Source organism: Eulemur rufifrons, chromosome 2, assembly GCF_041146395.1.
Source record: "Eulemur rufifrons isolate Redbay chromosome 2, OSU_ERuf_1, whole genome shotgun sequence".
NCBI classification, from domain to species: Eukaryota; Metazoa; Chordata; class Mammalia; order Primates; family Lemuridae; genus Eulemur; species Eulemur rufifrons.
Genome location: NC_090984.1, coordinates 126,233,010 through 126,360,179, shown reverse-complemented (window position 1 = coordinate 126,360,179; position 127,170 = coordinate 126,233,010). Strand labels below are relative to the sequence as shown.

General features: G+C 47.2%; 2 protein-coding genes and 5 gene segments (V, D, J or C); all 7 read left to right on the top strand.

Moving 5' to 3' along the window:
- Positions 1-13,781: 13,781 nt before the first annotated feature.
- On the top strand, positions 13,782-14,242 carry LOC138397091 (immunoglobulin heavy variable 3-23-like; the record flags this gene model as incomplete). The annotated part of the segment is given in 2 exon segments: positions 13,782-13,827; positions 13,932-14,242. Coding segments are annotated over 2 exon segments (357 nt in total), but the record flags the coding sequence as incomplete, so codon positions are not given.
- Positions 14,243-27,422: 13,180 nt separating this feature from the next.
- Positions 27,423-27,867, top strand: LOC138397087 (immunoglobulin heavy variable 1-46-like). The segment is given in 2 exon segments: positions 27,423-27,468; positions 27,551-27,867. Coding segments are annotated over 2 exon segments (363 nt in total).
- Positions 27,868-33,687: 5,820 nt separating this feature from the next.
- On the top strand, positions 33,688-34,189 carry LOC138397095 (immunoglobulin heavy variable 3-23-like; the record flags this gene model as incomplete). The annotated part of the segment is given in 2 exon segments: positions 33,688-33,781; positions 33,885-34,189. Coding segments are annotated over 2 exon segments (351 nt in total), but the record flags the coding sequence as incomplete, so codon positions are not given.
- Positions 34,190-40,080: 5,891 nt separating this feature from the next.
- LOC138398762 (uncharacterized) lies at positions 40,081-49,255 on the top strand (the record flags this gene model as incomplete). Its single annotated transcript, XM_069493250.1, has 5 exons — positions 40,081-40,126; positions 40,231-40,561; positions 46,163-46,238; positions 48,810-48,855; positions 48,960-49,255. Coding segments are annotated over exons 1-5 (795 nt in total), but the record flags the coding sequence as incomplete, so codon positions are not given.
- Positions 49,256-62,755: 13,500 nt separating this feature from the next.
- Positions 62,756-63,813, top strand: LOC138398754 (immunoglobulin heavy variable 3-74-like). The segment is given in 3 exon segments: positions 62,756-62,849; positions 62,954-63,261; positions 63,679-63,813. Coding segments are annotated over 3 exon segments (489 nt in total).
- Positions 63,814-74,949: 11,136 nt separating this feature from the next.
- On the top strand, positions 74,950-97,591 carry LOC138398747 (uncharacterized). The gene is made up of 7 exons (XM_069493233.1): positions 74,950-74,995; positions 75,100-75,407; positions 80,901-80,955; positions 81,060-81,368; positions 82,821-82,899; positions 97,181-97,376; positions 97,571-97,591. The coding sequence occupies exons 1-7, from the start codon at positions 74,950-74,952 to the stop codon at positions 97,589-97,591; spliced, it is 1,014 nt and encodes a 337-aa protein (XP_069349334.1).
- An 8,112-nt stretch (positions 97,592-105,703) lies between these two features.
- LOC138398739 (immunoglobulin heavy variable 3-23-like) lies at positions 105,704-116,408 on the top strand. The segment is given in 4 exon segments: positions 105,704-105,749; positions 105,854-106,265; positions 115,998-116,193; positions 116,388-116,408. Coding segments are annotated over 4 exon segments (675 nt in total).
- The last annotated feature ends 10,762 nt before the right edge of the window (positions 116,409-127,170 follow it).

Genomic DNA, 127,170 nt, shown 5'->3' with positions numbered 1-127,170 from the left:
CATATCCATCTTAAAATTTTCATAGTGATATTCTGTTTTCTTCACTCTTTTTGTCTGTGCAACTAGGTTTGTGTCATTTCCAATGACACTTTTTTAAGTCCCTCGTTTCATTTTGGGGCTGAGCCCACTCTACTGACGAGTGCACCCAAGGCTTCTTCAATTCTCAAGCACATTGTTTGGTTATTTCATGCTCTAGGTTTGATTCTTGATGTTTCCATCTGTCAGCAGCAGGCACCTGTCTGATCCTACAGTCTGCCCATATTTTCCCTTAGAAATTTTTGTATATTGATTGTGGTTGTTTTAAATATTTTATTGAATTAGATCATTCCAATATGGTGTCATTTACAAATCACATTCTGATCATTTGTCCATTATGACCTTTGTCTTCCTCCTGGAAAAGTCGTCTAATTTTTGTGAGTAGCCAGACACATTGCACTGGACAGTTGGTGGGGCCTCATGACCGATGCTGTATTTATGCATCTTCTCCCTGCAGTTTCTCATACCCTACCTTGACTAGGCCTTTCTTGTGGAGGTTTCTGACAATCTCCTCGGGGCCACATTTGGAATCAGTTTCTGCCGTGGCTACCACAGTTGAAGGCTGTTCCTTCTACGTCCACCAGAGGCTTCAGATTCCTGCAGTGACCCCGGTTTCTGTTTCTTGCTTGGCTGTATGTTTGCACCTTGTGCTGTCCTGCAGAGATCTGTCTGTGTCAGCTCTGCCACACGCAGTCCCCTGTGATGTCCGCCTGACAATTGTCAATGGATGGACAGGGTGGGCTGAGGTGGGATTGTCTGCCCTTCGGCAGAACTATATTTCTAGTGGGCTGGGGGCCCTGGGTCTGGCGGCTGCCTCCAAGTGTCCCCGTCTCTGCCCCAGAGGAGCTGATGGTCCAGCATCTTGCCCGTCCTCCTGGGGTACAGTGTCCCTGGTTGTCCCTCATTGTTCTGTCTCCCAGCTGCAGGGGTTCTCCCTCGGTGTCCTTACCTTCCAGGTGTGCTGCCCTTCCCTGCAGATTGAGGCTTTTATTCCACAGGGAACAGGGAGGTGGCTCTGGGCCTAACCTTGCTGGGGACCTCTGTTCCCTCCCAGGTCCTACAGGGTCCATCTGTGCCCCCAGGATGCCAGTTTTGTGGGTTTTGTGGGAGATCAATTCTCAGTTCCACAGTGGTGATGGGGATGGGTCTGGATGCACTTCCGAAGTGTGTGCATCCCTCTCTCCCAGAGAGCACCTTCATGACAGAGAGAGTTTGTGACTGTCCCTGTTATAGAGGACAGAGACAAGAGGAGGGGAATCCCCTTAAACACGTGGTCCCTGAGCATTTCCCAGCAGGATGTCTTCACCATGCTCAGCCTCCAGCAGTCCGGTGCATGCTGGCAGCTGCATCCGGCCGTAGCCTGCATTGTATATGGCAGCCCCTGCCCCGGAGCAGCGAGCTCCCTGGCTCTGTCACTTCCTGCAAAACTCACCTCTCCCCACCTTGAGTTAGTTTTTAGTCTTACAGCATCAATTATCTGAATTTTTAAATAATGTTTGCAAAATTGCAACTACTGCAGTTTATCTGTTGTTGTCAAAGTTGTTCTAAGAATAAAATAATAAAATATGTTTCTCACTTGTGTACACCTTCAAGCTCAGTAGCAGGTTTATTTGTAAGACCCAGAAAATGTAAGTAATGTATATCGATCAATATCTTAACAGAAAAAATACTGTAACTGTGTTCATTGGAATACTACGCCTTGTTATCATCTATGAATGTATGATACACAACACAGCACCGCTGTTACTCGCCTTTACACTGAGTTAATAAGAGTACAGATTACATTATTCCATTTTTACATATTCTAGAAAATGAAAGCTAAAGTAGTTTAACAAGATGAACGTCTGCCCAGGGGATGGTGGAAGAAGGTTAGCGGACAGAAGGGAAGACACAAGCAGAGATGGAAACATTACCGAGAATTGATCTGCTCAAAGTCTTCATAATGATTATGGATGTGTCAATATTTGTCAATTGCACACTTTAAATATATGAAGTTCTCCCCATGTCAATTATAACCCATTAAACTTATTTCACATAAATAATAAAAATACTATTGGTAAGAAGTCTTACAAAGATAATATGTTACGTGTCCAAGCACCCTGAAAATTCAGCAGCATCTACCTTGGCCTCTGCCTCTGTTGGGGTAAAGTCCAGGTGTGGAAAACCACACATGTTCTCATGACAGAGTTCTAGAACCTGCACTAGACATGCTCAGCTCTGTGCGGGAGATGGTTCATGGGTCAGGCGTGTGCAGTGCTAAGGAGCACAGGCTCAGATCCCAGAGCTCACTCTCACCAGACGTGAGCTCCTGACACATTACACAGGCCCTGGATGCCCTGGGGTGACTCTCACATTTGTAACATGGAACAGACATGGACACTTACAGCACATGATCCATGTCCTTGTGCCAATAATAAATATGATGATAGATACTCAGTATTTATCACATTACGATCTCATAGGAAGAATTTGTAATGTACAATATACTATTATAATTCTCATACAACTTCAACCAGACACTCACATCTTATCTGGGCCCTGCCCTCCCTCAGCTGTCCCACCCCGGCACTTGCTATATAGCAGGGGACATGCAAATAGGGCCCTCCCTCTGCTGATGAAAACCAGCCCAGCCCTCACCCTGCAGCTCTGGGACAGGAGCCCCAGCCCCGGCATTCCCAGGTGTCCCCATTCGGTGATCAGGACTGAACACAGACACTCACCATGGAGTCTGGGCTCAGCTGGGTTTTCCTTGTGGCTCTGTTACAAGGTAATTCATGGGGAACTGGAGATATTGGGTGTGGGAGTGGATGTGAGTGAGAGAAACAGGGGTGCGTGTGGCAGTTTCTGACCAGGCTGTGTCTGTGTTTGCAGGTGTCCAGTGTGAGGTGCAGCTGGTGGAGTCTGGGGGAGGCTTGGTCCAGCCTGGGGGGTCCCTGAGACTCTCCTGTGCAGCCTCTGGATTCACCTTCAGCAGCTACTGGATGACCTGGGTCCGCCAGGCTCCAGGGAAGGGGCTGGAGTGGGTCTCAGCCATTAGTAATGGTGATAGCACATACTACGCAGACGCCGTGAAGGGCCGATTCACCATCTCAAGAGACAACAGCAAGAATACGCTGTCTCTGCAAATGAACAGTCTGAGAGCCGAGGACACAGCCCTGTACTACTGTACCAGTGACACAGTGAGGGGACATCAGTGTGAGCCCAGACACAAACCTCATGCGGGGCAACGCGGGGCCGACAGGGGGCGCCCAAGACACAAGGAGCAGAGTCAGCCCAGGGCAGGTGCAGGTGGAGGGTAAGGGCTGGTTTCCTCTCAGGGTCGTGGCTTCCTCTCCAGAAAACGGTTTCCTCTGGGGAACTTCTCTGAATTCACGATTCTGTGTTTCCTTCTGCACCCTCTGTTTTAGATATGTTTCTGGTAATGAGAGAAAATATTGTCACCTGCTCAAAAGGCAGACAGTGCCTTCCAGGGACTTTTTCTTTCCCCCAAATGTACATTAATTATCAACACTTCTCCCTAAGTCCAAAAATCAATAAAAGATTTTTTTCTTGGACAGCACAATGCAGCACAGCACACAGAAGTACACGTTCCTTCTAGCTTACAAGCAGGATAAAGTGCCTACTGGACGTCAGGGGCAGACAGAGTCAGCGTCCTAAGCAAGAGCAGGAAGACACTGTGGAGCTCCGTGTCCAGCACCAGGCTCACAACATTGATTATATCTCACAGAATTCAAGGGCAGAAGGACGCCCCGACATTTATTGTAGATGTGGACTCTGGTGGTGTTAGACACCTGCACACACAGGCAGGCACAGATGCACACACACACACACACACACTCTCTCTCTGTGAACACGGGAAGGGTGAGTCTCTCCACCACTGAGGTGTCTGCGGAGCAGGGCAGGCCTCTCAAGACAGTCCCAAGTGACTTCGTAGGACAAGAGGGGAGACTGGCTCAGGTTTTCACAACAGTTCCCTGGTGGAAAGGGAGGGGGCTCTCACTCCCAGGAAGGGTCTGGTGGGGTCTGGGCCTCCGACAACCATCTGCTGAGAAAGCGCCTGTGATTCCTTCCTAGGATGCCCATGAGTGGGGCAAACAGGGAAGAGGAAGGCTGGGCCTTCAGATGTCAGCGGACAGACACCAGCTAAGAGACTCCGACTTCTTATTCCACTCAATAACTAGGAAATATTTTTAAAATTCTTTTTGAAAAGCAGGCAAAGGCCATTATGGGTGGAAAACAATGAGTTCAGCAGGAAAAAAGAAGACATTTCATTAGTACAAACCATAGTACTAATGAGGATGAGTAGGAGGAGGAGTTATACCGGGTCTTGGTTCAATGTCATGGGTGAAAGCTTTTCACTGTCCAAGCTCATCAGCTTATCCTGAAGGCCGTGGGTCAGCTGTGGGTTTCAAATTACCAGAAGGTTCACAGGTTCTACAGGGATGCTCAGTTTGACATTCTCTACCACAGCAGCCTTCCAAATGTCTAGAATTCTGAACTGATGCTGTCGTTGTGAAACATGAACCCGAGGGTTTCCTCCCTGGAATTGCACTGCTGTGTTTCCCTTAAAGTCCTTAATAATATTTGTTCCAGTATGGCTCAAGCCCAGTATTTTCCTGATGTTTCTCCAACACACACTCTGTGCTGGTTGAACATGATGAGAGACTGCTAAATAGATGTAGCAAAAGGCAGCCTGAATCTCTGGTGATAGGAGTGTCTATAATGCATGAACTGCTTTCCAAATTGTTTACTTTCACATGCAATAGGGAAAATGCTAGCAGTTGTGGTAAAATGTAAATGTTTGTTCAGTCCAGCTACCAAGTCATAGGGTAACAACTGATGTGTCCTGGAGGGACTGGACCACAATGCTGTAAGCAAGTGCTCATGGTACAATGGCGAAGGAGTTCAAGAATTGCTTAAAGCTGTGACACTTATATTTCATAATGCTAATTCGATCAACAATTTCAGAAGATTTCCAATGAGTGGACGGTGTGATACGTGAGCAGTGGTGATGCCTCACAAGCTTAGATGGCATCACAAAGTAGGTTTAGGCTGCTTGTTCTGGGGAATGACCTCCCACAGCACTTCTTTAATCCCCATATTATTTTTTTGCATGATTTCTGTTTACTTTAGTTGGGTCTCTAGGATTTAGAAGTCTATCTCAAAGTTCCTTACCTTTGGTTAATTTTGATAGGTTTTCCAGAACTTTTGTTTGCAAAATATCCCAAGTTCATGGACTACTCTAAAAACATACCAATTCAATCCCAGTTTTCTACTAATTGACAAGCACTAAAAAGGGCAATGACTTCTCTCACATGGGCTGATTTTACCTCCAGTTGAGCACAACATTGTAATGGAAATTTTTCTTCCGTAATATGAATCTCTGTTTAATAACTTCCAGTCTTATTACTGAAGTTTGATTGATCAACAAATAATATTGTCTCAAGGGTCTCAATGAGAATCTAATCCAAGAATATACAGAACTTTTCTCTGATGCAGACAAAATAGCTCTGTGCCCATACTTAGCTTTCAGCCACGTGTCCTAGCACAGAGTGAACCTCATGCCACTGTTGACCTCAGTGGAGGCTCCTGACTAGGAAATCAGGTACTTTTGATTTTAATGCCTGTAGACCGTCATATCTGGATATTTTAGCCAAAAGTAATGGCCACATGAAGTAACTAAACACTAAGGAAAATCATAATCTAATGAAACAAGAAGCCGTGATGTGAGTGGCTCCATCTTTGCCAATTTGAAAAGTTCATCCACACAAGGAGCTTCCTGTCTCAACGTTTCACACTGATATGCAGAAAACGTTCACTTCTTCCCCCAGACCCCCCTTGTGTGGACGTGATGAGAGAGTTTTCAGGGTCCCACAGATAGGACAAGGTTGGAAGAGGAGAAGACACCTTTCTGAAATTTCCCCTGGAGGATCAGCAAGGTCACAGCAGAGACTCTCTCCTGCCTCCGTGACTAGAACTCTGTCACACGCCCACATGCACACGAGTTCCTGATGGGCATAAATGCTACAAGGATGAGGCTGACCATTTTATCACATAAAATTACTGGAAACTGACATAAATATTTTCTTTTCCTTCCTATGTTTTTTTCTTCTTCTTCGTTCTTTTGGAAAGAAGGTCCTGTTCTGTAGGCACCTAGCCTACAGAACAGTGTCATCATCATAGCTCACAGCAACCTCAAAGTAATGGACACAAGTGATCCCACTGCCTCAGCCACCCAAGTGTCTGGGACTACAGGTGCACCCACAGTGGCCGGGTGAGATACATATATGTATAAAGCATTGTCTCACTGTCCTGCCAGCCAGGCTGACCTCAAACTCTTCACCTCAAGTGACCCCCCTACTGGGGCCTCCCAAAGCGATGGGTTTACAGGCATGGGTCACAGCACATGATCATATTGAATAACTAACTTTCCTTAATGTAAAGTTAATTACTTTTTGATCATTACCTGAACTTTCACTGAAACATTCCTACTGTGATTGAGTTTCATTTTCATTTCCAATGTTCAAAACTGGGCCTCCATGAGAGTCCCACAACTCAGGCCCTTTACCTGGAGCTCAGGTGTGGCCCAGGCTGTGGCTCCTGTGAGACCTGGGAAAGATTGATTGGACTGTCTCACCCACCATTGCTGGGACACTCCTGCTGTCACCTGGGCCTGGACTCACGTTGGAAATGCAAGTGGCCATTAGTAGCTGAGAGAATGAGATTGATTGGTCAAAGTGGGATGTGTCCACTGAGACTCTCACAGAGTCACCTTCCTTACCTGTGGCATCAGGGAGACCTGCAGGTGGAAACCTCAGTGTGCTGAGAGCTCTGTTGTGGCATCCAGGTCCTTGTGAGTGGAGTCTTTGTGGCTCCATATGATGACACAGCACCCTGGAGTCAAGGCCCTCCTGTGTGAAGTGTCTGCCCAAGATGGACCTTTTTCCAAGAGCCTCCTCATCCTCCCCCCTCTGCTCCTCCTGACTGCCCTCTCCTATGTTCTCCTGCTTCCTATGGAGAGCAAAATCATTCCCTGTCTTTACTCTGACACCCACGGTTATCAAGAAGGAACCAAGGTCATGTATTGAACAAGGATTTCTCTATAAACCACATGGGATTCACAAAAGATTTCTTCCACAGTGTGGTGTGTCATCATGGGAGACACTTGTGGAAAACGAGGGGCACCACCAATCTTACCAAGAGATCTCCATGCTTGAGAAATTTTTCTGTCTATCTGGAGACACAGATGCATCCTCATTGCAAGTAGAGAAGGAATTAATATCACGAGAGTCTTTGCGGCATTCTATGGGCCTTGCCTCTGAGATGGCTTCAGAGTAAGACAGTGAAGGGTGAGAACATGACAGTGTGTTTCGTGGAGTGTGGAGGAAGGCAGAAGACTGCCAGGGCAAAGGGGAATGCTCTGATTTGCAGTTATTTTGTTTAGTTACTGATGGGGAGAAGACCATCGAGGCGTAGGGACCCCATTTCTGAGGCTGTGGGAGGACAGGAGGTTAAGGGATGCTGCCTGAGTAGGAGCCAGAGATAAGGGCAGAAGTTAACTGCCCAGTTGGGGGACATTCCAGCGATCTGGGAGTACAGCAAAGCAGACTCCCACCTTAAAGCCTGAGGAGCCTCATGCCGAAAAAGCCACGGAGCGGCTTGACATGAAAACCACACATGGCTATAAAGGAAGATTGCAAAATGTCAGCCCTGGAAAATGGACCCCAGACTCCCACCCTTAAAAAATACCAGGTTGAGCTCCCTCTCTCCCCTTTCTCAGCAAAATACCTCAGTTGATGGGAAGCTAACCTCCCAGGAAGAAGTACTAATCTCTTTGTTCCTCAATCGAATGGGCCACAGCTGCTGAGTTCAGAGATACTATCTGTACATAGCTTAAGGCGTAGTTGTGCTTAGTAACGAGCTATGTGTTTCTGCTTCTATAGACAAGAGTAATTAGCTAAGGCATCTTGTGACTTTTAGGGGAGACTTGAAACTTCTACACATTGTAACCCATGAGCTTTTCACGTGAAATCATTGTAATCTATAGCATGAAATAGGGAATAGACACAGGTGCTAGATTTCAGTCAGTGCCACCTGGCTCACAGGAATGCTGGTGGCCCCTGACTTCCCTGCACCCTTTCACCTTACTTTTTCTGTCCGTGTCTTTGTCTCTCCCATCTTTGCAGCCCACAGTGCCTGGGGACCCGGTCATATCATGGGCTTCATGAACCCCCGATAGTTTACAGTATTTTTATTCTTCAAGATTGGTAGGGAGTGGCCGGGCGCGGTGGCTCACGCCTGTAATCCTAGCACTCTGGGAGGCCGAGGTGGGCGGATGTTTGAGCTCAGGAGTTCGAGACCAGCCTGAGCAAGAGCGAGACCCCATCTCTACTAAAAATAGAAAGAAATTATATGGACAGCTAAAAAAATATATATATATAGAAAAAATTAGCCGGGCATGGTGGTGCATGCCTGTAGTCCCAGCTACTTGGGAGGCTGAGACAGGAGGATCTCCTGAGCTCAGGAGTTTGAGGTTGCTGTGAGCTAGGCTGACGCCACGGCACTCACTCTAGCCTGGGCAACAGAGTGAGACTCTGTCTCAAAAAAAAAAAAAAAAAAAGATTGTTAGGGAGTGAAAACATACTGTATTTATGTAAAGCCCAGGAAAGCTTCTGGGCTCAGGTGTTGGTGAGTGGATACGATGCTGCAGGAAGCTGTCTGTGCCCCTGTGGGGGACAGAGGAAAGTGTTCACTCAGCCTGTAGCCAAGGAACAGGGACGAAGTGACAAAGAAGGCAGGTGTCCTCCTGGGGAGACCAGGACTTGGTCATTCTGTTGCCTATGTCTGCAAGGGCTTGGACAGGGGCACCAGGGTTTGTCCCAGAAAAATGGCATCTGATGAAAAGACCTGATGTTGAGAGAGTCTCGGGTAGAGTGAGTTACGGGAATCTCCCCGGGGGGTCTCCTATGAGGGCGTGAAAGACATAAGGACACGACACAGAGGTGCAATTCTCAATAGAAGTAGCAAACATTTTTCATCAGAATCACTGAATGCTACAACAGAAGATAATATAATCAAAGTGATGGGGAAAATGTTTAAAAAACTGAAAACAAAGAATATTTTTCCCAGATTTTTTTTCATTCAAAAACAAGGAGGAAATTTTTTTAAAATCCCAGACAAACAAAAGGTAAAGGAGTTCATTACCAGGAGGCCTGCCTTATAAGTGCCAAAAGGAGGGTTTTTAGCTGAAAAAAGTCCATTGATTAATAACATAACACTTACAAAAGCACAAAACTTAATGGTATAATTAACATAGAGACATATGAAGAGTACTCTATAATGTTGCTGTGTCAAGCAATTTTATTCTCCTATAAGGGTTAAAATACAAAATTTTCAATAACAACTCTCTTAAAAATTATGTAAATTCTGACATCAGAAACATAAAATGTAATGTCTGTGTTTAAAAGTGTAAGATTTTTGATATGCAATGACAATTCAGTTGTTATCTATTGAAAATAGATACTTCTAAGTGTAAGGTGTTTTATGTGAGCCACATGGTAACAACAAAAGTAAAATCTATACTAGGCACACAAAAGAAAAATAGAAAATATTCAAAGGATACCACTACAGAAAACTGTCAAACCACAAAGGAGTCAGCAAAAAAACTAGAAACCAAGGATACATCTATAAAACGACTGGCAAACAAAACATAGGAGTAGTCACTACATATTGAAATTACTAGGAATATAAACAGATTAAATTATCCAATGAAAAGAAAGAATGACTGAAAGGTTAAAAAAGTAAATGAATAAAAAGACTCAACTATTTGTCTGGTACAGGACACACACCTAACTGTGAAAAACACACATAGACAGAAATTGAGGCTATAGAAAAATAAATTTCATGAAAATGGAAACCAAAATAAAGCAGGGGTAGTTATACGTACATGAAACACAATAGACTTCAACTCAGAAGTAGAAATTAGAGAAAAAGAAGGACCTTGCAGAATTATGACTTGTGAATTCACAAAAAGGATATCCCTTTTGTAAACAAATACCCCCTATCATCAGGGCACTGAAATATGAAAAACAGTTACATAAAAAGCTGAAGTGATGAAAAGACTGCAATACAACAGAGTAGGAGACTTCATTGCCCCATTTTCAGTAATGGGCACATGACTAAAAGAGAAAAGAAAAAAGAAAATATGAGGCTTCTTGATTTTATACCAACCTCCCTAACAAATATATGTGAGGCACTCCATCCATCTATAGCACAGCAGGACGACTGTAGTTAACAAATTAATATGTACTGTACATTTTTAAGTAGCTGGAAGAGAGCATTTTGCATATTCCAAACACAAAGAAATGATAAATGCCTTAGGTTATAAATGTGTTAACTGCATGATTTCATCCTTAGACATTTTGTACACATGTAATATAAAAAATCTAAAATTATTAAGCAGAAATAAAAATTTTAAAAGTCCTTTCTATTTTGATAGGATGCTTTTCTCACCTATTAAAAATAAACTAACACAGAGCTTTAAAATGGATATTATGTTACCTTCAAATAGTACATTTCCTAGAAATGACACATATTTTCAGTTTTATCAAAATAGATTTAATTGTATTTTATAATATGGGTTGGAATAGACACACTTTCACATAGAAAAATATAATCTCCACTTTGGAGAACTACTTCATACAGTGAATACAAATATTTTCAAATGAACCAAGTGGAAAGAGAAACATTGGGGCAGTGCCCATGTGTGTGTGTGAGGTGTGGGAGCCTTTGCAAGTGCACAGACCTACGTCCATGGTGGATGTGTTGTGTGTGTGTGTGTGTGTCTATGTGTGTTTATGCACCTTCAAATTCTAGGAGATTCTTGGGTATGTTACTTGGGGTTTGTCATAATATTTGGAAAATTGTTGCCTATATAATTCTTCAAATATTTATTTTTGTCTGTTTTTAATTTTACTTTTGGAATTTGAAACATATCCATCTTAAAAATTTTCATAGTGGTATTCTGTTTTCTTCACTCTTTTTGTCTTTGCAACTTGGTTTGTGTAATTTCCAATGACTTTCTTAAGTCCCTGGTTTGATTTTTGGGCTGAGCCCACTCTACTGACGAGGGCACCCAAGGCTTCTTCAATTCTCAAGCACATTGTTTGATTATTTCATGCTTTACATTTGATTATTGATGTTTCCATATGTCAGCAGCAGGCACCTGTCTGATCCTACAGTCTGCCCATATTTTCCCTTAGAGATTTTTGTATATTCATTGTGGTTGTTTTAAATATTCTGTTGATTTAGATCACTCTAATACGGTGTCATTTACAAATCACATTCTGATCATTTGTCCATTATGACTTTTGTCTTCCTCTTGGAAATGTCTTCTAATTTTTGTGGGTAGCCAGACACATTGCACTGGACAGTTGGTGGGGCCTCATGACCTATGCTGTATCTATGCATCTTCTCCCTGCAGTTTCTCATACCCTACCTTGACTAGGCCTTTCTTGTGGAGGTTTCTGATAATCTCCTTGGGGCCACATTTGGACTCAGTTTCTGCCGTGGCTACCACAGTTGAAGGCTGTTCCTTCTACATCCACCAGAGACTTCAAATTCCTCCAGTGACCCCGGTTTCTGTTTCCTGCTTGGCTGTATGTTTGCACCTTGTACTGTCCTGCAGAGGTCTGTCTGTGTCAGCTCTGCCACACGCAGTCCCCTGTGATGTCCCCCTGACAATTGTCAATGTGTGGACAGGGTGGGTTGAGGTGGGATTGTCTGCCCTTCGGCAGAGCTGTATTTCTAGTGGGCTGGGGGCCCTGGATCTGGCTGCTGCCTCCAGGTGTCCCCTGTCTCTGCCCCTGAGGAGCTGATGGTCCAGCATCTTGCCCATCCTCCTGGGGTACAGTGTCCCTGGTTGTCCCTCATTGTTCTGTCTCCCAGCTGCAGGGGTTCTCCCTTGGTGTTCTTACCTTCCAGGTGTGCTGCCCTTCCCTGAGATTGAGGCTTTTATTCCACAGGGAATGGGGAGGTGGCTCTGGACCTAACCTTGGTGGGGACCTCTGTTCCCTCCCAGGTCCTACAGTGTCCATCTGTGCCCCCAGGATGCCAGCTTTGTGGGTTTTGCAGCAGATCAGTACTCAGTTCCACAGTGGTGATGGGGGTTGGTCTGCATGCATTTCTGAACTGTGTGCATCCCTCTCTCCCAGAGAGCACCTTCATGACAGGGAGAGTTTGTGACTGTCCTTGTTACAGAGGACAGAGACATGAGCAGGGGAATCCCCTTAAACACGTGGCTGAGCATTTCCCAGCAGGATGCCTTCACCATGCTCAGCCTCCAGCAGTCCAGGGCACGCTGGCAGCTGCATCCTGCCGTGGCCTTCATTGTATATGGCAGCCCCTGCCCCGGAGCAGCGAGCTCCCTGGCTCTGTCACTTTCTGCAAAACTCATCTCTCCCCACCTTGGGTTAGTTTTTAGTCTTATAACATCTGTTACCTGAAGTACTAAATAATGTTTGCAAAATTGCAACTACTGCAGTTTATCTGTTGTTGTCAAAGTTGTTCTAAGAATAAATTTAAAAAAATATGTTTCTCACTTGTTTACAGCTTCAAACTGAGTAGCACATTTATTTTTAAGACCCAGAAAATGTAAGTAATGTATATTGATCAACATCTTAACAGAAAAAATACTGTAACTGTGTTCATTGGAATACTACGCCTTGTTATCATCTATGAACGTATGATAAACACCGCAGCACCACTATGTTGCTGGTCTTTACGCTGAGTTAATAAGAGTACAGATTACATTATTCTATTTTTACATATTCTATAAAATGAAAGCTAAACTAGTTTAACAAGATCAATATCTGCCCAGGGGATGGTGGAAGGAGGTTAGCGGACAGAAAGGAAGACAGAAGAAGAGATGGAAACATTATTGAGAATTGATTTGCCCACTGTCCTCATAACGATTATGGATGTGTCAATATTTGTCAATTGCACACTTTAAATATAGGAAGTTCTCCCCATGTCAATTATAACTCATTAACCTTATTTCACATAAATAATAAAAATACTATTGGTAAGAAGTCTTACAAAGATAATATGTTACCTGTCCAAGCACCCTGAAAATTCAGCAGCATCCACCTTGGCCTCTGCCTATGTTGGGGTAAAGTCCAGGTGTGGAAAACCACACATGTTCTCATGACAGAGTTCCTGAACCTGCACTAGGCATACTCAGCTCTGTGCAGGTGAAGGTTCATGGGTCAGGCGTGTGCAGTGCTGAGGAGCACAGGCTCAGATCCCAGAACTCACTCTCCCCAGACGTGAGCTCCTGACACATTACACAGGCCCTCGATGCCCTGGGGTGACTCTCACATTTGTAACATGGAACAGACATGGACACTTACAGCACATGATCCATGTCCATGTGCCAATAGGAAGTACGATCATGGATGCTCAGTATTTATCACATTGAAATCACATAAGAAGAGCTTATAGTGTATAATAAAATATTACAATTGTCATACACCCTCCCCCAGACACACACTTCTCATCTGGACCCTGCCTTCCCTCAGCTGTCCCACCCAGGGCTTGCTATATAGCAGGGGACATGCAAATAGGGCCCTCCCTCTGCTGATGAAAACCAGCCCAGCCCTCACCCTGCAGCTCTGGGACAGGAGCCCAAGCCCTAGAATTCCCAGGTGTCCCCAATCGGTGATCTGGACTGAACACAGAGACCCACCATGGAGTCTGGGCTGCGCTGGGTTTTCCTTGTGGCTCTGTTACAAGGTAATTCATGGAGGACTAGGGATACTGATTGTGTGAGTAGATGTGAGTGAGAGAAACAGGGGTGTGTGTGGCAGTTTCTGACCAGGCTGTGTCTGTGTTTGCAGATGTCCAGTGTGAGGTGCAGCTGGTGGAGTCTGGGGGAGGCTTGGTCCAGCCTGGGGGGTCCCTGAGACTCTCCTGTGCAGCCTCCGGATTCACCTTCAGCAATTACGAGATCACCTGGGTCCGCCAGGCTCCAGGGAAGGGGCTGGAGTGGGTCTCAAGCATTAGTAGTCCTAGTGGTAGCAGCACATACTACGCAGACGCCGTGAAGGGCCGATTCACCATCTCCAGAGACAACAGCAAGAACACGCTGTCTCTGCAAATGAACAGTCTGAGAGCCGAGGACACAGCCCTGTACTACTGTGCCAGTGACACAGTGAGGGGACATCAGTGTGAGCCCAGACACAAACCTCCTGCGGGGGCAGCGCGGGGCCGCCAGGGGGCACCCAAGACACAGGAGCAGAGTCAGCCCAGGGCAGGTGCAGGTGGAGGGTAAGGGCTGGTTTCCTCTCAGGGTCGGGACTTCCTCTCCAGAAAACGGTTTCCTCTGGGGAACTTCTCTGAATTCACCATTCTGTGTTTCCCTCTGCAGTCTCTGAGTTAGACATGTTTGTGGTAAGGAGAGAAAATATTCTCACCTGCACAAAAGGCAGAGGTTGGATTCCAGTCACTTTCTCCTGTCCACAAATTGACATTAATTATCAACACTTCTGAAGAAATCCAAAAATACATAAAATATTTTGTGTTGGACAACACAATGCAGCACAGCACACAGAACTGAACGTTCCTTCTAGCCGGCAAGCATCATAAAGTGCCTATTGGACGTCAGGGGCAGACGGAGTCAGCGTCCTAAGCAAGAGAAGGAAGACCTAGCTCCTCGGTCACATGTCATGAGTGGAAGGTTGTCACTCTCCAAGATCATCAGCTTATCCTGAAGGTCGTGGTTCAACTGTGGCCTTCAAAATACCAGAAGCTTCACAGGTTTTATAAAAATGCTCACTTTGGCGTCCTCCACTGCAGTAGCCAGCAAGTGCTCGGAGCTCTGAATTGATACTGTAGTTGTGAAACATGAACCCAAGAATTGTCTCCCTGTAATTTCACTACTGTATTTTCTTAAAAGTCCTTACTAATATTAGTTCCGATATGGCTGAAGTGCATTGCTCCGATATCTCTTCCAGTACACACAATGCCCTGGTTGAACTTCATGAGAATTTTTAAAAAGATGCAGTAAAAGGCAGCCTGAATCTGTGAGCTATAGGAGTGGCTATAACACATGAATTACTTTCAAGATTTTTTTTAACTCTTCCATGCAGAAGGGAGAATGCTAGTACTCGTGGTAACATCTAAGTGTGTGATCTGTCCAACTACCAAGCCATTGGGTAGTAAGTGATGTGTCCTCCAGGGAGGGGACCGTAATGCCACAGTGCTAATGGTAGAACCATTGGCCAAGGGAGTTCAGATAGCTCTTAAAATTGTGACATTTTGAACTTAATAATGTCAATTTGATCAACATTTTCAGAAGACTTTTATTGAATGGATGCTGTGTTTTATGAGTAGTGGTAATGCCTTACAAGCTTAGATGCGTTTATAAATGAACTCTAGCTGGTTTTTCTGTGTAATATTCTACAACACTTGTTTAGCTCCCATGCTACTATTTTTTTTTTTTTGCATGATTTCCAAAGTTACATTTGTGAGGTCTCTAGGACTTAGAAGTTTATCTAAAACTTCCATAGCTTGCTGTTACTTTTGATAGGGTCTCCAGAGGTTGAGAGAAACCCTTTTCATTGCAAAGTATCCCAAGTTCATGTACTGCAAAAACATATGGATTTAATCCCAGTTTTGGCTAATCGACAAGCTCTAAAAAGCACAATACCTCTTGTGATGAAAGCCAATTTTACACCAGGCTGAGCACTATATTCTAATGAAACATTTACATTAGTAATATGAGTTACTGGTTATTGACCTCCAGCTGTATCATTCAAATGTGATTGATATTCCATAGAGGTTGCATTAATTTGCAGACACACCAACAGCGTGTGAGTGTACCTTTCTCTCCACATCCATGCCAGCATATAATGGTTTGAGATTTCTTGGTAAAAGCCATTGGGGTTAGGTGATATCTCATTGTGGTTTTGACTTGCATTTCCCTGATGATTAGGCACATTGTGAATTTATTCAAATATTTACTGGCCACTCGCTGTAGAGCCAATCTGTGAGCCCCATTAAAAAGTGGGAAAAGGACATGAACAGAAACTTTTAAAAAGAAGATAGACTGATGGCCAAGAAAGATATGAAAAAGTGCTCAACATCTCTAGTCATCAGGGAAATGCAAGTCAAAACTGTAATAAGATATCACGTAACTCTAGTGAGAATGGCTTTTATCAAAAAGTCCCACAACAACAAATGTTGGCATGGCTGTGGAGAGACGGGAACACTCATACACTTGAGACATCTGTGGTTCTTTCCGTCTTCTGGAAGTTCCCAGCTGTGGGTGGCTCAGGGATTCAGACACAGAGATGAGAGGATGCTGCACCCAAGCACATGGCTCACTGAGGTTCCCTCCATCCCCAGGGGTCCTGTCCCAGGTGCAGCTGCAGGAGTCATGCCCAGGCCTCACGGACTTCCCCCTCCCCTGTTGGTCTCTGGTGTTTGGTGGAGCTGGATTCAGCAGGCCCCAGGGAAGGGGCGTGATGGATGGGACACGTCAGTAATACAGGTGGCAGGACCGCTTATCCGTCCTTCAAGAGTGAGTCACTGTCTCTGGAAACATGTCCAAGGCCCAGTTCTCCCTGCAGCTGAGCTTTCTGCCTACCAAGGACATGGCCGTGTGTTACCGTGTGAGAGACACAGCGAGGGAACGTCAGTGTGAGCCCAGACCCAGGCCTCCCGTCAGTGGTATATAGGACCGTGGGGGTGCTCAGAGCCACCAGAGAGACGTCAGGACCACCAGGGAGTCCACAGGACCACCCAGTCCTGCCCCCTGCCCCACGGGTTGTGCAGGGTGGTCAGGGAGGGGTTTCCTCCCAGGCACAGAGTTTTCCTTTTTGAAAAGAGAAATCAAGGCCGGGCGCGGTGGCTCACGCCTGTAATCCTAGCACTCTGGGAGGCCGAGGCGGGTGGATTGCTCAAGGTCAGAAGTTCGAGACCAGCCTGAGCGAGACCCCGTCTCTACTAAAAATGGAAAGATATTATATGGACAACTAAAAATCTATATAGAAAAAATTAGCCGGGCATAGTGGCGCATGCCTGTAGTCCCAGCTACTCGGGAGGCTGAGGCAGTAGGATCGCTTAAGCCGAGGAGTCTGAGGTTGCTGTGAGCTAAGCTGACGCCACGGCACTCACTCTAGCCTGGGCAACAAAGTGAGACTCTGTCTCAACAAAAAAAAAAAAAAAAAAGAAAAGAGAAATCAAAAGTGAGAATTCGACACGGACTGCAGATGTTTGTGTGAACATCATAGTCTATGGGGAGCATTTGCCTAAGTGTATAAGACAAAGAGACCCACATTTGAAGAGTGCATTTCTAGGGTTCTAGCAATCTTGCTACTGACAGAACAGAGAGGTGACACATATCCAAGAATAAGTCTCCCTCATCAGGGCGGAGATGAGGCCTGGTCTGTGTGTGTGACAGGGAAGCCTTGGGTTGGAGACTGTGACTGGCCATGGATCCAAGTTCATCGAAAATCCAGGAGTAAATGTGAAGGATGTAAATTAAATCATGCAAATATTGTACCCGTTTTTATTTCATGGACCTTGAATTAAGACACAAACTTACCCAAAGCACGAATTCCTACGCCAGGTGATGAAAGACGTGAGTTACTGCAGAGCACAGCGTGCTTGTCGTGCTGCGTGAGAGCAGAAGGGAAGGATGTTCCCTGAGACCCGCGCCCTCAGGCTGGCGCAGACACACTCTCTGGAGGGAAGTCATTTGCAGAGAGTTAACCTCGGAGGGGAACTGCGCCGCTCCCGGGACCCCCTGTGGTCCTGCATCTCCTCTGAGAGGAAATAATCCATAAGGTGGAGAGCAAGGGGCATAGTCTAGGGTGCCACACCCAGGGAAGGGAGGAGAGCACAGGGGCAAATGACCTCTATCACCGGGCACTGCTGGTGAAGGTCACAGCCCAGGGGCAGAGGACGTCTGAGTCAATGAGGTTTAGTCATAACAATATCCACCCTTCCCCTCCCAACACTTCCTCACCCCCCAGCATGGTGAGAGTGGGTGACAGCTCAGTGTGTGCTGACAGAGTCTTGTCGCAGTCTGAGTTTCACGCCGAAAAGTCACTAATCTGCCATTCTGCTTCTGTGAACCTGCTTGCTCCTGCTTACTGAAGACAGTACCCCCAACACAGAAATCCCTAAGTGACTACAGCACCCATGTTCTGTGTAAAATGATTACAGCTCCCACGTTTTGCATCAAGCGATTACAACACTCATGTTTTGTGTGAAGATATGGCCCAGAGCCCAAACTGCCCAGATCCTGTTACACCAAAGATAAGAAAATGATATAATGCTTACTCAAGCCTTTTTGTACACGTGCTTGCTCAATCTTAATAATTTTCCACCCATAAACTTACAATATAAAAACTTTCTGTTTCAAAGGCTGGCTGCTGCTCTCTGTGTCGCCTTTGGGCGGTGTAGAGCGTAGTCGCTGGCCAGCTAATAGAGACTCCTGATTTGGCTCAATTCGGACTTTAGGTGGTCATTTCTGGCGTCTCAGACCATGACATTTGGAGGCCCCAGCGAGATCCTGCCCTAATATAGGGCACCTGGCGACGACCGGTGCCTGGGGACCAGGTGTGGAGTCGAGTGTCTTGCCCAGGGGAAGGTCTCTGAGAGACATTCCTCAGCCCTGGACAGAGGCTTGACAACACACCGGCCCCGACACCTTCAAAACTGCAAATTCTTCTGGACGAGTCTTCTGGTTCTGTTCACCGGTGAGTTCTTTTCTGGTCTGTTTCTGACTCCACAGTTGTCTGGCGCCTCAGGAGATTGGCTGGACGCAGCTTCGCTCCTCAGGCGGGTTCCAAGAGGTGAGACGTCACCTGGAACTTATTGGGTATTGTCGGAATCTGACTGTATTTCCCTTTTCCTGAGTCCTGGTCAGATTCTCGAATCTGCTTCTGTTTCCCTTTTCTTCGGGCAAGTCCTGGGACATGAGGCATCACCTAGGACTTGAGAGCCCTGGTCGGATTCCTGGTACTTTCTTTCAGATTACTACTTTCATTTCTCTCGGCTTCGATTCCATTTCGGTTTCATCTGTCATCTGTGTCCTCGGTTATAGTTTTGAACTTTAAAGAACGGTGCGCGCTTACCACTGGGATCCGTGATTGTCAGTTTCCTATCTGTCTTTTTCCTGAGGCCGTCTGGGGTGGTAGAACAAGGCCTCTCTCTCTCTCTCTCTCTGTCAGTGCCTTTCTCTGTGTGTGGTCTTCAGATCTTTTTAGGTGGCTGAAATTTCTGGTTTTCTAGTTTTCTTGTTCCAAAGAATGGGAGGCACCCAAGAGGGGTGAGACCGGGGCCACTCGGTGGAAATTCTGGTTCTGGTTTTCTGGTTTCCTGGTATTCTGACTTCTGGGTGGTTAGTACAGGGCCAGTCTAATAAACCATAATGGGTACTTTTGGGTTGTTGGTCCTGTTGGGGCTTCGGTGTCTCTCTTGGATTACATCTTAATTAGTTGTAAGTGTGAAATTGTGCAACTAAAATGTAAAATCGGGTTGAGGGCTAAGGTAACAATAAGGCCAACCCCAGGGCTGCCCAACTGGTCCCTCCACTGCCACCCGCCAGGCTCAGCACCCTTAAGAATTATATTGTCTATCTTTGTCTTTGTGGAGTTCTTTTGAATGATATTGGCCAACTGTGTTTCTGTTTGTTCTGGTCTGTCTCCTTGTGCTGTCTGTCTTTGTCCTCCTGCCTCACAAAAAAATAGTTCTTTTGTCGCCAGTATGGACCAGTCCCACTCTTGTGTCAAATGTGGTCTTCTTAGATGTTAAATTGTATCTAATTCAGAAGTTAAAGTTTGATTCAAAACATAGGTTTAAAAAAATAAAAACAAGATAGAAAGTAACCAGTGAAGCAAGGCAAAGAGATGTAAAAAGGCTATGAGTACATAAACATATTTTTGGTTAAAAAAAAGGTTAAACAGAGAGGAGAGTAATATTGTATAAGAAAGAATCTTGTATGGTAAAAAAGGGAAAGTTAAGGCAAAACAGAAAGTTTTAAGTGTGCTGTAGCTGGTCTGTGCAAGTTGAAATAAAGTCCATATGAGGGGATTTAAGCCTCTGATATTTGACAGGCTTTCCAAAATCCAAATTCCAGTTTTTTAACTTCAAACTAACTTTTTTAAAATAGTAAGGCCACTGAAAGTCTAAAAAAGACATATTGGGCTTATTAGGTATGTTAAAACTATACAGAAAACATTGTCAAATAGGAAATGGTGTTACCTTTCTTGGGATTATATTTCTATAAACATGTTATTAATATATGTTCTAAATTGTAAAATACTGATATATCTTCATATATATTATCAGTAATAATTATGGTTATCAGTACATTGTTGTATGCCATAAAATTAACCAACTTTGTCAACTGTCTCTCTGCCCGTGGCTATTCTAAGAGTTTTGTCCTCCATAGACAATCCCAGGCCCTGACGGGTAACCTACATTTACCTTCCCCACCACCAGCCCAGACTGGGACCCAAATGAGGAACGCAGTAAGGAGGCTCTCGATCGGTATCGCAGACACTGCCACGAGGCATACGGACAGCGGCTAAAAGGCCGACTAATCTGTCCAAGGTAAGTGAGACCATACAGGGGCCTAACGAGCCCCCAGCGGTGTTCCTGGAATGCCTTTTTGAAGCTTACCGCCTGTATACTCCCATAGACCCAGAGGCACCAGAAAATGACGTACCATTAATATTGCCTTTGCCACTCACTCAGCCCCAGAGAGTAGGAGAAAGCTGCAGAGATTAGAAGGATTTAAAGAAAAATTGCCGTCTGAGTTAATAAAAATTGCTCAGAAGATTTATAACAACAGAAAACATCCTGGGACTGTGCAGTCTAAAAGGATGGTCAAAATTCCTGTATCCGATATAGTGAAACAAGAAAGATATAAAACTGAAAAAGGCAAGAGGCCCAAAAGACCAGAGGGGGATGCTAGGAGGAGGAAGACCAGCCTAAGCCATGACCAGTGTGCCTACTGCAAAAAGCATGGTCACTGGAAAAACGAACGTTGTCACTGAAAGCAGGAGGTGGCTAAGCCTGTGCCGGTCCTCATGGAGGACACAGACTGACGGGGCCGGGGCTCCATTCTGATAAGCCCCCAGGAGCCCAAGGTAACTCTGAATGTGGGGGACAAACCTATAGAGTTTGTGATAAACACCAGTTCCGCCAAGGATCAAGCCACTTATAAAAGGGCTACTGAGGACCTGCTAACAGAATTAACTCAGTTGGCCTACCGTGTTCCGGCTAAAAAGGCTCAGCTTTGTAGCCAGACAGCAACCTACCTAGGATACGAACTAAAGAAAGGCAAACAAACCGTCCCCACCAGTAGAATTAAAGCTGTCCTGAAGATCCCACAGCCCCAAACTAAGAGACAGGTACGAGAGTTCCTGGGGGAGTGGGGTACTGCAGACTCTGGGTCCCCAAGTTTGCTGAGATAACAAACCCCTGTATGCCAGCATAGGGGGAAAGAGAGACGCTCTGGTCTGGACTGAAAACGAGGCTAAAGCCTTCAAGAGTCTCAAACCGGCGCTTGTGAGTGCCGCTGCGCTGGCCTTGCCCGGTCTGACCGAGCCTTTCCAGTTATATGTTGCTGAAACTGAGGGATGGCTAAAGGGGTCCTAACTCAAAAACTAGGGCCCTGGAACAGACCGGGTGCACACCTGTCTAAAAGGCTGGAGCCTGTAGCATCTGGCTGGCCAGGCTGCTTGTGGGCCATTGCTGTGACTGCCGTCTTGGCAAAGGAAGCCTCCAAGCTCATTTTGGGGCAAGACTCATATATAATTATGCCCCACACTCAGTGGAGGCTCTACTAAAAAGCCCCCCCGAGAGGTGGCTTTCATACTCCCGCATAACCCAATATCAGGTGCTGTTGCTACACCCCCCAGAATCCGGTTCCTAAAGACAGCCTCCCTCAGCCCTGCCACCCTGCTCCCGGATGATGAGCCGTCGGAGCCACTCCATGACTGTCTCAAAACGCTGGAGTCTGTCACCAACCTAAGAGCTGGCCTCACTGACCGCCCGTGGCCGGACCCCGACGAAGAATTATACACAGATGGGAGCAGCTACGTCTCAGAAGGAGCCAGGTGTGCAGGGGCGGCTGTCGTGACTGCAGGCCGGGTTACCTGGGCACAGGCTCTCGGACAGGGAACCCCAGCCCAGAAGGCTGAACTCATAGCCCTGACCCAGGCCCCAGGACGGGGCAGAGCCTTTGCAACGACACAGGTACGTGGGACACTTCACCAAAAGTGCGGACTGACTCCCCGGTGGCGAGAGACGATGCTTTCAGCGACGTGACAGCAAGAAAAGTCACACAAAAACCAGTGGGGACTCTCCTAACTCTCCCTGTTCTGCCAGAACGGCTCCTGCCAAACTCCCCAAACTGCACCAAAGAGAAAGTTAAATTAAGAAAAGCCCTGTCCTCTTAGCACATCTAGGGAAAAAAAAAAAAAAAGAAAGAAAAGAAAAGAAAGGCCCTGACGACTAAAACTGATTGAGGAGGTTGGAAAATCCTCCCGGACAGTAGGGTCTTAGTCCCTAAATGCCTAGGATGAGACCTAATCAAGGAAATACATCAGAACTCCCACCTTGGCAGCACCAAGTTGACCGAACTTCTCCAGAGGGACTACTGCACTCCCCGGCTACCTCAGATGGCCCAGCAGGTGACAACGAGATGTCTCACCTGTGCACAAGTCAATTCAGGTAAAAGCACTAATCCCTCCCTACGGGACCAGGTTAAGGTGACAACCCCGGGGGAAGAGTGAAAAGTGGACTTTACAAAAGTAAAACTAGACAAATGCAGATATCACTACCTGCTTATATTTATTCTTTCTCTAGATGGGTGAAAACTTTTCCTATGAAGTCAGAGACAACACAGGTAGTTTCAAAAAAGTTAGTGGCTGAAATTGTTCCCCGATTTGGCCTCCCACTTGCACTGGGTTCTGACAATGGCCTGCAGTTCATCACGCAAACAACTCAATCATTAAATTACACTGTACTTATAGGACTCAGAGTTCAGGATGGATAAAAAGGATAAAACAAACTTTAAAAAACATTAAACAAATTAAAGCTGGAGCCTGGCACAGACTGAGTAAGCCTCCTCCCCTTTGCCCTCCTAAAAACCAGATACACTCCGTATGTCAAAAGCACAACCCTATGTAAAATCACGTTCAGCCGACTAACCCCACTCCCGAGAAAGCTCTATTTCAGGTACAGGCTGGAGACCTCGTCTGGATAAGAAAACTTCCACCTGCCAGCTTAGAGGCCAGGTGGACTGGATCCCTGCCAGTGGCCCTCACCACGCCACAGCCGTGAGGGTTCCCGGAAAGTGCCACTGGATCCACCATGCGTGGATCAAAAGGCGACCCCAGATCAACTCCCTGAGAAACGGATCACCCGGCCCACGGAGGACCCACTCAAGATAAGACTTTCCAGAGACTCCTCTGGTTCCTCCCAGTTATCTGTTTTAATTCAGCAGATGACACCCCCCCCATCAGCCTATAAACTACACTTAGGTGCTTACAAAGACAATAAATGACACTGTGATAATTACACAGACCCGGAGAGCCTCAGCGAAGGCTGGGCTGGAGCCTGTCCAAGCTCCCGCCCCTCTGCTGCCTCTGAAGACATGTCTCTGAGTGGCCTCCTCCCCTCTTCCTGGGCTGGGAGGGAATACTGCCCTTTAAACTCAAAATTCCACTCTGTACTTAAAAGATAAATCCTTAGGCATAAGCTAAACACCTTATTTACTTAAAACATTTATGTGAAGGACAGAGTGATACAGATAGCCAAAAAAATGTAAAAATAGATTCTTTGCAAGATCATTTTTGACACTATGTATTGATGTATATTACAGTATTATAAACATCAAAAAAGGGGGTGGTAAGTTTAAAAGCACTTGTCATCTCTAGCATTCCTAATCCCCGTGGACGACAACACTTTTGTCAGCCATAACAAAACCAGTTATTCCCATTCTGCTGACACTGCTCCTTGGCCCCTGGCTCATAAACAGCCTCATTTCTTATGTTAAACAAAGAGTTCAAGCTGTCAAACTTTTGGTCCTCCAAACCCACTATCAACGTGTCTCTGATGTTAATACCAAAGAATCAATGATTTGATTCCTCCTAAAAACCAGTGGGGAATGTTACAGTCTGAGTTTCACACCTAAAAGTCACTAATCTGCCATTCTGCTTCTGTGAACCTGCTTGCTCCTGCTTACTCAGGATAGTACCCCTAACACAGAAACCCCTAAGTGACTACAATACCCATGTTCTGCGTAAAATCATTCCAGCCCCACGTTTTGCATGAAGCGATTACAACACTCATGTTTTGCATGAAGAAAATATGGCCCAGATCCTGTCACACAAAAGATAAGAAAATGATGTAATGCTCACTCAAGGCATCTTGTACACGTGCTTGCTCAATCTTAGTAATTTTCCACCCACAAACTTACAATATAAAAACTTTCCGTTTCAAAGGCTGGCTCCTGCTCTCTGTGCCGCCTTTGGTGGTGCAGAGAGTAGACCCTGGCCAGCTAATAGAGACTCCTGATTTGGCTCAATTCGGTCTTTAGGTGGTCATTTCTCGCGTCTCAGACCATAACAAGTCTATCTGAGCAGGAGAACGTAGGGAGCCCAGACACAGGGGGACAAAACCGAGGTCACTAGAGGAACTTGGACCCTCTGGCAGCTACATGCTCAGCACCCCTCTGTCATCATCCTCACACTCATTTCTTTCTCATCCTTTGTGGTATTTGCAAAGTTTCTCTTCCCCCCATGGAAATATTCAGCATTTCCTTGGGAATCCCTTGGGCTCATCCAGGATACAGAACCAGGGAGACCCAGGTCTCTCCTGCAGCGCCCTGGGCTTGGGCAGGTGCAGGGGTGACTAGGAAGTGCCTTGGCCCCTGTGTCAGATGCAGGGCCTGGGGGCCAGGAGGAGGGCAGGAAGGGGAGATGAACAGCGGGCTGGGCACACCAGGATGGTCAATGCCACCTTCCTTGCTAGTGAGGAGGGAGCCCCGGGGAAGCCTGGCCTCCCTCACAGGGCAGGAGCCACACTCACCCGGCTGCTGCCCACCCAGGAGCTGATCCGGCTCAGCAGCACGACCTGAGCTGGCCGACAGCTCCTGCTCTGAATTATCAGGGCCTCACTTCCCTCAGTTGTGGGTTCCCAGGGGGCCCCCAGCCCCGGCTGACACCCCTGCTGGTCTCCACAGTGTCCTGGGCAGCAGTGAACTGGGGACACCCAGCGTCCCTGCACCTTCATGGCCTCTGTGGTTGGCACCAGGGAGTCCCTGGGCACAGCCTGTGTTTGGGGCCAGACACAGCCCCCTCCTCTGGGCAGGGGGCACCGGGAAGTCACATTGCAAAGGGCCCTGCTACGGGATGGGGGATCCAGGTCAGTGGTACAATCACCCGCGTCCTCCCCAGGCCACGTGCAGCCCCTGCTCACCCCAGTGGACCCACTGAGTCCATGTGCAGCGTCAACTGCAGCCGGGACCAGGAAGCAGACGTGTCTCCTCCACTGTGGTTTTCAAATGCGGCTCTTCTGTTCCTGGACTTGAGAAGTAAAAAGCAAAAGACAGTCACCCCGTGGATCCCCCCTGCCCAGATGGGACAGGGACACGGTGCCCACAGTAGATGCCCCATGGGGCAAGTAGCAGGTGGTGGCCCATCTCAGGACCTGGTCCTCAGGGATTCGGACCTTCCCAGCTCTCCCTCCTGAGTCCCCTCTTCCAAGATCAGTTCTTGCTTCTCCACCTGGGGAGATGCCCCATCCAGGTCCCCAGGGCCCTGCCCTCAGGCTCCTGGCTGTGCCCCTGAGAGGGGGCCTGCTGGGCTGCAGGGCCAGGGTGGCCCTCCCCACAGTCCGGGCAGCTCGGTGTTGGCTGCACTGACTGCACATGGCTCTGCCGGCTGTGGCCCTCCAGGGGCAACCCTGGCCCCACCCAGGGGCATCTGCAGGGTCCCTCTAGCCGGGAGAACAGGCAAACCCACAGCGTGGGCAGGTCCCTTTCTCCCGTTGTGAGGTGTTTGCTGTTGTCTGTCTGACAAGGGCACATACCCAGGCCCAGGGTCAGTGTGTGGGCTCGGCCCATGTGCCACATGCAGGGAAGAAGGGAAGTACCACTCCGGCTGCTGTGAACGCGGGCCACAGTGTGTGTGACTGTGAGTGTGTGTGTGTGTGTGTGTGTGTGAGTCTGTGTGACTGTGTGTGTGTGTGTGTGAGAGTGTGTGTGAGTGTGAATGTGTGAATGTGTGTGTGTATGTGTGTGTGTGTTTGTGCCCTGCAGGATCAGTAGTTGTGTGGCCGTCTCTGAGCCAGGCCCATGAGCTGTGGGTTAAAGTGACATTTAACCAGAAGAACTTCAAGGACATACGAGGCTCCTGCCAAGCCCCGAGGGTTTCTGCACCACTGTGGGTGTGGCCGGGCCAGGGCCTGTGGAGCTCCAGGGAAGGGGCTCCCCGAGGCTCTCACAGAATCCTTGCTTGGGGCCTCCCTGCAGAGCTCGCTGAGTTTAGAAAGGTCAGTTCACCGTTTCCAGTCAAAAGCACATGCTGTCAGTGAAGGAGCATGTGACCCGGGGCACAGCCAGGTCACCCTGGGCTGGGACAGTGGGAGGAAGATGCTCTGGGAGCCCAGAGGGAACCTCCGCTGCCGGAGGGGATGGGCTGCAGGGGGCGCTCAGGAGCACCCAGCACAGGTGCCACCAGCAGCAGGCGCACAGGAGGCTGGGAGGGGTTCCTCCTGGGGACTGGCTCTTCCTTTTTTAAAAAACCTAAAATAGGAATTTTATATGACGTATTATTCCTCCTCAGCTGTGTTTAAGTAACACAATATTTTAATGAAAGCCACATTTACAAAGCGTCTGTAGCCCTCCTGCATGTGCTAAGAGTAAGCAGCTGGGGGCAAGGGAACATTTTTATATACAAATGGGCAGAAAATTTCAGGGAACTCACGGATCCAAAGGACAAGACCTTTGGGTATAAAATGGCACAGATGGTCCCAGGGCTCTCTGTGCATTTCCCACGTGGGTTCACAGTGAAGAACGTGTATTTGGCAGCTTGTCCCTCAGTGGGAGGACTTCTGTGCACATGGAATCAAGGGGGTTGCAGGGACACCTGTCCTCGGTATCGCCCTGTTGCGTGGCCCCCGCATCATCTCTGTTCTCTTTCTCACACTGGGGCAGGTCTAGGGCTATGAAACGTCCTGCCTCATGAATATGCAAATGGCCTGAGGTCTGCTGGGGTACATACAGCTATGCCTGCGCCCCGAGAGCGTCACCCCACCACCACGTCCCTGCTCTGGAGAAGCCCCTGGCAGCTCAGCTCCTCACCATGGACTGGACCTGGAGGATCCTCTTCCTGGTGGCAGCAGCGACAGGTGAGGGGCTCCCCAGTCCCAGGGTGAGGAGGGGCCCGGACCCAGCCAGGGGGACTCACCCAGTCCTGTCTCCTCTGCACAGGCGCCCGCTCCCAGGTCCAGCTGGTGCAGTCCGGGGCTGAGGTGAGGCCACCTGGGGCCTCCGTGAAGGTGTCCTGCAAGGCTTCCGGATACACCTTCACCAGCTACTACATGCACTGGGTGCGACAGGCCCCTGGACAAGGGCTGGAGTGGATGGGACGGATCAACCCTAGCAATGGAGCAACAAACTACGCACAGAAGTTCCAGGGCAGAGTCACCATGACCAGGGACACGTCCAGCAGCACAGGCTTCATGGAGCTGAGCAGTCTGAGACCCGAGGACACGGCCGTGTATTACTGTGCGAGAGACACAGTGTGACAACCCACATCCTGAGGGGTCAGAAACCCTGAGGGAGACGCAGCTGTGCTGGGGATGAGAAAGTGATGAGGGACATTAGGTTGAAATGTTTCCCAATATGGGTTAGTTAGTTGAGGAAAAGGAATATGTGACACGTGTATGCATTCTAATTACATTGCAAAGATTTCATTCAGTTGTCACCGTATCAACAGAGCTTAGAGAACTACGGAAGACTCAAGCTAATAAAGCTAGTACAAGCATTTCCATTAAGTTATTAACATGAACATGAGTTTTAACATCAGTTGGGTAAATAAATTGGAGTAAAAATTCTTTTTTTTTTTTTTTTTTTTAGGCAGAGTCTCACTTTGTTGCCCAGGCTAGAGTGAGTGCCGTGGTGTCAGCCTAGCTCACAGAAACCTCAAACTCCTGGGCTTAAGCAATCCTACCGCCTCAGCCTCCCGAGTGGCTGGGACTACAGGCATGCGCCACCATGCCCGGCTAATTTTTTCTATATATATTTTAGTTGGCCACATAATTTCTTTCTATTTTTAGTAGAGACAGGGTCTCGCTCTTGCTCAGGCTGATCTCGAACTCCTGACCTTGACCGATCCACCCACCTCGGCCTCCCAGGGTGCTAGGATTACAGGCGTGAGCCACCGCGCCCGGCCTGGAGTAAGAATTCTTAATCACAAGGTACATGCCTTTTAATATATAAGAAATGGCCAAAATGTCTTTCTTATTTCTTTTAAATGAAATTTATTTTACGGTGGTTTTAAGTTCACAGTACCATCGAGAGAAGGTCCAGAGAGTTCCTGTTCACTCCCGGCCTGCGCATGCGAGAACTTCCTCGGTGTGGACACACTGTGACAGGTTCATGAATAGGTTGCAATGGACGAACCTACCTTTAGACGTCATCATTACCCAAAATCCACAGCTTGAGTTTGGTGTCGCCGTTGGTGCCGTCCCTTCTGTGGGTTCTGGCCAATTGATACAGACATGCATCTATTACTCTGGTGCCATAACTTGCCGACTCATTTGTGGAATTCCAAGGGAGGCAAACGATGGTGCCTGGGAAAAGAGGCCGCTCTAGGGAGGGTGGAAGCGGACAGTGGGTCAGGAACCGAGCCTGCCCTCGGGAAGGCCCGCAGTGGGTCCCACGAGCTGTGCTGGCCTTTGCCCTCCTCAGAGGTGAAGGCGCCTCTCGTGTCCTCTGCGGAGCAGGGAGAACCCCCGAGGCATCCCCGCCCGCCTGTGTTGCTGTCCCCTCAGGGGTGGCCCTCGTGACTGCCTGCCCCATCCTAGCGCGCGCGGAGGAGGGCAGGGCACGGACTCTCTCCCCCAACACAGTGGCATCAGGGCATTGGTGGCAGGAGGGTATTCCGATTAGGAATTACGAGACAGTGAGGGACAACAATTCAGTTGGCTGTTCTCAGGTGTCGAGAACATTCAGGTGTAGGTTTGAGACCTTCCTTTGCTTTTGGCTTTAAGTAAGTTAGGGAAGTTGGGTAGTGGATCCCTTTCATCTATTAGAGTGTGTTGGAACTTCAATAACTTTTGTGCAAACTTTTATGTCACGTCTATGGAAATTTTAGCCTGCTCAATATAAAATAAGATATAAAGGTATTTTCTGGGTTTATTATCCTATATAATAGAATACTCAAAGTACAAACTGGAGAGGTACGTTTGATTAAGGTTACAGAAGTATCTGCTGTGCATGGGACGTTATAATCACTTTGGTAAAGTCTCTTTAACTTGAAAGTGCCTTATTTAAAAGTAGCAAGGAACGTTATTCGGCTGAGGCTCATGTATTACAAGGAATAGCTGAGAGTTTGGGAAAATCTGTGTCACTCTTGACACCCAATACCTTGGAGCCCCAGTGAGCAGGGTTTCCCTGACAGAGCAGCAAGGTGTCCCCGGGTACTGACGGGTGTCGGCCTTGTCACCGTTCACGCACCCTGAACACTTCCAGGTAGGGAGGGGATCGGGCACTTCTTCTCTTCAGAGCCTTCTCGCTGATGGGACACGAAGGGACCTACTGCTGTCAACGTTCTTGGTCACTGCTGTGCCATCTTTTGTTCCGCTGTCTCTTCTGCTGACGGCATCCACGGCTGCTTCCAGGACAGGCCCTGGAGAGGGGGGCCCGCCCGGCTCTGCGGTCTGCGGGCCACGGGCTTTGCATCCTGCATCATTTTTCTTTGACAGCATTTCAGCATGTCCTGTGGCTGTTTTAGAACAGGCAGAGAGGCGACTTCACATTCTATTTCTGTTGTCAATACAGGTCTGAAATTTCCCATTTAACGTCACTGGTGAAATGCAATAAAATCGGGAAAGTTGTTACATCAGAAACTTCGTAAACTCCTGAGTTGTGTCAGGAGTTGATCCCTGCCCCGTCCCCCGATCTTCTGCAGGCTGCGTGGTGACCACTTCTGGTCTGGTCTTGTGTTCCTCTTCAGCCGCAGACCCTGCCTGAGCACACTCCATTCCGAATCCCTGGGAATCGGCTCCACTATTCCAAGGAAATGCCCATAACTTGACTCACATCATATTCTTCCAGTGTTTTCTGCCACTTGTTTCCATGTGGGCAGATTCTCCGAGCCCTGTTCTGGGCAGAGCTGCACAGCTGAGGTCCTGCCCTTTCGGGGACACAACATCCAGCTTCTCCAAGTGACGTCCTCCCTGGTGCCCTCTGAGGGATGGAATCCCTTCGCAGGGCTGGGCCTGGCCACAGACCTCAGGGAAGGCCTGTGGCGTGTCCAGGACATGCTGAGTGTGGAAGAAGAAAAAGGCCTGGGGAAACTCCTGGAGACATTGAGGGGAGGGACCTGGCTGTGTCCGGATCTACATAAGAGAAGGAGGGTTCAGGTATGGGCTGGAAGCAGACGCCATTCAGCCCAGCTGGCCTTTCCCACGCAACATCCTCTGCAGTCACCTCCTTTTGGATGGAGGGAAGGGCAGGTCAGGCTCTCACATAACAGCGGTAACGTAACAATCTCTCAGGGGACACGGGAACCGCAGTACATGGGAGGTTCAGGGAGAGAAAGCAGGAAGGACCCAAACGAGCCAGATCTCAGTCCCTTCCCTGCGTGAGTACGAGGCTTCCCCATGGGAAGATTTCTCCTCAGTCTCCAGGACAGAATAGATCTGCTAATGGGCTGTGTAAGGTCACGACGCCCTCCTTAGACAGGCCGGGGTGTCTGGGGACGGCGGCGCTGTGGTCTGGAAGAAAACGAGATCGCTGTGTCCTCTCCTTGGCCTGCTGCCAGCTGCACAAGGCATCTCAGAGGTCAGACGTGCACCAGGTGCCATGGCCACTGCTGCACGTGGCTGGCGGGGACCGAGGCTCCATGTCCTGAGGTGTCGCTTCCAAGGTGCAGCTGCAGGAGTCGGGCTCAGGGCTGGTGAAGCCATCTCAGACACTCTCCCTGACCTGGGTCATCTCTGGACTGTTCATCACACGCTGTGGTTACTGCTAGAGCTGCTTCTGCCAGCCCTGGGGCAAGGCATGGGACTGCGTCAGGGACACATGCTACGTAGGGAGCACAAATTACAACGTGTCCCTCCAGAGCTGAGTTGCCACGTCCTGATCAATGTCCAAGAACCAGTTGTCCCTGCAGCTGAGCTCTGTGTCCACGAAGGACAGGGCCGGATTCACTGTGGACACACAGTGAGGGGACATCAGTGTGAGCCCAGACACAGACCTCCCTGCAGGGGCGCTCGGGGCCGCCAGGGGGCGCCCGGGACACCCTGAGCACAGAGCTCAGGAGCAGGTGTGGAGGGAAACTGAGGTTTCCTTTCAGATCCTGGGGTTTCCTGTCTCTGTCTGTCACTCTTCTTTCTCAGGAGTCCAGGTTTTCTCCTTGTAATGCCTAGGTCTCGTTCATCTGAAATGGGATGACTCAGGACCTGAATTCAATGCAAATTAAAGCCTTAATTTTTTTCACTTTTCTGCTCTCCATAAACTTTCAGTACAATATTTGGAGTATGCAATCAGCCACCCGCAATCCACACCCTTGTGCCATGAAAGGGTTTTGTGTTTCCTACGCTGTGTCGGTCATTCAGGAGCAAACGCTTCTCTGCAGAGATGATTCTGTGTGTGCTGGGGGTTGGCTTGGCCCCTGGAAAATTTAAACTGCAATCCCTTTAGCAAGTGCAGCTTCCAGCGATCCAGTGCCTATGTCCAGTGTAGTCTTGTCCCAGCCCACATGCCGCCTGGTGGGCTGTGCCTAATAAGCTAATGCTCTGGTCCTGTTTCTCCCTGCAAGTCCTGGTCTCTCTGCAGATTTCAGGTTTGCTGTTGGTCATATAGCTTCTGCTCTTTGAAATATTAAATAAAATTTGCTACTCTAGAGCTTCTGCAGTCATGCTTTATAGATGACGATGATGTTGCTATTGTTGTGGCTGATGTAAGAAGAAGAGCTTTTTCTCAGCTGTCTACTTCTCCCAGGTGAGGATAAGCTTTATCCTTAATGTCAAGAAATTGGAAACGATCAAACTATTAACCAGTAGTTTAATTAAATAAGCATTTTGTGCAAATGATGTGTTAGGACACTACATCATTGACAGCAATGGCTGTGTCATGCTCACTGCAGCGTGGCCGCGTCCACAGTGTGTGCTGTGAGCAAAATAAGCAAAAAGCACCTGCTACGTGATTGCACTCATAAATTCTAGAGAGTGAAAACTGAAGTAACATAAACTATATTAGCACTTGCCTGGGTAAAGGGAGGGAGAGGGAAGGAGAAAGGAGGAGGAATTTTAGAAGGACAAGTGTAAACTTTGAGGCCAGGTGCAGTGGCTCACGCCTTTAATACTCGCACTCTGGGAGGCCAAGTGAGGAGGGTCACTCAAGGTCAGGAGTTCTAGACCAGCCTGAGCAAGAGCTAGACACTGTCTCTACTAAGAAAAAAAAAATAGAAAGAAATTAGCTGAACAACTAAAAATTATATATATAAAAATGTTAGCTGGGCATGGTGGCGCATGCCTGTAGTCCCAGCGACACGGGAGGCTGAGGCAGAAGGATTGCTTAAGCCCAGGAGTATGAGGTTGCTGTGAGCCAGGCTGGTGCCACGGCACTCTAGCCCGGGCAACAGAACAAGACTCTGTCTCCAAAAATAATAAATAACTAAGTGTAAATATTGAGGGAAACCGATTTCTTCAATATCACAGACAGGGTGATGATGGCTTTAATACTTTTAATTTGCACAGTTAAAATATGTTAATGAAACTGTACATCAACTATACATCACTAAATATGAACAGTTAAATAGATGATTTGTTAGGGAAGGAGTGATGGACAAATAGGTAAAAATGAGTGAAACATTAAGTACATGAAAATGCTTCTGCTTTGACCCTGTGTGTTCCCAATATTTGGCACATATTATTTAAGTAAAACCAGGAAGGCATAAATTTGCTTTATATTCTCATTACAGAGTCAAGGGGCCAGAAAGCACCCTAGGCTTGTCCAGCCTTGGTCTGCAGTGGGTTCCAGGGATGGGATTATAGGCCCAGACACTGAGCCTAAATCTTCCTGGGTATGTGCTCCTGGACATGCCAGACAAGCTCTATATGAATCTAGGGTTTCGTTTATGTCTGTAAAATACATGAAACACTGACACCTACAGCACATGGCTTAAGTGTGTTTGTAAATTAGATAAGTGAAGAGGAGTTAATTATTTATCACAGTACAGTCACGCAGTTTTTCTCTGGGCCTTGTACTCCCTCAGCTGTCCCACTCCGGCACTTGCTATATAGCAGGGGACATGCAAATAGGGCCCTCCCTCTGCTGATGAAAACCAGCCCAGCCCTCACCCTGCAGCTCTGGGACAGGAGCCCCAGCCCCGCCATTCCCAGGTGTCCCCATTCGGTGATCAGGACTGAACACAGACACTCACCATGGAGTCTGGGCTGCGCTGGGTTTTCCTTGTGGCTCTGTTACAAGGTAATTCAGGGAGAACTAGAGATATTGGGTATGTCATGGATGTGAGTGAGAGAAACAGGGGTGTGTGTGGCAGTTTCTGACCAGGCTGTGTCTGTGTTTGCAGGTGTCCAGTGTGAGGTGCAGCTGGTGGAGTCTGGGGGCGGCTTGGTCCAGCCTGGGGGGTCCCTGAGACTCTCCTGTGCAGCCTCTGGATTCACCTTTAGTGACTACGATATGGACTGGGTCCGCCAGGCTCCAGGGAAGGGGCTGGAGTGGGTGGCAGACATTGATAGTGATGGTGGCACATACTACGCAGACGCCGTGAAGGGCCGATTCACCATCTCCAGAGACAACAGCAAGAACACGCTGTCTCTGCAAATGAACAGTCTGAGAGCCGAGGACACGGCCCTGTACTACTGTACCAGTGACACAGTGAGGGGACTTCAGTGTGAGCCCAGACACAAACCTCCTGTGGGGGCAGCGCGGGGCCGCCAGGGGGCGCCCAAGACACAAGGAGCAGAGTCAGGCCAGGGTAGGTGCAGGTGGAGGGTAAGGGCTGGTTTCCTCTCAGGGTCGTGGCTTCCTCTCCAGAAAACGGTTTCCTCTCGGGAACTTCTCTGAATTCAAGATTCTGTGCTTCCCTCTGCAGTCTCTGAGTTAGACATGTTTGTGGTAATGAGAGAAAATATTGTCATCTGCACAAAAGTCACAAGTTGTGTTCCAGTCACTTTGTCCTGTCCCCAAATGTACATTAATTATCTACCCTTCCGAATACGTCTGAGGGACATCAGGGGCAGATGCAGTCAGCGTCCTAAGCAAGAGCAGGGAGACCCTGTGGTGCTCAGTGTCCCAGCACGTGGCTCAAAACATGGATTATATCGGACACAATTCAAGGGCAGAGCGACCCCACCAACATTTAGTGCAGCTGTTGATTCTGATGGTGTTAGACGCCTACACACAGAGCATGCGCACACAGACACATTAAGTGAACACGGGAAGGGTGAGTCTCTCCACTACTGAGGTGTCTGCGGAGCAGGGCAGGCCTCTCAAGACAGTCCCAAGTGACTTCGTAGGACAAGAGGGGAGACTGGCTCAGGTTTTCACAACAGTTCCCTGGTGGAAAGGGAGGGGGCTCTCACTCCCAGGAAGGGTCTGCTGGGGTTTGGGCCTCCGACAGCCGTCTGGTGAGACAGCACCTGTGATTCCTTCCTAGGATTCCCATGAGTGGGACAAACAGGGAAGACAAAAGATGGGCCTTCAGGTGTCAGCGGACAGACACCAGCTAAGAGACTCTGACTTCTTATTCCACTCAATAACTAGGAAATATTTAAAAAATTTTTTTTGAGGCCGGGCGTGGTGGCTCTCGCCTGTAATCCTAGCACTCTGGGAGGCCGAGGCGGGTGGATCGCTCAAGGTCAGGAGTTCAAGACCAGCCTGAGCAAGAGCGAGACCCCGTCTCTACTAAAAATAGAAAGAAATTATACGGACAACTAAAAATATATATAGAAAAATTAGCCGGGCATAGTGGCGCATGCCTGTAGTCCCAGCTACTAGGGAGGCTGAGGCAGGAGGATCACTTAAGCCGAGGAGTTTGAGGTTGCTGTGAGCTAAGCTGATGTCACGGCACTCACTCTAGCCTGGGCAACAAAGTGAGACTCTGTCTCAAAAAAAAAAAAAAAAAAAAAAAAATTTTTTTTGAAAAGCAAGAAAAGGCCATTATGGGTGGAAAACAATGAGGTCAGCAGGAAAAAAGAAGACATTTCATTAGTACAAACCATGGTACTAATGAGGATGAATAGGAGGAGGGGTTATACCGGGTCTTGGTCCAATGTCATGGGGGAAGCTTTTCACTGTCCAAGATCATCAGCTTATCCTGAAGGCCGAGGTTCAGCTGTGGGCTTCAAATTACCAGAAGGTTCACAGGTTCTACAAGGATGCTCAGTTTGACATTCTCTACCACAGTAGCCTTCCAAATGTCTAGAATTCTGAACTGATGCTGTCGTTGTGAAACATGAACCCGAGGGTTTCCTCCCTGGAATTGCACTGTTGTGTTTCCCTTGAAGTCCTTAATAATATTTGTTCCAGTATGGCTCAAGACCAGTATTTTCCTGATGTTTCTCCAACACACACTCTGTGCTGGTTGAACATGATGAGAGACTGCTAAATAGATGTAGTAAAAGGACCCTGAATCTGTGGTGATAGGAGTGTCTATAATGCATGAATTGCTTTCAAAATTATTTACTCTCACATGCAATAGAGAAAATGCTAGCAATTTTCATAAAATCTAAATGTTTGTTCAGTTGCTACCAAGTGAATGGGTTACAACTGATGTGTCCTTGAGGGACTGGACCACAATGCTGTAAGCAAGTGCTCATGGTAGAATGCCAAAGGGAGTTCAAGAATTGCTTAAAATTGTGACATTCAAATTTCATAATGCTAATTGGATAAACATTTTCAACATTTACAAAATATTTCCAATAAGTGGACGGTGTGTTACATGAGCAGTGGTGATGCCTCACAAGGTTAGACACCATCGTACACTAGGTTTAGGCTGCTTGTTCTTGGTAATGACCTCATACACACTTGTTTAACCCCGATGTTATCTTTTTGTATGATTCCTATTTACTTTAGTTGGATCTCTAGGATTTAGAAGTCTATCTAGAAGTTCCTTAGTCTTTTGTTCATTTTGATAGGTTTACCAGAACTTTTGAGAAAACCTTTTGTTTGCAAAATATCCCAAGTTCATGTACTATTTTAAAAACATATGCATTTAATCCTGGATTTTGGCTAATTGACAAGCACCAAGAAAAGTAATGACTTCTCCCACATGGGCTGATTTTACCTCCAGTTGAGCACAACATTCTAATGGGAAGTTTTCTTCAGTAATATGAATCACTGCTTAGTAACTTCCAGGTTTATTATTGAAGTGTGATTGATCAACAAATACTATTGTCTGAAGTCTCTTAATGAGAGTCTCATCCAAGGAATATACAGAACTTTTTCACTGATGCAGACAAAATAGCTCTGTGCCCACACTTAGCTTTCAGCCACGTGTCCTAGCACACAATGAACTGCACGCCACTGTTCACCTCAGTGGGGGCTCCTGATTGGATATCAGGTGCTTTTGATTTTAATGCCTCTAGACCATGATATCTGGCTATTTTAGCAAAAAGTAATGGCAACATGAAATAACTAAATAATAAGGAAAATCATAACCTAATGAAACAAGAAGCCAGGATGTGAGTGGCTCCATCTTTGCCAATTTCAAAAGTTCATCCACACAAGGAGCTTCTTGTCTCAACATTTCACACTGATATGCAGAAAACGTCTGCTTCATCCTCCAGTCCCCTATTGTGTGAACGTGGTGAGAGTGTTTTCAGGGTCCCACAGATAGGACAAGGGTGGAAGAGGAGAAGACACCTTTCTGAAGTTTGCTCTGAAGGATCAGCAAGGTCACAACAGAGACTCTCTCCTGCCTCCGTGACTAGAACTCTGTCACACGCCCAAGTGCACACGAGTTCCTGATGGGCATAAATGCTGCAATGATGAGGCCGACCATTTTATCACATAAAATTACTGGAAACTGACATAAATATTTTCTTTTCCTTTTTCTGCAGGGAGTTAGCTAAGATCCCCGCAAAATTTCAGGTCCCTCAGACAGGGGTTGTCACAAAGGATGAAATAATCGTAGGATAGAGAAATAAAAATAATACACAGAGCCAAAGATATAATTTATAAAGTAAAGATTTATGAAGATAGATAAGGCAGGGTGCCCGGAAAGTTACATCTGTTCCCACAGAAATGCAACTCAGACTGAATTTTTACAGAGATACTTATAGGGTAGATACAGGTTCTCCTTCCAGGGAACCCCATGCTGGGTGTCTTTTACTGAGAAATGCAGCCCTTGGCCCCAGGAAATGTTAGGCTGCCCCCAATAATAGAACTGGGTACACGGTAATCACACAGCTAGTGGTCCTGGGCGAGGCCTTGCGTTTGGAAAGACACACACGTGCACTGGATCCAGGAAAGGTGAGTTGCTGCACCTTCCAGACTCAGAGTTCTTAGGGAATTTGCCATCAAGTGATTCCGTGACTCAGTTCAGGAGCCATGTTGAGGTCACTGCTCGGCTCTTTTCCTCACAGACTTCAGATTAGGCAGAGGGAGGACCTCAGTCTGCCTTGGGGGGTGAAAGCACATGAAGTTGGGTGATGCATGTCACCCAGCCCTGCCACTGTGGCCACTTAATTCATGGACCATTCGGGCGGCGCTGGAGTCGCTGGTCGCAGAGGGCGACTGTTGTCCACTGGCTAATCCCAGGCACGTGAGTGTCAGTGTGATGGCACAGGGAGTGCACTCTGCAGAGGCCGGGACAAAATGCAGAGGGCTTCTCGCCAAGGCCCGGACAGCACACTCATGCATAACCCACATGCTAGTCACAGGTGCTGCCTGCAGGGAGAAAGAACCAAGGGGATGAATTTGATTACCTGGTAACACACACCCAAATGTCACATGGCCCTTTAAGATTGAACAAGAAATGCTCTACAGGTGGCCCAGGTCCGAGCACAGGTGTCATCGGGATACTCTCAGTGGTGCCCACATGCAGGGCCCACCTCCCATGCAGGCTTCGCTCCAATCCCTGCACCAGCCCTCACACAGGGGACTGGGGACCAGTCCTGTGTCAGATCCTCTACCGTACTGGCTGGGGGAGGTAAATTATGGTGTGGGTCACGTCTGATATCTGTCATGAATTAATTTTTCTGAGTGGTGAGCAGAAGGATTATAGAAGAAAATGTTGGAAAACTCTTCTACATACAAGCTTGTGCCACAAGATTATTAAGACCACAATGGTAATCACAGGAACAAGAAAAATTAACATATGGGTCTTGATTAATCTACACCAGGGTCCCTTGCAGGGATTCCTTGGTCACAATGAATGCAGCATGTGCTGGGCCCTACAGAGTGCTGTGGCACCTGGGTCTGCTAAACAGTGGTAGGGGCGAGATTAATTCCTGTGACACACACCATGGTGACAACTTGAGAAATCTTTCTTTTTATTGCCCCAATGTTAGGCTGTGATTGATTCGAAGTTCTGCTTCCCAGGAAGGATCACACCTATTGGGGGAACAGTGTGCTCCCCTGAATCTGAGACCTGGTCTGAGGCCATTCAATTGGGGTCCCCTTGACTGTGGACCAGCCAATAATGAAAGGCCTCCTCCCACTGATAGACACTAACTCTGCTTTGCAGGCTAAGCTTGTGTACCCATGGAGGCAGGGCCGTCCCTCAGGCCTGGGCAGATTCTGTGGTTTCTCCACTGCATCCCACACTGGGGAGGTCAAGTGCATCAACCACATGCCTGCGGGTGGCCGAGGGACCAAGGACAATGGCTCTGCAGTGCTCAGGCCTGAGTCACTCCATCAGGGAACAACATGCAGCAACCCTCACTGCAAAGTGCTGCCATGTGTTAGAAGATTCCAGAGTGGAGGTGGTAGGGGACACTAGTGAATCACAAGTAGGACTACAGGGCCACCTGCAGCCATGGACAGTGAAGTCTGGGCACTAACACTCACGTCGTGACTTCCGCAGAGATCAGGGCTGGCTACTGTCCCAAGCATGTGTCAGCCCCATAGACTGAACCCGGGCCAGTGTGGACCCACCTGGCAAGAGGGAGATGTCAGGACAAACTTCAGTGAATCCTTCTTGGCCCCACTCATGTGCCCTGGGCCCAGCACAGAGGAAGCACAGTTGCATTTGACAATTTGTGTGAACCTGAATCCCCTCAGCTGAGTGAGGCTCATGTCACAGTTAATGCACAACAGCGTCAAGGGCAGGGTGGATTCTGTGGCCCAAAGTTCATTGCAACCTTGAAGTTGTAACACTAGAATGCAGCAAAGTCCCATCATGTTCTCATTAGTGAAAGGGGATACTGCAGACCCCATGAGGCTTGTCCACACTGGTGCTGGGGATGGTTCATACTCGCAGTAGGATCTAGTGTCGGGGAACTGCAGGTAGCTGTCACTAGACATGTGCTTCCTCTTGCACACATTGCAAAACTGTGCCATCCTTCTGTTTGTAGTTTCATCTGTGAAATATCATGACCTATGAACTCCTCCAGGATGCTCACCTCTTTCCTGGGCCCTGCCTTCTCCGCAGGTGTCCCCACTCAGGGCTTGCTATATAGCAGGGGACATGCAAATAGGGCCCTCCCTCTGCTGATGAAAACCAGCCCAGCCCTCACCCTGCAGCTCTGGGACAGGAGCCCCAGCCCCGGCATTCCCAGGTGTCCCCAGTCGGTGATCAGAACTGAACACAGTCACTCACCATGGAGTCTGGGCTCAGCTGGGTTTTCCTTGTTGCTCTGTTACAAGGTAATTCATGGAGAACTGGAGATATTGGGTGTGTGAGTGGATGTGAGTGAGAGAAACAGGGATGTGTGTGGCAGTTTCTGACCAGGCTGTGTCTGTGTTTGCAGGTGTCCAGTGTGAGGTGCAGCTGGTGGAGTCTGGGGGAGGCTTGGTCCAGCCTGGGGGGTCCCTGAGACTCTCCTGTGCAGCCTCCGGATTCACCTTCAGCGGCTATGGGATGAGCTGGGTCCGCCAGGCTCCAGGGAAGGGGCTGGAGTGGGTCGCATACATTAGTTATGATGGTGGTAGCACAAGCTACGCAGACGCCGTGAAGGGCCAATTCACCATCTCCAGAGACAACAGCAAGAACACGCTGTCTCTGCAAATGAACAGTCTGAGAGCCGAGGACACGGCCCTGTACTACTGTGCCAGTGACACAGTGAGGGGACATCAGTGTGAGCCCAGACACAAACCTCCTGCGGGGGAGCGCAGGGCCACTAGGGGGCGCGCGGGGCACAAGGAGCAGAGTCAGCCCAGGCAGGTGCAGGGGACAATAATGGTTCATTTCCTGTCAGAGTTTGGGGCGTCTCCTCTACAAATTTTATCCTGGGACCTATATTCCTTTGTGCCTCTTTGCTCATCACAGTAATGTCTGAATTAGAAACATGTTGTTGTAGTAAATGAACACACTCTCACCTGCACACACGGCAGAACGTCACTCACGTGGGCAGAAATGACCCTGCTGTTACCACAGGGGTCAGAGTCCTGAGGAAGGAAGCCCAGGGGAACCTGCTGAGCATTTTCCAACCAGACTCAGCGCACAGACCTCAGTGGGACTCCCTGAGTGGCACAGTCTTTGGGATTCAGGTTGGGACATGTAGGGACCTGGGCCAGGGTCAGTGTCTCATAAAACCTAACAGTTTCAAGTTGTTCTCTCCTCATTTAAACCTGTACATCCCTGATGCAGAACTGAATCAGTTATATTTTTCTCTGCAAGTCTGTTTTCTTTCTCCCTGGGTTCTATTTTCAAAGCTTAGTCTTCTGCTTCTTCCCACACAAAATGGACGGTGTGGTCTCTGTGTCTTAATCCCAGGGCTCAGGCCCTTTAGGTCGAGCAGATTAATGGGACTGTCTCACCCACCTTTCCTGGGACCCTCCTTCTGTCACCTGGGAATGGACTCACATTGGAAATGTAAGTGGCCATTAGTAGCTGAGAGAATAAGTGTGATTGGTCAAAGTGGGATGTGTCCACTGAGACTCTCAGAGTCACCTTCAACATCTGTGGCATTGGGAGACCTGCAGATGGAAACCCCAGTGTGCTGAGCACTCTCTGGTGACCTCCAGATCCTTGAGAGTGGTGTCCTTTGGCTCCACATTATCACAACCCACCCTGCAGTTGAGTTCCTCCAGTGTGAAGTGTCTGCCCCAGATGGTCCTTTGTCCAGGAGCCTCCTTATCCTCCCCGCTCTGCTCCTCCTGACTGCCCTCTCCTATGTTCTCCTCCTTCTTATGGAGAGCAAAATCGTTGCCTGTTTTTACTCTCATACCCATCGTTATCAAGAAGGAACCAGGGTCATGTATTGAGCAAGGATTTGTGTCTAAACCACATGGGATTCACAGAAGATTTCTTCCACAGTGTGGTGTGTCATCATGGGAGACACTTGTGGAAAACGAGGGGCACCATCAATCTTACCAAGAGATCTCCATGCTTGAGAAATTTTTATGTCTATCTGGAGACACAGATGCATCCTCATTGCAAGTAGAGAAGGAATTAATATCACAAGAGCCTTTGTGGCATTCTATGGGCCTTGCCTCTGAGATGGCTTCAGAGCAAGACAGTGAAGGGTGAGAACATGACAGTGTGTTTCGTGGAATGTGGAGGAAGGGAGAGGACTGCCAGGGCAAAGGGGAGTGCTCTGCTTTGCAGTTTTTTTTCTTTAGTTACTGATGGGGAGAAGACCACCGAGGCTTAGGGACCCCATTTCTGAGGCCGTGGGAGGACAGGAGGTGAAGGGATGCTGCCTGAGCAGGAGCCAGAGATAAGGGCAGAAGTTAACTGCCTAGTTGGGGAACATTCCAGCGATCTGGGAGCACAGCAAAGCAGACTCCCACCTTAAAGCCTGAGGGGCCTCATGTCTAAAAAGCCACGGAGCAGCTTGACATGAAAACCACACATGGCTATAAAGGAAGATTGCAAAATGTCAGCCCTGGAAAGCGGACCCCAGACTCCAACTCTTAAAACACACCAGGTTGAGCTCCTTCCCTCCCCTTTCTCAGTAAAATGCCTCAGTTGATGGGGAGCTAACCTCCCAGTAAGAAGTACTAATCTCTTTGTTCCTCAATCGAATGGGCCACAGCTGCTGAGTTCAGAGATACTATCTGTACATAGCTTAAGGCGTAGTTGTGCTTAGTAACGAGCTATGTGTTTCTGCTTCTTTAGACAAGAGTAATTAGCTAAGGCATCTTGTGACTTTTAGGGGAGACTTGAAACTTCTACACATTGTAACCCATGAGCTTTTCACGTGAAATCATTGTAATCTATAGCATGAAAAAGAGAATAAACACAGGTGCTAGATTTCAGTCAGTGCCACCTGGCTCACGGGGATGCTGGTGGCCCCTGACTTCCCTGCACCCTTTCCTCTTGCTTTTTGTGTCCATGTCTTTGTCTCTCCCATCTCTTGCAGCACCCACTGCCTGAGGACCCGGTCCTATCACGGGCGTCATGAACCCCCGATAGCTTACAGTATTTTTTTTCTTTAAAATTCCTAGGGAGTGAAAACATACTGTATTTATGTAAAGCCCAGGAAAGCTTCCGGGCTCAGGTGTTGGTGAGTGGATACGATGCTGCAGGAAGCTGTCTGTGCCCCTGTGGGGGACAGAGGGAAGTGTTCACTCAGCATGTAGCCGAGGAACAGGGACGAGGTGACAACGAAGGCAGGTGTCCTCCTGGGGAGACCAGGACTTGGTGATTCTGTTGGCTATGTCTGCAAGGGCTTGGGCAGGGGCACCAGGGTTTGTCCCAGAAAAATGGCATCTGATGAAAAGTCCTGATGTTGAGAGAGTCTGGGGTGGAGTGAGTTAGGGGAACCTGCCCGGGGGGTCTCCTATGAGGGCGTGAAAGGCATAAGGACGCGACACAGAGGTGCAATTCTCCATAGAATAGCAAATATTTTTCATCAGAATCACTGAATGTTACAACAGAACATAATGTAGTCAAAGTCATGAGGAAAATGTTTAAAAAACTGAAAACAAAGAATATTTTTCCCAGATATTTTTTCATTCAAAGACAAGGAACAGATTTTTTAAAAATCGCAGACAAACAAAAGGTAAAGGAGTTCATTACCAGGAGACCTGCCTTATAATTGCCAAAAGGAGGGTTTTTAGCTGAAAAAGTCCATTGATGAATAACATAAAACTTACGAAAGCACAAAACTTAATGGCATAATTATCATAGAGACATATGAAGAGTACTCTATAATGTTGCTGTGTCAAGCAATTTTATTCTCCTATAAGGGTTAAAATACAAAATTTTCAATAACAACTCTCTTAAAAATTATGTAAACTCTGACATCAGAAACCTAAAATGTAATGGTTTTGTGTAAAAGTGTGAAGTTTTTGACATGCAATGACAATTCAGTTGTTATCAATTGAAAATAGACACTTCTAAGTGTAAGGTGTTTTATGTAAGCCTCATGGTAACAACAAAAGTAAAATCTATACTAGGCACACAAAAGAAAAATAGAAAGCATTCAAAGGATACCACTACAGAAAGCCGTCAAACCACAAAGGAGTCAGCAAGAAAAGTAGAAACCAAGGATACATCTATAAAATGACTGGCAAATAAAACATAGGAGTAGTCACTACATATTGAAATTACTAGGAATACAAATGGATTAAATCAATGAAAAGAAAGAATGACTGAAAGGTTAAACAAATAAATGAATAAAAAGACTCAACTATTTCTCTGGTACAGGAGACACACCTAACTTTTAAAAACACACATAGACAGGCCGGGCGCGGTGGCTCACGCCTGTAATCCTAGCACTCTGGGAGGCGGAGGCGGGTGGATTGCTCAAGGTCAGGAGTTCGAGACCAGCCTGAGCGAGACCCCGTCTCTACTAAAAATAGAAAGACATTATATGGACAACTAAAAATCTATATAGAAAAAATTAGCCGGGCATAGTGGCGCATGCCTGTAGTCCTAGCTACTCGGGAGGCTGAGGCAGTAGGATCGCTTAAGCCGAGGAGTCTGAGGTTGCTGTGAGCTAAGCTGACGCCACGGCACTCACTCTAGCCTGGGCAACAAAGTGAGACTCTGTCTCAACAAAAAAAAAAAAAAAAAAAAAAAAAAAAAAAAACACACATAGACAGAAATTGAGGCTATAGAAAAATAAATTTCATGCAAATGAAAACCAAAATAAAGTGCACGTAGTTATACTGTTATGGTCTGAGACGCGAGAAATGACCACCTAAAGACCGAATTGAGCCAAATCAGCAGTCTTTATTAGCTGGCCAGCGACCACCCTCTGTACCGCCCAAAGGTGAAACAGAAAGTTTTTATATTGTAAGTTTGTGGGTGGACAATTACTAAGATAGAGTAAGCACGTGTACAAAAAGCCTTGAGTAAGCATTGTATCATTTTCTTATCCTTGGTGTAACAGGATCTGGACAGTTTGGGCTCTGGGCCGTATCTTGTTCATGCAAAACATGAATGTTGTAACGGCTTCACGCAAAACGTGGGGGCTGTAATCATTTCACGCAGAACATGGGTGTTGTAGTCACTTAGGAATTTCTGTGTTGGGGGTAGCAAGCAGGAGCAAACAGGTTTACAGAAGCCGAATGGCAGATTAATGATTTTTGGGCGCGAAACTCAGACTGTAACAATACGTACATGAAACACAATAGACTTCAGCTCAGAAGTAGTAATTACAGAAAAAGAAGGACCTTGTGTAATTGTAACTTGTGAATTCATAAAAAGGATATCCCTTTTGTAAATAAATACCCCCTCTCATCAGGGCACTGAAATATATAAAGCAATTACGTAAAAAGCTGAAGGGATGAAAAGACTGCAATACAACAGAGTAGGAGACTTCATTGCCCCATTTTCAGCAATAGGCAGATCATTAAAAGAGAAAAATAAAAAGAAAATATATGAGACTTCTTCATTTTAAACCAACTTCCCTAACAAATATATGTGGGACACTCCATCCATCTATAGCAGAGGAGGACGACTGTGTTAAGAAATTAATATGCACTGTACACTTTCAAGTAGCTGGAAGAGAGCATTTTGCATATTCCAAACACAAAGAAATCATAAATGTCTGAGGTTATAAATTTGCTATTTGCCTGATTTGATCATTAGACATTTAATACACATGTAATACAAAAAAATCTAAAATTATTAAGCAGAATTAAAAATATTAAAAGTCCTTTCTATTTAGATAGGATGGTATTGTCACACATTAAAAATAAACTAACACAGAGCTTAAAAATGGATATTATTTTACCTTTAAATAGTACATTTCCTAAAAATGATACATGCATTCAGGTTTATGAAAACATATTTAATTGTATTTTCTAATATTGGTTGGAATAGACACATTTTCACATAGAAAAATATAATCTCCACCTTGGAGAACTACTTCATACCATGAATACAAATATTTTCAAATGAACCAAGTGGAAAGAGTAACATTGAGACAGTGCACGTGTGTGTGTGTGTGTGTGTGTGTGTGACGTGTAGAAGCCTTTGCAACTGCACAGACCCATGTCCATGGTGGATGTGTTGTGTGTGTGTGTGTGTGTGTGTGTCTATGTGTGTTTATGCACCTTCAAATTCTAGGAGATTCTTGGGTATGTTACTTGGGGTTTGTCATAATATTTGGAAAATTGTTGCCTATATAAGTCTTCAAATATTTACTTTTGTCTGTTTGTTTTTAATTTTACTTTTGGAAGTTGAAACATATCCATCTTAAAAATTTTCATAGTGATATTCTGTTTTCTTCACTCTTTTTGTCTTTGCAACTTGGTTTGTGTAAATTCCAATGACACTTTCTTAAGTCCCTGGTTTGATTTTTGGGCTGAGCCCACTCTCCTGACGAGTGCACCCAAGGCTTCCTCAATTCTCAAGCACATTGTTTGATTATTTCATGTTTTACGTTTGATTCTTGATGTTTCCATCTGTCAGCAGCAGGCACCTGTCTGATCCTACAGTCTGCCCATATTTTCGCTTAGAGATTTTTGTGTATTCGTTGTGGTTGTTTTAAATATTTTATTGAATTAGATCATTCCAATATGGTATCATTTACAAATCACCTTCTGATCATTTGTCCATTATAACTTTGATCTTTCTTTTGGAAATGTCTTCTAATTTTTGTGGGTAGCCAGACACATTGCACTGGACAGTTGGCCTCATGACCGATGCTGTATTTATGCATCTTCTCCCTGCAGTTTCTCATACCCTACCTTGACTAGGCCTTTCTTGTGGAGGTTTCTGACAATCTCCTTGGGGCCACATTTGGACTCAGTTTCTGCTGTGGCTACCACAGTTGAAGGCTGTTCCTTCTACGTCCACCAGAGACTTCAGATTCCTTCAGTGACACTAGTTTCTGTTTCCTGCTTGGCTTTATGTTTGCACCTTGTACTGTCCTGCAGAGGTCTGTCTGTGTCAGCTCTGCCACACGCAGTCCCCTGTGATGTCCCCCTGATAATTGTCGATTCTTGGACAGAGTGGGCTGAGGTGGGATTGTCTGCCCTTCGGCAGAGCTGTATTTCTAGTGTGCTGGGGGCCCTGGGTCTGGCTGCTGCCTCCAGGTGTCCCCGTCTCTGCCCCAGAGGAGCTGATGGTCCAGCATCTTGCCCGTCCTCCTGGGGTACAGTGTCCCTGGTTGTCCCTCATTGCTCTCTCTCCCAGCCGCAGGGGTTCTCCCTCGGTGTCCTTACCTTCCAGGTGTGCTGCCCTTCCCTGCAGATCGAGGCTTTTATTCCACAGGGAACAGGGAGGTGGCTCTGGGCCTAACCTTGGTGGGGATCTCTGTTCCCTCCCAGGTCCTACAGTGTCCATCTGTGCCCCCAGGATGCCAGTTTTGTGGGGTTTGTGGCAGATCAATTCTCAGTTCCACAGTGGTGATGGGGTGGGTCTGGATGCACTTCCGAAGTGTGTGCATCCCTCTCTCCCAGAGAGCACCATCGTGAGAGGGAGAGTTTGTGACTGTCCCTGTTATAGGGGATAGAGACAAGGGGAGGGGAATCCCTTTAAACACGTGGCTCCTGAGCATTTCCCAGCAGGATGCTTTCACCATGCTCAGCCTCCAGCAGTCCAGTGCATGCTGGCAGCTGCATCCTGCCGTAGCCTGCATTGTAATAGGGCAGCCCCTGCCCTGGATCAGCGAGCTCCCTGGCTCTGTCACTTCCTGCAAAACTCATCCTTCCCCGTCCTCGGGTTAGTTTTTATTCTTATAACAGCAGTTATCTGAAGTACTAAATAATGTTTGCAAAATTGCAACTACTGCAGTTCATCTCTTGTACTCAACGTTGTTATAAAAATAAAATAAAATAAATGTTTTTCACTTGTGTACACCTTCAAGCTCAGTAGCAGGTTTATTTGTAAGACCCAGAAAATTAAAGTAATGTATGTTCATCAACATCTTAGTGGAAAAAGCACTGTAAATGTGTTGATTGGATACTACCCCTTGTTTCCATCTGTGAACATTTGCTGCGCACCACAGCACCACTGTGTTTGCTGGTCTTTATGCTGAGTTAATAAGAGGACAGACTACACTATTCCATTGTTATGTATTCCAGAAAATAAAAACTCATGTACTTTAACAAGATCAGTATCTGCCCAGGGGATGGAGGAAGAAGGTTAGCAGACAGAAGTGAAGACCGAAGAAGAAATGGAAACATTACCGAGAATTGATTTGCTCACTGTCTTCATAATGATTATGGATGTGTGAATTTTTGTCAATTACACACTCTAAATATAGGAAGTCTCCCCATGTCAATTATAACTCGTAAAACTTATTTTACATAAATCCTAAAAATACTATTGGTGAGAAGTCTTATAAAGATAATATGTTACGTGTCCAAACACCCAGAAAATTCAGGAGCATCCACCTTGGCCTCTGCCTATGTTGGGGTAAAGTCCAGGTGTGGAAAACCACACATGTTCTCATGACAGAGTTCTTGAACCCACACTAGGAATGTTCACTCTGTGCGGGAGATGGTTCATGGGTCAGGCGTGTGCAGTGCTGAGGAGCACAGGCTCAGATCCCAGAACTCACTCTCCCCAGACGTGAGTTCCTGACACATTACACAGGCCCTCGATGCTCTGGGATGACCCTCACATTTGTAACATGGAACAGACATGGACACTTACAGCACATGATCCATGTCCATGTGCCAATAGGAAATACAATGATGGATGCTATTTACCAGATTAAAATTTCATAGGAGGAGCTTGTATTGTATCAAATGTTACCCTTGTCATACACCTACCCACAGACACTCACTTGTGATCTGGACCCTGCCCTCCCTCATCTGCCCCACCTCAGGGCTTGCTATATAGCAGGGGACATGCAAATAGGACCCTCCCTCTGCTGATGAAAACCAGCCCAGCCCTCACCCTGCAGCTCTGGGACAGGAGCCCCAGCCCCGGCATTCCCAGGTGTCCCCATTCGGTGATCAGCACTGAACACAGACACTCACCATGGAGTCTGGGCTCAGGTGGGTTTTCCTTGTTGCTCTGTTACAAGGTAATTCATGGAGAACTAGAGATATTGAGCGTGGGAGTGGATGTGAGTGAGAGAAACAGGGGTGTGTGTGGCAGTTTCTGACCAGGCTGTGTCTGTGTTTGCAGGTGTCCAGTGTGAGGTGCAGCTGGTGGAGTCTGGGGGAGGCTTGGGCCAGCCTGGGGGGTCCCTGAGACTCTCCTGTGCAGCCTCCGGATTCACCTTCAGCAACTATGGGATGTACTGGGTCCGTCAGGCTCCAGGGAAGAGGCTAGAGTGGGTGGCAAATATATGGAGTGATGGAAATAAGCAATACTATGCAGAAGCCGTGAAGGGCCGATTCACCATCTCCAGAGACAACAGCAAGAACACGCTGTCTCTGCAAATGAACAGTCTGAGAGCCGAGGACACGGCCCTGTACTACTGTGCCAGTGACACAGTGAGGGGACATCAGTGTGAGCCCAGACACAAACCTCCTGCGGGGGCGCGCATGAGCCACCAGGGGGCGCGCGGGACACAAGGAGCAGAGTCAAGACAGGGGACAATGATTGTTTCCTGTCAGAGTTTGGGGCCTCTTCTTTAGAAATTTCAACCAGGGACCTATATTCTTTCCTGGCTCTGCTCTCGTCACTGTAGTGTCTGAATTAGAAACGTCTTGTAGTAAATGAACACACTCTCACCTGCACACACGGCAGAACGTCACTCACGTGGGCAGAAATGACCCTGCTGTTACCACAGGGGTCAGAGTCCTGAGGAAGGAAGCCCAGGGGAACCTGCTGAGCATTTTCCTACCAGACTCAGCGCACAGACCTCAGTGGGACTCCCTGAGTGGGACAGTCTTTGGGATTCAGGTTGGGACATGTAGGGACCTGGGCAGGGTCAGTGTCTCATAAAACCTAACACTGTCAAGTTGTTCTCTCCTCGTTTAAAACTGTACATTTCAGATGCAGAAATGATTTAGTTCAATTTTTTTTTTTGAAGTCTGTTTTGTTTCTCCCTTGTTTCTGTTTTCACATCTTCCTCTGTTCCTTTGTCCCACACAAAATGGAGGGTGTGGTCTCTGTAATAAATCCTGGGGCTCAAACTCTTTACCTGGAGCTCCGGTGTGGCTCTGGCTGTGGCTCCTGAGGCACCTGGGAGAGATTGATGGGACTGTGTCACCCACCATTGCTGGGACCCTCCTGCTGTCACCTGGGCATGGACTCACATTGGAAATGCAAGCAGCCATTAGTAGCTGTGAGAACAAGATTGATTGGTCAAAGTGGGATGTGTCCACTGAGACTCTCACAGAGTCACCTTCAACACCTGTGGCATTGGAGAGACCTGCAGATGGAAACCTCAGTGTGCTGAGCAGTCTGGGTGACATCCAGGTCCTTGTGAGTGGTGTCCTTTGGCTCCACATGATCACACCCCACCCTGCAGTCCAGTCCCTGCTGTGTGTTGTGCCTGTCCGAGATGGCCCTTTATCCAAGAGCCTCCTCATCCTCCCCCCTCTGCTCCTCCTGACTGCCCACTCCTATGTTCTCCTCCTTCCTGTGGAGAGCAAAATCATTCCTTGTTTTTATTGTCATACCCATCACTATCAAGGAGAAAGAAGTGTCGTGTATTGAACAAGGATTTGTGTCTAAACCACATGGGATTCACAAAAGATTTCTCCTATACATTAGTCTTCATCATGGGAGATATTTGTGGAAAATGATGCACAACATCCATCTTATGAAGAAATTTCCATTCTGAGTTAGTTCCATCTCTACCTGTAGACACAGATGTGTCCTCATTGCAAGTAGGAAACAGCTAACTATGTGACAGGCTTTGCCACCTTGTACAGTCCCTGCCTATGAAATAGCTACAGGGTCAGACAGGAAGGTGCTAACACCACCGGGCACATCAGGGAGTGTGGAAGAAGGGACAGGCCCATCAGGACAGGTGTGACTACTGCTCCTTTAGAGTAACTTTGTTGATTTTTGTTGTTTATAGCATTTTAATTCAAAATTCCTACAGCACTAAAACACACTTGATTTATGTAAAGCCCAAGAGAGCTGCAAAGCTCAGGAGTTGGTGAGCACATGTCATGGTGCAGGACGCGGTGGGTGCCCCTGAGGTGGCCACAGGTGAAGGGTCACTCAGCATGAGGGTGAGGAATATGGACATTATGGCAAAGAAGGCAGGTGTCCTCCTGGGGAAGACAGGACACGGGGACTCTGTTGACTGAGTCTGCAAGGGCTTGGGCAGGGGCACCAGGGTCTGTCCTAGAGAAGTGGCATCAGATGAAAGGACCTGATGCTGAGCGATTCTGGAACAAAGTGAGGAGCACGGAAATCAGCTGAGGGGGCTCCCGTGAGGGCTTGAAAGAGGTTGCTTTATGAATGCGACATCATGACATGTGGAGCAGAGGAGCAGAGAGCCACACTGTGGAGCGGCCACGACCCCGGACCTGTTAGATGCGATCATGTGTGTGCAGAGGCAGCACAGCTGACACACGGCAGGAGCGGATGGCGTGGATGGGTGTGGCCGCACGTGTGTATCGTGGGAAAGTGTGATCCGTGCGGGGACAACTCAAGTCAGCGCGGAATCCTCTCTTCACAATATCGCAGCTTTGAATGTTCATATCTACAGTTAGCAACATGCATATTTTCTTAGTTTATTTGCTAAAGGCAACAGTATATGTTTCAAATAATTCATGATTATTCCATAATTCCTGATATTTAGAGTTTTTTTTTTCAATAAATTCTCTAATCTGTGGCTGGGAGCCTGTTAAAATATGCCCCATCAGAGCAGAGCAACCAAATCTACAAGAGAAAAATGTTTCCCAGTTGCTGATTGCCAGGAGTCAGCGATTTCAGTAAGATGCATGTGGTGACAGTGTCTGGAGCACAAGATGACGTTTGCAGTCACCTACCATGAGATGCTTCATTTTCTCCCAGTGAAACACAGCAAGTGGGGACGGCCACAGCAGACACAGCTGGGATAATCTCCTCTGTTTTAAACTGCTCTTGCCTAATGGGTTTCTCCTTTGAAGAGTCTATTTTAACTCACATCAGCCTGTATTTACTATTTTAAGGAGATGAGACATGGGGTCTTGTTTTGTCATACCTACGAGTAAGTCATAATGAAATGATTTAATTTTAACTTACTACTCAGTGGGCCAGAGCATCCAAGCCCTCAGTAGAATATTTTGGAACAATGTGTGCTCTCACCGTGGTGATTTAGGCAAGGAAATCCTTACAGTGTTTAGGATGAGGTGTTCCTCCTTGTCCGTATTATATATGGCAAAAACCATAATGGTATGGGAATACTTCTTCAAAACTTTTTATGGGATTTCTAGCTTTAATAGTAATCTGTGCTTCAGTATTAAGGATATGCAATACTGTCAACGAGTGAATTTCTGCTCTAAGATACTTACAGCTTTTGTTGAAGAGGACAAAAACCCAGACAACACCCTGTTATATTTACCATATATTATTTTATTATATTTATATTTACCATATATTATTTTACTATATGTTGGATTTCTAATTGAGTCACTCACAGACTGCTCTCTGTTCTATTGCACTGTATAACTATAGTTAATAAAGTTAATAATATTGTATATTTCAAAATAGCTGAAACATAGAATTTTAAATATTCTCACTACAATGAAATAACAAATATTTGCGGTGATGGACATGCTAATTATGCTGATTTGATCATTCCACAATGTATACAAGTATTGACATCCTGTTGCCTCTCTTCAATATATATAATTATTGTCAATTAAAAATAAATAAAATTTTACCCAAGTGCCCAACAATACATGAGTGGATTAATAAAATGTGGCATCTGTATACCATGGAGTTCTACTCAGCCACAAAATGCAATGGTGATCTAGCACCTCTTGTATTATCCTGGATAGAGCTGGAGTCTGTTCTACTAAGTGAGGTATCACAAGAATGGAGAAACAAGCACCACACGTGCTCCCCATCAAATCTGTGCTGACTGATCAACAGTACAGTGTTCACATGGTAGTAATACTCAATGGGTGCCCGACAGGTGGAGATGTGGGCGGTGAACTTACAATTAATGCATGTTGAGCCCACTGTGTGGGGGGAGGGCACTCCTATAGTCCTGCCTTGGGGCGGGGGGGCGGCAAAGGCATTATATGTAACCAAAAAAATTGTACCCCATAATATTTTTTTTTTTTTTTTGAGATAGAGTCTCACTTTGTTGCCCAGGCTAGAGTGAGTGCCGTGGTGTCAGCCTAGCTCACAGCAACCTCAAACTCCTGGGCTCAAGCGATCCTCCTGCCTCAGCCTCCCGAGTAGCTGGGACTACAGGCATGCACCACCATGCCCGGCTAATTTTTCTATACATATATTTTTAGTTGTCCATATAATTTTTTTCTATTTTTAGTAGAGACGGGGTCTCGCTCTTGCTCAGGCTGGTCTCGAACTCCTGACCTTGAGTGATCCACCCACCTCGGCCTCCCAGAGTGCTAGGATTACAGGCGTGAGCCACCGCACCCGGCCTGTACCCCATAATATTGTGAAATAAAAAAGAAATGATAAAAATGATAAATATTTTGGATGAGGAATATGATAATTTTCTGAATTTGATCAATATGCAAGGTATACATATATCAAAACACATGTTAAATATATGCATTCTTTTTCAATTAAAATAAAATAAAATGTTGAAACGTAATGGTACAAAAAAACCCACCCAGGTATATTTCCTTTTATGCAAATTGTATAATCTTCTGTATTTTTTATTTAATTTTTCACGTATCATTTTAAATTTCATAATATTATGGGGGTACAAATCTTTAGGCTACATAAATTTCCTTCCTCCCACTCGAGTCAGAGCTTCAAACCTGTCCATCCTCCAGATCCCAAAGGCAATCACAGCAACAACAAAAATAAGTAAATGAGACCTGATCAAATTAAAGAGCTTCTGCACAGCAAGAACACTATCAGGAGAGTGAACAGACAGCCTACAGAACGGGAGGAAAGATTCGCATGCCACACATTTTATATTCTTTAAGCCTTTTCATCCGTGTCTATACGCAGATCATATGCACACTGGTCCTTGCTGTGAAAATGTACAGACCTTTCTAGAAGCTCCATGTGATCTCTCATGGCTTCTGGGCACCTTCAATGTTCAGTGACAGAAAGGATGGTGTGAATATTTCAGTTCTTTTTCTTTTCTTTTCTTTTTTTTTATTTCAGGATACTATGAGGGTAGAAATGTTTTGGCTACGTTTTATGTCTTTGCCTCACCCAAGTGAGGATTAGAGTCATGGCCTTCCCATCTACAATGCTCACCTTGTCCATGAGTTGTGAGTTTACCCCCCTCACCCCCAATCTCTGGAAAATATTACTACCATGTGAGCACCATAGTGTTGATCAGTTAGTGCCAATTTCATGGCGAGTACATGTGGAGGCTGTTCCTCTGATCTTGTGATACCTCCCTGTGGATAATGGGCTGAAGCTGAATCCAGGAAAATAGAAGAGGTGCTAGGTTTCTCATAATTGAGTAATATTCCCCTGTATACTTATACCAAATTTGAACGATGCCCTCATGAATTGACGGACACTTGGGTTGTTTCCACATCCTTGCAATACTGAATTCTGCTGCCATAAACATTGGGGTGCAGATGTCTTTATTATAGAATGTCTTTTGCTCTTTTGGGTAGATGCCTAATAGTGCTATTGGTGGATCTAATGGTATTTCCATTTTTAGCTCTTTGAGGTATCTCCAAATTCTTTTCCACAGAGGTTGCATCCGTTTGCAGTCCCACCAGTGGTATAAAAGTTCTGCAAGTCCTGGTCTCTCTGCAGATTTCAGGTTTGTTCTTGGTCATATAACTTCCATTACCTGAAATATTAAATAAAATGTGCTAATGTGTGGCTCATGCAGGTGTGTTGAGGTGAACGATGATGATGTTGCTGTTATTTTTGTTGATATAAAAAGAAGAAGAGCTGTTTTCTCAGCTGCCTCCTTCTCCCAGGTGAATAGAAGCTTTATCCATAATAGCAAGGAATTGGAAAGAATGCCAACATTAACGAGTAGCTTAAAAACCAAGTCTTTTTTGCAAATGATGCATCAGGACACTACATCATTGACAGCAATGGCTGTGTCATGCTCACTGCAGCGTGACCGTGTCCACAGTGTGTGCTGTGAGTAAAATAGGCAAAAAGCACCTGCTACGTGATTCCACTGTTACAAATTCTAGAGAGTGAAAACTGAAGTAACATAAACTATGTCAGCAGGTGTCTGGGTAAAGGGAGGGAGAGGGAAGGAGAAAGAAGGAGGAATTTTAGAAGGAGAAGTGTCAACATTGAGGGAAATCGATTTCCTCCATATCGCAGACAGGGGACGGTGTGTCAGCATCTTTCACTTGTTCACTTCAACTGTGTTAAGGCCACTGAGTACCAACTATGCCTCATTAAAGTTAATATGAACAATTAATAGATGATTTGGTAGAGAAGGAGCGATGGACAAATAGATAATAAGGGAGATTTTAGGTTCAGTTATCTGCATTAATCCTGTGTGCCAGGCTTTCTATATAGTTTTCAGGAAAAAAAAAAAAAGAAGAGAGGCAAGAAACTGGCTTTATCTTGTTATGATAGAATTGGGGTTCTAGAATCCACCCTAGGCATGTCCAGGTTTGGTCTGCAGTGTGTTCCAAGGACGGGATCATGGCCCAGACACAGAGATTCCCAGATATGTGTCTCTGGACATATCACACAACTTCCATATGTGTCTAATCTTACTTTTACAGCTGTAAAATACATGGAAACTTCACACCTACAGCACATGGTTTCTATGTTTCTGTAAATTAAATAAGTGAACACGAGCTATCAATCACAGTACAGTCACTCAGTTTTCTTCTGTTCTTGCCCTCCCTCAGCTGTCCCACCCCAGGGCTTGCTATATAGCAGGGGACATGCAAATAGGGCCCTCCCTCTGCTGATGAAAACCAGCCCAGCCCTCACCCTGCAGCTCTGGGACAGGAGCCCCAGCCCCGCCATTCCCAGGTGTCCCCATTCGGTGATCAGGACTGAACACAGACACTCACCATGGAGTCTGGGCTGCGCTGGGTTTTCCTTGTGGCTCTGTTACAAGGTAATTCATGGAGAACTGGAGATATTGGGTATGGGAGGGGATGTGAGTGAGAGAAACAGGGGTGTGTGTGGCAGTTTCTGACCAGGCTGTGTCTGTGTTTGCAGGTGTCCAGTGTGAGGTGCAGCTGGTGGAGTCTGGGGGAGGCTTGGTCCAGCCTGGGGGGTCCCTGAGACTGTCCTGTGCAGCCTCCGGATTCACCTTCAGCAGCTATGCAATGAGCTGGGTCCGCCAGGCTCCAGGGAAGGGGCTAGAGTGGGTGGCAGAAATTAATGGTAATGGTGGCAGCACATACTACGCAGACGCCGTGAAGGGCCGATTCACCATCTCCAGAGACAACAGCAAGAACACGCTGTCTCTGCAAATGAACAGTCTGAGAGCCGAGGACACGGCCCTGTACTACTGTGCAAGAGACACAGTGAGGGGACATCAGTGTGAGCCCAGACACAAACCTCCTGCAGGGTGCGCGGGGCCACCAGGGGGCACGAGGGACACAAGGAGCAGAGTCAGCCAGGCCAGGTGCAGGTGGAGGGTAAGGGCTGGTTTCCTCTCAGGGTCGGGTCTTCCTCTCCAGAAAACGGTTTCCTCTGGGGAACTTCTCTGAATTCATGATTCTGTGTTTCCCTCTGCAGTCTCTGAGTAGGTATGTTTGTGGTCATGAGAAAAAAATATTGTCACCTGCACAAAAGGCAGAGGTTGGGTTCCAGTGTCTTTCTCCTGTCTCCAAATGTACATTAATTATCAATCCTTCTGAATACGTCTGAGGGACATCTCGGTCAGACAGAGTCAGCGTCCTAAGCAAGATAGGGAAGACCCTGTGGTGCTCAGAGTCCCAGCATGAGGCTCAGAAGATCGATTATATCGGACACAATTCAAGGACAGAGGGACCCACCGACATTTAGTGCAGATGTTGACTCTGATGGTGTTAGACGCCTACACACACGCACACACACACACATGCATACACACACTCACACACTGAGTGAACACGGGAAGGGTGAGTCTCTCCACCACTGAGGTGTCTGCAGGGCAGGGCAGGCCTCTCAAGACAGTCCCAAGTGGCTTCATAGGACAAGAAGGGAGACTGGCTCAGGTTTTCACAACAGTTCTCTGGTGCGAAAGGGAGGGTCTGGTGGGGTCTGGGCCTGTGACAGCCATCTGGTGACAAAGCACCTGTGATTCCTTCCTAGGATTCCCATGAGTGGGGCAAACAGGGAAGATGAAGGATGGGCCTTCAGATGCCAGTGGAAAGACACCAGCTAAGAGACTCTGACTTCGTATTCCACTCAATAACTAGGAAATATTTTTTAAAAATTTTTTAAAAGGAGACAAAGGCCATTATGGGTAAAAGACAATGCGGTCAGCAGGAAAAAAGAAGAAATTTCATTAGTATGAACAAATGATAGTACTAATGAGGATGATCAGGAGGAGGAGTTAAACAGGGTCTTGGTCCAATGTCATGGGGGAAGCCTTTCACTGTCCAAGCTCATCAGCTTATCCTGAAGGCTGCGGGTCTGCTGTGGGCTTCAAAATTCCAGAACTTCCACAGGTTCTACAAGGATGCTCAGTTTGACATTCTCTACCACAGCAGCCTTCCAAGTGTCTAGAATTCTGAACTGATGCTGTCGTTGTGAAATATGAACCCGAGGGTTTCCTCCCTGGAATTGCACTGCTGTGTTTCCCTTAAAGTCCTTGATAATATTTTTTCCACTATGGCTCAAGACCAGTTTTTTCCTGATGTTTCTCCAACACACACTATGTCCTCGTTGAGCACGATGAGAGACTGCTGAAAAGATGTAGTAAAAAGGCAGCCTGAATCTGTGGTGATAGGAATGTCTCTAACACATGAACTGCTTACAAAATTGTTTACTCTCGCATGCAATAGGGAAAATGATAGCAGTTGTGGTAAAATCTAAATGTTCCTTCAGTGCAGCTACCAAGTCATAGGGTAACAACTGATCTGTCCTGGAGGGACTGGACCACAATGCTGTAAGCAAGTGCTCATGGTACAATGGTGAAGGAGTTCAAGAATTGCTTAAAACTGTGACACTTATATTTCATAATGCTAATTAGAGCAACGTTTTCTGAAGATTTCCAATGAGTGGACGGTGTGATACGTGAGCAGTGGTGATGGCTCACAAGCTTAGATGGCATCACAAAGTAGGTTTAGGCTGCTTGTTCTGGGGAATGACCTCCCACAGCACTTCTTTAATCCCCATATTATTTTTTTGCATGATTCCTGTTAACTTTAGTTGGATCTCTAGGATTTAGAAGTCTATCTCAAAGTTCCTTACCCTTGGTTAATTTTGATAGGTTTTCCAGAACTTTTGTTTGCAAATATCCCAAGTTCATGTACTACTCTAAAAACATACCAATTCAATCCCAGTTTTCTACTAATTGACAAGCACTAAAAAGGGCAATGACTTCTCCCACATGGGCTGATTTTACCTCCAGTTGAGCACAATATTGTAATGGAAACTTTTCTTCTGTAATATGAATCACTGCTTAATAAATTCCAGTTTTATTACTGAAGTGTGATTGATCAACAAATAATATTGTCTCCAGGGTCTCAGTGAGAATCTAATCCAAAAATAGACAGAACTTTTCTCTGATGCGGACAAAATAGCTCTGTGCCCACACTTAGCTTTCAGCCACATGTCCTAGCACAGAGTGAACCTCATTCCACTGTTCACCTCAGTGGAGGCTCCTGACTAGGAAATCAGGTACTTTTGATTTTAATGCCTGTAGACCGTCATATCTGGATATTTTAGCCAAAAGTAATGGCCACATGAAGTAACTAAACAATAAGGAAAATCATAACCTAATGAAACAAGAAGCCAGGATGTGAGTGGCTCCATCTTTGCCAATTTCAAAAGTTCATCCACACAAAGAGCATCCTGTCTCAACGTTTCACACTGATATGCAGAAAATGTCCACTTCATCCCCCAGGCCCCCCTTGTGTAGACGTGGTGAGAGTGTTTTCAGGGTCCCACAGATAGGACAAGGGTGGAAGAGGAGAGGACACCTTTCTGAAATTTCCCCTGAAGGATCAGCAAGGTCACAACAGAGAATCTCTCCTGCCTCCGTGACTAGAACTCTGTCACACGCCCACATGCACACGAGTTCCTGATGGGCATAAATGCTACAATAATCAGGCTGACCATTTTATCACATAATATTACTGGAAACTGACATAAATATTTTCTTTTCCTTTCTATGTTTTTTTCTTCTTCTTTGTTCTTTTGGAAGGAAGGTCATGTTATGCCACCTAGGCTACAGAAGAGTGTCATCATCATAACTCACAGCAACCTCAAAGTAATGGACACAAGTGATCCCACTGCCTCAGCCAACCAAGTATCTGGGACTACAGGTGCACCCACAGTGGCCGGGTGAGATACAAATATGTAGAAAGCATTGTCTGACTGCGCTGCCAGGCAGGCTGACCTCAAATTTTCCACCTCAAGTGATCCCCCTTCTTGGGCCTCCCAAAGCGATGGGTTTACAGGCATGGGTCACAGCACATGATCATATTGAATAACTAACTTTCCTTAATGTAAAGTTAATTACTTTTTGATCATTACCTGAACTTTCACTGAAACATTCCTACTGTGATTGAGTTTCATTTTCATTTCCAATGTTCAAAACTGGGCCTCCATGAGAGTCCCACAACTCAGGCCCTTTACCTGGAGCTCAGGTGTGGCCCAGGCTGTGGCTCTTGTGGGACCTGGGAAAGATTGATGGGACTGTCTCACCCACCATTGCTGGGACCCTCCTGCTGTCACCTGGGCATGGACTCACCTTGGAAATGCAAGTGGCCATTAGTAGCTGAGAGAATGACATTGATTGGTCAAAGTGGGATGTGTCCACTGAGACTCTCACAGAGTCACCTTCCTCACCTGTGGCATCAGGGAGACCTGCAGGTGGAAACCTCAGTGTGCTGAGAGCTCTGTGGTGGCATCGAGGTCCTTGTGAGTGGAGTCTTTGTGGCTCCACACGATGACACAGCACCCTGGAGCCAAGGCCCTCCTGTGTGAAGTGTCTGCCCAAGATGGACCTTTGTCCAAGAGCCTCCTCATCCTCCCCCCTCTGCTCCTCCTGACTGCCCTCTCCTATGTTCTCCTCCTTCCTATGGAGAGCAAAGTCATTCCCTGTTTTTACTCTCACACCCACCGTTATCAAGAAGGAACCAGGGTCATGTATTGAACAAGGATTTCTCTATAAACCACATGGGATTCACAAAAGATTTCTTCCACAGTGTGGTGTGTCATCATGGGAGACACTTGTGGAAAACGAGGGGCACCACCAATCTTACCAAGAGATCTCCATGCTTGAGAAATTTTTATGTCTATCTGGAGACACAGATGCATCCTCATTGCAAGTAGAGAAGGAATTAATAGCACGAGAGCCTTTGCGGCATTCTATGGGCCTTGCCTCTGAGATGGCTTCAGAGTAAGACAGTGAAGGGTGAGAACATGACAGTGTGTTTCCTAGAGTGTGGAGGAAGGCAGAAGACTGCCAGGGCAAAGGGGAGTGCTCTGCTTTGCAGTTTTTTTTCTTTAGTTACTGATGGAGAGAAGACCACTGAGGCTTAGGGACCCCATTTCTGAGGCCATAGTAGGACAGGAGGTGAAGGGATGCTGCCTGAGCAGGAGCCAGAGATAAGGGCAGAAGTTAACTGCCTAGTTGGGGAACATTCCAGCGATCTGGGAGCACAGCAAAGCAGACTCCCACCTTAAAGCCTGAGGGGCCTCATGCCTAAAAAGCCACATAGCGGCTTGACATGAAAACCACACATGGCTATAAAGGAAGATTGCAAATTGTCAGCCCTGGAAAATGAACCCCAGACTCCAACTCTTAAGCACACCAAGTTGAGCTCTTTCACTCCCCTTTCTCAGTAAAATGCCTCGGTTGATGGGGAGCTAACCTCCCAGTAAGAAGTACTAATCTCTTTGTTCCTCAATGGAATGGGCCACAGCTGCTGAGTTCAGAGATACTATCTGTACATAGCTTAAGGCGTAGTTGTGCTTAGTAACGAGCTATGTGTTCCTGCTTCTATAGATAAGAGTAATTAGCTAAGGCATCTTGTGACTTTTAAGGGAGACTTGAAACTTCTACACATTGTAACCCATGAGCTTTTCACGTGAAATCATTGTAATCTATAGCATGAAATAGGGAATAGACACAGGTGCTAGATTTCAGTCAGTGCCACCTGGCTCACGGGAATGCTGGTGGCCCCTGACTTCCCTGTACCCTTTCACCTTATTTTTTCTGTCCGTGTCTTTGTCTCTCCCATCTTTGCAGCCCACAGTGCCCGGGGACCCGGTCATATCACAGGCATCATGAACCCCCGATAGTTTACAGTATTTTTTTTCTTCAAAATTGCTAGGGAGTGAAAACATACTGTATTTATGTAAAGCCCAGGAAAGCTTCCCGGCTCAGGTGTTGGTGAGTGGATACGATGCTGCAGGAAGCTGTCTGTGCCCCTGTGGGGGACAGAGGGAAGTGTTCACTCAGCATGTAGCCCAGGAACAGGGACGAGGTGACAAAGAAGGCAGGTGTCCTCCTGGGAAGACCAGGACTTGGTGATTCTGTTGGCTATGTCTGCAAGGGCTTGGGCAGGGGCACCAGGGTTTGTCCCAGAAAAATGGCATCTGATGAAAAGACCTGATGTTGAGAGAGTCTGGGGTGGAGTGAGTTATGGGAATCTGCCCGGGGGGTCTCCTATGAGGGCGTGAAACACATAAGGACACGACACAGAGGTGCAATTCTCAATAGAAGTAGCAAACATTTTTCATCAGAATCACTGAATGTTACAACGGAAGATAATCTACTCAAAGTGATGGGGAAAATGTTTAAAAAATTGCAAACAAAGAATATTTTTCCCAGATATTTTTTCATTCAAAAACAAGGAAGAAATTTTTTAAAAATCCTAGACAAACAAAAGGTAAAGGAGTTCATTACCAGGAGGCCTGCCTTATAAGTGCCAAAAGGAGGGTTTTTAGCTGAAAAAGTCCATTGATGAATAACATAAAACTTATGAAAGCACAACACTTAATGACATAATTAACATAGAGACATATGAAAAGTACTCTATAATGTTGGTGTATCGAGCAATTTTATTCTCCTATAAGAGCTAAAATACAAAATTATCAATAACAACTCTCTTAAAAACTCATAAAATTTATTTCACATAAATCCTAAAATACTACTGGTAAGAAGTCTTACAAAGATAATATATTACGTGTCGAAACATGTTGAAAATTCAGCAGCATCCACCTTGGCCTCTGCCTATGTTGGGGTAAAGTCCAGGTGTGGAAAACCACACATGTTCTCATGACAGAGTTCTTGAACCCGCACTAGGCTGCTAAGCTCTATGCTGGAGATGGTTCATGGGTCAGGCGTGTGCAGTGCTGACAAGCACAGGCTCAGATCCCAGAGCTCACTCTGACCAGACGTGAGCTCCTGACACATTACACAGGCCCTCGATGCCTCGGGGTGACTCTCACATTTATAACATGGAACAGACATGGACACTTAGAGCACATGATCCATGTCCATCTGTCAATAGGAAATACGATGATAGATGCTCAGTATTTACCAGATTACAATTTCCTAAGAAGGGCTTATATTGTATCAAATGTTGCCCTGGTCATACACCTCCCCCCAGACACTGACATCTCATCTGGACCCTGACCTCCCTCAGCTGCCCCACCCAAGGCTTGCTATATAGCAGGGGACATGCAAATAGGGCCCTGCCTCTGCTGGTGAAAACCAGCCCAGCCCTCACCCTGCAGCTCTGGGACAGGAGCCCCAGCCCCGGCATTCCCAGGTGTCCCCATTCGGTGATCAGGACTGAACACAGACACTCACCATGGAGTCTGGGCTGCGCTGGGTTTTCCTTGTTGCTCTGTTACAAGGTAATTCATGGAGAACTGGAGATATTGGGTGAGGGAGTGGATGTGAGTGAGAGAAACAGGGGTGTGTGTGGCAGTTTCTGACCAGGCTGTGTCTGTGTTTGCAGGTGTCCAGTGTGAGGTGCAGCTGGTGGAGTCTGGGGGAGGCTTGGTCCAGCCTGGGGGGTCCCTGAGACTCTCCTGTGCAACCTCCGGATTCACCTTCAGCAGCTACTGGATGCACTGGGTCCGCCAGGCTCCAGGGAAGGCGCTGGAGTGGGTCTCAAGCATTAGTAGTGGTGGTAGCACAAGCTACGCAGACGCCGTGAAGGGCCGATTCACCATCTCCACAGACAGCAGCAAGGACACGGTGTATCTGCAAATGAACAGTGTGAGAGCCGAGGACACGGCCCTGTACTACTGTGCCAGTGACACAGTGAGGGGACATCAGTGTGAGCCCAGACACAAACCTCCTGCAGGGACGCGCGGGGCCACCAGGGGGCGCCCAAGACACAGGAGCAGAGTCAGCCCAGGGTAGGTGCAGGTGGTGGGTAAGGGCTGGTTTCCTCTCAGGGTCGTGGCTTTCTCTCCAGAAAACGGTTTCCTCCTGGGAACTTCTCTGAATTCACGATTCTGTGTTTCCCTCTGCAGTCTCTGTGTTAGATATGTTTGTGCTAATGAGAGAAAATATTGCCACCTGCTCAAAAGGCAGACAGTGGCTTCCAGTCACTTTCTCCTGTCCCCAAATGGACATTGATTATCAACACTTCTCAGTAAGTCTGAAAATCAATAAAAGATTTTTTCTTGGACAGCACAATGCAGCACAGTACACAGAAGTACACGTTCCTTCTAGCCGGCAAGCAGGATAAAGCGCCTACTGGACGTCAGGGACAGACGGAGTCAGCGTCCTAAGCAAGAGCAGGATGACCACGTGGAGCTCCGTGTCCAGCACCAGGCTCACAACATCGATTATATCTCACAGAATTGAAGGACAGAGGGACCCACCGACATTTAGTGTAGATGTTGACTCTGATGGTGTTAGACACCTGCACACACAGGCAGGCACAGATGCACACACACACACACACACACTGAGTGAACACGGAAAGGGTGAGTCTCTCCACTACTGAGGTGTCTGTGGAGCAGCGCAGGCCTCTCAAGACAGTCCCAAGTGGCTTCATAGGACAAGAGGGGAGACTGGCTCAGGTTTTCACAACAGTTCCCTGGTGGGGCAGGGAGGGTCTGGTGGGGTCTGGGCCTGTGACAGCCAACTGGTGAGACAGCACCTGTGATTCCTTCCTAGGATTCCCATGAGTGGGGCAAACAGGGAAGATGAAGGATGGGCCTTCAGATGTCAGTGAAAAGACATCACATAGGAGAATCTGACTTCTTGTTCCGCTCAACAATTATTAAATGTTTTTAAATTTTTTTGAAAAGCAGGCAAAGGCCATTATGGGTGGAAAACAATGAGGTCAGCAGGAAAAAATAAGACATTTCATTAGTATTAACTAATCATAATACTAAGGAGGATCAGCAGGAGGAGGAGTTAGACAGGGTCTTGGTCCAATGTCATGGGAGGAAGCTTTTCACTGTCCAAGCTCATCAGCTTATCCTGAAGGCTGTGGGTCAGCTGTGGGCATCAAAATAGCAGAAGGTTCACAGGTTCTACAGGGATGCTCAGTTTGACATTCTCTACCACAGCAGCCTTCCAAGTGTCTAGAATTCTGAACTGATGCTGTGGTTGTGAAACATGATCCCGAGGGTTTCCTCCCTGGAATTGCACTGCTGTGTTTCCCTTAAAGTCCTTAATAATGGTTGTTCCAGTATGGCTCAAGACCAGTGTTTTCCTGAGATGTTTTCCAACACACACTATGCCCTGGTTGAACACGATGAGAGACTGCTAAAAAGATGTAGTAAAAAGACCTTGAATCTGTGGTGATAGGAATGTCTATAATTCATGAACTTCTTTCAAAATTGTTTACTCTCACATGCAATAGGGAAAATGCTAGTGCTTTTAGTAAAATCTAAATGTTTGTTCCATGCAGCTACCAAGTCAAAGGGTAACAACTGATGTGTCCTTGAGGGACTGGACCACAATTCTGTAAGCAATTGCTCATGGTAGAATGGAGAAGGGAGTTCAAGAATTGCTTAAAACTGTGACATTTATAATTCATAATGCTAATTAGGTCAACGATTTCTGAAGATTTCCAATGAGTGGACGGTGTGTTACGTGAGCAGTGATGATGCCTCACAAGCTTAGACGGCATCACAAAACCAGGTTTCGGCTGCTTGTTCTGGGTAATGACCTCCTACAGCACTTGTTTAATCCCCATGTTATTTTTTTGCATAATTCCTGTTTACTTTACTTGGGTCTCTAGAATTTAGAAGTCTATCTCAAAGTTCCTTACCTTTTGGTTAATTTTGATAGGTTTTCCAGAACTTTTGAGAAACTGTTTTGTTTGCAAAATATCCCAAGTTCATGTACTACTCTAAAAACATACCAATTCAGTCCCAGTTTTCTGCTCATTGACAAGCACTAAAAAGGGCAATGACTTCTCCCACATGGGCTGATTTTACCTCCAGTTGAGCACAACATTGTAATGGAAACTTTTCTTCCATAATATGAATCTCAGTTTAATAATTTAAAGTTTTATTACTGAAGTGTGATTTTTTTTTATTTCAGCTCATTATAGGGGTACAAATGTACAGGTTATATACATTGCCCATGCCTCCCCATCCCCCCACTGAAGTGTGATTGATCAACAAATAATATTGTCTGAAGGGGCTCAGTGAGAATCTCATCCAAGGAATATACAGAACTTTTCGCTGATGCAGACAAAATAGCTCTGTGCCCACACTTAGCTTTCAGCCACGTGTCCTAGCACACAATGAACCACATGCCACTGTTCACCTCAGCGGGGGCTCCTGACTGGGAAATCTGGTACTTTTGATTTTAATGCCTCTAGACCGTCATATCTGGCTATTTTAGCAAAATGTAATGGCAACATGAAATAACTAAACATTAAGGAAAATCATAACCTAATGAAACAAGAAGCCAGGATGTGAGTGACTCTGGGCTTTCCCATTTCAAAAGTTCATCCACCCAAGGAGCTTCTTGTCTCAATGTTTCACACTGATATGCAGAAAACGTCCACTTCATCCCACAGACCCCCCTTGTGTGGACGTGGTGAGAGTGTTTTCAGGGTCCCACAGATAGGACAAGGGAGGAAGAGGAGAGGACACCTTTCTGAAATTTCCCCTGAAGGATCAGCAAGGTCACAACAGAGAGTCTCTCCTGCCTCCATGACTAGAACTCTGTCACACGCCCACATGCACATGAGTTCCTGATGGGCATAAATGCTACAATGATGAGCCTGACCGTTTTATCACATAAAATTACTGGAAACTGACTTAAATATTTTCTTTTCCTTTCTCTGTTTTTTTCTTCTTCTTTGTTCTTTTGGAGAGAAGGTCATGTTATGCCACCTGCACTACAAAACAGCGTCATTGTCATAGCTCACTGCAACCTCAAAGTAATGGGCACAAGTGATCCCACTGCCTCAGCCACGCAAGTGTCTGAGAGTACAGGTGAACCCACAGTGGCCGGGTGAGATACATACATATATAAAACATTGTCTCACTGCACTGCCAGCCAGGCTGACCTCAAACTCTTGGCCTCAAGTGACCCTCCTACTGTGGCCGCCCAAAATGATGGGTTTACAGGCATGGGTCCCAGCACATAATCATATTGAATAACTAACTTTCCTTAACCTAAAGTTAATTACTTTTTGATTAATTAACTGAATTTTCACTGAAACATTCCTACTGTGATTGAGTTTCATTTTCATTTCCAATGTTCAAAACTGGGCCTCCATGACAGTCTAGTGCATAAAAACATCCCCCCCAAGACACTCACATCTGCTCTGGGCCCTGCCCTCCCTCAGGCGTCTCATCCAGGGCTTGCTATATAGCAGGGGACATGCAAATAGGGCCCTCCCTCTGCTGATGAAAACCAGCCCAGCCCTCACCCTGCAGCTCTGGGACAGGAGCCCCAGCCCCGCCATTCCCAGGTGTCCCCATTCGGTGATCAGGACTGAACACAGACACTCACCATGGAGTCTGGGCTGCGCTGGGTTTTCCTTGTGGCTCTGTTACAAGGTAATTCATGGAGAACTGGAGATACTGGGTGAGGGAGGGGATGTGAGTGAGAGAAACAGGGGTGTGTGTGGCAGTTTCTGACCAGGCTGTGTCTGTGTTTGCAGGTGTCCAGTGTGAGGTGCAGCTGGTGGAGTCTGGGGGAGGCTTGGTCCAGCCTGGGGGGTCCCTGAGACTCTCCTGTGCAGCCTCCGGATTCACCTTCAGCAGCTACTGGATGAGCTGGGTCCACCAGGCTCCAGGGAAGGGGCTGGAGTGGGTCTCAAGGATTAGTAGTGATGGTGGTGGCACATACTACGCAGACGCCGTGAAGGGCCGATTCACCATCTCCAGAGACAACAGCAAGAACACGCTGTCTCTGCAAATGAACAGTCTGAGAGCCGAGGACACGGCCCTGTACTACTGTGCCAGTGACACAGTGAGGTGACTTCAGTGTGAGCCCAGACACAAACCTCCTGCGGGGGCGCGCATGAGCCACCAGGGGGCGCACGGGACACAATGAGCAGGGTCAGGACAGAGGACAATAATAGTTTGTTTCCTGTCAGAGTTTGGGGCCTCTTCTCTAGAAATTTCAACCAGGGACCTATATTCTTTCCTGGCTCTGCTCTCGTCACTGTAGTGTCTGAATTACTAATGTCTTGTTGTAGTAAATGAACACATTCTCACCTGCACACAAGGCAGAACGTCACTCACGTGGGCAGAAATGACCCTGGTGTTACCACAGGGGTCAGAGTCCTGAGGAAGGAAGCCCAGGGGAACCTGCTGAGCATTTTCCAACCAGACTCCGCTCACAGACCTCAGTGGGACTCCCTGAGTGGGACAGTCTTTGGGATTCATATTAGGACATGTAGGGACCTAGCCCAGGGTCAGTGTCTCATAAAACCTAGTGTTTTCAACTTGTTCTCTCCCATTAAAAGTAGTACATTCCTGGTGCAGAAATGATGCGGTTGTGTCTGATTCTGCAAATCCATTTTACTTCTCTGTAGGTTCTATTTTCACATCTTCCTCTTCTCCTTTTTGCCCCAGAAAATGGAGGATGTGATCTCTGTTTCTAAATTCCGGGGCTCAGGCCCTTTACCTGGAGCTCAGGTTTCACCCAGGCAATGGCTCCAGTGGGACCTGGGAAAGATTGATGGGACTGTGTCAACCACCATTGCTGGGACCCTCCTGCTGTCACCTGGGCCTGGACTCACGTTGGAAATGCAAGTAGCCATTAGTAGCTGAGAGAATGAGATTGATTGGTCAAAGTGGGATGTGTCCTCTGAGACTCTCACAGAGTCACCTTCAACACCTGTGGCATCAGGGAGACCTGCAGGTGGGAACCTCAGTGTGATGAGAGCTCTATGGTGGCATCCAGGTCCTTGTGAGTGGTGTCCTTGTGGTCACACCATGGCAACACCACAACCTGGAGTCGAGGCCCTCCAGTGTGAAGTGTCTGCCCCAGATGGTCTTTGTCCAAGAGCCTCCTCATCCTCCCCCCTCTGCTCCTCCTGACTGCCCTCTCCTATGTTCTCCTCCTCCCTATGGAGAGCAAAATGATTCCCTGTTTTTACTCTCATACCCACCGTTATCAAGAAGGAACCAGGGTCATGTATTTAACAAGGATTTGTCTCTAGACCACATGGACTTTGGAAAAGATTTCTTCCACAGTGTGGTGTGTCATCAGGAGAGATTCTCATGGAAAATGAGGTGCTCTATCCATCTTATGAAGAAATTTCCATTGTTGAGTTATTTCCATGTCTATGTGTAGACACAGATGTGCCTCATCGTAAGTAAGATAAGTAGAAAACAGTTAACTGTGAGAGAGGCTTTGCCACCTTGTACAGTCCCTGCCTATGAAATGGCTGCAGAGTCAGACAGGAAGGTGGGAACACCACAGTGCACATCAGGGAGTGTGGAAGAAGGGACAGGACCAGCGGGACAGATGTGACCACTGCTCCCTTGGAGAGGGTAACGGCTGATTTCCTCTCAGGGCCGTGGCTTCCTCTCCATAAAACAGTTTCCTCTTGGAAACTTCTCTAAATTCACGATTCTGTGTTTCCCTCTGCAGTCTCTGAGTTAGATATGTTTGTGGTAATGAGAGAAAATATTGTCACCTGCTCAAAAGGCAGACAGAGGCTTCCAGTCACGTTCTCCTCTCCCCAAATGGACATGAATTATCAACACTTCTCAATGAGTCCTACAATCAGTGCAAGATTTTTTCTTGGACAGCACAATGCAGCACAGCACACAGAAGTAAACATTCCTTCTAGCTGACAAGCAGGATAAAGCGCCTACTGGACGTCAGGGGCAGACCGAGTCAGCGTCCTAAGCAAGAGCAGGAAGACCCCATGGAGCTCTGTGTCCAGCTCCAGGCTCACAACATCGATTATATGTCACAGCATTCAAGGGCAGAGGGACCCACCGACATTTAGTGTAGATGTTGACTCTGATGGTGTTAGACACCTGCACACAGAGGCAGGCACAGATGCACACACACACACACACACACACACACTGAGTGAACACGGGAAGGGTGAGTCTCTCCACTACTGAGGTGTCTGCAGGGCAGGGCAGGCCTTTCAAGACAGTCCCAAGTGGCTTCGTAGGGCAGGAAGGGAGACTGGCTCAGGTTTTCACAACAGTTCCCTGGTGGGGCAGGGAGGGTCTGGTGGGGTCTGGGCCTGTGACAGCCATCTGGTGAGAAAGCACCTGTGATTCCTTCCTAGGATTCCCATGAGTGGGGCAAACAGGGAAGACGAAGGATGGGCCTTCAGATGTCAGCGGACAGACACCAGCTAAGAGAATGTGACTTCTTATTCCATTCAACAACTGGGTTTCAAAAAGATAAAAAAAAAAAAAAAAAAAAAACATTAAAAGATATTGTGTGTAGTCAACAACCAGGTTTGCAGAGAAATAGAAGATATTTCATTAGTATGAGATGATATTAATAATAATTAGAATGAGTAGGAGGAGTTAGACAGGGGTCTTTGTCGCATGTCTTGGGTGGAATCTTTTCACTGTCCAAGATCATGGGCTTACGGTAAAGGTGGTGCTGTGGGCTTCAAAATACCAGAAGGTTCACGACTTCTATAAAAAGCTCCCTCTGGCATCCTCCACTGCCGTAGCCAGCAAGTGCCCAGAGTCCTGCATGGAGGATGTAGTTGTGAAATATGAACCAAAAATTGACTCCCGGTTATTTCACTACTCTATTATTATTATTATTATTATTATTTGAGACAGAATCTTGCTCTGTTGCCTGGGCTAGAGTGCCATGTCGTCAGCCTCACTCGCAGCAGCATCAAACTCCTGGGCTTAAGCAATCCTCCTGCCTCAGCCTCCCCTGTAGCTGGGATTACAGGCCTGTGCCACCATGCCCGGCTAATTTTTTTCTACATATATAATTTTAGCTGTCCAGATAATTTCTTTTGATTTTTAGTAGAGACAGGGTCTTGCTCTTGCTCAGGCTGGTCTCAAACTCCTAACCTCAAGCGATCCTCCCACCTCGGCGTCCCAGAGTGGTAGGATTCCAGGCATGAGCCACCGAGCCCGAGCTCTATTTTCTTAAAAGTCCTTAATGATATTAGTTCCAATATGGCCCAATTGCAGTGCTCTGATGTTTCTTCCAATACACACAACGTCCTCTTTGAGCTTCATGAGAGACTTTTAAAAAGATGTAGCAAAAGGCAGCCTGAATCTGTCACTGAGAGGAGTGGGTTTAACACATGAATTACTTTCCAGTGGTTTTTTTTTTTTTTTTTTATCCCAGCTGAACTGCCTTTATTTTTAACACTCACCACCACCTGGTAAGCAGATGACATTGTTTCTTTTTTTTTATTTCACCATATTACGGGGGTACAAATGTTTATGTTACGTATATTGCTCTTGTCCCCCTTCCCCCCCCCATCAGAGCTTCAAGAGTGTCCATCCCCTAGATGGTGCACATCGCACTCATTATGTATGTATACATCCCCTCCCCACCCACATCTGGTGGACATCCAATTAATGTTATTCCTGAATGTGCTCTTAGGCGATGATCAGTGAAACCAATTGGATGGTGAGTACATGTGGTGCTTATTTTTCCATTCTTGGGATACTTCACTTAGTACAATGGGTTCCAGCTCCATCCAGGAAAATGCAAGAGGTGCTATAGCACCATTGTTTCTTATAGCTGAGTAGTACTCCACATACCACATTCTATTAATCCACCCATGTATTGATGGGCACTTGGGTTGTTTCCACATCTTTGCAATTGTGAATTGTGCTGCTATAAACATTCGGGTGCAGATGTCTTTGCAGGAGGGAGAATGCTAGTACTCATGGTAAAATCTAAGTGTTTCATTTGTCCACCTACCCAGCCATTGGGTAGTAACTGATGTGTCCTCGAGAGAGGGTCCATAATGCCACAGTGCTAATGGTAGAACCATTGGCCAAGGGAGTTCAAGAATCTCTTAAAATTATGGCATTGTGAACTTAATAATGTGAATTTGATCAACATTTTGAGAAGATTTTAATGAATGGATGGTGTGTTTTATGAGTAGTGGAAATGCCTTACAAGCTTAGATGCATTTATAAATGAACTCTAGCTGCTTTTTCTGTGAATGTATCGTACAACACTTGTTTAGTTCCCATGCTACTTTGTTTTTTTGTTTTTTTTTTTTTTTGCACTCTTCCTGGCTTCCAATGTGCTGCACTTCTCTGTAGATTAAAGCTTGTAATCCACATGATGGAGGGGAACTGTGATAGACCACATTTTCTGTGTCGACCCATCTGTTGATGGACATGTAGGCGTGTGGTGTTTCCAGGGCATGCAGGCACAGTGGGTGTGGAAGAAGAAAAAGGCCTGGGGAAACTCCTGGAGACATTGTGGGGAGGGACCCGGCTGTGTCCGGATCTACATAAGAGAAGGAGGGTTCAGGTATGGGCTGGCAGCAGACGCCATTCAGCCCAGCTGGCCTTCCCCACGCAACATCCTCTGCAGTCACCTCCTTTTGGATGGAGGGAAGGGCAGGTCAGGCTCTCACGTAACAGCGGTAACGTAACAATCTCTCAGGGGACACGGGAACCGCAGTACATGGGAGGTTCAGGGAGAGAAAGCAGGAAGGACCCAAACGAGCCAGATCTCAGTCCCTTCCCTGCATGAGTACGAGGCTTCCCCATGGGAAGATTTCTCCTCAGTCTCCAGGACAGAATAGATCTGCTAATGGGCTGTGCAAGGTCACGACGCCCTCCTTAGACAGGCCGGGGTGTCTGGGGATGGCGGCGCTGTGGTCTGGAAGAAAACGAGATTGCTGTGTCCTCTCCTTGGCCTGCTGCCAGCTGTACAAGGTGTCTCAGAGGTCACACGTGCACCAGGTGTGATGGCCACTGCTGCACGTGGCTGGCAAGGACCGAGGCTCCGTGTCCTAAGGTGTCGCTTCCAAGGTGCAGCTGCAGGAGTCGGGCTCAGGGCTGGTGAAGCCATCTCAGACACTCTCCCTGACCTGGGTCATCTCTGGACTGTTCATCACACGCTGTGGTTACTGCTAGAGCTGCTTCTGCCAGCCCTGGGGCAAGGCATGGGACTGCGTCAGGGACATATGCTATGTAGGGAGCACAAATTACAATGTGGCCCTCCAGAGCTGAGTTGCCACGTCCTGATCAATGTCCAAGAACCAGTTGTCCCTGCAGCTGAGCTCTGTGCCCACGACAGACAGGGCCGGATTCACTGTGGGACACACAGTGAGGGGACATCAGTGTGAGCCCAGACACAGACCTCCCTGCAGGGGCGCTCGGGGCCACCAAGGGGCGCCCGGGTCCCGCGCACCCTGACCCACCTCCAAGCACAGAGCCAGCCCTCGGCAGGTGCCAGTGGAGGGGAAGGGCCTGTTTCCTGTGGGGAGGGGGTCGTGGCTTCTTCTCCATATAACCATCTCCTCTTGGGGACTTCTCTGAGTTCCCGACCCTGTGCTTCCCACTGCAGTCTCAGATACATTTGTGGTAGTGACAGAAAATATTCTCACCTGCTCAAAAGGCAGACAGTGGCCTCCAGGCACTTTCTCCTGTCCCCAAATGTACATTCATTATGATCACTTTGGAATAAGTCTGTAAATGGATAAAAGACTTTCTCTTGGACAACACAATGCAGCACAGCACGCAGAGGCCGGCAAGCAGGACACAGAGCCCGTGGGACATCAGGGGCAGACGGCTCCTCCCCCAACTGGAGACCCCAGAGGGACTCATTTCCCAGCTCAGGAGCAGGTGTTGAGGGAAACTGAAGATACCTTTCAGACCCTGGGGTTTCCTGTCTCTGCCTCTCTCTCTTCTTCCTCAAGAGTCCAGGGTTTTCTCCTTGTAATGCCCAGGTCTCGTTCATCTGAAATGGGATGACTCAGAACCTGAATTCAATGCCAAATTTAAGCCTTAATTTTTTTTATACTTTTCTGCTCTCCATAAACTTTCAGTACAATATTTGGAGTATGCAATCAGCCACCTGCAATCCACACCCTTGTGCCATGAAAGGGTTTTGTGTTTCCTACGCTGTGTCGGTCATTCAGGAGCAAACGCTTCTCTGCAGAGATGATTCTGTATGTGCTGGGGGTTTGCTTGGCCCCTGGAAAATTTAAACTGCAATCCCTTTAGCAAGTGCAGCTTCCCGCGATCCAGTGCCTATGTCCAGTGTAGTCTTGTCCCAGCCCACATGCCGCCTGCTGGGCTGTGCCTAATAAGCTAATGCTCTGGTCCTGTTTCTCCCTGCAAGTCCTGGTCTCTCCGCAGATTTCAGGTTTGTTCTTGGTCAAATAACTTCTGCTATTTGAAATATTAAATAAAATTTTCTAATCCGCAGCTCCCGCAGTCATGCTTTATAGATGACGATGATGTTGCTATTGTTGTGGTTCATGTAAGAAGAAGAGCTTTTTCTCAGCTGTCTACTTCTCCCAGGTGAGGATAAGCTTTATCCTAAATGTCAAGAAATGGGAAACAATCAAACAATTAACCAGTAGTTTAATAAATAAGCATTTTGTGCAAATGATGCATCAGGACACTACATCATTGACAGCAATGGCTGTGTCGTGCTCACTGCAGCGTGGCCGCGTCCACAGTGTGTGCTGTGAGTACAATAGGCAAAAAGCACCTGCTACGTGATTCCACTGTTACAAATTCTAGAGAGTGAAAACTGAAGTAACATGAACTATGTTAGCAGGTGCCTGGGTAAAGGGAGGGAGAGGGAAGGAGAAAGAAGGAGGAATTTTAGACGGAGAAGTGTCAACATTGAGGGAAATCGATTTCCTCCATATCGCAGACAGGGGACGGTGTGTCAGCATCTTTCACTTGTTCACTTCAGCTGTGTTAAGGCCACTGAGTACCAACTATGCCTCATTAAAGTTAATATGAACAATTAATAGATGATTTGGTAGAGAAGGAGCGATGGACAAATAGATAATAAGGGAGATTTTAGGTTCAGTTATCTGCATTAATCCTGTGTGCCAGGCTTTCTATATAGTTTTCAGGAAAAAAAAAAAGCAGAGAGGCAAGAAACTGGCTTTATCTTGTTATGATAGAATTGGGTTTCTAGAATTCACCCTAGGCATGTCCAGGTTTGGTCTGCTGTGGGTTCCAAGGATGGGATCATGGCCCACACACAGAGATTCCCAGATATGTGTTTCTGGACATATCACACAACTTCCATATGTGTCTAGGCTTCCTTTTACATCTGTGAAATACATGGAAACTTCACACCTACAGCACATGGTTTCTATGTTTCTGGAAATTAAATAAGTGAACACGAGCTATTAATCACAGTACAGTCACCCAGTTTTTTTCTGGTCTTGTCCTCCCTCAGGTGTCCCACCCAGGGCTTGCCATATAGCAGGGGACATGCAAATAGGGCCCTCCCTCTGCTGATGAAAACCAGCCCAGCCCTCACCCTGCAGCTCTGGGACAGGAGCCCCAGACCCAGCATTCCCAGGTGTCCCCATTCAGTGATCAGCACTGAACACAGACACTCACCATGGAGTCTGGGCTGTGCTGGGTTTTCCTTGTTGTTCTGTTACAAGGTAATTCATGGAGAACTAGAGATATTGGGTGTGGGAGTGGATGTGAGTGAGAGAAACAGGGGTGTGTGTGGCCGTTTCTGACCAGGCTGTGTCTGTGTTTGCAGGTGTCCAGTGTGAGGTGCAGCTGGTGGAGTCTGGGGGAGGCTTGGTCCAGCCTGGGGGGTCCCTGAGACTCTCCTGTGCAGCCTCCGGATTCACCTTCAGCAGCTACTGGATGAGCTGGGTCCGCCAGGCTCCAGGGAAGGGGCTGGAGTGGGTCTCAATTATTTATGGTGGTGGTGGCACATACTATGCGGACGCCGTGAAAGGTCGATTCACCACTTCCAGAGACAACAGCAAGAGCATACTGTATCTGCAAATGAACAGTCTGAGAGCCGAGGACACGGCCCTGTACTACTGTGCAAGAGACACAGTGAGGGGACTTCAGTGTTAGCCCAGACACAAACCTCCTGCAGGGCAGCTCGCGGCCGCCAGGCGGCGCCCAAGACACAGGGAGCAGAGTCAGCCCAGGGCAGGTGCAGGTGGAGGGTAAGGGCTGGTTTCCTCTCAGGGTCATGGCTTCCTCTCTGTGTTCATCTCTGCAGTCTGTGACTTAGACATGTTTGTGGTAATGAGAGAAAATATTGTCACCTGCTCAAAAGGCAGAGGTTGGGTTACAGTCACTTTCTCCTGTCCCCAAATGTACATTAATTATCAATACTTCTGAGTACGTCTGAAGGACACTAGGGGCAGATGGAGTCAGCATCCTAATCAAGAGCAGGAAGACCCCGTGGTGCTGAGTGTCCCCGCACCAGGCTCACAACATCGATTCTATCTGACAGAATTCAAGGGCAGTGGGACCCCACCAACATTTAGTGTAGATATTGACTCTTAAGGTGTTAGATGCCTACACACACAAGCATGTACGCACAGAACACATGCACACACACACGCACACACTGAGTGAACACGGGAAGGTGAGTCTCTCCACTCCTGAGGTGTCTGCGGAGCAGGGAAGGCCTCTCAAGACAGTCCCAAGTGGCTTCATAGGGCAGGAAGGGAGACTGGCTCAGGTTTTCACAACAATTCTCTGGTGGGGCAGGGAGGGTCTGGTGGGGTCTGGGCCTCGAACAGCCATCTGGTGAGAAAGCACCTGTGATTCCTTCCTAGGATTCCCATGAGTGGGGCAAACAGGGAAGATGAAGGATGGGCCTTCAGATGTCAGCGGACAGACACCACGTAAGAGACTTTGACTTCTTATTCCACTCAACAACTATTAAATATTTTTACATTTATTTGAAAAGCAGGGATAGGCCTTTATGGGTGGAAAACAATGAGGTCTGCCAAAAAATAGAAGACGTTTCATTAGTATGAAGAAATCATAGTACTAATGAGGATGAGCAGGAGGAGGAGTTAGACAGGGTCTTGGTCCAATGTCATGGGGGGAAGCTTTTCACTGTACACGCTCATCAGCTTATCCTGAAGGCCCTGGGTCTGCTGTGGCCTTCAAAATATGAGAAGGTTCACAGGTTCTACTAGGATGCTCAGTTTGACATTCTCTACCGCAGCAGCCTTCCAAGTGTCTAGAATTCTGAACTGATGCTGTTGTTCTGAAATGTGAAGCCGAGGGTTTCCTCCCTGGAATTGCACTGCTGTGTTTCCCTTAAAGTCCTTAATAATATTTGCTCCAGTATGGCTCAAGACCAGTATTTTCCTGATGTTTCTCCAACACACACTCTGTGCTGGTTGAACATGATGACAGACTGCTAAATAGATGCAGTAAAAGGACCCTAAATCTGTGGTGATAGGAGTGTCTATAATGCATTAATTGCTTTCAAAATTATTTACTCTCACATGCAATAAGGAAAATGCTAGTAATTGTGATAAAATCTAAATGTTTGTTCAGTTGCTACCAAGGGAAAGTGTAACAACTGATGTGTCCTTGAGGGCCTGGACCACAATGCTGTAAGCAAGTTCTCATGGTAGACTGGCGAAGGATTTCAAGAATTGCTTAAAACTGTGACATTCAAATTTCATAATGCTAATTGGATAAATATTTTCAACACTTACAAAATATTTCCAATGAGTGGACGGTGTGTTACATGAGCAGTGATGATGCCTCACAAGGTTAGACAGCATCACAAACTAAGTTTAGGCTGCTTGTTCTCAGTAATGACTTCGTACAACACTTGTTTAACCCCCATGTTATTTTTTGCATGATTCCTATTTACTTTAGTTGGATCTCTAGGATTTAGAAGTCTATCTAGAAGTTTTTTAGTTTTTTCTTCATTTTCATACGTTTACCAGAACTTTTGAGAAACCCTTTTGTTTGCAAAATATCCCAAGTTCATGTACTATTTTAAAAACATATGCATTCAATCCTGGATTTTGGCTAATTGACAAGCACCAAGAAGGGCAATGACCTTTGCCACACGGGCTGATTTTACCTCCAGTTGGGCTGATTTTACTTCCATTTCCAATGGAAAGTTTTCTTCGGTAACATGAATCACTGCTTAGTAACTTCCAGGTTCATTATTGAACTGTGATTGATGGACAAATACTATTGTCTGAAGTGTCTTAATGAGAATCTCATCCAAGGAATATACAGAACTTTTCGCTGATGCAGACAAAATAGCTCTGTGCCCACACTTAGCTTTCAGCCACGTGTCCTAGCACACAATGAACCACACGCCACTGTTCACCTCACCTGGAGCTTCTGACTAGGAAATGAGGTACTTTTGATTTTAATGCCTCTAGACCATCATATCTGGCTATTTTAGCAAAAATTAATGGCTACATGAAATAACTAAACAATAAGGAAAATCATAACCTAATCAAACAGGAAGCCAGATGTGAGTGGCTCCATCTTTGCCAGTTTCAAAAGTTCATGCACCCAAGGAGCTTCTTGTCTCGACATTTCACACTGATATGCAGAAAACGTCCACTTCATCCACCAATCCCCTCTTGTGTGGATGTGCTGAGACTGTTTTCAGGGTCCCACAGATAGGACAAGTGGTGGAAGTGGAGAGGACACCTTTCTGAAGTTTGCCCTGAAGGATCAGCAAGGTCACAGCAGAGACTCTCTCCTGCCTCCATGACTAGAACTCTGTCACACGCCCACATGCACACGAATTCCTGATGGGCATAAATGCTACAATGATGAGGCTGACCATTTTATCACATAAAATTACTGGAAACTGACATAAATATTTTCTTTTCCTTTTTCTGCGGGGAGTTAGCTAAGCTCCCCTCTAAATTTCGGGACCCTCAGACAGGGGTTGTCACAAAGGATGAATAATTAGTAGGAAACAGAAATAAAAATAATACACAGAGACACAGATATAATTTATAAAGTAAAGATTTATGAAGATAGATAAGGCAGGGTGCCCGGAAAGTTACCTCTGTTCCCACAGAAATGCAACTCAGACTGAATTTTTACAGAGATACTTACAGGGCAGATACAGGTTCTCCTTCCAGTGAACCCCATGCTGAGTGTCTCTTACTGAGAAATGCAGCCCTTGGCCCCAGGAAATGTCAGGCTGACGCCATTAACAGAATTGGGTGCAGGGTAATCACACGGCTAGTGGTCCTGGGTGAGGCCTTGGGTTTGGAAAGACACACACATGCGCTGGATCCAGGCAAGGTGAGTTGCTGCACCTTCCAGACTCAGAGTTCTTAGGGAATTACTCATCAAGTGATTCCGTGACTCAGTTCAGGAGCAATGTTGAGGTCACTGCTCGGCTCTTTTGCTCGCAGACTTCAGATTAGGCAGAGGGAGGACCTCAGTCTGCCTTGGGGGGAGAAAGCACATGAAGTTGGGTGATGCATGTCACCCAGCCCTGCCACTGTGGCCACTTAATTCATGGACCATTCGGGCGGCGCTGGAGTCGCTGGTCACAGAGGGCGACTGTTGTCCACTGGCTAATCCCAGGCACGTGAGTGTCAGTGTGATGGCACAGGGAGTGCACTCTGCAGATGCCGGGACAAAATGCAGAGGGCTTCTCGCCAAGGCCCGGACAACACACTCATGAGTAACCCACATACTAGTCACAGGTGCTGCCTGCAGGGAGAAAGAACCAAGAGGATGAATTTCATTACCTGGTAACACACACCCAAATGTCACATGGCTCTTTAAGATTGAACAAGAAATGCTCTACAGGTGGCCCAGGTCCGAGCACAGGTGTCATCAGGACACTCTCAGTGGTGCCCACATGCAGGCCCACCTCCCACGCAGGCTTCGCTCCAGTCCCTGCACCAGCCCTCACACAGGGGACTGGGGAACAGTCCTGTGTCAGATCCTCTACCGTACTGGCTGGGGGAGGTAAATTACAGTGTGGGTTACATCTGTTATCTGCTGTGAATTAATCTTTGTGAGTGGTGAGCACAAGAATTATGGAAGAAAATGTTGGAAAACTCTTCTACGTACAAGCTTATGCCACAAGATTATTAAGACCACAATGGTTATCACGGCAACAAGAAAAATTAATGTATGGGTCTTGATTAATCCACACCAGGGTCCCTTGCAGGGATTCCTTGGTCACAACGAATGCACCATGTGCCGGGCCCTACAGAGTGCTGTGGCACCTGGGTCTGCTAAACAGTGGTAGGGGCGAGATTAATTCCTATCCACACACCATGGTGACAACTTGAGAAATCTTTCTTTTTATTGCCCCACTGTTAGGCTGTGATTGATTAGAAGTTCTGCTTCCCAGGAAGGATCACACCTATTGGGGGAACAGTGTGCTCCCCTGAATCTGAGACCTGGTCTGAGGCCATTCAGTTGTGAGTACCACCCAACAACGACAGGCCCTCTCCCACTGACAGAGAGTAACTCTGCTTTGGAGGCTAAGCTTGTGTACCCATGGAGGCAGGGGCCATCCCTCAGGCCTGGGCAGATTCTGTGGTTTCTCCACTGCATCCCACACTGGGGAGGTCAAGTGCATCCACCACATGCCTGCGGGTGGCAGAGGGACCAAGGACAATGGCTCTGCAGTGCTCAGGCCTGAGTCACTCCATCAGGGAACAACATGCAGCAACCCTCACTGCAAAGTGCTGCCACGTGTTAGATGGTTCCAGAGTGGAGGTGGTAGGGGACACTAGTGAATGACAAGTAGGACCACAGGGCCACCTGCAGCCATGGACAGTGGAGTCTGGGCACTAACACTCACGTCGTGACTTCCACAAAGAACAGGGCTGGCTACTGTCCCAAGCGTGTGTCAGCCCCATAGACTGAACCTGGGCCAGTGTGGACCCACCTGGCAAGAGGGAAATATCAGGAAAAACTTCAGTGGATCCTTCTTGGCCCCACTCATGTGCCCTGGGCCCAGCACAGAGGAAGCACAGTTGCATTTGACAATTTGTGTGAACCTGAATCCCCTCAGCTGAATGAGACTCATGTCACAGTTAATGCACAAACGCGTCAAGGGCAGTGTGGATTCTGTGGCCCAAATTTCATTGCAACCTTGAAGTTGTAACACTAGAATGCAGCAAAGTCCCATCATGTTCTCATTAGTGAAAGGGGATACTGCAGACCCCATTAGGCATGTCCACACTGGTGCTGGGGATGGTTCATACGCGCAGTACGATCTAGTGTCTGGGAGCTCAGATACAGATACTGCAGGTAGCTCTTACTAGACATGTCCTTCCTCTTGCACACATTGCAAAACTGCACCATACTTCTCTTTGTAGTTTCATCTGTGAAATATCATGACCTATGAACTCCTCCATGGATGCTCACCTCTTCCCTGGGCCCTGCCTTCTCCGCAGGTGTCCCCACTCAGGGCTTGCTATATAGCAGGGGACATGCAAATAGGGCCCTCCCTCTGCTGATGAAAACCAGCCCAGCCCTCACCCTGCAGCTCTGGGACAGGAGCCCCAGCCCTGGCATTCCCAGGTGTCCCCAGTCGGTGATCAGGACTGAACACAGTCACTCACCATGGAGTCTGGGCTGCGCTGGGTTTTCCTTTTTGCTCTGTTACAAGGTAATTCATGGAGAACTATGTATATTGGGTGAGGGAGTGGATGTGAGTGAGAGAAACAGGGGTGTGTGTGGCAGTTTCTGACCAGGCTGTGTCTGTGTTTGCAGGTGTCCAGTGTGAGGTGCAGCTGGTGGAGTCTGGGGGAGGCTTGGTCCAGCCTGGGGGGTCCCTGAGACTCTCCTGTGCAGCTTCCGGATTCACTTTCAGCAGCTACTATATGTACTGGGTCCGCCAGGCTCCAGGGAAGGGGCTGGAGTGGGTCTCATGGATTAGTAGTGGTGGTGGTAGCACATACTATGCAGACGCCGTGAAGGGCCGATTCACCATCTCCAGAGACAACAGCAAGAACACGCTGTCTCTGCAAATGAACAGTCTGAGAGCCGAGGACACGGCCCTGTACTACTGTGCGAGAGACACAGTGAGGGGACTTCAGTGTCAGCCCAGACACAAACCTCCTGCGGGGGAGCGCAGGGCCACTAGGGGGCTCGCGGGGCACAAGGAGCAGAGTCAGCCCAGGCAGGTGCAGGGGACAATAATGGTTCATTTCCTGTCAGAGTTTGGGGCGTCTCCTCTACAAATTTTATCCTGGGACCTATATTCCTTTGTGCCTCTTTGCTCATCACAGTAATGTCTGAATTGGAAACATGTTGTTGTAGTAAATGAACACACTCTCACCTGCACACACGGCAGAACGTCACTCACGTGGGCAGAAATGACCCTGCTGTTACCACAGGGGTCAGAGTCCTGAGGAAGGAAGCCCAGGGCAACCTGCTGAGCATTTTCCAACCAGACTCAGCGCACAGACCTCAGTGGGACTCCCTGAGTGGGACAGTCTTTGGGATTCAGGTTGGGACATGTAGGGACCTGGGACAGGGTCAGTGTCCCATAAAACCTAATGCTTTCAAGTTGTTCTCTCCTCATTTAAACCTGTGCATCCCTGATGCAGAACTGAATCAGTTATATTTTTCTCTGCAAGTCTGTTTTCTTTCTCCCTGGGTTCCATTTTCAAAACTTACTCTTCTTCTTCTTCCCGCACAAAATGGAGGGTGTGGTCTCTGTGTCTAAATCCCAGGGCTCAGGCCCTTTAGGTCGAGCTCAGGTGTGGCCCAGGCTGTGGCTCCTGTGGGACTTGGGAAAAATTGATGGGACTGTCTCACCCACCTTTCCTGGGACCCTCCTTCTGTCACCTGGGAATGGAGTCACATTGGAAATGTAAGTGGCCATTAGTAGCTGAGAGAAGAAGTGTGATTGGTCAAAGTGGGATGTGTCCACTGAGACTCTCACAGAGTCACCTTCACATCTGTGGCATCGGGGAGACCTGCAGATGGAATCCTCAGTGTGCTGAGCACTCTCTGGTGACCTCCAGATCCTTGTGAGTGGTGTCCTTTGGCTCCACATTATCACACCCCACCCTGCAGTTGAGTTCCTCCTGTGTGAAGTGTCTGCCCAAGATGGTCCTTTGTCCAACAGCCTCCTCATCCTCCCCCCTCTGTTCCTCCTGACTGGCCTCTCCTATGTTCTCCTCCTCCCTATGTAGAGCAAAATCATTCCCTGTTTTTACTCTCACACCCACCGTTATCAAGAAGGAACCAGGGTCATGTATTGAACAAGGATTTCTCTATAAACCACATGGGATTCACAAAAGATTCCTTCCACAGTGTGGGGTGTCATCATGGGAGACACTTGTGGAAAACGAGGGGCACCATCAATCTTACCAAGAGATCTCCATGCTTGAGAACTTTTTCTGTCTATCTGAGACACAGATGCATCCTCATTGCAAGTAGAGAAGAAATTAATAACACGAGAGCCTTTGCGGCATTCTATGGGCCTTGCCTCTGAGATGGCTTCAGAGCAAGACAGTGAAGGGTGAGAACATGACAGTGTGTTTTGTGGAGTGTGGAGGAAGGGAGAGGACGGCCAGGGCAAAGGGGAGTGCTCTGCTTTGCAGTATTTTTTCTTTAGTTACTGATGGGGAGAAGATCACCGAAGCTTAGAGACCCCATTTCTGAGGCCGTGGGAGGACAGCAGGTGAAGGGATGCTGCCTGAGCAGGAGCCAGCGATAAGGGCAGAAGTTAACTGCCTAGTTGGGGGACATTCCAGCGATCTGGGAGCACAGCAAAGCAGACTCCCACCTTAAAGCCTGAGGGGCCTCATGCCTAAAAAGCCACGGAGCGGCTTGACATGAAAACCACACATGGCTATGAAGGAAGATTGCAAAATGTCAGCCCTGGAAAACGGACCTGAGACTCCAACCCTTAAAGCACACCAGGTTGAGCTCCTTCCCTCCCCTTTCTCCATAAAATGCCTCAGTTGATGGGGAGCTAACCTCCCAGTCAGAAGTACTAATCTCTTTGTTCCTCAATCGAATGGGCCACAGCTGCTGAGTTCAGAGATACTATGTGTACATAGCTTAAGGCGTAGTTGTGCTTAGTAACGAGCTATGTGTTCCTGCTTCTATAGACAAGAGTAATTAGCTAAGGCATCTTGTGACTTTTAGGGGAGACTTGAAACTTCTACACATTGTAACCCATGAGCTTTTCACGTGAAATCATTGTAATCTATAGCATGAAATAGGGAATAGACACAGGTGCTAGATTTCAGTCAGTGCCACCTGGCTCATGGGAATGCTGGTGGACCCTGACTTCCCTGCACCCTTTCACCTTACTTTTTGTGTCTGTGTCTTTGTCTCTGTCATCTTTGCAGCCCACAGTGCCTGGGCTTCGGTCATATCACAGGCATCATGAACCCCCAATAGTTCACAGTATTTTTTTTCTTCAAGATTGCTAGGGAGTGAAAACATACTGTATTTATGTAAAGCCCAGGAAAGCTTCCCGGCTCAGGTGTTGGTGAGTGGATACGATGCTGCAGGAAGCTGTCTGTGCCCCTGTGGGGGACAGAGGGAAGTGTTCACTCAGCATGTAGCCAAGGAACAGGGACGAGGTGACAAAGAAGGCAGGTGTCCTCCTGGGGAGACCAGGACTTGGTCATTCTGTTGGCTATGTCTGCAAGGGCTTGGGCAGGGGCACCAGGGTTTGTCCCAGAAAAATGGCATCTGATGAAAAGACCTGATATTGAGAGAGTCTGGGGTGGAGTGAGTTACGGGAACCTGCCCGGGGGGGTCTCCTATGAGGGCGTGAAAGACATAAGGACGCGAGGCATAGGTGCAATTCTCAATAGAAGTAGCAAACATTTTTCATCAGAATCACTGAATGTTACAACAGAAGATAATCTACTCAAAGTGTTGGGGAAAATGTTTAAAAAACTGAAAACAAAGAATATTTTTCCAACATATTTTTTCATTCAAAAACAAGGAAGAAATTTTTTAAAAATCCCAGACAAACAAAAGGTAATGGAGTTCATTACCAGGAGGCCTGCCTTATAAGTGCCAAAAGGAGGGTTTTTAGATGAAAAAGTCCATTGATTAATAACATAACACATACGAAAGCACAAAACTTAATGGTATAATTAACATAGAGTCATATGAAGAGTACCGTATAATGTTGCTGTGTCAAGCAATTTTATTCTCCTCTAAGGGTTAAAATACAAAATTTTCAATAACAACTCTCTTAAAAATTATGTAAAGTCTGACTTCAGAACCATAAAATATAATGGCTGTGTGTAAAAGTGTAAAATTTTTGATATGCAATGACAATTCAGTTGTTATCAATTGAAAATAGACATTTCTAAGTGTAAGGTGTTTTCTGTAAGCCTCATGGTAACAACAAAAGTAAAATCTATACTAGGCACACAAAAGAAAAATAGAAAGCATTCAAAGGATACCACTACAGAAAGCCGTCAAACCACGAAGGAGTCAGCAAGAAAAGTAGAAACTCAGGATACATGTATAAAACGACCAGCAAACAAAACATAGGAGTAGTCAGTACATATTGAAATTACTAGGAATATAAATAGATTAAATTATCCAATGAAAAGAAAGAATGACTGAAAGGTTAAACAAATGAATGAATAAAAAGACTCAACTATTCCTCTGGTACAAGAGACACACCTGACTTTTAAAAACACACATAGACAGAAATTGAGGCTATAGAAAAATAAATTTCATGAAAATGGAAACCAAAATAAAGCAGGGGTTGTTTTACATACATGAAACACAATAGACTTCAACTCAGAAGTAGAAATTAGAGAAAAAGAAGGACCTTGCATAATTATAACTTGTGAATTCATAAAAAGGATATCCCTTTTGTAAACAAATACCCCCTCTCATCAGGGCACTGAAATATATAAAGCAGTTACATAAAAATCTGAAGTGGTGAAAAGCCTGCAATACAACAGAGTAGGAGACTTCATTGTCCCATTTTCAGCAATGGGAAGATCATTAAAAGAGAAAATAAATAAGAAAATATGAGACTTCTTGATTTTAAACCAACCTCCCTAACAAATATACGTAGGACACTCCATCCATCTATAGCACAGCAGGACAACTGTAGTTAAAAAATTAATATGCACTATAAACTTTCCAGTGCTGGAAGAGAGCATTTTGCATATTCCAAACACAAAGATATGATAAATGTCTGAGGTGATAAATTTGCTATTTGCCTGATTTGATCATTAGATATTTTATACACATGTAATACAAAAAATGTAAAATTATTAAGCGGAAATTAAACATTTTAAAAGTCGTTTCTATTTAGATAGGATGCTATTGTCACACAGTAAAAATAAACCAACACAGAGCTGAAAAATGGATATTATGTTACCTCCAAATAGTACATTTCCTGAAAATGATACATACATTCAGTTTTATCAAAATATATTTAATTGTATTTTATAATATTTGTTGGAATGGACACACTTTCACATAGAAAAAATATAATCTCCACTTTGGAGAACTAATTCATACCCTGAATACAAATATTTTCAAAGGAACCAAGTGGAAAGAGTAACATTGGGGCAGTGCCCGTGTGTGTGTGTGTGAGGTGTGGGAGCCTTTGCAAGTGCACAGACCTACGTCCACAGTGGATGTGTTGTGTGTGCGTGTGTGTGTGTGTGTGTGTGTGTCTACGCATGTTTATCCAGCTTCAAATTCTAGGAGATTCTTGGCTGTGTTACTTGGAGTTTGTCATAATATTTGGGAAAGTATTGCCTGTATAATTCTTCAAATATTGATTTTTGTCTGTTTGTTTTTAATTTTCCTTTGGAATTTGAAACATATCCATACAACAATTTTCATAGTGATATTCTGTTTTCTTAACTCTTTTTGTCTATGACACCAGGTTTGTGTCATTTCCAATGACACTTTTTTAAGTCCCTGGTTGCATTTTTGGGCTGAGCCCACTCTACTGACGAGTGCACCCAAGGCTTCTTCAATTCTCAAGCACATTGTATGGTTTTTTCATGCTTTACGTTTATTTATTGATGTTTCCATCTGTCAGCAGCAGGCACCTGTCTGACCCTACAGTCTGCCCATATTTTCCCTTAGAGATTTTTGTATATTCATTGTGGTTGTTTTAAATATTTTATTGAATTAGATCATTCCAATATGGTGTCATTTACAAATCATATTCTGATCATTTGTCCATTATGACGTTTGTCTTCATCTTGGAAATGTCTTCTAATTTTTGTGGGTGGCCAGACACATTGCACTGGACAGTTGGTGGGGCCTCATGACCTATGCTGTATCTATGCATCTTCTCCCTGCAGTTTCTCATACCCTACCGTGACTAGGCCTTTCTTGTGGAGGTTTCTGACCATCTCCTCGGGGCCACATTTGGAATCAGTTTCTGCCGTGGCTACCACAGTTGAAGGCTGTTCCTTCTACGTCCACCAGAGGCTTCAGATTCCTCCAGTGACCCCGGTTTCTGTTTCCTGCTTGGCTTCATCTTTGCACCTTGTGCTGTCCTGCAGAGGTCTGTCTGTGTCAGCTCTGCCACACACAGTCCCCTGTGATGTCTCCTTGACAATTGTCAATGGATGGACGGGGTGGGCTGAGGTGGGATTCTCTGCCCTTCAGCAGAGCTGTATTTCTAGTGGGCTGGGGGCCCTGGGTCTGGCTGCTGCCTCCAGGTGTCCCCGTCTCTGCCCCAGAGGAGCTGATGGTCCAGCATCTTGCCCGTCCTCCTGGGGTACAGTGTCCCTGGTTGTCCCTCATTGTTCTCTCTCCCAGCTGCAGGGGTTCTCCCTCGGTGTCCTTACCTTCCAGGTGTGCTGCCCTTCCCTGCAGTTCGAGGCTTTTATTCCACAGGGAACAGGGAGGTGGCTCTGGACATAACCTTGTTGGGGACTTCTGTTCCCTACCAGGTCCTACAGGGTCCATCTGTGCCCTCAGGATGCCAGTTTTGTGGGTTTTGTGGCAGATCAATTCTCAGTTCCACAGTGGTGATGGGGGTGGGTCTGGAGGCACTTCCGAAGTGTGTGCATCCCTCTCTCCCAGAAAGAACCTTCGCAAGAGGGAGAGTTTGTGACTGTCCCTGTTACAGAGGACACAGACAAGGGAGGGGAATCCCTTTAAACACGTGGCCCCTGAGCGTTTCCCAGCAGGATGCCTTCACCATGCTCAGCCTCCAGCAGTCCAGTGCACGCTGGCAGCTGCATCCTGCCGTAGCCTGCATTGTATATGGCAGCCCCTGCCCCGGAGCAGCGAGCTCCCTGGCTCTGTCACTTTCTGCAAAACTCATCTCTCCCCACCTCGGGTTAGTTTTTAGTCTTATGACATCTGTTATCTGAAATACTAAATAATGTTTGCAAAATTGCAACTACTGCAGTTTATCTGTTGTTGTCAAAGTTGTTATAAGAATAAAATTAAAAAAATGTTTCTCACTTGGGTACACCTTCAAGCTGAGAAGTAGGTTTATTTGTAAGACCCAGAAAATTAAAGTAATGTATGTTCATCTACATCTTGACAGAAAAAACAGTGTAAATGTGTTGATTGGATACTACCCCTTGTTATCAACTATGAATGTTTGCTGCACACCACAGTACCACTGTGTTTGCTGGTCTTTATGCTGAGTTAATAAGAGTACAGACTACACTATTCCATTGTTATGTATTCTAGAAAATAAAAACTAATGTAGTTTAACAAGATAAGTATCTGCCCAGGGGATGGAAGAGGAAGGTTAGCAGACAGAAGTGAAGACAGAAGAAGAAATGGAAACATTACTCAGAATTGATTTGCTCACTGTCTTCATAATGATTATGGATGTGTGAATTTTTGTCAATTACACACATTAAATATATGACATTCTCCCCATGTCAATTATAATTCATAAAACTTATTTCACATAAATCCTAAAAATACTATTGGTAAGAAGTCTTATAAAGATAATATGTTACGTGTCCAAGCACCCTGAAAATTCAGCAGCATCGACCTTGGCCTCTGCCTACATTGGGGTAAAGTCCAGGTGTGGAAAACCACACATGTTCTCATGACAGAGTTCTTGAACCCACACTAGGCATGCTCAGCTCTGTGCGGGAGATGGTTCATGGGTCAGGCGTGTGCAGGGCTGAGGAGTCCAGGCTCAGATTCCAGAGCTCACTCTCACCAGACGTGAGCTCCTGACACATTACACAGGCCCTCGATGCCCTGGGGTGACTCTCACATTTGTAACATGGAATAGATATGGACACTTACAGCACATGATCCATGTCCTTGTGCCAATAATAAATATGATGATAGATACTCAGTATTTATCACATTACGATCTCATAGGAAGAATTTATAAAGTACAATATACTATTACAATTCTCATACAACTTAAACCAGACACTCACATCTTATCTGGGCCCTGCCCTCCCTCAGCTGTCCCACCCCGGCACTTGCTATATAGCAGGGGACATGCAAATAGGGCCCTCCCGCTGCTGATGAAAACCAGCCCAGCCCTCACCCTGCAGCTCTGGGACAGGAGCCCCAGGCCCGGCATTCCCAGGTGTCCCCATTCGGTGATCAGGACTGAACACAGACACTCACCATGGAGTCTGGGCTGACCTGGGTTTTCCTTGTTGCTCTGTTACAAGGTAATTCATGGAGAACTGGAGATATTGGTGTGGGAGGGGATGTGAGTGAGAGAAACAGGGGTGCGTGTGGCAGTTTCTGACCAGGCTGTGTCTGTGTTTGCAGGTGTCCAGTGTGAGGTGCAGCTGGTGGAGTCTGGGGGAGGCTTGGTCCAGCCTGGGGGGTCCCTGACACTCTCCTGTGCAGCCTCTGGATTCACCTTCAGCAGCTACTGGATGACCTGGGTCCGCCAGGCTCCAGGGAAGGGGCTGGAGTGGGTCTCAGCCATTAGTAATGGTGGTAGCACATACTACGCAGACGCCGTGAAGGGCCGATTCACCATCTCCAGAGACAACAGCAAGAACACGCTGTCTCTGCAAATGAACAGTCTGAGAGCGGAGGACACAGCCCTGTACTACTGTACCAGTGACACAGTGAGGGGACATCAGTGTGAGCCCAGACACAAACCTCATGCGGGGCAACGCGGGGCCGCCAGGGGGTGCCCAAAACACAAGGAGCAGAGTCAGCCCAGGGCAGGTGCAGGTGGAGGGTAAGGGCTGGTTTCCTCTCAGGGTCGTGGCTTCCTCTCCAGAAAACGGTTTCCTCTCGGGAACGTCTCTGAATTCACCATTCTGTGTTTCCTTCTGCACCCTCTGTTTTAGATATGTTTCTGGTAATGAGAGAAAATATTGTCACCTGCTCAAAAGGCAGACAGTGCCTTCCAGGGACTTTTTCTTTTCCCCAAATGTACATTAATTATCAACACTTCTCCCTAAGTCCAAAAATCAATAAAAGATTTTTTTCTTGGACAGCACAATGCAGCACAGCACACAGAAGTACATGTTCCTTCTAGCTCACAAGCAGGATAAAGCGCGTACTGGACGTCAGGTGCAGACAGAGTCAGCGTCCTAAGCAAGAGCAGGAAGACACTGTGGAGCTCCGTGTCCAGCACCAGGCTCACAACATCGATTATATCTCACAGAATTCAAGGGCAGAAGGACGCCCCGACATTTAGTGTAGATGTTGACTCTGATGGTGTTAGACACCTGCACACACAGGCAGGCACAGATGCACGCGCGCGCGCGCGCACACACACACACACACACACACTCTCTGTGAACACGGGAAGGGTGAGTCTCTCCACTACTGAGGTGTCTGCGGAGCAGGGCAGGCCTCTCAAGACAGTCCCAAGTGGCTTCGTAGGACAAGAGGGGAGACTGGCTCAGGTTTTCACAACAGTTCCCTGGTGGGAAAGGGAGGGGGCTCTCACTCCCAGGAAGGGTCTGCTGGGGTCTGGGCCTCCGACAACCATCTGCTGAGAAAGCGCCTGTGATTCCTTCCTAGGATTCCCATGAGTGGGGCAAACAGGGAAGATGAAGGATGGGCTTTCAAATGTCAGCGGACAGACACCAGCTAGGAGACTCCGACTTCTTATTCCACTCAATAACTAGGAAATATTTTTAAAATTCTTTTTGAAAAGCAGGCAAAGGCCATTATGGGTGGAAAACAATGAGGTCAGCAGGAAAAAAGAAGACATTTCATTAGTACAAACCATAGTACTAATGAGGATGAGTAGGAGGAGGCGTTATACCGGGTCTTGGTTCAATGTCATGGGTGAAAGCTTTTCACTGTCCAAGCTCATCAGCTTATCCTGAAGGCCGTGGGTCAGCTGTGGGTTTCAAATTACCAGAAGGTTCACAGGTTCTACAGGGATGCTCATTTTGACATTCTCTACCACAGCAGCCTTCCAAATGTCTAGAATTCTGAACTGATGCTGTCATTGTGAAACATGAACCCGAGGGTTTCCTCCCTGGAATTGCACTGCTGTGTTTCCCTTAAAGTCCTTAATAATATTTGTTCCAGTATGGCTCAAGACCAGTATTTTCCTGATGTTTCTCCAACACACACTCTGTGCTGGTTGAACATGATGAGAGACTGCTAAATAGATGTAGCAAAAGGCAGCCTGAATCTGTGGTGATAGGAGTGTCTATAATGCATGAACTGCTTTCCAAATTGTTTACTTTCATATGCAATAGGGAAAATGCTAGCAGTTGTGGTAAAATGTAAATGTTTGTTCAGTCCAGCTACCAAGTCATAGGGTAACAACTGATGTGTCCTGGAGGGACTGGACCACAATGCTGTAAGCAGGTGCTCATGGTAGAATGGGAAAGGGAGTTCAAGAAGTGCTTAAAACTGTGACATTCAAATTTCATAATGCTAATTCGATCAACAATTTCAGATTTCCAATGAGTGGATGGTGTGATACGTGAGCAGTGGTGATGCCTCACAAGCTTAGTCGGCATCATAAAGTAGGTTTAGGCTGCTTGTTCTGGGTAGTGACCTCCTACAGCACTTGTTTAATCCCCATGTTATTTTTTGCATGATTCCTGTTTACTTTAGTTGGGTCTCTAGGATTTAGAAGTTTATCTCGAAATTTCTTACATTTTGGTTAATTTTGATACGTTTTCCAGAACTTTTGGGAAACCCTTTTGTTTGCAAAATATCCCAAGTTCATGGACTACTGTAAAAACATACCAACTCAATCTGAAATTTTTCCTAATTGACAAGCACTAAAAAGGGCAATGACTTCTCCCACATGGGCTGATTTTACCTCCAGTTGAGCACAACATGGTAATGGAAACTTTTCTTTCATAATATGAATCACTGCTTAATAAATTCCAGTTTTATTACTGAAGTGTGATTGATCAACAATTAATATTGTCTCAAGTGTCTCAATGAGAATCTAATCCAAGTAATATACAGAACTTTTCGCTGATGCAGACAAAATAGCTCTGTGCCCACACTTAGCTTTCAGCCACGTGTCCTAGCACAGAGTGAGCCTCACGCCCCTGTTCACCTCAGCGGGGTCTCCTGACTAGGAAATCAGGTACTTTTGATTTTAATGTCTCTAGACCATCATATCTGGCTATTTTAGCAAAAAGTAAAGGCAACATGAAATAACTAAACAATAAGGAAAATCATAACCTAATGAAACAAGAAGCCGGGATGTGAGTGGCTCCATCTTTGCCAATTTCAAAAGTTCATGCACCCAAGGAGCTTCTTGTCTCAACGTTTCACACTGATATGCAGAAAACGTCCGCTCCATCCTCCAGACCCCCCTTGTGTGGACGTGGTGAGAGTGTTTTCAGGGTCCCACAGATAGGACAAGGGTGGAAGAGGAGAAGACACCTTTCTGAAATTTTCCCTGAAGGATTAGCAAGATCACAACAGAAACTGTCTCCTGGCTCCGTGACTGGAACTCTGTGACACGCCCACATGCACAGGAATTCCTGATGGGCATAAATGCTACAATGATGAGGCTGACAATTTTATCACATAAAATTACTGAAAACTGACATAATTTTTTTTCCTTTTTATTTTTTTTTTCTTCTTTTTGTTCTTTTGGAAAGAGGGTCATGTTATGCCACCTAGGCTACAGAACAGTGTCATCAACCTAACTCACTGCAACCTCAAAGTAGTGGGCACAAGTGATCCCACTGCCTCAGCCACCCAAGTATCTGGGACTACAGGTGCAACCACAGTGGCCAGGTGAGATACAAATATGTAGAAAACATTGTCTCACTGCACTGCCAGCCAGGCTGTCCTCAAACTCTCAGCCTCAAGTGACCCCCCCTACTGTGGTCTCCCAAAGTGATGAGTTTACAGACATGGGTCACAGCATATGATCAGCATATTCAATGACTAACTTTCCTTTGCATAAAGTTAATTACTTTTCGATCATTACCTGAACTTTCACTGAAACATTCCTACTGTGATTGAGTTTCATTTTCATTTCCAATGTTCAAAACTGGGCCTCCATGAGAGTCTAGTGCATAAAAACATCTCCCCTCAGACATTCACATCTCATCTGGACCCTGCCCTCCCTCAGCTGTCCCACCCAGGGCTTCCTATATAGCAGGGGACATGCAAATAGGGCCCTCCTTCTGCTGATGAAAACCAGCCCAGCCCTCACCCTGCAGCTCTGGGACAGGAGCCCCAGCCCCGCCATTCCCAGGTGTCCCCATTCGGTGATCAGGACTGAACACAGACACTCACCATGGAGTCTGGGCTGCGCTAGGTTTTCCTTGTGGCTCTGTTACAAGGTAATTCATGGAGAACTAGAGATATTGGGTGTGTGAGTGGATGTGAGTGAGAGAAACAGGGGTGTGTGTGGCAGTTTCTGACCAGGATGTGTCTGTGTTTGCAGGTGTCCAGTGTGAGGTGCAGCTGGTGGAGTCTGGGGGAGGCTTGGTCCAGCCTGGGGGGTCCCTGAGACTCTCCTGTGCAGCCTCTGGATTCACCTTCAGCAGCTACTGGATGTACTGGGTCCGCCAGGCTCCAGGGAAGGGGCTGGAGTGGGTCTCAGCCATTAATGGTAATGGTGGTAGCACAAGCTACGCAGACGCCGTGAAGGGCCGATTCACCATCTCCAGAGACAACAGCAAGAACACGCTGTCTCTGCAAATGAACAGTCTGAGAGCCGAGGACATGGCCCTGTATACTGTGCCAGAGACACAGTGAGGGGACATCAGTGTGAGCCCAGACACAAACCTCCTGCGGGGGCGCGCAGGGCCACTAGGGGGCGCGCGGGGCACAAGGAGCAGAGTCAGCCCAGGCAGGTGCAGGTGGAGGTTAATGTCAGGAGCACAAGAGGTTAAAGTCAGCTTTCCAGCAAAAGTTTAAGTCTCCCTCTGCATCTTACAGTTTCCCTGAGAGCCTGTCCGTGTTCAGAATTCTGTGCCTACCAATGATGTCTTCAAACGTGAAGCGTTTCTTATATTAGGAGAAATCATTCTCATATGCCACCAAAATATTTACCATTCATGGAGGCAGGAAAATGCACAGGGTCTGGGTGAGGCTGGGGAAACTGTTGCCCAGGAGCAGTGTGACATCCAGGGACAGAGAAAAGGGGGACGTTAGTGGAACTTCCTAACTACACTGCAGTCCTAGCAAAGTGTAACAGAAGCATCCATGCCTCTCTGAGCCTCAGTTTCTCTTAAAAGGACCACAGGGTCTCCCAGCCATGACTGTTATTTAGGGTCCTGCCAGGATGTGTCATCACCTGGACGCGGCCCCCACAGGACGTGGGTCTTTGCACAAACCAGGGGGGGATGGCGGAGAGTGGCAGCAGGGTGCCTGGTCCTGGACCGCCCGTAGGTGGGGGTGGAAAGGTCAATCCTTGTGGCGCACACACTGCTCACAGATTTTCATAAAAGATAATACGGTTCTGCATGAGCCTCTCAGATGATCTATAAAAGCAAGCATGTAGTCTGAAAACAATTGCACTTTTGATATTTGCCACATGTTTCCTTAAATTTCTCCTGGCTCAGTGTGTCCATTCACACGAGGAATTGTTCTCTGCAGCGTGACCCACTGGTTCTCACAGCCAGTGGTTTCTGTCCATGTGCAGAGATCTCGAGTAATTTGGCCATTTGCAGACACGCGCCCTCCCCTCGCCCAGAGAGAGCAGAGATCTCTGTGACTGCCGAGTCTGAGCAGGAGCTGGCCTCGCAGGCCCAGAGTCTGCGGAGACCCCAGTACAGTTTGTGGAGTCAGACGCATCCCCGTGTGGAAGCGAGACAGCCCCACTCCAGGGGAAGGGGCTCAGGTCTGATTGTGGGGGTCAGAATTAGGATAACTGGATTTTATTCTGAATATTTCCCTCACGCATGATAGGGTGATAATTCAATCCTTCTCCCCCTGGCATTCCTTTTTCTTTCTTATATGCTCACATGCTTGGGGAGCATAAACTCTTGCCATATATTTGCACGAATCTAGCCTCAGAATCTACTGAATTATTCTAGGAAACTCAGAGACTGAATAGAACTGGATTTTTCATTCTTGCCAAAATGTGAGTGTCTGGAAATGTCGACGTGTTGCCCAGAACCCTGTGGGCACCAACAACTGCACTCCTCAGTGCCCATCCTTGGGGCTGACACGAGGAACCCGCCTGTGACCTGGGAAGACGGAGACAACCTTGAGCAACGTCAGAGCCATCATCTCTCATTTCTGTTGTACTCTGGTGGGATCAGTCGTTTTCTCTTTCCTTTCTGACATTATTTATTTGACTACTTTCTCCTTTCCTCCTAGTTAGTCTAGCTGAGTGTTTGTCATTTTTCATGTTTCAAAAGGAGGAAAAATCAGTGACTTCTTGATATTTCTAGTGTTTTAGCTCTTATTTCATTTATTTCTCTCATTGGCCTTAAAGGCTCATGAATACATTAATGAGAACTAGATCGAGCTACTGCTTTTTTTATTCTTGAGACAGAGTCTCTCTCTGTTGCCCGGGCTAGAGTGAGTGCCGTGGTGTCAGCCTAGCTCACGGCAACCTCTTGTGCGCCACGTGACCAAGGTGGCATCTGTGTGGCCTGTGGACTGACATCGTACAATAGGGCCATCGTGGGTGGGTGCAGGTGATCCCAGCACATGACACACTGTTCCTGGCGGGATAACTAACCCAGTACGGGAGATAACAGACCGTTGGCCCTGTAAGGTAAGCTCCTTCCCTTGAAGAGCAAAGCGGACTCTCCGGGTGAAGAACTGATTCTCTATACCCGAGTCCTGCTGCTGTGGCCCTATGGCCTCGGGGATGTGCACGCATGTCACGCACCCTGCCCAGGCCACAGGAGAAGCAGGGACAAAGGGAGGCCCTTCTGGTTCTCACTCCAGTTGCCCCTGCTGTGCAAGATCAGGGAAACACCTTGGAAGCTGTATAGGTTTCTGTTAGAGTCTGAGTTTTGTGCCGAAACATCAGTAATCTGCGATTCTGCTTCTGCAAACCTGCTTGCTCCTGCTTACTCAAGACAGTAGCCCCAGCACAGAAATTCCTAAGTGAATACAGCACCCATGTTCTGCGTAAAATGATTACAGCCCCACGTTTTGCATAAACAAAATATGGCCCAGAGCCCACACTGCCCAGATCCTGTTACACCAAAGATAAGAAAATGATGTGATGCTCACTCAAGGCTTTTTGTACACGTGCTTGCTCAATCTTAATAATTTTCCACCCACAAACTTACAGTATAAAAACTTTCCATTTCAAAGGCTGCCTGCTGCTCTCTGTGCCGCCTTTGGGCAGTGCAGAGCGTAGTCACTGGCGGGCTGATAATGACTCCTGATTTGGCTCAATTCAGTCTTTAGGTGGTCATTTCTGGTATCTCAGACCATGACAGTTTCCTTTGCCCTCAGAGTTCCCTTTGGACCTCAGAGATACTAAGGAACAGGGTGGACACAAAGGAGAAGGGAACAGACGCAGGGGAGAAGGAAGGGACTCGTCCCAGCAAGGTGGGCGTCTTTACGCGGTTACTAGGGAAAGAGGTGGCTGAGGAGGACAGGGATGGGTGGACACAAACGTATAAAGCGGCACCACGAGCTGTTGGGCGGAGCCATGGTGATCCCCCCAAGTCTGTGGACATTCGGAAGCCTAAGCACATACTCCCTGTTCATGCTTGTCTGCAGGAATGTGGAAATGCAGGGACAGGAGGACTTAGCCACTTGCCCTGAGTGCCGTGGGTGCCCGTCTGGCAAATCAGCAAGGTGAGAATGGTTGGAGGCCGGAACAACCGTCCTCACCCCCGGCCGGGTGCCCAGGCCCCGATCACGCTCCTGTGCAAAGTGCCAGCTGGTGAAGGAGAGTGACAGTTCTTGTCAAGCGGCATTTATGCGTGAACTCCTCACTCCATAGTCTTTCCAGGCTGCATCCTATAGGTTGGTCTTTTTCTCTTTCTCCCATATGTGACTCTACTTAGATTCTGACAACCTCCTCTACTGGGTCACAGAGAGGGGCGGGCGAGATGGAGCCCCGGTCAGTCCTGCGGGCACCTGGACCATAGTGTGTGGGGAGGATGGGGGGTTATTGGGGCCTTTCTCTGCCCCTCCCAGGAGGTTCAGTTCAGCCCCTGCTGCCCCCGTGGTGCTGGGCTGTGCACCCTGGGGAGTCTCCCCTGCGGGGCAGGGCAGGGCAGGTGCAAACTCAGAAGGGGAACATCCCATTTAAACCCACTGCACAGTGGGTCTCCCTCAGCACCCCGCTGGGGTCTTCAGGACCACCCTTCCTGTCCTCCAGGATGGGGTCTGCCCACTGCTCCCTTACCTGAAGGTCATTCCCAGCCCAGGGATTGGGTCCCACAGGGAGTGGGCTTCAGACCCCCGATCTGAGTCCCGTATCTCCCACACAGGGGTCTGCACTCAGGTGCAGCAGGTGCAGTCTGGGCAGAGGGGACAAGGCCTGGGGAGTCTCTGACAGTCTCCTGCAGGGCATCTGGACACTGCGTTGTCAGACACCGCATCAGCTGCGTGTGCCAGATGCCTGGGAAGGACCTGGCGTGGGTGGCGATGACCTATTCTAGTGATTCAGATGCCCACCGCAGCCCGTCCTCCCAAGGCCACGTGACCGTCACCAGGGACAACCCCATCAGAACTGCCTGGCTGCCGTGGAGCAGCCTGAAGGCCTTGGATGCCGCCATGTCCTCCCGGGTGAGACACAGCCAGGGGACATCCATGGAGCTCAGGGGCAAGTCTCCCCTCAGGGGTTCGCACAGTCAGCCCTGGGCAGGTGCGGGTGGAGGGGAAGGGCCGGTTTCCTGTCGGGGGGTCGTGGCTTCCTCTCCATATAACCATCTCCTCTGGGGGACTTCTCTGAGGTCCCGACCCTGTGCTTCCCCCTGCAGTCTCAGATACGTTTGTGGTAACGACAGAAAATATTCTCACCTGCTCAAAAGGCAGACAGTGGCTTCCAGGCACTTTCTCCTGTCCCCAAATGTACATTGACTATCAACACTTTGGAATAAGTCTGTAAATGGATAAAAGACTTTCTCTTGGACAACACAATGCAGCACAGCATGCAGAAGCCGGCAAGCAGGACACAGAGCCCGCGGGACATCAGGGGCAGACGGCTCCTCTCCCAGCTGGAGACCCCGGAGGGACTCATTTCCCAGCTCAGGCGCAGGTGTGGAGGGAAACTGAGGATTCCTTTCAGACCCTGGGGTTTCCTGTCTCTGCTTGTCACTCTTCATCCCCAGGAGTCCAGGGTTTTCTCCTTGTAATGCCCTGGTCTCGTTCATCTGAAATGGGATGACTCAGGACCTGAATTCAATGCAAATTTAAGCCTTAATTTTTTTCACTTTTCTGCTCTCCATAAACTTTCAGTACAATATTTGGAGTATGCAATCAGCCACCCGCAATCCTCACCCTTGTGCCATGAAAGGGTTTTGTGTTTCCTACGCTGTGTTGGTCATTCAGGAGCAAACGCTTCTCTGCAGAGATGATTCTGTATGTGCTGGGGGTTTGCTTGGCCCCTGGAAAATTTAAACTGCAATCCCTTTAGCAAGTCCAGCTTCCCGCGATCCAGTGCCTATGTCCAGTGTAGTCTTGTCCCAGCCCACATGCCGCCTGGTGGGCTGTGCCTAATAAGCTAATGCTCTGGTCCTGTTTCTCCCTGCAAGTCCTCGTCTCTCCGCAGATTTCAGGTTTGTTCTTGGTGGAATAACTTCTGCTACTTGAAATATTAAATAAAATTTGCTAATCCGCAGCTTCCGCAGTCATGCTTTATAGATGACGATGATGTTGCTATTGTTGTGGCTGATGTAAGAAGAAGAGCTTTTTCTCAGCTGTCTACTTCTCCCAGGTGAGGATAAGCTTTATCTTTAATGTCAAGAAATGGGAAACAATCAAACTATTAACCAGTAGTTTAATAAATAAGAATTTTTTGCAAACGATGCATCAGGACACTACATCAGTGACAGCAATGGCTGTGTCGTGCTCACTGCAGCGTGGCCGCGTCCACAGTGTGTGCTGTGAGTAAAATAGGCAAAAAGCACCTGCTACGTGATTGCACTGTTACAAATTCTAGAGAGTGAAAACTGAAGTAACATGAACTATGTCAGCAGGTTCCTGGGTAAAGGGAGGGAGAGGGAAGGAGAAAGAAGGAGGAATTTTAGAAGGAGAAGTGTCAACATTGAGGGAAATCGATTTCCTCCATATCGCAGACAGGGGACGGTGTGTCAGCATCTTTCACTTGTTCACTTCAGCTGTGTTAAGGCCACTGAGTACCAACTATGTCTCATTAAAGTTAATATGAACAATTAATAGATGATTTGGTAGCGAAGGAGCGATGGACAAATAGATAATAAGGGAGATTTTAGGTTCAGTTATCTGCATTAATCCTGTGTGCCAGGCTTTCTATATATTTTTCAAAAAAAAAAAAAAAAAAAGGCAGAGAGGCAAGAAACTGGCTTTATCTTGTTATTATAAAATTGGAGTTCTAGAATGCACCCTAGGCATTTTCAGGTTTGGCCTGCAGTGGGTTCCAAGGACGGGATCATGGCCCACACACAGAGATTCCCAGATATGTGTTTCTGGACATATCACACAACTTCCATATGTGTCTAGGCTTACGTTTACATCTGTAAAATACATGGAAACTTCACACCTACAGCACGTGGTTTCTATGTGTCTGTAAATTAAATAAGTGAACACGAGCTATTAATCACTGTACAGTCACCCAATTTTTTTCTGGTCTTGCCCTCCCTCAGCTGTCCCACCCAGGGCTTGCTATATAGCAGGGGACATGCAAATAGGGCCCTCCCTCTGCTGATGAAAACCAGCCCAGCCCTCACCCTGCAGCTCTGGGACAGGAGCCCCAGCCCTGGCGTTCCCAGGTGTCCCCATTCAGTGATCAGGACTGAACACAGACACTCACCATGGAGTCTGGACTGTGCTGGGTTTTCCTTGTTGCTCTGTTACAAGGTAATTCATGGAGAACTAGAGATATTGGGTGTGTGAGGGGATGTGAGTGAGAGAAACAGGGGTGTGTGTGGCAGTTTCTGACCAGGCTGTGTCTGTGTTTGCAGGTGTCCAGTGTGAGGTGCAGCTGGTGGAGTCTGGGGGAGGCTTGGTCCAGCCTGGAGGGGTCCCTGAGACTCTCCTGTGCAGCCTCCGGATTCACCTTCAGTGACTACTACATGAGCTGGGTCCGCCAGGCTCCAGGGAAGGGGCTGGAGTGGGTTGGTTTCATTAGAAACCAGGCTAATGGTGGAACAGCAGAATATGCCGCATCTGTGAAAGGCAGATTCACCATCTCACGGGATGATTCCAAAAGCACTGTCTCTCTGCAAATGAACAGTCTGAGAGCCGAGGACACGGCCCTGTACTACTGTGCCAGAGACACAGTGAGGGGACATCAGTGTGAGCCCAGACACAAACCTCCCGTGGGGGAGCTCAGAGCTGCCAGGGGGCGCCCAAGACACAAGGATCAGAGTCAGCCCAGGGCAGGTGCAGGTGGAGGGTAAGGGCTGGTTTCCTCTCAGGGTCGTGGCTTCCTCTCCAGAAAACAGTTTCCCCTTGGGAACTTCTCTGAATTCACGATTCTGTGTTTCCCTCTGCAGTCTCTGAGTTGGATATGTTGGTGGTAAGGAGAGAAAATATTGTCATCTGCTCAAAAGGCAGACAGTGCCTTCCAGGCACTTTCTCCTCTCCCCAAATGGACATGAATGATCAACACTCCTCAGTAAGTCTGAAAATCAATAAAACATTTTTTTCTTGGACAACACAATGCAGCACAGCACACAGAAGTAAACGTTCCTTGTAGCAGGCAAGCAGGATAAAGCGCGTACTGGACGTCAGGGGCAGACGGAGTCAGCGTCCTAAGCAAGAGCAGGAAGACCCCGTGGAGCTCCCTGTCCCAGCACCAGGCTCACAACATTGATTATATCTGACAGAATTCAAGGGCAGAGGGACCCACCGACATTTAGTGTAGATGTTGACTCTGATGGTGTTAGACACCTGCACACACAGGCAGGCACAGATGCACACACACACACACACACACACACACACAGTGAACACGGGAAGGGTGAGTCTCTCCACTACTGAGGTGTCTGCAGGGCAGGGCAGGCCTCTCAAGACAGTCCCAAGTGGCTTCGTACGGCAGGAAGGGAGACTGGCTCAGGTTTTCACAACAGTTCCCTGGTGGGACAGGGAGGGTCTGGTGGGGTCTGGGCCTCCAACAGCCATCTGGTGAGAAAGCACCTGTGATTCCTTCCTAGGATTCCCATGAGTGGGGCAAACAGGGAAGACGAAGGATGGGCCTTCAGATGTCAGCGGACAGACAACAGTTAGGAGACACTGACTTCTTATTCCACTCAACATTTATTAAATATTTTTAAATCTTTTTTGAAAAGCAGGCAAAGGCCATTATGGGTGGAAAACAACGAGGTCTGCAGAAAAAAAGAAGACATTTCATTAGTATGAACAAATGATACTACTAATGAGGATGAGCAGGAGGAGGAGTTAGACAGGGTCTTAGTCCAATGTCATGGGGGAAGCTTTTCACTGTCCAAGCTCATCAGCTTATCCTGAAGGCTGCGGGTCAGCTGTGGGCTTCAAATTACCAGAAGCTTTGCAGGTTCTACAAGGATGCTCAGTTTGCCATTCTCTACCACAGCAGCCCTCCAAGTGTCTAGAATTCTGAACTGATGCTGTCGTTCTGAGATGTGAACCTGAGGGTTTCCTCCCTGGAATTGCACTGCTGTGTTTCCCTTAAAGTCCTTAATAATATTTGTTCCAGTATGGCTCAAGAGCAGTATTTGCCTGATGTTTCTCCAACACACACTCTGTGCTGGTTGAACATGATGAGACACTGCTAAATAGATGTAGTAAAAGGACCCTGAATCTGTGGTGATAGGAGTGTCTATAATGCATTAATTGCTTTCAAAATTATTTACTCTCACAGGCAATAGCAAAATGCTAGTAATCGTGGTAAAATCCAAATGTTTGTTCAGTTGCTACCAAGGGAAAGTGTAACAACTGATGTGTCCTTGAGGGACTGGACCACAATGCTGTAAGCAAGTTCTCATGGTAGACTGGCGAAGGTATTTCAAGAATTGCTTAAAACTGTGACATTCAAATTTGATAATGCTGATTGGATAAACATTTACAAAATATTTCCCATGAGTGGACGGTGTGTTACGTGAGCAGTGGTGATGCCTCACAAGGTTAGACAGCATCACAAACTAAGTTTAGGCTGCTTGTTCTCGGTAATGACTTCGTACAACACTTGTTTAACCCCCTTGTTATTTTTTGCATGATTCCTATTTACTTTAGTTGGATCAATAGGATTTAGAATTCTATCTAGAAGTTCTTTAGTTTTTTGTTGATTTTCATAGGTTTACCAGAACTTTTGAGAAACCGTTTTGTTTGCAAAATATCCCAAGTTCATGTACTGTTTTAAAAACATATGCATTCAATCCTGGATTTTGGCTAATTGACAAGCACCAAGAAGGGCAATGACTTCTGCCACATGGGCTGATTTTACCTCCAGTTGAGCACAACATTTCCAATGGGAAGTTTTCTTCAGTAATATGAATCAATGCTTAGTAACTTCCAGGTTTATTATTGAAGTGTGATTGATCACCGAATAATATTGTCTCAAGTGTCTCAATGAGAATCTCATCCAAGGAATATACAGAACTTTTCGCTGATGCAGAAAAAATAGCTCTGTGCCCACACTTAGCTTTCAGCCACGTGTCCTAGCACACAATGAACCACACGCCACTGTTCACCTCAGCAGGGACTCCTGACTGGGAAATCAGGTACTTTTGATTTTAATGCCTCTAGACCATCATATCTGGCTATTTTAGCAAAAAGTAATGGCAACATGAAATAACTGAACAATAAGGAAAATCATAACCTAAGGAAAGAAGAAGTTGGGATGTTAGTGGCTCCATCTTTTCCAATTTCAAAAGTTCATGCACCCAAGGAGATTCTTGTCTCGACATTTCACACTGATATGCAGAAAATGTCCACTTCTTCCCCCAGTCCCCTCTTGTGTGGACGTGCTGAGAATGTTTTCAGGGTCCCACAGATAGGACAAGGGGTGGAAGAAGAGAGGACACCTTTCTGAAGTTTGCCCTGAAGGATCAGCAAGGTCACAGCAGAGACTCTCTCCTGCCTCCATGACTAGAACTCTGCACACGCCCAGGTGCACACGAATTCCTGATGGGCATAAATGCTACAATGATGAGGCTGACCATTTTATCACATAAAATTACTGGAAACTGACATAAATATTTTCTTGTCCTTTTTCTGTGGGGAGTTAGCTAAGTTCCCTGCAAAATTTCAGGTCCCTCAGACAGGGGTTGTCACTAAGGATGAAAAAGAAGTAGGAATCAGAAATAAAAATAATACACAGAGCCACAGATATAATTTATCAAGTAAAGATTTATGAAGATACATACAGCAGGGTGCCCGGAAAGTTACATCTGTTTCCACAGAAATACAACTCAGACTGAATTTTTAGAGATACTTATGGGGCAGATATAGGTTCTCATTCCAGGGAAGCCCATGCTGAGTGTCTTTTACTTAGAAATGAAGCCCTTGGCCCCAGGAAATGTCAGGCTGACACCATTAATAGAAATGGGTGCACGATAATCACACGGCTAGTGGTCCTGGGTGAGGCCTTGGGTTTGGAAAGACACACACATGCGCTGGATCCAGGCAAGGTGAGTTGCTGAACCTTCCAGACTCAGAGTTCTTAGGGAATTTGCCATCAAGTGAATCCGTGACTCAGTTCAGGAGCCATGTTGAGGTCACTGCTCGGCTCTTTTGCTCGCAGACTTCACATTAGGCAGAGAGAGGACCTCAGTCTGCCTTGGTGGGTGAAAGCACATGAAGTTGGGTGATGCATGTCACCCAGCCCTGCCACTGTGGCCACTTAATTCATGGACCATTCGGGCGGCGCTGGAGTCGCTGGTCACAGAGGGCGACTGTTGTCCACTGGCTAATCCCAGGCACGTGAGTGTCAGTGTGATGGCACAGGGAGTGCACTCTACAGAGGCCGGGACAAATTGCAGAGGGCTTCTCACCAAGGCCCGGACAACACACTCATGCATAACCCACATGCTAGTCACAGGTGCTGCCTGCAGGGAGAAAGAACCAAGGGGATGAATTTGATTACCTGGTAACACACACCCAAATGTCACATGGCCCTTTAAGATTGAACAAGAAATGCTCTACAGGTGGCCCAGGTCTGAGCACAGGTGTCATCGGGACACTCTCAGCGGTGCCCACATGCAGGGCCCACCTCCCACGCAGGCTTCCCTCCAGTCCCTGCACCAGCCCTCACACAGGGGACTGGGGACCAGTCCTGTGTCAGATCCTCTACCGTACTGGCTGGGGGAGGTAAATTACAGTGTGGGGTACGTCTGTTATCTGCTGTGAATTAATTTTTGTGAGTGGAGAGCACAAGAATTATAGAAGAAAATGTTGGAAAACTCTTCTACATACAAGCTTAAGCCACAAGATTATTAAGACCACAATGGTAATCACAGCAACAAGAAAAATTAACATATGGGTCTTGATTAATCTACACCAGGGTCCCTTGCAGGGATTCCTTGGTCACAACGAATGCACCATGTGCCGGGCCCTACAGAGTGCTGCGGCACCTGGGTCTGCTAAACAGTGGTAGGGGCGAGATTAATTCCTATCCACACACCATGGTGACAACTTGAGAAATCTTTCTTTTTATTGCCCCAATGTTAGGCTGTGATTGATTAGAAGTTCTGTTTCCCAGGAAGGATCACACCTATTGGGGGAACTGTGTGTTCCCCAGAATCTGGGACCTGGTCTGAGGCCATTCAATTGGGGTCCCCTTGACTGTGGACCAGCCAATAATGAAAGGCCTCCTCCCACTGATAGACAGTAACTCTGCTTTGGAGGCTAAGCTTGTGTACCCATGGAGGCAGGGGCTGTCCCTCAGGCCTGGGCAGATTCTGTGGTTTCTCCACTGCATCCCACACTGGGGAGGTCAAGTGCATCAGGCACATGCCTGCGGGTGGCCGAGGGACAAAGGACAATGGCTCTGCAGTGCTCAGGCCTGAGTCACTCCATCAGGGAATAACATGCAACAACCCTGACTGCAAAGTGCAGCCATGTGTTAGAAGGTTCCAGAGTGGAGGTGGTAGGGGACACTAGGGAATGATGAGTAGGACTACAGGGCCACCTCCAGCCATGGACAGTGGAGTCTGGGCACTAACACTCACGTCCTGACTTCCACAAAGATCAGGGCTGGCTACTGTCCCAAGTGTGTGTCAGCCCCATAGACTGAACCGGGGCCAGTGTGGACCTGCCTGGAAAGACGGAAATATCAGGACAAACTTCAGTGGATCCTTCTTGGCCCCACTCATGTGCCCTGGGCCCAGCACAGAGGAAGCACAGTTGCATCTGACAATTTGTGTGAACCTGAATCCCCTCAGCTGAGTGAGGCTCATGTCACAGTTAATGCACAACAGCGTCAAGGGCAGTGTGGATTCTGTGGCCCAAAGTTCATTGCAACCTTGAAATTGTAACACGACAATGCAGCAAAGTCCCATCATGTTCTCATTAGTGAAAGGGGATACTGCAGACCCCATGAGGCTTGTCCACACTGGTTCCGGGGTTGGTTCAGACGAGCAGTAGGATCTAGTGTCAGGGAGCTGAGGCCCAGATACTGCAGGTAGCTCTCACTAGACATGTGTGCTTCCTCTTGCACACATTGCAAAATGTGCCATCCTTCTCTTTGTAGTTTCGTCTGTGAAATATCATGACCTATGATCTCCTCCAGGATGCCCACCTCTTCCCTGGACCCTGCCCTCACTCAGGCATCCCACACAGTGGTTGGTATATAGCAGGGGACATGCAAATAGGGCCCTCCCTCTGCTGATGAAAACCAGCCCAGCCCTCACCCTGCAGCTCTGGGACAGGAGCCCCAGCCCCGGCATTCCCAGGTGTCCCCATTCGGTGATCAGCACTGAACACAGACACTCACCATGGAGTCTGGGCTGACCTGGGTTTTCCTTGTGGCTCTGTTAGAAGGTAATTAATGGAGAACTAGAGGCATTGAGTATGTGAGTGGATGTGAGTGAGAAAAACAGGGGTATGTGTGGCAGTTTCTGACCAGGATGTGTCTGTGTTTGCAGGTGTCCAGTGTGAGGTGCAGCTGGTGGAGTCTGGGGGAGGCTTGGTCCAGCCTGGGGGGTCCCTGACACTCTCCTGTGCAGCCTCCGGATTCACCTTCAGCAGCTACTGGATGAGCTGGGTCCGCCAGGCTCCAGGGAAGGGGCTGGAGTGGGTCTCAGCCATTAGTAGTGCTGGTAGCACATACTACGCAGACGCCGTGAAGGGCCGATTCACCATCTCCAGAGACAACAGCAAGAACACGCTGTATCTGCAAATGAACAGTCTGAGAGCCGAGGACACGGCCCTGTACTACTGTGCAAGAGACACAGTGAGGGGACATCAGTGTGAGCCCAGACACAAACCTCCTGCGGGGGCAGCGCGGGGCCGCCAGGGGGCGGCCAAGACACACGGAGCAGAGTCAGCCCAGGGCAGGTGCAGGCGGAGGGTAAGGACTGGTTTCCTCTCAGGGTCGTGGCTTCCTCTCCAGAAAACGGTTTCCTCTCGGGAACTTCTCTGAATTCACGATTCTGTGCTTCCCTCCGCAGTCTCTGAGTTAGATATGTTTCTGGTCATGAGAGAAAATATTCTCACCTGCTCAAAAGGCAGACAGTGCCTTCCAGGGACTTTTTCTTTTCCCCAAATGCATATTAATTATCAACACTTCTCAGTGAGTCTGAAAATCAATAAAAGATTTTTTTCTTGGACAACATAATGCAGCACAGCACACAGAGGTAAACGTTCCTTCTAGCCAGCAAGCAGGATAAAGAGCCTACTGGACGTCAGAGGCAGACCGAGTCAGCATCCTAAGCAAGAGCAGGAAGACCCCGTGGAGCTCCGTGTCCCAGCACCAGGCTCACAACATCGATTATATCTGACAGAATTCAAGGGCAGAGGGACCCACCGACATTTAGTGTAGATGTGGACTCTGATTGTGGTAGACACCTGCACACACAGGCAGCCACAGATGCACACACACACACACACACACTGCGTGAACATGGGAAAGGTGAGTCTCTCCACTACTGAGGTGTCTGCAGGGCAGGGCAGGCCTCTCAAGACAGTCCCAAGTGGCTTCGTAGGGCAGGAAGGGAGACTGGCTCAGGTTTTCACAACAGTTCCCTGGTGGGGCAGGGAGGGTCTGGTGGGGTCCGGGCCTGTGACAGCCATCTGGTGAGAAAGCACCTGTGATTCCTTCCTAGGATTCCCATGAGTGGGGCAAACAGGGAAGAGGAAGGATGGGCCTTCAGATGTCAGCGGACAGACACCAGCTAGGAGAATTAGACTCCTTATTGCACTCAACAGTTGTTAAATATTTTTAAATTTTTTTGAAAAGCAGGCAAAGGCCATTATCGCTGGAAAACAATGAGGTCTCCCAAGAAATAGAAGACATTTCATTAGTATGAACAAATCATTCTACTAATGACAATGAGTAGGAGGAGGAGTTAGACAGGGTCTTGGTCCAATGTCATGGGTGAAAGCTTTTCACTGTCCAAAGTCATCAGCTCATCTTGAAGGCCCTGGGTCAGCTGTGGACTTTGAAAGATGAGAAGGTTCACAGGTTCTACAGGGATGCTCAGTTTGACATTCACTACCGCAGTAGCCTTCCAAGTGTCTAGAATTCTGAACTGATGCTGTGGTTGTGAATCATGAACCCAAGGATTTCCTCCCTGGAATTGCACTGCTGTGTTTCCCTTAAAGTCCTTAATAATATTTGTTCCAGTATGGCTCAAGACCAGTATTTTCCTGATGTTTCTCCAACACACACTCTGTGCTGGTTGAACATGATGAGAGACTGCTAAATAGATGTAGTAAAAGGACCCTGAATCTGTGGTGATAGGAGTGTCTATAATGCATGAATTGCTTTCAAAATTATTTACTCTCACAGGCAATAGGGAAAATGCTAGTAATTGCAGTAAAATCTAAATGTTTGCTCAGTTGCTACCAAGTGAAAGTGTAAATGATGTGTCCTTGAGGGACTGGACCACAATGCTGTAAGCAAGTGCTCATGGTAGACTGGCGAAGGAGTTCAAGAATTGATTAAAACTGTGACATTCAAATTTCATAATGGTAATTAGATAAATATTTTCAACCTTTACAAAATATTTCCAATGAGTGGACAGTGTGCTACATGAGCAGTGATGATGCCTCACAAGCTTGGACAGCATCACAAACTAGGTTTAGGCTGCTTGTTCTCGGTAATGACTTCATACAACACTTGTTTAACCCCCATGTTATTTTTTTGCATGAATCCTATTTACTTTAGTTGGATCTCTAGGATTTAGAAGTCTATATAGAAGTTCTTTAGTTTTTTGTTCATTTTGATAGGTTTACCAGAACTTTCAAGAAACCCATTTATTTGCAAAATATCCCAAGTTCATGTACTATTTTAAAAACATATGCATTTAATCCTGGATTTTGGCTAATGTACAAACACCAAGAAGGACAATGACTTCTGCCACATGGGCTGATTTTACCTCCAGTTGAGCACAACATTTCCAATGGAAAGCTTTCTTCAGTAACATGAATCGCTGCTTAGTAACTTCCAGGTTTATTATTGAAGTGTGATTCATCAAAAATAATATTGTCTCAAGTGTCTTAATGAAAATCTCATCCAAGGAATGTACAGAACTTTTCGCTGATGCAGAAAAAATAGCTCTGTGCCCACACTTAGCTTTCAGCCACGTGTTCTAGCACACAATGAACCACATGCTACTGTTCACCTCACCTGGAGCTCCTGACTAGGAAATCAGGTACTTTTGATTTTAATGCTTCTAGACCATCATATCTGGCTATTTTAGCAAAAAGTAATGGTAACATGAAATAACTACACAATAAGGAAAATCATAACCTAATGACAAAAGAAGCTGGATGTGAGTGGCTCCATCTTTGCCAATTTCAAAAGTTCACCAACTGAAGGAGCCTCTTGTCTCAATGTTTCACACTGATATACAGAAAACGTCCCCTTCACCCCCCAGACCCTTCTTGTTTGGACGTGGTGAGAGTGTTTTCAGGGTCACACAGATAGGACAAGGGTGGAAGAGGAGAAGCCACCTTTCTGAAATCTCCCCTGAAGGATCAGCAAGGTCACAACAGAGACTGTCTCCTGCCTCCGTGACTAGAACTCTGTCACACGCCCACGTGCACACGAGTTCCTGATGGGCATAGATGCTGCAATGATGAGGCCGACCATTTTATTACATAAAATTACTGGAAACTGACATAAATATTTTCTTGTCCTTTTTCTGTGGGGAGTTAGCTAAGCTCCCCACAAAATTTCGGGTCCCTCAGACAGGGGTTGTCACAAAGGATGAATAATTAGTAGGAAACAGAAATAAAAATAATACACAGATATAATTTATCAAGTAAAGATTTATGAAGATAGAAACAGCAGGGTGCCCGGAAAGTTACATCTGTTCCCACAGAAATGCAACTCAGACTGAATTTTTACAGAGATACTTACAGGGCAGATACAGGTTCTCCTTCCAGGGAACCCCATGCTGAGTGTCTTTTACTGAGAAATGCAGCCCTTGGCCCCAGGAAATGTCATTCTGACACCATTAACACAATTGGGTGCAGGGTAATCACACAGCTAGTGGTCCTGGGCGAGGGTTGGGTTTGGAAAGACACACACATGCGCTGGATCCAGGCAAGGTGAGTTGCTGCACCTTCCAGACTCAGAGTTCTTAGGGAATTTGCCATCAAGTGATTCCGTGACTCAGTTCAGGAGCCATGTTGAGGTCACTGCTCGGCTCTTTTGCTCGCAGACTTCACATTAGGCAGAGAGAGGACCTCAGTCTGCCTTGGGGGGTGAAAGCACATGAAGTTGGGTGATGCATGTCACCCAGCCCTGCCACTGTGGCCACTTAATTCATGGACCATTCGGGCGGCACTGGAGTCGCTGGTCGCAGAGGGCGACTGTTGTCCACTGGCTAATCCCAGGCACGTGAGTGTCAGTGTGATGGCACAGGGAGTGCACTCTGCAGAGGCCGGGACAAAATGCAGAGGGCTTCTCGCCAAGGCCCGGACAACACACTCATGCATAACCCACATACTAGTCACGGGTGCTGCCTGCAGGGAGAAAGAACCAAGAGGATGAATTTGATTACCTGGTAACACACACCCAAATGTCACATGGCCCTTTAAGATTGAACAAGAAATGCTCTACAGGTGGCCCAGGTCCGAGCACAGGTGTCATCGGGACACTCTCAGCGGTGCCCACATGCAGGGCCCACCTCCCACGCAGGCTTCGCTCCAGTCCCTGCACCAGCCCTCACACAGGGGACTGGGGACCAGTCCTGTGTCAGATCCTCTACCGTACTGGCTGGGGGAGGTAAATTATGATGTGGGTTACATCTGCTATGTGCCATGAATTAATTTTTGTGAGTGGAGAGCACAAGAATTATGGAAGAAAATGTTGGAAAACTCTTCTACATACAAGCTTAAGCCACAAGATTATTAAGACCACAATGGTAATCACAGCAACAAGAAAAATTAACATATGGGTCTTGATTAATCTACACCAGGGTCCCTTGCAGGGTTTCCTTGGTCACAACGAATGCAGTATGTGCCGGGCCCTACAGAGTGCTGTGGCACCTGGGTCTGCTAAATAGTGGTAGGGGCGAGATTAATTCCTGTCCACACACCATGGTGACAACTTGAGAAATCTTTCTTTTTATTGCCCCAATGTTAGGCTGTGATTGATTAGAAGTTCTGCTTCCCAGGAAGGATCACACCTATAGGGGGAACAGTGTGCTCCCCTGAATCTGAGACCTGGTCTGAGGCCATTCAATTGGGGTCCTCATGACTGTGGACCAGCCAATAATGATAGGCCCACTCCCACTGATAGACACTAACTCTGCTTTGGAGGCTAAGCTCGTGTACCCATGGAGGCAGGGCCATCCCTCAGGCCTAGGCAGATTCTGCGGTTTCTCCACTGCATCCCACACTGGGGAGGTCAAGTGCATCAGGCACATGCCTGCGGGTGGCTGAGGGACCAAGGACAATGGCTCTGCAGTGCTCAGGTCTGAGTCACTCCATCAGGGAACAACACACAGCAACCCTCACTGCAAAGTGCTGCCATGTGTTAGAAGGTTCCAGAGTGGAGGTGGTAGGGGACACTAGTGAATGACAAGTAGGATTACAGGGCCACCTGCCGCCATGGGCAGTGGAGTCTGGGCACTAACACTCACGTCGTGACTTCCGCAGAGATCAGGGCTGGCTACTGTCCCAAGCATGTGTCAGCCCCATAGACTGAACCCGGGCCAGTGTGGACCTGCCTGGCGAGAGGGAAATGTCAGGACAAACTACAGTGGATCCTTCTTGGCCCCACTCATGTGTCCTGGGCCCAGCACAGAGGAAGCACAGTTGTATTTGACAATTTGTGTGAACCTGAATCCCCTCAGCTGAGTGAGGCTCATGTCACAGTTAATGCACAACAGCGTCAAGGGCAGGGTGGATTCTGTGGCCCAAAGTTCATTGCAACCTTGAAGTTGTAACACTGGAATGCAGCAAAGTCCCATCATGTTCTCATTAGTGAAAGGGGATACTGCAGACCCCATGAGGCTTGTCCACACTGGTGCTGGGGTTGGTTCAGACGAGCAGGAGGATCTAGTGTCGGGGAACTGCAGGTAGCTCTCACTAGACACGTCCTTCCTCTTGCACACATTGCCGAACTATAACATCCTTCTTATTGTACGGTTTCATCTGTAAAATATCATGACCTATGAACTCCTCCAGGATGCTCACCTCTTCCCTGGGCCCTGCCTTCTCCGCAGGTGTCCCACTCAGGGCTTGCTATATAGCAGGGGACATGCAAATAGGGCCCTCCCTCTGCTGATGAAAACCAGCCCAGCCCTAACCCTGCAGCTCTGGGACAGGAGCCCCAGCCCCGCCATTCCCAGGTGTCCCCATTCGGTGATCAGCACTGAACACAGACACTCACCATGGAGTCTGGGCTGACCTGGGTTTTCCTTGTGGCTCTGTTACAAGGTAATTCATGGAGAACTGGAGATACTGGGTGTGTGAGGGGATGTGAGTGAGAGAAACGGGGGTGTGTGTGGCAGTTTCTGACCAGGCTGTGTCTGTGTTTGCAGGTGTCCAGTGTGAGGTGCAGCTGGTGGAGTCTGGGGGAGGCTTGGTCCAGCCTGGGGGGTCCCTGAGACTCTCCTGTGCAGCCTCCGGATTCACCTTCAGCAGCTATGACATGAGCTGGGTCCGCCAGGCTCCAGGGAAGGGGCTGGAGTGGGTCGCATACATTAGTTATGATGGTGGCAGCACAAGCTACGCAGACGCCGTGAAGGGCCGATTCACCATCTCCAGAGACAACAGCAAGAACACGCTGTCTCTGCAAATGAACAGTCTGAGAGCCGAGGACACGGCCCTGTACTACTGTGCCAGAGACAGGGTGAGGGGACATCAGTGTGAGCCCAGACACAAACCTCCTGCGGGGGCGCCCGGGGCCACTAGGGGGCGCGTGGGGCACAAGGAGCAGAGTCAGCCCAGGCAGGTGCAGATGGAGGTTAATGTCAGGAGCACAGGAGGTTAAAGTCAGCTTTCCAGCAAAAGTTTAAGTCTCCCTCTGCATCTTACAGTTTCCCCTGAGAGCCTGTCCGTGTTCAGAATTCTGTGCCTACCAATGATGTCTTCAAACGTGAAGCGTTTCTTACATTAGGTGAAATCATTCTCATACGCCACCAAAATATTTACCATTCATGGAGGCGGGAAAATGCACAGGGTCTGGGTGAGGCTGGGGAAACTGTCTGCCCAGGAGCAGTGTGACATCCAGGGACGGAGACAGGGGGGACGTTCATGGAACTTCCTAACTACACTGCAGTCCAAGCAAAGTGTAACAGAAGCATCCGTGCCTCTCTGAGCCTCAGTTTCTCTTAAAAGGACCACAGGGTCTCCCAGCCATGATGGTTATTTAGGGTCCTGCCAGGATGTGTCATCACCTGGACGCAGCCCCCACAGGACGTGGGTCTTTGCACAAACCAGGGGGGGATGGCGGAGAGTGGCAGCAGGGTGCCTGGTCCTGGACCGCCCGTAGGTGGGGGTGGAAAGGTCAATCCTTGGGGCGCACACACTGCTCACAGATTTTCATAAAAGATAATACGGTTCTGCATGAGCCTCTCAGATGATCTATAAAAGCAAGCATGGAGTCCCAAAACAATTGTAATTTTGATATTTGCCATGTTTCCTTAAATATCTCCTGGCTTAGTGAGTCCATTCACACGAGGAATTGTTCTCTGCAGCGTGACCCACTGGTTCTCACAGCCAGTGGTTTCTGTCCATGTGCAGAGATCTCGAGTAATTTGGCCATTTCCAGACACGCGCCCTCCCCTCGCCCAGAGAGAGCAGAGATCTCTGTGACTGCCGAGTCTGAGCAGGAGCTGGCCTCGCAGGCCCAGAGTCTGCGGAGACCCCAGTACAGTTTGTGGAGTCAGACGCTTCCCCGTGCGGGAGCGAGACAGCCCCACTCCAGGGGAAGGGGCTCAGGTCTGATTGCGGGGGTCAGAATTAGGATAACTGGATTTTATTCTGAATATTTCCCTCACGCATGATAGGGTCATAATTCAATCCTTCTCCCCCTGGCATTCCTTTTTCTTTCTTATATGCTCACATGCTTGGGGAGCATAAACTCTTGCCATATATTTGCACGAATCTAGCCTCAGAATCTACTGAATTATTCTAGGAAACTCAGAGACTGAATAGAACTGGATTTTTCATTCTTGCCAAAATGTGAGTGTCTGGAAATGTCGACGTGTTGCCCAGAACCCTGTGGGCACCAACAACTGCACTCCTCAGTGCCCATCCTTGGGGCTGACACGAGGAACCCGCCTGTGACCTGGGAAGACGGAGACAACCTTGAGCAACGTCAGAGCCATCATCTCTCATTTCTGTCGTACTCTGGTGGGATCAGTCGTTTTCTCTTTCCTTTCTGACATTATTTATTTGACTACTTTCTCCTTTCCTCCTAGTTAGTCTAGCTGAGTGTTTGTCATTTTTCATGTTTCAAAAGGAGGAAAAATCAGTGACTTCTTGATATTTCTAGTGTTTTAGCTCTTATTTCATTTATTTCTCTCATTGGCCTTAAAGGCTCATGAATACATTAATGAGAACTAGATCGAGCTACTGCTTTTTTTATTCTTGAGACAGAGTCTTGCTCTGTTGCCCGGGCTAGAGTGAGTGCCGTGGCGTCAGCCTAGCTCACGGCAACCTCTTGTGCGCCACGTGACCAAGGTGGCATCTGTGTGGCCTGTGGACTGACATCGTACAATAGGGCCATCGTGGGTGGGTGCAGGTGATCCCAGCACATGACACACTGTTCCTGGCGGGATAACTAACCCAGTACGGGAGATAACAGACCGTTGGCCCTGTAAGGTAAGCTCCTTCCCTTGAAGAGCAAAGCGGACTCTCCGGGTGAAGAACTGATTCTCTATACCCAAGTCCTGCTGCTGTGGCCCTATGGCCTCGGGGATGTGCACGCATGTCACGCACCCTGCCCAGGCCACAGGAGAAGCAGGGACAAAGGGAGGCCCTTCTGGTTCTCACTCCAGTTGCCCCTGCTGTGCAAGATCAGGGAAACACCTTGGAAGCTGTATAGGTTTCTGTTAGAGTCTGAGTTTTGTGCCGAAACATCAGTAATCTGCGATTCTGCTTCTGTAAACCTGCTTGCTCCTGCTTACTCAAGACAGTAGCCCCAGCACAGAAATTCCTAAGTGACTACAGCACCCATGTTCTGCGTAAAATGATTACAGCCCCACGTTTTGCATAAACAAAATATGGCCCAGAGCCCAAACTGCCCAGATCCTGTTACACCAAAGATAAGAAAATGATACAATGCTTACTCAAGGCTTTTTGTACACGTGCTTGCTCAATCTTAATAATTTTCCACCCACAAACTTACAGTATAAAAACTTTCCATTTCAAAGGCTGACTGCTGCTCTCTGTGCCGCCTTTGGGCAGTGCAGAGCGTAGTCGCTGGCGGGCTGATAATGACTCCTGATTTGGCTCAATTCAGTCTTTAGGTGGTCATTTCTCGCCTCTCAGACCATGACAGTTTCCTTTGCCCTCAGAGTTCTCTTTGGACCTCAGAGATACTAAGGAACAGGGTGGACACAAAGGAGAAGGGAACAGATGCAGGGGAGAAGGAAGGGACTCGTCCCAGCAAGGTGGGCGTCTTTACGTGGTTACTAGGGAAAGAGGCGGCTGAGGAAGACAGGGATGGGTGGACACAAACGTATAAAGCGGCACCACGAGCTGTTGGGCGGAGCCATGGTGATCCCCCCAAGTCTGTGGACATTCGGAAGCCTAAGCACATACTCCCTGTTCATGCTTGTCTGCAGGAATGTGGAAATGCAGGGACAGAAGGACTTAGCCACTTGCCCTGAATGCCGTGGGTGCCCGTCTGGCAAATCAGCAAGGTGAGGATGGTTGGAGGCCGGAACAACTGTCCTCACCCCCGGCCGGGCTCCCAGGCCCCGATCACGCTCCTGTGCAAAGTGCCAGCTGGTGAAGGAGAGTGACAGTTCTTGTTATGTGGCATTTATGCGTGAACTCCTCACTCCATAGTCTTTCCAGGCTGCATCCTATAGGTTGGTCTTTTTCTCTTTCTCCCATATGTGACTCTGTTTAGATTCTGACAACCTCCTCTACTGGGTCACAGAGAGGGGCGGGCGAGATGGAGCCGCAGTCATCCTGCGGGCACCTGGACCATAGTGTGTGGGGAGGATGGGGGGTTATTGGGGCCTTTCTCTGCCCCTCCCAGGAGGTTCAGTTCAGCCCCTGCTGCCCCCGTGGTGCTGGGCTGTGCGCCCTGGGGAGTCTCCCCTGCGGGGCAGGGCAGGGCAGGTGCAAACTCAGGAGGGGAACATCCCGTTTAAACCCACTGCACAGTGGGTCTCCCTCAGCACCTCGCTGGGGTCTTCAGGACCACCCTTCCTGTCCTCCAGGATGGGATCTGCCCGCTCCTCCCTTACCTGAAGGTCATTCCCAGCCCAGGGATTGGGTCCCACAGGGAGTGGGCTTCAGACCCCCGATCTGAGTCCTGTATCTCCCACACAGGGGTCTGCACACAGGTGCAGCAGGTGCAGTCTGGGCAGAGGGGACAAGGCCTGGGGAGTCTCTGACAGTCTCCTACAGGGCATCTGGACACTGCGTTGTCAGACACCGCATCAGCTGCGTGTGCCACATGCCTGGGAAGGACCTGGTGTGGGTGGGGATGACCTATTCTAGTGATTCAGATGCCCACCGCAGCCCGTCCTCCCAAGGCCACGTCACCGTCACCACGGACAACCCCATCAGCACTGCCTGGCTGCCGTGGAGCTGCCTGAAGGCCTTGGATGTGGCCGTGTCCTCCTGGGTGAGACACAGCCAGGGGACATCCATGGAGCTCAGGGACAAGTCTCCCCTCAGGGGTTCGCACAGTCAGCCCTGGGCAGGTGCGGGTGGAGGGGAAGGGCCGGTTTCCTGTCGGGGGGTCGTGGCTTCCTCTCCATATAACCATCTCCTCTGGGGGACTTCTCTGAGTTCCTGACCCTGTGCTTCCCCCTGCAGTCTCAGATACGTTTGTGGTAACGACAGAAAATATTCTCACCTGCTCAAAAGGCAGACAGTGCCTTCCAGACACTTTCTCCTGTCCCCAAATGTACATTGACTATCAACACTTTGGAATAAGTTGTAAATGGATAAAAGACTTTCTCTTGGACAACACAATGCAGCACAGCACGCAGAAGCCGGCAAGCAGGACACAGAGCCCGTGGGACATCAGGGGCAGACGGCTCCTCCCCCAGCTGGAGACCCCAGAGGGGCTCATTTCCCAGCTCAGGAGCAGGTGTGGAGGGAAACTGAGGTTTCCTTTCAGACCTTGGGGTTTCCTGTCTCTGCCTCTCACTCTTCTTCCTCAGGAGTCCCGGGTTTTCTCCTTGTAATGCCCTGGTCTCATTCATCTGAAATGGGATGACTCAGGACCTGAATTCAATGCAATTTTAAGCCTTAATTTTTTTCATTTTTCTGCTCTCCATAAACTTTCAGTAGAATATTTGGAGTATGAAATCAGCCACCCGCAATCCACACCCTTGTGCCATGAAGGGTTTTGTGTTTCCTGCACTGTGTTGGTCATTCAGGAGCAAACACTTCTCTGCAGAGATGATTCCGTATGTGCTGGGGATTTGTTTGGCCCTTGTAATTTTTTTTTTTTTTTTTTGGTGGTTCACGGGAATAGAATTTATTCTTAATTTCAACACAAAATTTTAGGTTCCAGGAATTGTTTAGAATTCATGATCTACCCAGCAATATAAATTTTGATAGTATCATGAAAATTACTATAGATTTTACTAGACTACATTCTAGGGAGGCTTTTGCTTTGATTTCATCGTAAATGTGTTACATGTGTTACACTTATCCAAATTTATTGCATAAAAATGACAGCACGTTGACATCTTACTTGCAATGGTGAGTTCAAGACACCATGCTTCCTAGACTTGATTTTCTGATCATAAAATATTTTTATACTCTGAGGAAAAAGTGTGCTATTACTTTGCCAGAAATGTAACACTTTTTACAAGTACTATTAATAGTTTGGTAGATGGCTATGTTTCTAGGAATATGCAAAATTATAGAATAAACATGGTAAATTCCTGAGGAGCTTATTTTACTCTATAACATGCAACTTTAAGTATTTTGCATTAAAATAAATGCAAGTGCATTATGGAGTAGAATGTAAAATTTGTGTAAACTTTTTTTTTTAGCTTTTTTTTAATTTCAGCTTATTATGGGGGTACAAAAGTTCAGGTTATATATATTGCCCATGTCCCGCCCATCCCCCGAGTCAGAGCTTCAAGCGTGTCCATTCCCCAGACAGTGCGCATCACACTCATCATGTAGTTATACACCATCCCTTCCCCCCACCCCCCACCTCTGTCCGATACCCAATTGGTGTTATTCCCAAATGTGCACTTAGGTGATGATCAGGGAAACCAATTTGATGGTGAGTACATGTGGTGCTTATTTTTCCATTCTTGGGATACTTCACTTAATAGAATGGGTTCCAACTCTCTCCAGGAGAACAAAAGGGATTCTATATCGCCATTATTTCTTTTCTTTTTTTTTTTTTTTTTTTTTGTTTTTTTTTGAGACAGAGTCTCACTCTGTTGCCCAGGCTAGAGTGAGTGCCGTGGGGTAAGCCTAGCTCACGGCAACCTCAAACTCCTGAGCTCAAGGGATCCTCCTGTGTCACCTCCCGAGTAGCTGGGACTACAGGCATGTGCCACCATGCCCGGCTAATTTTTTTTTCTATATTTCTTTAGGTGTCTATATAATTTCTTTCTATTTTTAGTAGAGATGGGGTCTCGCTCTTGCTCAGGCTGATCTCGAACTCCTGAGCTCAAACGATCCGCCCACCTCGGCCTCCCAGAGTGCTAGGATTACAGGCGTGAGCCACCGCGCCCGGCCCATTATTTCTTATAGCTGAGTAATACTCCATGGTATACATATACCACATTTTGCTAATCCACTCCTGAATTGATGGGCATTTGGGTTGTTTCCACATCTTTGCAATTGTGAATAGTGCTGCTATAAACATTCAGGTACAGGTGGCTTTTTCATAGAATGACTATTGTTCTTCTGGGTAGATGCCCAATAATGGGATTGCTGGATCGAATGGTAGGTCTATTTGAATCTGTTTAAGGTATCTCCATATTGCCTTCCACAGGGGTTGCACTAGTTTGCAGTCCCACCAGCAGTGTATGAGTGCTCCTGTCTCTCTGCATCCATGCCAATATGTATTGTTTGGGGACTTTTTGATAAAGGCCATTCTCACTGGAGTTAAGTGATATCTCATTGTGGTTTTGATTTGCATTTCCCTGATGATTAGAGATGTTGAGCATTTTTTCAGATGTTTGTTAGCCATTCTTATATCTTCTTTTGAAAAATTTCTATTCATGTCCTTTGACCACTTTTTGATAGGGTTGTTCGATTTTTCCTTACTGATTTTCCTGAGTTCTAAATAGATTCTTGTTATCAGTCCTTTATCTGATGTGTAGTATGCAAAAATTTTTTCCCATTCTGTAGGTTGTCTGTTTATTCTCATGACTGTTTCCTTGGCTGTGCAGAAGCTTTTTAATTTAATCAGGTCCCATTCATTTATTTTTGTTGTTGCTGTGATTGCCTTAGGGGTCTTCTTCATAAATTCTTTGCTTAGGCCAATGTCTGTAAGAGTCTTTCCTACATTTTCTTCTAGAATTCTAATAGTTTCACACCTAAGGTTTAAGTCTGTTATCCACCGTGATTTGATTTTTGTGAGAACTGAAAGCTGTGGGTCCTGTTTCAGTCTTCTACATGTGTCTATCCAGTTTTCCCAGCATGATTTATTGAATAAGGATTCTTTTCCTCAGAATATGTTTTTGTCTGTTTTGTCAAAGATTAGATGGCTATATGAGGATGGTTTTATATTTGGGTTTTCTGTTCTGTTCCACTGGTCTGTGGCCCTGCACTTGTGCCAATACCAAGCAGTTTTAATAACCACAGCCTTGTAGTATAGTTTGAAGTCTGGCAAATTAATATCTCCCATTTTGTTTTCATTGCTTAAAATTGCTATTGCTACATGGGGTCTTCTCTGGTTCCATACAAAGTGTAAAATTATTTTTTCTATATCTGTGAAAAATGATTTTGGTAATTTCATAGGGATTGCATTGAATCTGTAGATCACCTTGGGTAGTACAGACATTTTAACAATGTTGATTCTTCCGATCCACGAGCATGGTATGGTTTGCCACCTACTTACATGCTCTGCAACTTCCTTCCTCAGTGTTTTGTAGTTCTCCCTATAGAGGTCCTTTACCTCCTTAGTTAAATATATTCCTAGGTAGTTTATTTTCTTTGTTGCTATTTTGAAGGGCATTGAGTCCTTAATTTGGTTCTCTGTTTGACTGCTATTGGCATATGTGAATGCCTCTGATTTGTGTGTATTGATTTTGTATCCTGAGACTTTACTGAATTTATTGGTCAATTCCAGGAGTCTCTTGGTTGAATCCTTGGGGTTTTCTAGATATAACAGCATATCATCAGCTAAGAGTGAGAGTTTGATCTCTTCTTTCCCTATTTGGACTCCCTTGATTCTGCTCTCTTGCCTGATAGCTCTTGCAAGGGCTTCCAATACTATGTTGAAAAGTAATGGGGACAGTGGGCAGTCTTGTCTGGTTCCAGTTCTAAGTGGGAGTGCTTTCAATTTTTCCCCATTCAGTATGATGTTGGCTGTGGGTTTGTCATATACAGCTTGTATTATTTTTAGGTAGGTCCCGTCTATGCCTATTTTGTTAAGCATTTTTATCACAAAAGGGTGTTGAATTTTGTCAAATGCTTTTTCTGCATTGATTGAGAGGATCATATGGTCTTTATTTTTGCTTCTATTTATGTGGTGAATTACATTTATAGATTTGCGTATGTTAAACCATCCCTGCATCTCTGGGATGAAGTCCACTTGGTCATTATGCATTATTTTTCTGATAAGCACTTGGATTCAATTTGCTAGGATTCTATTGAGAAGTTTTGCATCTATATTAATAAGAGATATTGGTCTGCAGTTTTCTTTTTTTGTTGCATCCTTTCCTGGTTTTGGTATCCAATGTTATATTGGCTTGCTAAAATGTGTTAGGGTATGTGCTGGGGTATGTGTTGGGGTATGTCCTGGGGGTTTGTTCAGCCCCTGGAAAATTTAAACTGCAATCCCTTTAGCAAGTGCAGCTTCCAGCGATCCAGTGCCTATGTCCAGTGTCGTCTTGTCCCAGCCCACATGCCGCTTGGTGGGCTGTGCCTAATAAGCTAATGCTCTGGTCCTGTTTCTCCCTGCAAGTCCTGGTCTCTCTGCAGATTTCAGGTTTGTTCTTGGTCATATAACTTCTGCTATTTGAAATATTAAATAAAATTTACTCTCTACAGCTTCTGCAGTCATGCTTTGTAGATGACGATGATGTTGCTATTGTTGTGGCTGATGTAAGAAGAAGAGCTTTTTCTCAGCTGTCTACTTCTCCCAGGTGAAGATAACCTTTATCCTTAATGCAAGAAATTAGAAACAATCAAGATATTAACCAGTAGTTTAATACATAAGCATTTTGTGCCAATGATGCATCAGGACACTACATCAACAGCAATGGCTGTGTCGTGCTCACTGCAGCGTGGCCGCGTCCACAGTGTGTGCTGTGAGTAAAATAGGCAAAAAGCACCTGCTATGTGATTCCACTATTGTAAATTCTAGAGAGTGAAAACTGAAGTAACGTAGACTATATTAGCACTTGCCTGGGTAAAGGGAGGGAGAGGAAAGGAGAAAGGAGGAGGAATTTTTAAAGGACAAGTGTAAACATTGAGGCCAAGTGCAGTGGCTCACGCCTGTAATACTCGCACTCTGGGAGGCCGAGACGAGAGGATCACTCAAATTCCAGAGTTTGAGACCAGCCTGAGCAAGAGCTAGACCCTGTCTCTACTAAAAAAAAAAAAAAGAAAGAAAGAAAGAAAGAAATTAGCTGGACAACTGAAAAATTATATACGTAAAAACTTAGCCGGGCATGGTGGCGCATGCCTGTAGTCCCAGCTACTCAGGAGGCTGAGGCAGGAGGATCACTTGAGCCCAGGAGTTTGAGGTTGCTATGAACCAGGATGATGCCACGGCACTCTAACCTGGCAAGAGAGTGAACTCTCTCTCCAAAAAAAAAAACTAGATGTAAATATTGAGGGAAATCAATTTCCTCAATATCTCAGACAGGGTGATGGTGACTTCAACACTTTTAATTTGCACAGTTAAAATATGTTAATGAAACTGTACATCATTTATACATCACTAAATATGAACAGTTAAATAGATGATTTGCTAGGGAAGGAGTGATGGACAAATAGGTAAAAATAAGTGAAACATTAACTACATTAAAATGCTTCTGCTTTGACCCTGTGTGTTCCCAATATTTTGCACATATTATTTAAGTAAAACCAGGAAGGCATAAATTTGCTTTATATTCTCATTACAGAGTCAAGGGGCCAGACATGCCAAGGGGACAAGCACCCTAGGCATGTCCAGCCCTGGTCTGCAGTGGGTTCCAGAGATGGGATTATAGGTGCAGACACTGAGCCTAAATCTTCCCGGATATGTGCTCCTGGACATATCAGACAAGCTCTATATGCATCTAGGGTTACGTGTATGTCTGTAAAATACATGAAACACTGACACCTACAGCACATGTTTTATGTGTGTTTGTAAATTAGGTAAGTGAAGAGGAGTTAGTTATTTATCACAGTACAATCACGCAGTTTTTCTCTGTGTCTTGCCCTCCCTCGGCTGTCCCACCCCGGCACTTGCTATATAGCAGGGGACATGCAAATAGGGCCCTCCCTCTGCTGAAGAAAACCAGCCCAGCCCTCACCCTGCAGCTCTGGGACAGGAGCCCCAGCCCCGGCATTCCCAGGGGTCCCCATTCGGTGATCAAGACTGAACACAGACACTCACCATGGAGTCTGGGCTCAGCTGGGTTTTCCTTGTTGCAATGTTACAAGGTAATTCATGGAGAACTAGAGATATTGGGTGTGGGAGGGGATGTGAGTGAGAGAAACAGGGTTGTGTGTGGCAGTTTCTGACCAGGCTGTGTCTGTGTTTGCAGGTGTGCAGTGTGAGGTGCAGCTGGTGGAGTCTGGGGGAGGCTTGGTCCAGTCTGGGGGGTCCCTGACACTCTCCTGTGCAGCCTCCGGATTCACCTTCACTGATTACTGGATGTACTGGGTCCGCCAGGCTCCAGGGAAGGGGCTGGAGTGCCTCTCGGGCATTAATGGTGGTGGTAGCACATACTACACAGACGCCGTGAAGGGCCGATTCACCATCTCCAGAGACAACGCCAAGAACACGGTGTCTCTGCAAATGAACAGTCTGAGGGCCGAGGACACGGCCCTGTACTACTGTGCCAGAGACACAGTGAGGGGACATCAGTGTGAGCCCAGACACAAACCTCATGCTGGTGCCCATGGGGCCGCCAGGGGGCACGAGGGACACAAGGAACAGAGTCAGCCCAGGGCAGGTGCAGGGGAAAATAATGGTTCATTTCCTGTCAGAGTCTGGGGCTTCCTCTCTAGAAATTTCATCCTGGGACCTACAGTCTTTTATGACTCTGTGCTCGTCAGTGTAGTGTCTGAATTAGAAGCGTCTTGTTGTAGTAAATGAACACACTCTCACCTGCACACAAGGCAGAACGTCACTCACCTGGGCTGAAATGACCCTGCTGTTACCACAGGGGTCACAGTCCTGAGGAAGGAAGCCCAGGGGAACCTGCTGAGCATTTTCCAACCAGACTCAGCTCACAGTCCTCAGTGGGACTCCCTGAGTGGGACAGTCTTTGGGATTCAGATTGGGACATGTAGGGACCTGGGACAATGTCACTGTCTCATAAAACCTAAGAGTTTCAAGTTGTTCTCTCCTCATTTAAAAGTGAACATTTCTAATGCAGAAATTATTTAGTTCAATTTTTTTCTGGAAGTCTGTTCTGTTTCTCTCTAGGTTCTATTTTCACATCTTCATCTTCTCCTTCTACCCCTAGAAAATGGAGGATTTCATCTCTGTCTAAATCCCAGGGCTCAGGCCCTTTACCTGGAGCTCAGGTGTGGCCCAGACTGTGGCTCCTGTGGGACCTGGAAAAGATTGATGAGACTGTGTCACCCACCATTGCTGGGACCCTCCTGCTATCACCTGGGCCTGGACTCATGTTGGAAATGCAAGTAGCCATTAGTAGCTGAGAGAATGAGATTGATTGGTCAAAGTGGGATGTGTCCACTGGGACTCTCACAGAATCACCTTCAACACCTGTGACATCAGTGAGACCTAAAGATGGAAACCTCAGCGTGCTGAGCAGTCTGGGGTGGCATCCAGGTCCTTGTGAGTGGTGTCTTTGTGGCTCCACATCACGACACACCACCCTGCAGTAGATTCCCTCCTGTGTGAAGTGTCTGCCCCAGATGGTCCTTTGCCCAAGAGCCTCCTCATCCTCCCCCCTCTGCTCCTCCTCACTGCCCTCTCCTATGTTCTCCTCCTCCCTATGGAGAGCAAAATCATTCCCTGTTTTTACTCTCACACCCACCGTTGTCAAGAAGGAACCAGTGTCATGTGTTGAACAAGGATTTGTGTCTAAACGACACGGGATTCACAAAAGATTTCTTCCACAATGTAGTGTGTCATCAGGAGAGATTCTCATGGAAAATGAGGTGCACCACCCATCTGATGAAAAAATTTCCATTCTTGAGTTATTTCCATCTCTACCTGTAGACACAGATGTGTCCTCATCATAAGTAGGAAACAGTTAACTGTGTGAGAGGCTTTGCCACTTTGTACTGTCTCCGCCTATGAAATGGCTACAGTCAGACAGGAAGGTGGTAACATCATGGGGCACATCAGGGAGTGTGGAGAAAGGGACAGGACCAGCAGGACAGATGTGACTATTGATCCATTGGAGTCATTTTGTTCAGTTTAGCTATTCATACTATTTTTAATTCAAAATTCCTAAAGCATTAAAACACACTTGATTTATGTAAAGCCCAAGATAGCTGCAAAGCTCAGGTGTTGGTGAGCACATGTCATGGTGCGGGATGCTGTGGGTGGCCCTGAGGTGGCCACAGGTGAAGGGTCACTCAGCATGAGGGTGAGGAATATGGACATTATGGCAAAGAAGGCAGGTGTCCTCCTGGGGAGAACCGGATATGGGGACTCTGTTGGCTGAGTCTGCAAGGGCTTGGGCAGGGGCACCAGGGTCTGTCCTAGAGAAGTGGCATCAGATGAAAAGACCTGATGTTGAGCGATTGTGGAATAAAGTGAGGAGCACAGAAATCAGCCTGGGGGGCTGCCCCGAGGCCTTGAAAGAGATTGCTTTATGAATGCGACATCATGACATGTGGATCAGAGGAGCAGAGAGCCACACTGTGGAGCAGCCACCAACCTGTACGATGAGATCATGTGTGTGCAGAAGCAGCACAGCTGACACACGGCAGGAACGGATGGCGTGGATGGGTGTGGCCGCACGTGTGTATCGTGGGAAAGTGTGATCCGTGCAGGGACAACTCAAGTCAGCTCGGAATCCTCTCTTCACAATATCGCAGCTTTGAACGTTCATATCTAGAGTTAGCAACATGCTTATTTTTCTTAGTTCATCTGCTCAAGGCAATAGTATATGTTTCAAGTAATTCCTGATTATTTTATGTTTTACTGATATTTATAGCTTATTTTTTTCAATAAATTTCCTAAACTGTGGCTGGGAATCTGCATAAATATGCCCCTATCAGAAAATAGCAACCATATGTACAAGAGAAAAATGTTTCCCAGTTGCTGATTGCCAGGAGTCAGCCATTTCATTAAGATGCATGTGGTGACAGACTCTGGAGCACAAGATGACGTTTGCAGTCACCTACTGTGAGATGCCTTCATTCTCTCCCAGTGAAACACAGCAAATGGGGACGGCCACAGCAGACACAGCTGGGTTAATCTCCTCTGTTCTAAACTGCTCATCCATAATGGGTTTCACCTTTGAACAGTCTATTTTAACTCACATCAGCCTGTATTTGCTATTTTAAGGAGATGATACATGGGGTCTTGTTTTCTCATACCTGAGAGTAAGTCATAATGAAGTAACAGGGACCACAGACTAGGAGATGCCCCACCCCCCCGACAGTCCCACCTCTCCACAGGGATTTACCACTGATGCTCAGGCCAGAGGGTCAGCTGAGGGATCTATTGTAGAGGCGGTGGTACCCAGGGCTGGTCGCAAATACAGTAAAAGGGGATGTGCTGAATATCAGGGCTTTGCATGTTTCCCTTAATTCTGAATTCATGAATTCATGAGACAGCCTGTAATACACAGTCACCATCATGGCTGAAAGCATAAGGGGTCGTTAATAATTTACATTCTAACTCATGAGAGCACCGGGAACGTCCACCTGGGCCTCTGCTTTCCTCAGTTGGAACTATTCAAACAATTTCTTTGCAAAGTTGTTTCCTTTGCTTGGTCTCCTCCCTCCATGTTTGTAACATGAAGCTTTCGTACTTTATCAGCTGCACCCACCGATGAGGCCACATCTGAGCTATTTTTCATATGAATTTATATTTAGAATTTTAAAATGAACAATTGTTGAAAAATATGTCTAAAAGAAAAGAAATAAAGGGCGCTGTTTTTTGTTAATTCCCATGTCAGAAGTCATCCATACCTTACAATAGATTTGATTGGTAGTACGTTTAGTTGGTTAGGGGAGCGGAAACATTTTCCAGCCTAAGAGTACTTTATCCTCCTGAAACAAACCAGTTACTAACCATGGATTTCAGCTGATCATCCAAAGATAATTTGGCAGGGTGCCACACACGTAGGCTGCTAGGAAGAGCATTGCAGGGCTGAAGTGTGTTGGAATCCACATCTTCCTACAGCCCAGAGGTTCCCTCCACGGTTCTACAGGATGGGGCCCTTTCCCTGAAAGCCCTGGGGACAGTGAGCTCCCACCGAGGTGGCGCCTTCACCCTATGTCCCTGCAGCTCTGTCTATGCAAATCGGCCCCAGGTTCAAGGAGAGATATAGGCAGGCGTGTGAGCAAGACGTCCTGTGTCTTTGCTCCGGGAAGCACTGTCCTCACTGAGAAGCACATGGCCCCTCCGCTGGCCCTGCTCTGCCTGCTGGCCACTCTCCAGGGTGAGTGTCCCACGGTTTCAGAAACGGGGCGATGGGCATGAGGCCATGTGTCTGTGTCACTCACGCTTGTTCCCTGTCCGCAGGTGTCCTGAGCAAGGACCACCTTGTGCAATGGGGGGACGGAGTGGTGGTCTCCTCGCAGAAGCTCAGCCTCACCTGTGCTGCCTACACACGCTACATTTCGGAATATTCCGTGTCCTGGGTCCGCCTTCCCCACGGAAAGGGCCTTGAGTGGATTGGTGTGATCTGGACTAGTGGGAACACCAACTACAGCCCCTACCTCCAGTCCAGAGTCGGCATCTCCAGAAACACAAACAAGAACCAAGTGTTCCTAGAGCTGAGAAGCGTCACTGCTGAGGACGCAGGCACATGCTACTGTGCCCAGAGCACAGTGCTCTGGATCCAGGGTGGGCCCAGACACGAACCTGCCCTGCAGCGGTGCTCAGGGCCTCCAGGGGGCGCTCGGGAACCACTGAGCCCTGGTCCCGGCACAGCATGTGGGTTTAGGGCTAATTTCCAGGCAAGAGGTTTTCTTTCCATGCCCTGCAAACTTCCTGATGTGCAGAAAAAACAACGATTTTAAAATATGAAAACTAAGAGGCACGTTCATTTTTAAGTAGTGAGCTCATAAGTATGACACCCACATT

What these genes read in the sequence shown, in the direction of transcription:
- LOC138398747 (XM_069493233.1), top strand. Translation starts at nt 74,950, where the DNA reads ATGGAGTCTGGGCTGTGCTGGGTTTTCCTTGTTGTTCTGTTACAAG. An exon ending in GTACTACTGTGCGAGAGACA is followed by an intron (nt 81,369 to 82,820) that starts CAGTGAGGGGAC and finishes ACAGTGAAGGGT; the next exon opens with GAGAACATGACAGTGTGTTT. An exon ending in ATGCCGCCATGTCCTCCCGG is followed by an intron (nt 97,377 to 97,570) that starts GTGAGACACAGC and finishes TTCCCCCTGCAG; the next exon opens with TCTCAGATACGTTTGTGGTA.